The sequence below is a fragment of the Aegilops tauschii genome, chromosome 2 (assembly GCF_002575655.3).
Source record: "Aegilops tauschii subsp. strangulata cultivar AL8/78 chromosome 2, Aet v6.0, whole genome shotgun sequence".
In the NCBI taxonomy this organism is placed as follows: Eukaryota; Viridiplantae; Streptophyta; class Magnoliopsida; order Poales; family Poaceae; genus Aegilops; species Aegilops tauschii.
This window is the reverse complement of record NC_053036.3, coordinates 5,371,620-5,515,798: the sequence shown is the minus strand read 5'-3', so window position 1 is coordinate 5,515,798 and position 144,179 is coordinate 5,371,620. Positions and strand designations below refer to the sequence as shown.

The 144,179-nt window shown below is 44.7% G+C and overlaps 4 protein-coding genes, 2 long non-coding RNA genes, 5 other non-coding genes and 2 pseudogenes across 13 annotated transcripts; 9 read left to right on the top strand and 4 right to left on the bottom strand.

Annotated features, from left to right (window-relative positions):
* Positions 1-35,017: 35,017 nt before the first annotated feature.
* Positions 35,018-37,199, bottom strand: LOC109778466 (uncharacterized). 2 transcript variants are annotated; one of them, XR_005769730.2, is made up of 4 exons: positions 36,758-37,199; positions 36,103-36,477; positions 35,759-36,007; positions 35,018-35,654 (listed from the first exon to the last, which is right to left on the bottom strand). It is a non-coding gene; the product is annotated as an uncharacterized lncRNA (long non-coding RNA). The 2 variants fall into 2 exon arrangements; XR_002236566.3 differs by having other exon boundaries at positions 35,021-35,654; positions 36,103-37,199.
* Positions 37,200-49,142: 11,943 nt separating this feature from the next.
* On the top strand, positions 49,143-53,768 carry LOC109777834 (uncharacterized). 2 transcript variants are annotated; one of them, XM_020336393.3, is made up of 6 exons: positions 49,149-49,434; positions 49,530-49,632; positions 50,286-50,359; positions 50,467-51,093; positions 53,178-53,258; positions 53,364-53,768. In XM_020336393.3, exons 1-6 carry the CDS (start codon positions 49,225-49,227, stop codon positions 53,394-53,396), a joined length of 1,128 nt encoding a protein of 375 aa, XP_020191982.1. In that variant the 5' UTR covers positions 49,149-49,224; the 3' UTR covers positions 53,397-53,768. The 2 variants fall into 2 exon arrangements, with proteins under 2 accessions (XP_020191981.1, XP_020191982.1); XM_020336392.4 differs by having other exon boundaries at positions 49,143-49,434; positions 53,178-53,613.
* On the top strand, positions 51,228-51,340 carry LOC120975168 (small nucleolar RNA snoR103; annotated as a pseudogene).
* Positions 51,634-51,741, top strand: LOC120975167 (small nucleolar RNA snoR103). The gene has a single exon (XR_005770995.1). It is a non-coding gene; the product is annotated as a small nucleolar RNA snoR103 (small nucleolar RNA).
* On the top strand, positions 51,931-52,037 carry LOC120975158 (small nucleolar RNA snoR103). Its single transcript, XR_005770988.1, has one exon. It is a non-coding gene; the product is annotated as a small nucleolar RNA snoR103 (small nucleolar RNA).
* LOC120975160 (small nucleolar RNA snoR103) lies at positions 52,109-52,215 on the top strand. Its single transcript, XR_005770990.1, has one exon. It is a non-coding gene; the product is annotated as a small nucleolar RNA snoR103 (small nucleolar RNA).
* LOC120975159 (small nucleolar RNA snoR103) lies at positions 52,254-52,360 on the top strand. Its single transcript, XR_005770989.1, has one exon. It is a non-coding gene; the product is annotated as a small nucleolar RNA snoR103 (small nucleolar RNA).
* LOC120975165 (small nucleolar RNA snoR103) lies at positions 52,565-52,673 on the top strand. Its single transcript, XR_005770994.1, has one exon. It is a non-coding gene; the product is annotated as a small nucleolar RNA snoR103 (small nucleolar RNA).
* Positions 53,769-54,536: 768 nt separating the features above from the next.
* On the top strand, positions 54,537-56,511 carry LOC120974817 (uncharacterized). The gene is made up of 3 exons (XM_040401267.3): positions 54,537-54,717; positions 54,831-54,896; positions 56,276-56,511. The coding sequence occupies exons 1-3, from the start codon at positions 54,670-54,672 to the stop codon at positions 56,312-56,314; spliced, it is 153 nt and encodes a 50-aa protein (XP_040257201.1). The 5' UTR covers positions 54,537-54,669; the 3' UTR covers positions 56,315-56,511.
* Positions 56,512-61,821: 5,310 nt separating this feature from the next.
* LOC120974803 (uncharacterized) lies at positions 61,822-102,643 on the bottom strand. The gene is made up of 4 exons (XR_012203683.1): positions 102,562-102,643; positions 102,324-102,382; positions 62,655-62,699; positions 61,822-61,874 (listed from the first exon to the last, which is right to left on the bottom strand). It is a non-coding gene; the product is annotated as an uncharacterized lncRNA (long non-coding RNA).
* Positions 102,644-111,030: 8,387 nt separating this feature from the next.
* On the top strand, positions 111,031-111,792 carry LOC120974801 (secreted RxLR effector protein 161-like). Its single transcript, XM_040401210.1, has one exon. The coding sequence runs from the start codon at positions 111,031-111,033 to the stop codon at positions 111,790-111,792; it is 762 nt and encodes a 253-aa protein (XP_040257144.1).
* An 11,745-nt stretch (positions 111,793-123,537) lies between these two features.
* LOC109773520 (desmethyl-deoxy-podophyllotoxin synthase) lies at positions 123,538-125,841 on the bottom strand. Its single transcript, XM_073507669.1, has 3 exons — positions 125,296-125,841; positions 124,729-125,184; positions 123,538-124,610 (listed from the first exon to the last, which is right to left on the bottom strand). The coding sequence occupies exons 1-3, from the start codon at positions 125,716-125,718 to the stop codon at positions 123,987-123,989; spliced, it is 1,503 nt and encodes a 500-aa protein (XP_073363770.1). The 5' UTR covers positions 125,719-125,841; the 3' UTR covers positions 123,538-123,986.
* Positions 125,842-126,804: 963 nt separating this feature from the next.
* LOC141041902 (noroxomaritidine synthase 2-like) lies at positions 126,805-128,994 on the bottom strand (annotated as a pseudogene).
* Between the last annotated feature and the right edge of the window lie 15,185 nt (positions 128,995-144,179).

Below are 144,179 nucleotides of genomic sequence, written 5' to 3'. Positions count from 1 at the left end.
ATCTGACATACACGTTTTGATGACTACGTGATAGTTCAGTGCGTAATGCTAACGGTTTAGAATTGTGGCACCAAAGACGTTTTTGAAACGTCGCAGAACATATGAGATGTTCCGAAGACTGAAATTGGGATTTCAGACTAGTCCCCACGTCAAGAGGTATGAGACCTCTGACAAGTTTCTTAAGCCTGCAGACTAAGGGAGAAAAGCTCAATCGTTGAGCATGTGCTCAGATTGTCTGAGTACCACAATCGCTTGAATCGAGTGGGAGTTAATCTTCCAGATGAGATAGTGATGGTTCTCCATAGTCACTGCCACCAAGCTATTAGAGCTTCGTGATGAACTATAACATATCAGGGATAGATATGATGATCCTTGAGCAACTCGCGATGTTTGACACCGCGAAAATAGAAATCAAGAAGGAGCATCAATTGTTGATGGTTAGTAAAACCACTAGTTTCTAGAAGGGCAAGGACAAAAAGGATACTTCATGAAACAGCAAATCATTTGCTGCTCTAGTGAAGAATCCCAAGGTTGAACCCAAACCCGAGACTAAGTGCTTCTGTAATGAGGGAAACGGTCACTGAAGCAAAACTGCGCTAGATACTTGGTAGATGAGAAGGCAGGCAAGGTCGACAGAAGTATATTGGATATACATTATATGAATGTGTACTTTACTAGTACTCCTAGCAGCACCAGGGTATTAGATACCGGTTCGGTTGCTAAGTGTTAGTAACTCGAAATAAAAGCTGCGGAATAAATGGAGACTAGCTAAAGGTGAGATGACGATATGTGTTGGAAGTGTTTCCAAGGTTGATGTGATCAAGCATCGCATGCTCCCTCTACCATCGAGATTTGTGTTAAACCTAAATAATTGTTATTTGGTGTTTGCGTTGAGCATAAACATGATTGGATTATGTTTATCGCAATACGGTTATTCATTTAAGGAGAATAATGGTTACTCTGTTTATTTGAATAATACCTTCAATGGTCTTGCACCTAAAATGAATCTCGATCGCAGTGATACACATGTTCGTGCCAAAAGATATAAAATAGTAATGATAGTACCACATACTTGTGGCACTGCCATTTGAGTCATATTGGTATAGAACGCATGAAGAAGCTCCATGTAGATGGATCTTTGGACTCACTCATTTTTGAAAGGATTGAGACATGCGAACCATGTCTATTGGTATATATGCGTGAAGAAACTCCATGCAGATGGATCGTTTGGACTCACTTGATTTTGAATCACTTGAGACATGCAAATCATACCACATGGGCAAGATGACTGAAAAGCCTCGTTTTCAGTAAGATGGAACAAGAGAGCAACTTGTTGGAAGTAATACATTTGATGTGTGTAGTCCAATAAGTGCTGAGGCACGCAGTGGATATCGATATGTTCTTACTTCACAGATGATTTGAGTAGATGCTGAGAATATTTACTTGATGAAACACAAGTCTGAATTATTGAAAGGTTCAAGTAATTTCAGAGTGAAGTTGAAGATCGTCGTGACAAGAGGATAAAATGTCTATGATATGATCATAGAGATATCTGAGTTACGAGTTTGGCACACAATTAAGAAATTATGGAAAGTGTTTCACAATTAATACCGCCTGGAACACCACAATGTGATGGTGTGTCCGAACATCATAACTGCACCCTATTGGATATGGTGCATACCATGATGTCTCTTTACCACTATCGTTTATGGGTTAGGCATTAGAGACAACCGCATTCACTTTAAATAGGGCACCACGCAATTCCGTTGAGACGACACCGTTTAGAGAAACCTAAGTTGTCGTTTCTTAAAAGTTTGGGGCTGCGATGCTTATGTGAAAAAGTTTCAGGCTGATAAGCTCGAACCCAAAGCGGATAAATGCATCTTCATAGAATACCCAAAACAGTTGGGTATACCTCCTATTTCAGATCTGGAAGCAAAAGTAATTGCTTCTAGAAACGGGTCTTTTCTCGAGGAAAAGTTTCTCTCGAAGGAATTGAGTGGGAGGATGGTGGAGACTTGATAAGGTTATTGAACCGTCACTTCAACTAGTGTGTAGCAGGGCACAGGAAGTTGTTCCTGTGGCACCTACACCAATTGAAGTGGAAGCTTATGATAGTGATCATGAAACTTCGGATCAAGTCACTACCAAACCTCGTAGGTCGACAAGGACATGTACTACTCCTGAGTGGTACGGTAATCCTGTCTTAGATATCATGTTGTTAGACAATACTGAACCTACGAGCTATGGAGAAGCGATGGTGGGCCCATATTCCGACAAATGGTTAGAAGCCATGAAATCCGAGATAGGATCCATGTATCAGAACAAAGCATGGACTTTGGTGAACTTGCCCGATGATCGGCAAGCCATTGAGATAAATGGATCTTTAAGAAGAAGACGGACGTGGACGGTAATGTTACCGTCTATGAAGCTCGACTTGTGGCAAAGAGTATTTTCACAAGTTCAAGGAGTTGACTACGCTGAGATTTTCTCATCCGTAGCGATGCTTAAGTCCGTCGGAATCATGTTAGCATTAGCTGCATTTATGACATCTGGCAGATGGATGTCAAAACAAGTTTCCTTACCAGTTTTCGTAAGGAAAGGTTGTATGTGAAACAATCAGAAAGGTTTTGTCGATCCTAAGGATGCTAAAAGGTATGCTAGCTCTAGCGATCCTTCCATGGACTAGAGCAAGCATCTCGGAGTCAGAATATACGCTTTGATGGAGTGATCAAAGTTTTTGGGTTTATACAAAGTTTGTTAGAAACTTGTATTTACAATAAAGTGAGTGGGAACGCTACAACATTTCTGATAAGTATATGTGAATGACATATTGTTGATCCGAAATGATGTAAAATTTCTGGAAAGCATAAAGGGTTGTTTGAAAGGAGTTTTTCAAAGGAAGACCTGGATAAAGCTGCTTACATATTGGGCATCAAGATCTATAGAGATAGATCAAGACGCCTGATGATACTTTCAAAGAACGCACACCTTGACATGATTTTGAAAGAGTTCAAAATAGATCAGCAAAGAAGGAGTTCTTGGTTGTGTTACAAGGTGTGAGTATTGAGTAAGACTCAAGACCTGACCACAGTAGAAGAGAGAGAAAGGACGAAGGTCGTCCCCTATGCTTTAGACGTAGGCTCTACAGTATGCTATGCTGTGTACCGCACATGAAGTGTGCCTTGCCATGAGTTGGTCAAGGGGTACAATAGTGATCCGGGAATGGATCACATGACAGCGGTCGAACTTATCCTTAGTATCTAGTGGACTAAGGAATTTTCTCGATTATGGAGGTGAAAAGGAGTTCGTCGTAAAGGGTTACGTCGATGCGAACTTTGACACTAATCCGGATGACTCTGAGTAGTAAACCGGATTCGTATAGTAGAGCAGTTATTTGAAATGGCTCCAAGTAGCGCATGGTAGCATCCACAAGATGACATAGATATTCGTAAAGCACACACGGATCTGAAAGGTTCAGACCCGTTGACTAATAACCTCTCTCACAAGCATAACATGATCAAACCAGAACTCATTGAGTGTTAATCACATAGTGATGTGAACTAGATTGTTGACTCTAGTAAACTCTTTGGATGTTGGTCACATGGTGATGTGACCTATGAGTGTTAATCACATGGTGATGTGAACTAGATTATTGACTCTAGTGCAAGTGGGAGACTGTTGGAAATATGCCCTAGAGGCAATAATAAATTGGTTATTATTATATTTCCTTGTTCATGATAATCATTTATTATCCATGCTAGAATTGTATTGATAGGAAACTCAGATACATGTGTGGATACATAGACAACACCATGTCCCTAGTAAGCCTCTAGTTGACTAGCTCGTTGATCAATAGATGGTTACGGTTTCCTGACCATGGACATTGGATGTCGTTGATAACGGGATCACATCATTAGGAGAATGATGTGATGGACGAGACCCAATCCTAAGCCTAGCACAAGATCGTGTAGTTCGTTTGCTAAGAGCTTTTCTAATGTCAAGTATCATTTCCTTAGACCATGAGATTGTGCAACTCCCGGATACCGTAGGAATGCTTTGGGTGTACCAAACGTCACAACGTAACTGGGTGGCTATAAAGGTGCACTACATGTATCTCCGAAAGTGTCTGTTGGGTTGGCACGAATCGAGACTGGGATTTGTCACTCCGTGTAAACGGAGAGGTATCTCTGGACCCACTCGGTAGGACATCATCATAATGTGCACAATGTGACCAAGGAGTTGATCACGGGATGATGTGTTACGGTACGAGTAAAGAGACTTGCCAGTAACGAGATTGAACAAGGTATCGGGATACCGACGATCGAATCTCGGGCAAGTAACATACCGATTGACAAAGGGAATTGTATACGGGATTGATTGAATCCCCGACATCATGGTTCATCCGATGAGATCATCGTGGAACATGTGGGAGCCAACATGGGTATCCAGATCCCGCTGTTGGTTATTGGCCGGAGAACGTCTCGGTCATGTCTGCATGGTTCCCGAACCCGTAGGGTCTACACACTTAAGGTTCGATGACGCTAGGGTTATAGGGAATAGATATACGTGGTTACCGAATGTTGTTCGGAGTCCCGGATGAGATCCCGGACGTCACGAGGAGTTCCGGAATGGTCCGGAGGTAAAGATTTATATATGGGAAGTCCTGTTTTGGTCACCGGAAAAGTTTCGGGTGCTATCGGTAACGTACCGGGACCACCGGGAGGGTCCCGGGGGTCCACCAGGTGGGGCCACCGGCCCCAGAGGGCTGCGTGGGCCAAGTGTGGGAAGGGACCAGCCCCTAGGTGGGCTGGTGCGCCTCCCACAAGAGGCCCAAGGCGCAGGGAAGGGGGGAAGGGGGAAACCCTGGGCTCAGATGGGCCTAAGGCCCACCTAGTGGTGCGCCCCCTCTCTCCCCCTCTGGCCGTCCCCCTAGATGCATCTAGGGCTGGCCGCACCTCTTGGGGGGGAAACCCTAGATGGGGGCGCACCCCCTCCCCCTCCCCTATATATAGTGGGGGTTTGGGGCTGCCATACACATGAGAACATCTCTCTCTTGGCGCAGCCCTACCCCTCTCTCCTCGTCTCTCGCAGTGCTTGGCGAAGCCCTGCTGGAGTGCCACGCTCCTCCATCACCACCATGCCGTTGTGCTGCTGCTGGACGGAGTCTTCCCCAATCTCTCCCTCTCTCCTTGCTGGATCAAGGCGTGGGAGGCGTCACCGGGCTGCACGTGTGTTGAACGCAGAGGCGCCGTGGTTCGGCGCTTAGATCGGAATCAACCGCGATCTGAATCGCTATGAGTACGACTCCTTCATCCGCGTTCTTGAAACGCTTCCGCATCGCGATCTACAATGGTATGTAGATGCACTCACCTTCCCCTCGTTGCTAGATTACTCCATAGATTGATCTTGGTGATGCGTAGAAAATTTTGAATTTCTGCTACGTTCCCCAACAGGTGGCTCCCCTCCACTTATTCCTGCACCCACACACTTCTTCTTCCTCCCAAAAAAATCACTATCCACCTCAAGCACGAGTTCTAGCTCATTTTGCTGCGATTTTTGATCTCCTTGCTCAAAGCACCTCTCACAAAACTGCTTTGGGAGATTGTTCCTTGGTATGTGACTCCTCCATTGGTCCAATTAGTTTTTGTTCTAGCGCTTTATTCATTGCAAATTTGTGCTGCCTAGGTGACCATGTTCTTGAGCTTGCATGTCAAATTTATATGGTTCCAAGTAGTTCTAATGCTTGATATAGTCTCTAGGCACTTGTAGGAGTAGTTTCTATCAATTTTGTTGAGCTTGGTTCACTTTTATTTGAAGTTACTAAAAATTTCAGAAATTTTTCAGAGGAAGAAATATGCTTAGGAAAATGTACCAAGGTGGTCCTTCAAGGAAGCAAGGACCCAGGCTCGCAATGCGCGATGCCGATGATGAGCCACCAAGGAACGCTCCAGTGCGGCCTTGTGAATGGCCTTCAGAAGGCTTTATGGATCGAGCGGGAATCAAGGAAGAATTTAACGCATATTTGCGTAAAGTTGATCTTGTGAGCTTCGAGGAGGAAAAGTGCCGCCAGTACCACTATCTCACTAGTTCCTTTGTGAGGAGGTTTGAATTTTCATCTTCACGCAATTCTCAAACTGTCCTGTTTGATCTTTATGAAAAATCTTATACTATGGACTTAGATGATTTTACCAATGCTTGCAAACTTCCACAATGGGGTAGTACTAGTGAACCTCGCAAATCTGAATTTAGAGAATTTCTTGCTAGTATAACTGTGGGGGAATCTAGAGACATAACACAAGCTACAATAGGGAGTATTCATTTTCCTGCTATACATTATTTTGCTCTCTTCATAGGTAGGTGCATAAATGGTTAGGATGAAGCATGTCATATGTGTGTCCCTGACCTCAGTATTCATAGGAGTGCTGTGTTAGGAGACAAATCTTATAATTTGGGAGCCATTGTTGCGCGTAGGTTGCATCACAATAGATTTAATGGAGATTTCTTTGGTGGAATTTATGCAACCGCTTAGCTGGTTTTCTTGGTGTAACCATACGCGACGATGATATTGAACTGCCTCCTACTTATCTAGACTTTAATGCTATGGTTCATCATCAGGTTGTCGAGAGGAATGAACCACCTCTCCAGTACAGACTAATCTTTGACAGGTGTCACGCCGTCAATATTGTTCTTCCTGCCCCTACTCTCTTTGACTTTCAGGAAAAAGGGAGACATTACATAACCAGAGAGGAGGCGGAGGAGTATAGGAGGAGGGCTGAGATAGCTCGCCTCCAAGCTGCAGCACACGATGCAATGGCCGCTGCATCTCAGTACGACCCCAACTACAACTTTGGATATCTGCGAGGCCATCCGTGGCAATAAACCAACTTAGGCCAAAAGCCTAAGCTTGGGGGAGTACGTATTTCTCACCGACATTACATTCATGATTCACACTCATTGCTAGATGTCGGTGCTCATACTCTTTCTCTGTAATATCCATGCTAGTTTATTTTCCTTTTTCTTGCTGTCTTCTTGTGTGTTTAATAATCCTTAAGAAAAACCAAAAAATAGTGTAGCTTTTAGTTAGTTTACTTTTGTTGCTATAGTAGTAATAATTAAAAAGAAAACCCAAAAAGATTTCCCGTTCTTCTTTGTCTTGTTGGGAGCTTTCCCGTGTAAATAGTTTTATTTCTTTTCTTTTCTTTGGGGGTCGATAGGAGAAGACCATAATTAAATTGTTGAAGTGGCTCTTATATGCTTTATTGTTGATTTAACCAAGAGCCCATATTGCCTTGTCTTCTCCTGCTTATTGAATACTTGCAGATTCCAGCTTAGTCCAATGCACGTGCACTCTTATTATTTTCACATCGTTCGGTCATGCAAGTGAAAGGCAATTATGACGATATATGATGGACTGTTTGAGATGAGAGAAGCTGGTATGAACTCAACCTCTCTTGTTTTTGTAAATATGATTAGTTCATCGTTCCTGATTCAGCCTATTATGAATAAACATGTTTGCAATGACAATTAGAGATCATAGTTGCTTATTCCATGCTTGATTAGCTATGAGTTATAATGGTTTACCTTGCGTGCCAACATGCTATTAAAATGGTTGTGATGTGGTATAGTGGGGTGGTATCCTCCTTTGAATGATTCAAGTGACTTGACTTGGCACATGTTCACACATGTAGTTGAAACAAAATCAACATAGCCTTCACGATATTTATGTTCATGGTGGATTATATCCTACTCATGCTTGCACTCAATGTTTATTAATTTTAATGCATGTTCATGACTGTTGTCACTCTCCAGTTGGTCGCTTCCCAGTCTTTTGCTAGCCTTCACTTGTACTAAGCAGGAATACTGCTTGTGCATCCAATCCCTTAAACCCCAAAGTTATTCCATATGAGTCCACTATACCTTCCTATATGCGGTATCTACCTGCCGTTCCAAGTAAATTTGTATGTGCCAAACTCTAAACCTTCAAATGAAATTCTGTTTTGTATGCCCGAATAGCTCATGTATCAACTAGGGTTGTCCTTATCTTCCATGTTAGGTGGGTTATTCTCAAGAGGAGTGGACTCCGCTCCTCACTCATGAGAAAATGGCTGGTCACCGGGATGCCCAGTCCCATGCTTTACGCAAATTAAATCAAAATAATTGCAAACAAAACTCCCCCTAGGGCTGTTGCTAGTTGGAGGCACTCGTTGTTTCGAGCAAGCCATGGATTGATGCTTGTTGGTGGAGGGGGAGTATAAACTTTACCATTCTGTTTGGGAACCGCCTATAATGTGTGTAGCATGGAAGATATCGCTATCTCTTGGTTGTTATGTTGACAATGAAAGTATGCCGCTCAAAATACTATTTATCTCTGCTTTAAAATCAAGCTCTGGCACCTCTACAAATCCCCGCTTCCCTCTGCGAAGGGCCTATCTATTTACTTTTATGTTGAGTCATCACCCTCTTATTAAAAGCACCAGCTGGAGAGCACTGTTGTCATTTGCATTCATTACTATTAATTTATGTTGGGTATGACCGGATCTCTTATACCATGAATTACAATGTCTAGTCAGTCCTTGATCTTTAAAGGTGCTCTGCATTTATGTTTTGCGGTCTCAGAAAGGGCTAGCGAGGTACCATCCTGTTATATCATATTATGATTGTTTTGAGGAAGTGTTGTCATCCGAGATTTATTATTATTGCTCGCTAGTTGATTATGCCATTTATATGAGTAAACATGAGACCTAAGAGTTATTGTGAATATGGTTAGTTCATAATCTTTGCTGAAAACTTGAATGCTAGCTTTACATATTTATAACAACAAGAGCAAACAGAGTTTGTAAAAGTTTTTCTTTATCACTTTCAGTTTATCAACTGAATTGCTTGATGAAAAGCAAAGGTTTAAGCTTGGGGGAGTTGATACGTCTCCGTTGTATCTACTTTTCCAAACACTTTTGCCCTTGTTTTGGACTCTAACTTGCATGATTTGAATGGAACTAACCCGGACTGACGCTGTTTTCAGCAGAATTGCCATGGTATTATTTATGTGCAGAAACAAAAGTTCTCGGAATGACCTGAAACTCCACGGAACTTATTTTTGGAAAATATTAAAAGGGATATTTAAATTAGTGCCCCTGGTTCCTGAGTTGTGCTCACTTTTCCCCACGCTCCAAACTTTTGCTCACTTTTCCCCTCTTCCTTAGCTGAAACTCTCACAAATGCTCATAGCGGGCGTTTGCCGTCTTGACCGTCCATTGACCGTTAATTGCTGACGAGTGGGGCCGAGTCTTCGTCTGACTGTTGCTTGCTGACGGGTGGGACCGCAAGGAGACACGTATTGGGCAGCATGTCTGAATCTGAAACAAATCTAGACAGGCCGCACTGCACCGCGCCACCCCTCCCCCTCCGCCGGCGTCGTGCCACGTCCACCGCAGTTGTTTCCTCCACCCTATGCCCCTCTTCAGTTCGTCGGCGACGCCGCGTCTCCGCCAGATATAGCCCACCTCCCCACCTGGGATTACATAGCGATGTTGAGTGAGGACGGCCGGAATGCAGTCGTTCGTGGAGAGGATTGGGTGGAATCTGCGGCAGATAATTCATGGATTAAACCTGGGTAAGCATTGTTTCCTCTCGAATTGACGTTCTAAGTCGTATTGTAGGCCGTATTTGACTTCTGTTTGCTTGAATCATTTGAATTTGTGCTCGATTTTACCCGGCTAACTGAAGCCTTTGTTTCCTTCAACAAAATAGGATTGATCCCGCGCTGGCTTTCCGGCTGGCGATTAGAATGGAAACTAGTGTGTTGCGTGGTACTAAACCGCATTTGATTTCATCATTTTTCTATCCCAAAGTGGTAGAAACCAGCATATCTTTCAAAGATTTGCGAGCTGAGCTCCGAAACACCTATCCCTGGAGTGATGCCTATGTTGTTGAACTGAATTACTTCAGCAGTGACGAGCAAAGATTTCTCCCACTAACTTGCGACGATCATATGCCGTTGCTTTTTGCTGGGATTGCTGGCTGCCGATTTGGTAAACTCCAAATCGATGTGCTTCAGCCACGCGCAGAACGGGCGAAGGGGAAGGGAGTTCAGACATCATCTGCCTGTGCTAATAGCCAGCACCCCGGCACTCCTTGTAGGTCGACACCAAGTAAAGCAAGTGGTTCATGGAGCCACAACATGCCTGCTGCCAATTTTGGTTCCGATTCAGCTGCTGCTTCTCGTGTACCTTCTGCAGTTGGTGTAGAAGAAGATGCAGAACCTGACGAGGCAGTGCCTACAAATGATGATGAAGACGAGATGATGTTTCCTGAACTGGTCGATGTAGCCAGTCAGCAAGCAGTGGATGACGAATATATGGAGGAGCCCATCAGCCAAGCTAGGTTTGATGACACTGACGATGAAGAGAAGGTGGAGAACATGGACAGCTTAATCGAGGATGAATACGATGGTGATGACATGCCAACAATTGAGTGGAACAGGGAAAAACCTGAGCTTAGTGTAGGTACCGTTTTCCAATCAATGGTGGACTGTCGGAATGCAGTGACAACATGGTGCATTATATCTAAAAACACCTATAAGATTAAAAGGAGTGAGCCAGCAAGGTTCACAGTATTTTGTCCATATCCTAGGTGTAGGTGGAAGTTGCATGCATCTCGTATGAGAAAGAGCAAATATATTCAGGTAATCCAAGTTCAGTTAGTAATTTATTTTCAGATCGTTGAGTAAGGCTTCTTAACTGTTTTTTACCCTTTTATTTTGTTTCAGATAAAGAAAAACCCACACAAGCACACATGTCCACCTGGAGGGGGAGGGGGGAAGGCCAAAACCAAGCTAGCAAAAACTAGGTGGGTGGCAGATGCTATATTGGATTGGCTGAGAGAAGAACCTGGACTTGGTCCAACAGCACTCCATGGGAAGCTTTTGGAGAAGTACAAGATAGAAATTCCTTACATGAGAATTTTCAATGCTAGGGAAAAGGCTCTTGACAGAATTAATGGTCAATGGAATGACAGTTTTCAGCTGCTTTACACTTTCAAAGCTGAAGTGGAGATGGCAAGTCCAGGGAGTGTTGTAGAGATTGACAAGCATACAGTTCCATTCAAAATAAAAGGGAAGTCATTTCAGAAGGAGTGCTTTAGATGGGCTTTTGTTTGTTTCAAGGCTTGCTGGCAGGGGTTTCTAGATGGTTGCAGGCCCTATTTGGCTGTAGATGCTACACATTTGACTGGAAGATGGAGAGGACAGCTAGTAGCAGCTTCTGCAGTTGATGGACACAACTGGCTATTCCCAGTTGCATTTGGTGTGGTGGAGGCAGAGTCTGAGGAAAGTTGGGTCTGGTTTCTGCAGCAGTTGCGCAACATTATAGGCACACCCCCAGGTTTAGCTATACACACAGATGCTTGCAAGGGTTTAGAGAGTGCAGTGGAAATTGTATTCCCTGGAGTGGAGCATAGGGAATGTATGCGACACCTAGCGCATAATTTCAAAAAGAAGTTCAAAGGTAAAGTTTATGATGAGAACTTATGGCCAGCATCATACACATGCAGCAAAAGGAAGCATGAACACCATTTGAGAGTGTTGTATGCTCAAAATCCTCTTGTGAAGGAGTACATGGATGCACATCATGGTAAGGTGTGGTCAAGAAGCAAATTCAACAAAATCTGCAAAGTAGATTATGTGACCAGTAACCTTGCAGAATGCTTCAATTCAAAGTTCAAGTCAGTGAAAGGGCTCTTGTTGTGGCAAGCATTTGACAAGATGAGGCAAATGATCATGATAAAGATGGCTCTTCGCAAAAGAATTGCAGAAACACAATATGTTGGTCATCAAATGCTCCCATCACTGATTAAGGCATTGCACTTGAAGGCAAGAGGACTGAAGATGAAATGTATTCGATCTGGTACATATGAGGGAGAGGTTACCTATACTGACACTAAAATTAGGGTATGGAGGTATCCTGTGAACCTAAGTACTAGAGAATGTACTTGTAGGCAATGGCAGATCCGTGGGAAGCCATGCATACATGCCCTACATCTGATGACCGTTATCGGGGGTGCAGATGGTGAAGTTGATCAATATTGCTCTGAGTATTTCTCTGTTGCCAAATTTATGTCTGCTTATGCTGACAATGTGCCTGCACTATTGGGGAAAGATCAATGGAACATAGTAGATCCAGGGTTCAAACTCCACGCTCCTGTCATTACTAGACCACCAGGAAGACCAAGGAACCAGAGATCAGAGCAGGTGAGGAGGGTCGTCTACCAAAGAAGTGTGCTTGCAAAAAATGTGGAGTTCTAGGGCATATTGCTAGGCTTTGTACCAATGCAGTGGATGCATCATTTGGAGAGGAGGAAAGATGGACAGCAGCCAATGCTGAGGAGAATGCAGCAGCAATGGAGACTGAAGATGCAGTGGAGAACGCAGCAGCAATTGAAGCAGTGGAGAATGCAGCAGCAAATGAAGCATCTTGGTATGTGTTTGCACCCTTTGTAGAATGCAGCTACCCTTTTGTTTGCATTTGTTGTCTTTTTTGCCTATGGCTTATAATTTTATTTACCAGCTCTAGGGAGAAAAGGCCAAGAGATGAAGAAGCAGAAGATTTTGAAACCATGGCCTTTGATGGTTTTGAAGCTATAAGAGAGGAAGAGGAGGGGGTAATTTTTCCAACTGTGCCTTTAAAGATTATTGAACCCATAGATGACCGTCAAATGGTCGTCAAGTGCTCGGCGAGTGGAACTACTCCATCAACACCTCCACGGGGAAAACCCCAAGTAAAGCCCAAGATCAAAAGGAACAAGAGTCTGAAAGAAAAGAGCATCTCAACTAGGGAAACCAGGAGCAAGACGGTGAAGCCAGCTGCTAACACAAGGAGCAAGTCGAAAATTTGAATTAAGTTGTTGGGAAATGTTTGTGTTGTCAATTTGAGGGCGCGTCGATCGCTTAAAACTTGGTAGATTTGTATTAAGATGTTGGCATCTTAAAACTTGGTATATTTGAGCTACTGTGAAAACTTATCAGTGGTAATAAGGGTCCCTTGTAATAATGTTGCTTCTACTTTGGTTTCTTATTTGTGTCAGAATTCAAATTTCCATCAAAATTTGAATTTAAATCAATATTTTAATTTGGGCCAAAATTTGGATTCGAGCCAAAGTTGAAGTTGAACATTGGAGGTTCATTGCTCTGTGCGGTGTATTTGATCGAGCATTTGAAGTCCAATATTCGTAGGAGAACAGTCCGAATGAGAAATGTGCTAGAAACAAGCTCGAAAGCTAGGGTAAACAGCCCTAATTGAAATCAAGTTTTTTTTGACCTTGGCTAAATGAGGCATATATATTTTTATTAACACTTGTTCCATATATATATATATGGTAAAAACAAAGTCTCACTATTTATTGATTAATATTCATCTTACTACATTTTTTTGAAAAATATGCTTTTAATTCAAAACCGTCAAATAACACGTTTTAGATATGAAAATGAAAAAGTAAGTTCAGATCCTTCTTATTCACTCGAAAATGAAGCTATGGAGATTTTTCCGATTTTTTTGAATTTTTTGATTTTTTTCAAACCCTAAACCGTCTCTCCCTATTATACGAACTCTGAACATGTTCATAGGTGATAGCTCATTTGTGTGAAGCCTTTTTTCATGAAAATGACCTACACCAAGTTTATATTTTTTTTCTCATAACCTTGTCACATATGACGGCTATGTGCACAAGAATTACAACATTTTGAGTTTTTTTGAATTTTTTAAAAACATTTGAACTTGATTTTGACAGATCACTTCAAAAAATGATTTTTCAAAAAAATACCCCTATACCGAGTTTATATTTTTTTATGGTAACTAGGTCTCATAAACGGACGAACTACGTTTGTTTTATATTTTTGCGATTTTTTCTAATTTAGTTATGGCCATTTGAAATCTGGTCAAACCCTAATAACCCCGTTGACTCGCTCATAACCCCGCAGAAATGCTCCAAACCCTAGCGTCGAACGTCCGCCGTCGGATCCTACCAAGCGCCAAACACCACCCGTCAGATGTGGGCAGGCATGCGCGATCCGCGTGATGCATCCTGATTGGCTACTGCACTATCCTTCTCGGGTTTTTACGATCTGCCCCACTTTACATATGAAATTGTATTTTTCGCACATGACCACCACATGTCAGTGTTAAGAGTTGGTTCAAATATTCAAACTACAAAATACAATGTGGCAAATCGTCAATATAGCTTCCCCTTCTCCTCTTCCCCATCTGACAGACAAAGGCATCGAGCAGATCGGGCAATTCCTCTGTTTCTTTCCCCATCTTCTCGTTCTTCTTCCTCTCGAGCAATTCCTCTGTTTCTTTCCCCATCTTCTCGTTCTTCTTCCTCTCGAGCAATTCTTCTGTTTGTTCCTCTCGGGTGATATGTCGACCTCCTCGTCAGCCCCCCGTTCCACGTGGCCGGTGTATGGTCCAGTGCCGATGACTCGATGCACTGACTGCCCACGGACTGCGCAACTGAAGCGGTTGACTTCGAAGGAGGAGAAGAATGGGAACTTTGGGCGCGAGTTCGTCAAATGCAAGAGCAAGCCGGAGGGGCAGGTTAGATCTGAGTTTTCCTCGCATCCTTTATCTCTAATTTCTCAAAAAATCTATCAGATTTGGATTTAGGTTACATGATTTCGTTTTCAGATCGTGAAGAAATGCCACCATTTCGAGTGGATGGATCACTAGTAGGAAAAGGGGCTTTTACCCCGGTTGGTAAGGGCCTTTTGTCCCGGTTTTCGAACCGGGACTAAAGGGTCGTTACTAAAGCCCTAACCCTTTAGTCCCGGTTCTTACACGAACCGAGACAGAAGGTCCTCCACGTGGCCGCTGCTGCCAGCCCAGGCAGGGGGGCCTTTGGTCCCGGTTGGTGCCACCAACCGGGACCAATAGGCAGGGCCTTTTGTCCCGGTTGGTGTCACCAACCGGGCCCAATATGCAGGGCCTTTTGTCCCGGTTGGTGTCACCAACCGGGACCAATAGGCATCCACGCGTCAGCAACTGGCAGGAGCTGAGGTTTTTGTTTTTTTTTAAAGGGGGTGGTTTAGGGGTTTTGGGGGGTTAATTTAGGTGTTTCATATATTGTGTTAGCTAGCTAATTAATAGAGAGAAGTGTCCTCTCTTATCTCCGTGCTTGGTCGACGCTACGTACTATATACGTATGGAGAGGACTAGACACGCTAGCTAGTAATCAAATGAAGGAAACAGAAGATCGTCATGAACATATGCATACAGAGAGAAGTGATATCGACCACCTCTCCTTCTCCGAGAGATTGGTCGAACAACAAGTTCTCGTATATCTATCCGACACTACTGGCTACATATATACAATAATTATCTCTTACAATACAATCTCCTAATTAAATTGTAGGAACACAGGGTCCACATAGTATTCTCCGTTTTCAGCGATCACGTGGTCAAGGAAGAATGCCGCCAATTCCTCTTGAATTCCTCGCATACGATCTGGTGCTAGGAGTTCATCCCGCTTCCGAAACATCTAATTTGAAGAAGGGGGTCAATACATATATATATGAATAAATGAAACTCAACACAAATGATGGTAATAAAATAAAATTGTGAATATTATTGCTTACGCACTTCATATTGTTCTTCAGTGTAGCCCCGCTCACAGGTTGTGTAACGGATGGACTCGCAAACGTAGTATCCACAGTAATTATTCCCGGATTCCTGCCACAACCACTTTACAAGAAATAGAGGTCAATCAAACTGATAAGCAAGCATGCTAAATGGTATTGATGAAACTAGCGCTTGAATCACTAGGAGATGTGCGGAACATGCTACTATAGTACTTACTTTCGGGTGTTTAAATTGCAGCTTCTTCGGCAGTCCCGGAGCTTTTGTGGTGAATTTTCTCCAAACCCTGCCAGACAAAGAAAACAATTACTTGATATCAGGAAATGAACAAAGTTGCTGATATGGTGGATAATGATCGATTTAACTTACTTCTCGAGCATTTGAGTCATGTTCGCATAGTCCTGGGGATCTTTTCGTCTCGAGTCTAAGACGGTTACTACTCCCTGCTCAAGCTTAATCTCTAGGAGAATATAGTGGAAGCTGCGCATGCATGCATAAGTCATCAATTACATTACCATAACCTGGACTAATAAGGGAAACCGAATAAGCACAAGACAGTAACACTCACTTGAAGTTGTAAGGAAAGAGTATTATATCTTTGTTTTGATTTAATACCAACGATTGTAGCAAGTTGGCCTCGGCTTCTTTGGGATGTTTTTCAACCATATATGCATCTATGAGATTTGTGTTAATGAACCCAATATCACCGATTTGTCTTTTCTTCAATTCGGCGATCTTCAATCTGCATAATATAGTGAGGATAATTATAAATACATGCAATGAAAGAGTTGACCTATATAGAGAGACTTAATGACAGAAGTAGTACTACTTACAGACAGTAGCAAGTGATCATTGTTTTATCGAGGGCCTTTTGATTGTAAAACTGGAAGAAATCCTCAAATGGAACATTCAGCAGTTCAATTCCAACGAGGTCATGCTCCGGTTTAACTCTCAGCGTCAAAGTATCCATCCCATCAGACTCTCTGCAGGTTTTCATGTACCAATCATGTAATCTTCGCATCATCGTTGTTAGAGATCTTTCATCTTTGACGAGAGGCTTCCCATAATGGTATTTGTGTTCGTCCACCTCCATGGTTTCATACTGTACATCGTCGGGCAGGTAATCTCCAAGATTGCTTTAACCGGCCACCATCCTCGGATCATTAGCGACGATGTCTTTTGACACCTTGAGCGGGGGGCACGATTGGTTCGCTTGTTCGCCGAGCTGGGCAATTTTTTTCCCAGCTCGTCGTTCTTTTAACCTCTTATCACTGACAGTACTTCTCGACCGCTCCGCTTCGGCATATGTCTTTGCAAGAATGCGCTCATAGTTGCCTCTCGGCGGAGACTTTGGTGGTTTTGTCAGGGCAGCCAGAGTGCGCTTTACTTTCACCGGATCTACCTTCTCCTCCGGAGGTGGATGTTTCTTTGCTTTCACCCCTTCAAAGAAGTTTGTCACTTCGGCTCGCACGATCTCCCTGGTTTCCTCCTCGGTCCTCTCGTATGGTAACTTCTCTGGAGTCTTCAGAGAAGGACCGAATCTGTATTGCCTCCCGCCTCTGGCAGCTGTACTGCTAGACGCCGGCAGAGCAAACGGAGCGGCTGCGGCTGTCTTCTTTCCTTGCTTACGAGGCAGAGGAGAAGGACTACGACGCGCCGGAGCAGCCGCAGCGGTGGCGGGTCTCTTCCGCCCTTGCTGATGAGGCGGAGAAGGAGGAGGCTGGCTGCTCTGGCGCGCCGGCGCAGGCGGAGAAGGAGGCGGAGTGCCGCCACGCGCCGGAGAAGGAGGCTGAGTGCCCTGATCACTCGCCGGAGGAGGAGGCGGAGTGCCCTTACTCGCCGGAGCCGTCCAGTTCGGAAGCTTGATGAGCTCCTTCTGCCATAGGCATGGAGTCTTCAGAGCAGAACCCAGCCGAGTCTCCCCTTCACCGGTAGGGTGGTCAAGCTGGAGCTCCTCAAATCCCTCCGTTATTTCATCCACCATCACCCTAGCATATCCTTCTAGAATCGGCCAGCAGTGGTAGGTTGCGCCGGGTTCAGGAGGTAAAACAGAGCCAACAGCCGCCTTGACTTTGAAGTTCTGCCATTCCGCCATAAGGTGGCAATGTTGAGACTCCGTGATAGCATCCACGGGGTAGCTAGCAGGAGCCGCATGCTCCAGCTGAAGCAGCTCGGTGGAAGCCACGCTGCTTCTCTGCTGAGATGGCGGTGTAGCTTCGGGGGCAGTTTCGGCATGTCGATTGCCGTCTCATTCCTCTAGCGCTTGAACCCTTTCGTGCAGCTTCTGAATTTGGATCTGCTCCACTTTTTTCCTCCTCTCCGGGCTTTTGTAACCGCCCGCGTCCGGAAAACCAGCCTTCCACGGAACGGAGCCTGGCGTGCCTCGTGTCCGTCCAGGGTGCTCAGGATTCCCGAGGGCCATTGTGAGCTCGTCGTTCTCTCTGTCTGGAACGAACGTCCCTTCCTGCACTGCATCGATATAGTACTTAAGCTTCTTGACGGGTATTTCAAGTTGCTCGTCCGTCCAACGGCACTTCCCTGATACAGGGTCCAAGGTTCCGCCAGCCCCGAAGAACCAAGTCCGGCAACGGTCTGGCCAGTTCATTGTCTCTGGTTCGATCCCTTTATCAAGCAGATCCCTCTTAGCCTTGGCCCACTTAGGCCGGGCTTTGAGGTAGCCACCTGACCCCGTGCGATGGTGAAGCTTCTTCTTCGCAGCATTCTTCTTGTTTCTCGCTGACATCTTCTTACTCTTTTCCGATGTCTTGTGGGCCACAAATGCGGGCCAGTGATCTCTGATCTTCTCATACCGGCCGATGAATTCTGGTGTCTCTTCTTTGTCGACAAACGTTTTAAGCTCATTCTTCCACCTCCTGAATAGGTCTGCCATCTTCTTAAGAGCATGAGACTTGATTAATTGCTCTTTAACTGGCTTCTCCGGATCCTCCTCTGGTTGTAGGGTGAAATTTGCCTTCAGCTCAGTCCAAAGATCATCTTTCTGCATATCATTGACATAAGACACCTCAGGGTCTTCCTTCTTAGGCTTATACCATTGGTGGATGTTGATCGGGATCTTGTCCCTAACTAGAACCCCGCACTGAGCAGCAAATGCATCCTTTGTCCGGAGGGGTTCAATCGGTTGGCCGTCGCGCGCGATTGCTATGATCTCAAACCTTTCATCCGAGCACAACTTTCTCTTCGGGCCTCGTCTCTTTACCGAAGTTGTGCTCGATCCGGAGGGCTAGAAAAAAGAAGAAAGACGAGTGTTAATTAATATGTGTACATACCAAAACAATGAATGCATCAATTAGCTAGTCAGCACAGGCTTAACTAATATATTTACCTGGCCGGACTCTATTCGGTCACCGGAGCCGTCACCACGGGCTCCTTCTTGCACCAGCATTGGGTCACCGGAGCCATCATAATCATGTCTTTCCTCCTCCACTCTTCGATCACCGTAGCCTGCTTCTTCACCCTGTTCTTCCAGACCATCATTGTCGTTAAGATACGACAAGATATCACCTCCGGCTAAGATTATGTCCCCCAACACCTCTTCTGCTTGCTCGTCTCGTCCGTGCTCCATTGTTTCTGCAAATATTACAACATGGCAATTATTACACAAACATGACAGCAGGTGGATATATTAGTGCAAACGTAGACCTAGCTTATTCCGGGTTTGGGGTGGCCTCGGCAACGCTTCAAGGGTAGGGGCGCGGCGGGAGGGGGTAGGAGACCGACATCGTTTTTTTCTAGGGTTTGGGTGTCCTCGAGAGTTTTGGTCGAGCGAGAGGGCCGGGGGGTGCTCCCGTGGTATAAGTTATCACGGTCGAGAGGGGGTATAAATATCGACCGTCCATCATGTCAAAGTTATCTGGGAGGGAGTTATATATATCGACAACGACGACATACATACATGGGAAAATAATGTTATCGGGGAGGGGGTATATCGACCCCCCCCCCCACGTGTTGAAGTTATCGGGAGGGGGTTATATCGACAACGACGACATACGTACATGGGAAAATAATATTATCGGGGAGGGGGTATATCGACCCCCCCTCGTGTTGAAGTTATCGGGAGAGGGGTAGTATATCGACGACGACAGACCCGATAAAACATAAGAAAACGAAGAAGAAATAAAAAGAGGAGAAGAAGAAAAGGAATAGAGGAGAAGATCGAAGAAAAAAAAGAAGAAAAAAAAGAGGAGAAGAAGAAAGGAATAGAGGAGAGAAGAAGAAAAAATAGAATTTTTTCTATTTTTTCTTCTTCTCTTCTATTCCTTTCTTCTTCTCCTCTTCTTTTTCTTATTTTTTCCTCTTCTTATTTATTTCTCCTCTTCTTCCTCTCCTCTTCTTCTCCTTTCTTCCTCTTCTTATTTTCCTTTTTCCTCTCATTCATAAAAAAATGTTCAAATAGAAAATTTCGAAAAACAGTAAAGGTTTTGCCTAATGCATTGTTCATATGAATATACAAACATTTGCATATTCTACAATAATTAATATCACCAAAAAAATCTATGAACAGAAAAAATCCTAACTTTTCTAAAAATCTATCTTTTGCATATATACATGAACATATATATACACAGAGAACATATATACATACATATACTCATACATGAACATATCATCATATATATGAACATACATTTTCTTTGCATATGCATATGAACATACATTTTCTTTGCATATGCATATGAACATACATACATACATTTTTCATTCATATGAACATACATACATACATTTTCTTTGCATATGACCATACATACATTTTTCTTTGCATATGACCATTCATACATTTTCTTTGCATATGCTTTGCATATAAACATACATACATATGAACATACATACATACATACATATAAACATAACATACATACACAAAAAATTCTAAAAATCTGCCTAAAAATTCTAAAAATCTGCCTAAAAAAATTATATGAAAAAAAGCATACATCATCCATCCATCCATCCATATAATGAACATATACATCATCCATCCATCCATATAATCAACATATGCATATGAAAAAAAATTATATGAAAAAATTATATGAAGAGGATCGAGGGGACAGGGAGGAAAGGGGGTCGCCGGAGTCGGACCGAACGGGGAGGAGGGGCGGCGTCGAGGCAGGGGCGGCAGTGGGGGCGGGCGCTGGCGACGACGACAATGGTGGGGGCGGGCCGGGGCGCAGGGGCGCGGCCGTGCGTGCTCAGGGACGGGGCAGAGGCACGGGGCGGCGGCCGGCGTGGGCTCGGGCGCGGGGCAGGGGCACGGGGAGACGGGGATGGCGGCCGGCGGTGGTGACGGCGACGAGGAGCGCGCGAGCGATTTGGGCAGCCTGGCGGCGGGGGCAACTGGCGAGGGAGGCGAGGGAGATGTGAAATTTTCACAAGTCCTGGTTATATAGCAAGGGCATTGGTACCGGTTCGTGGCACCAACCGGGACCAATGCCCCCCTTTAGTCCCGGTTGGTGCCACCAACCGGGACCAAAGGTCGCCCTTTGGGCTGCTGAAAAGGGACCTTTGGTCCCGGTTGGTGGCACCAACCGGGACTAAAGGGGGGCATTGGTCCCGGTTGGTGCCACGAACCGGTACCAATGCACCCCTTTAGTCCCGGTTGATGGCACCAACCGGGACCAAAGGCCTCTTGCTGCCCGCGTCGCGGCCAAAAGTTTAGTCCCACCTCGCTAGTTGAGGGGCGCCCGCACCAGTTTAAAAGCCGCGGCGCGGCTGCTGTTTCGAACTCCTCTCTATAGCAGGCTTCTGGGCCTAACTTTGGCGCGCTGCCCGTTTAGCCTCCTAGCCCTTCTGGGCCTGTATTTGCAAACCTGAGGGTTGGAAGGCTAAGCGGGCAGCGCCCCAACAATTGTTTTTGCTGTATTTAGTTTTTTTGTTTTCTTTTTTGCTTTATTTATTTTGTTTTGTTTCTACTTACAACAAAAAACTTATTTATTTGTTGGTTATATAGCAAGGGCATTGGTCCCGGTTCGTGGCACCAACCGGGACCAATGCCACCCTTTAGTCCCGGTTGGTGCCACCAACCGGGACCAAAGGTCCCTTTTCAGCAGCGCAAAGTTTAGTCCCACCTCGCTAGTTGAGAGGGGCTCGGTGTGGTTTATAAGCCCCGCTGCGGCTGCTGTCTCGAACTCCTCTCTATAGCAGGCTTCTGGGCCTAACTTTGGCGCGCTGCCCGTTGAGCCCTCTAGCCCTTCTGGGCCTGTATTTGCAAACCCGAGGGTTGGAGGTCCCAGCGGGGAGCGCCCCAACTATTTTTTTTGCTGTATTTAGTTTTTTTGTTTTCTTTTTTGCTTTATTTATTTTGTTTTGTTTCTACTTACAACAAAAAACTTATTTATTTTATTTTAATTACTTATTTATTTTACTTTATGATAATTCTTTTTGCTATTAAAGTTTCTATCAAAAAAAGTTCTTTATGAAAATTCTTTTTGCTGTATTTAGTTTTTTTATTTTCTTTTTTGCTTTATTTATTTTGTTTTGTTTCTACGTACAACAAAAAACTTATTTATTTTATTTTATTTTATTTTGTTTCTAATTACTTATTTATTTTACTTTATGATAATTCTTTTTGCTATTAAAGTTTCTATCAAAAAAAGTTCTTTATGAAAATTCTTTTTGCTTTTAATGATTTTGAACAGAAAATACTTCGATAATTTTAGTTGCATCAATTTTATATGATTTTAGTTTCAATAATAATAGAGGTTTCTTATAATGTTTTGAACAGAAAATACTTTGTTAATTTTAGTTTCATAAATTTTATTAAAGTTTATTTTATTTTGTCGGAACACAAGAAGTCCGGAGTTGTAATAAGTTATTAAAAATAAAAAAGAGACGCAATGCTCGTTGATTTGCTTCAAGCCTTTCGGAATAGTGTAGACTGCACTGCACATAGCTCGATGCAGTCTACCTTATTCCTCAAGGCTTGAAGCTAAGCAACGTGAGCATTGCGCCTCTTCTTCATCGTCTCTGCACTCAGGGCTTATAAACCGCTCCTAGTGCCTCTCAGCTAGCAAGGTGGGACTAAAAAACTGCTTAGTAAGAAACTCTAGTACCGGTTCGTGCCACGAACAGGTACTAAAGGTGCTCGTGGGGCCACAGCTTCATTAGTACCGGTTCGTGGCACCAACAGGGACCAAAGGGTGGAATTGGTCCCGCTTCGTGCCACCAACCGGGACCAATGGCCTTGCACAGCGGCGTGGTGGTGAGTTTAGTCCCACCTCGCTAGCTAAGAGAGAGCCGCACCTGTTTATAAGGTGCGGTGCACCTGAGCTGTCGAGCTCCTCTCTAAAGCAGGCTTACGGGCCTAACCTCTCTGTACATGCATGTGGGCCTACTGGGCCTTCTGCGGGCCTGAATCCTGGCCCATGGATGGGTTTCTAATCGTATTCAGGCCGTGGTGGCCCAGTAGGTGGCATAATTTTTAATTTTTGGCCTGTTATTTTTCATGCATTTACTAATTATTTTGAGCTATAAGACCCTAAAATTGAAAAGCATTTCAAATGAACTCTGAAAAGGTTGAAAGTTGGCATGGTATCATCATTTCATCCACATAGCATGTGCAAGAAAGTTGAGAGGGTTACGGCAAAAACTAGATGCACTTCTTGTACAAAACGGACAATGGTATCATACTCGTCTATTACAAAGTTGGCATGGTATCATCATAATAGTTGCGGGAGAAATTCTTCACTTTTTCTTCGCTTGTGTCATTTGCTTATTGCGCCGTAACCATGGATAATCTTCATCGTTTATCAGGATGCTTGGGTTAGCCTTGACTTTGAAGGGAGGAATTTCATGAAACTTTTCATAATCTTCCGACATGTCTGTCTTGCCCTCCACTCCCACAATGTCCCTTTTTCCTGAAAGAACTATGTGGCGCTTTGGCTCATCGTATGATGTATTCGCTTCCTTATCTTTTCTTTTCCTTGGTCTGGTAGACATGTCCTTCACATAGATAAGCTGTGCCACATCATTGGCTAGGACGAACGGTTCGTCAGTGTACCCAAGATTGTTCAGATCCACTATTGTCATTTTGTACTGTGGGTCTACCTGTACCCCGCCTCCTGACAGATTGACCCATTTGCACTTTAAAAAAGGGACCTTAAAATCATGTCCGTAGTCAAGTTCCCACCTCTGAGACGTGTTTCCAACCAACTGCTGAAAGTCCTGATGTGTTCACATGTAATCCAGTCGTCACACTGCTCCGGGTGTTTGGAGCGCAGACTGTTCTTGTGTTCATCGACATACGGGGTCACCAAGGTAGAGTTCTGTAGAACTGTGTAGTGTGCTTGAGACCAAGAATATCCGTCCCTGCATATTATTGAGTCCCCCCCCTCCAAGCGTGCCTTTTCCAGTCAGTCTCCCCTCATACCGCGATTTAGGGAGACCTATCTTCTTAAGGCCAGGAATGAAGTCAACACAAAACCCAATGACATCCTCTGTTTGATGGCCCATGGAGATGCTTCCTTCTGGCCTAGCGCGGTTACGGACATATTTCTTTAGGACTCCCATGAACCTCTCAAAGGGGAACATATTGTGTAGAAATACGGGCCCCAGAATGACAATCTCGTCGACTAGATGAACTAGGACGTGCGTCATGATATTGAAGAAGGATGGTGGGAACACCAGCTCGAAACTGACAAGACATTGCGCCACATCACTCCTTAGCCTTGGTATGATTTCTGGATCGATCACCTTCTGAGAGATTGCATTGAGGAATGCACATAGCTTCACAATGGCTAATCGGACGTTTTCCGGTAGAAGCCCCCTCAATGCAACCGGAAGCAGTTGCGTCATAATCACGTGGCAGTCATGAGACTTTAGGTTCTGGAACTTTTTCTCTGGCATATTTATTATTCCCTTTATATTCGACGAGAAGCCAGTCGGGACCTTCATACTGAGCAGGCATTCAAAGAAGATTTCTTTCTCTTCTTTCGTAAGAGCGTAGCTGGCAGGACCTTCATACTGCTTCGGAGGCATGCCGTCTTTTTCGTGCAAACGTTGCAGGTCCTCCCGTGCCTCAGGTGTATCTTTTGTCTTCCCATACACGCCCAAGAAGCCTTGCAGGTTCACGCAAAGGTTCTTCGTCACGTGCATCACGTCGATTGAAGGGCGGACCTCTAGCTCTTTCCAGTAGGGTAGGTCCCAAAATATAGATTTCTTCTTCCACATGGGTGCGTGTCCCTCAGCGTCATTCGGAACAGCTAGTCCGCCGGGACCCTTTCCAAAGATTACGTGTAAATGATTGACCATAGCAAGTACGTGATCACCGGTACGCATGGCGGGCTTCTTCCGGTGATCTGCCTCGCCTTTGAAATGCTTGCCTTTCTTTCGACATTGATGGTTGGTCGGAAGAAATCGACGATGGCCCAGGTACACATTCTTCCTGCTTTTGTCCAGGTATATACTTTCAGTGTCATCTAACAAGTGCGTGCATGCGTGGTATCCCTTGTTTGTCTGTCCTGAAAGGTTACTGAGAGCGGGCCAATCGTTGATGGTTACAAACAGCAACGCGTGCAAGTTAAATTCCTCCTGTTTGTGCTCATCCCACGTACGTACACCGTTTCCATTCCACAGCTGTAAAAGTTCTTCAACTAATGGCCTTAGGTACACATCAATGTCGTTGCCGGGTTGCTTAGGGCCTTGGATGAGAACTGGCATCATAATGAACTTCCGCTTCATGCACATCCAAGGAGGAAGGTTATACATACATAGAGTCACGGGCCAGGTGCTGTGATTGCTGCTCTGCTCCCCGAAAGGATTAATGCCATCCGCGCTTAAACCAAACCATACGTTCCTTGGGTCAGCTGCAAACTCAACCCAGTACTTTCTCTCGATTTTTCTCCACTGCGACCCGTCAGCGGGTGCTCTCAACTTCCCGTCTTTTTTACGGTCCTCACTGTGCCATCGCATCAACTTGGCATGCTCTTCGTTTCTGAATAGACGTTTCAACCGTGGTATTATAGGAGCATACCACATCACCTTTGCAGGAACCCTCTTCCTGGGGGGCTCGCCGTCAACATCACCAAGGTCATCTCGTCTGATCTTATACCGCAATGCACCGCATACCGGGCATGTGTTCATATCCTTCTACGCACCGCGGTAGAGGATGCAGTCATTAGGGCATGCATGTATCTTCTGCACCTCCAATCCTAGAGGGCATACGACCTTCTTTGCTGCGTATGTACTGTCGGGCAATTCGTTATCCTTTGGAAGCTTCTTCTTCAATATTTTCAATAGCTTCTCCAATCCTTTGTCAGGCACAACATTCTCTGCCTTCCACTGCAGCAATTCCAGTACGGTACCGAGCTTTGTGTTGCCATCTTCGCAATTGGGGTACAACCCTTTTTTGTGATCCTCTAACATGCGATCGAACTTCAGCTTCTCCTTTTGACTTTCGCATTGCGTCCTTGCATCGACTATGACCCGGCGGAGATCATCATCATCGGGCACTGGTTCCTCTTGATCTTCAGCAGCTTCCCCCCTTGCAGCATCATTGGGCACATCGTCTGGTTCCTCTTGATCTTCAGCAGCTTCCCCTGTTGCAGCATCACCGTATTCAGGGGGCACATAGTTGTCATCGTCCTCTTCTTCTTCGCCGTCTTCCATCATAACCCCTATTTCTCCATGCCTCGTCCAAACATTATAGTGTGGCATGAAACCCTTGTAAAGCAGGTGGGTGTGAAGGATTTTCCGGTCAGAGTAAGACTTCGTATTCCCACATATATGGCATGGACAACACATAAAACCATTCTGCTTGTTTGCCTCAGCCACTTCGAGAAAATCATGCACGCCCTTAATGTACTCGGAGGTGTGTCTGTCACCGTATATCTATTGCCGGTTCATCTGCGTGCATTATATATAATTAAGTGTGTCAAAACCATTACAGAACATCATGAATAGATAATTAAGTGACCAAATTAATAGAAGTTCATCATCACATTGAAACCAAAGTACATACATAGTTCTCATCTAACAACATATATATAGCTCTCCAGAGCATCTAATTAATTAAACCATACATTGAAACTATGTAAAACATTTCAATGCGAAAACAAATGCGATCATAATCGCAACCAAGGTAACAATTGATCCAACGGCATAATGATACCAAGCCTCGGTATGAATGGCATATTTTCTAATCTTTCTAATCTTCAAGCGCATTGCATCCATCTTGATCTTGTGATCATCGACGACATCCGCAACATGCAACTCCAATATCATCTTCTCCTCCTCAAATTTTTTTATTTTTTCCTTCAAGTAATTGTTTTCTTCTTCAACTAAATTTAACCTCTCGACAATAGGGTCGGTTAGAATTTCCAGTTCAACCACCTCCTAGATAAATAAAATCTATGTCACGTTGGTCGGTATATTTGTCATAAACAATAAATGAACCAAATAGTTATAGAAAGATAATATATACCACATCCGAATCATAGACAGGACGAGGGCCGACGGGGGCGGATACCAAAACCATCGCACTATGTAATAAGAAGGAATAATAAAAGTAACAAAATTAGACAAGTAACTATCTAAAGTAAGAATTTTTTCCTTTCAGAAAGAAGATAAGAACAAGAGGCTCACCACGGTGGTGCTAGCGACGAGATCGGCGCGGGCGATCGACGGCGGTGAAGACTGGGACGGGACGTGACGGACCGCTAAACCTAGACAAATCTCGGGGAAAATGGAGCTCGGAGGTCGAGTTTCGAGAGGAGAAAGATTAACTAGTGTGGCTCAGACATTTCATCGAACACCTCATGTGCATAGGAGGTGAGCTAGAGCACCCAAATGCCCTCCCCTCGCCGGCCAGAAAAAACAGAGCACTGTGGAGTGCTCTGCTGTGGCGATGGGGTATATATAGGGAACTCATTGGTCCCGGTTCGTGGCACCAACCGGGACTAAAGGCCTTTGGTCCCGGTTGGTGCCACGAACCGGGACCAATGCCCCCTTTAGTCCCGGTTGGTGGCACCAACCGGGACCAAAGGCCTTGTGCTGCCCCGCGTCAAAAGTTTAGTCCCACCTCGCTAGTTGAGAGAGCTCGAGAGTGGTTTATAAGCGCTGTTGCGCCGACCCTCTCGAACTCCTCTCAACTGCAGGCTTTCGGGCCTAACCGTTCACTTAGCCTGTGGGGCCTACTAGGCCTTCTACGGGCCTGAATCCTGGCCCATGGATGGGTTTCTAGTCGTATTCAGGCCGTGGTGGCCCAGTAGGTGGCATAATTTTTTTTCCTCTGTTTTTTTTCTCTTTTGCTTTATTTGTTTTGTTTTGTTTCTACTTACAACAAAAAACTTTTTTATTTTAATTCTAATTACTTATGTATTTTATTTTTATTTATTTTACTGCTGCTATTTTTATTTATTTTACTGCTGCTATTTTTACTTAATTTATTAAGGTTTATTTATTTTAGTTACTATAGTTTATTTTATTTTATTTTATTAAGGTTTATTTATTTTTATTTATTTTATTAAGGTTTATTTATTTTATAAATATAAAAAAATGAACTATAGATGCGCTTATAGAGGAAATTCAACCTAAATTCATAATAAATTTCTATGAAATTTACTGTGAATTTAGGTCAAATTCCCTGTATAAGGGCATCTATTTTTACTTTAAGAGGAGCTCAACAAGGCAGAGAGGGACGGGCTTATAAACTGGTGTGAGCGCCCTTCGGTTGGCGATGTGGGACTAAACACTGGCCGCAACTAGGACCAGCCCTTTAGTCCCGGTTTGTGGTAGGAACCGGGACTAAAGGGTGGTGGGCCAGGAGCGTGGCCCATTGGTCCCGGTTTGTCCCACCAACCGGGACCAAAGGGTCCGGACGAACCGGGACCAATGCCCCCACGAGGCCCGGCAGGCCCCTGGCCGCACGAACAGGGACCAATGCTCACATTAGTCCCGGTTCATGACTGAACCGGGACTAATGTGAATATTGCCCTGTGACCAAAGCCCAGTTTTCTACTAGTGGATGATTACATCCAGAGGCTTCAAGGGTTGGGCTTGCTGGATTCGAGGGGGAATGCAATCCGCGAGTTCAATCTGCCCCATGACAGTGCCGCTCCCGCAGCAGCAGCGCGTCCGGAATACCCGACGGTGGTAGATGTCGAACTGAAGCCGGAATTGAAGAAGATGAACAAGAACTTCAAGCAGCTGATTGAGTTGAAGAAGCAATCCAATCTGATAGCTTTAGGAATACTTGCTCTAGGAATTTTTTACTTGATGGCGAACAGTCACTAGGCACGCTCAATTTCATACATAGGGACGTGTTGTTTCATCTCTAGGCAACTATAAAGCCGTTTTAGTAAAGCGTCCTTAGAGCGTATCCCCACGGACCGTCTCAACCATGTAGACACGCTTGCCAAGCGTGTCTTACATGGCATGACACGCTTTCTAGGGACGTTAAAAATCGTGTCTACATGTAGAGACGTTGTATTAGGCATGCTCATACTACGTCGCTACCCAAAGACACGTTTCTTTGGCCTCTTCAACTCGTCTCTAAATATACATAAGCATCTTTATACAAATGGAATATTTTACTTCAAATATTATTTGATTTATTTCGAATTTGTTTCATCATTTGAAATTCAATTACTGTCTCCACCAATAGACATGTTCCATTCTCGCCTCTTGTACTCTCTTCTCTAAATATACATAAGCATATTTATACAAAAGTAATATTTTACTTAATATATTATTCAATTTATCTCCAATTTATTTCATCATTTCAACTTCAATTATGGTATCATGCCATGGATGCACATGTTGATTGATCAAATAATATCATGATACAAAGGCATCATTCCACGTCACATATTGCATTTGCAAACATGAGCAACCTTAGTAACAACATCCAATGCATTAATTAGCTGGAACGATGTCTCCACTGAAATTACGTGGAGTTCACAACTGAACAATATCAAACATTCATATGAAACATGTGCTGGTGCAAATAAATAAGAAAATATCCTATAGACTGGAACTATGTTTCTCAATGAAGCTAAAATCATACATAATGCATAATATTTGTTCATTCAAACATAGATTCATCAATTGCTCCTCACTCCTCCAATGCACTCCCTTTTCAAATCCTGAACTACCCAGCTACTCCTAGCTCCTTTATGGCACTGCCTTTGCTACTCCTCACCGCCCTGAAAAAGAGGTGAACAAAGTTTACATAAACATATGTTTATAGAGAAGTGGAATATAAGAAATTCTTTGATGAAATTACAAGAAATGTATCATACCAATGCTTTGTAGTTGTGCTGGAGTGGTTGGCTTAACTATTTTTACCTTAAAATCACACAAATTCTTGATAAATGATATATCATACATGTGCAGATTGGAGTATACACAATGCTTGAATGGAAACATACTTACATGTGAGCGAGGCCAAGCAATAACAGAAGCAATAGCATCCCTTACTGTTTGGACTTTTCATATGGTCTAACTAGTTTCTCATCTCCTAGATATGTATAGCCACGAACAAGAACTACAGCGTATTATACTCCAACCATGTTTCCTCCAACCACATATGTTTTCTCTTAACGTCCTAACGTTCCTTTGCCCATGAGTTTGCCTTTGTTTCTCGAGTTCAGCGAAAACAACACGACTTCAGTTTATCCTATTTTTGAAATGGAACATTTGTTATTGATGAACCTAAGATTTCATTTTACACAAATAAGAATAATTTCACAAAGAATTAGACCAATTATGTATTATACAATCATTGTCGATTGGATATCTAGCATATACGTACCTGCTTAGTGACTTGGTGATGACCACTTGGCTTGGTTGCATTGGTATTTTCAGCATGAACGTTCTCTAATTTAATAGGAATACGCGTAAATAGAGACATATGATCAGCTATAATCAAGAATGATAATTTTGAAGATTCTGATACATGCACTAAGTAAGGAGCCTTATTCTGAAGAAGTTCAGTCATGGAAACTTACAAATTATCTTGATTTGGCTAGTGGATTCATGAGATCTTTCTAGTACTATATTATCAATCGCTGGAGGACCTTGCAGATTTTCTTCACCAAGCTGCACATGTTCTGGATCAATCATTGAAAGGTTCAAGTCCCAAAATCGTCTTGGTATCCTCGCCACTAATCTGCCAAAGTACAGAAACTACAAACCTCAACCAAAAGTTCAGTGCGGCATGGCAGGTACCAAGAGAAAATGCCTCAGTCTGCAGCAATTCACATCATTGCAATGACATTTTGTAACTCCCTCAGGCGAATTCACATTTGCCCCACTCAAATAAGTAGAAATATCATACATACTGTAACAGAAAAAAATTGGGAGTACAAAAAAGACTTAAGTTTTATTTTTCCCTTTTTACGGAATGGAGTAAGTTAAAGGCATACTGCTGCAATTTAGTGTCAAACGAAGTGGACAGAAAGAGGACAATAAGGTTATATAGCACAATAATAAAATGGAATCCTAAGCCACCTCTAGTAATTAACCAGTCATTTAGTAGCTAGTGTGCAACTAATTTGTACGTTTAACTGACTTCTTCTCACTGTTTATGGATTCAACGATGACATTTTCAAGGTTTGCTAATATAATTGATTAGAAGTGCTATATACTACTACTTGTGCATGTAACCTGTGATGGATTAGATGTGGCTGAGGTACTACATTCCTTTGGCAGATGGATAAGGAAAGCTTATAAGTGGCCCAGCTGCATAAAATTGGGCTCCCAATCGACAAGGCAATGCTACTAGTAGTACGAAAATAACAAGATGGACTCATCGTGTGCATGTATAATATACATACACAAATGATCTGACGATTATGTACTAACTAACTGAAGGCCAAAGTGGAGCAACACCATTATGTCCTTGAAATTGGTAGCAGTTGGGGCAGATTAGCAGTGCAAGTGGTGAAGCAAACTGGCTGCAAATACACAGGGATTTCCTTATCTGAGGAGCAACTTAAATACTCCCAAAGCAAAGTGAAAGAAGTCGGCTTAGAGGTAACTCGATAATTACTACAAATGGGAATTCATGTTGTTTGGTTGATTAAAATTTTCTTATATATATCACTCATAATTTTTATATGTTCAGTAATCTTAATGAGTGAGAATTTGAAGAATCGATTATCCCCAAGAATCGGAAATGATACCCCACATTTGTCTACATAGACTAAATAATCTTCTCCATTCATTATACATGCATATAACGGTTGGGATTAAATCTATCATAAGTCTGTCTGACACACATTTTTTAGCATAAAACATGCAAGCAGCAAATCAAATATCAAGCATGTAATGAGATTTAATTCTGCCTAAAAGTTAAGTTAATGCAAAGCAGCACAGGAACAATCTGATAGAAACAATCACCAGTTTAGTGATTTCACTAGTACTACACATTACAGAACTACAAAGACAACTGCTCACCCACACAGTTTGCAAAAAATGATTGGGATGGGACTCTTCCCAAATGGTTCTGCCAATATAGTTTTTGAATGTTTTTTGTTACTAGTAACTATGCGTGATGTGCAGATCAAAAAAAAACTGTGTGATGTGGCCTAATTAATGTGTGTTACTAGTTACTCTACTCCTACCATGGAGCAGAGCTCCTGCAGTTTGCACAACCGGACAGCAAAACCTTTACACCGATTAAGCCACAAGAAATTAAATTACGCCATGAGTTTCAGATCAAAGAATTTGAGTAATTTCTGGAACAAGACCTAAGAGCGCACATTACAGTGGTCAGGACCAATACAAACCTGGGCCACGGCAACCCTAGGCAGGATGGATGTACTTCCGTGCTTGCTCTGCTTAATCCACCTGTAGGTTGAATACGAAGTTGGTAGTTGCGGCAGACAATTCCTCCGACCTACCCGCCCAATCGCCGCCGTCGGCCTCGACGCACACGCCGACTGGTCTCTGTCCCCCAACCTCCACGGCCTCCAATCGCCCGCCCGCCCGCTGAGTCTCTGTCAATCCGCCCACCAGGCCAAACAACCGCCTTGCATGTATTGAGGGGATGCAGATCAGCGGCCAGCGGATTGGAGGGATCCCATTAGATGGGTTAGTAGGTTCAAGAAGAGGAGGAGTGGAGAGATGGCGGCGTGGCGGAGTATATTACGGGGATTTTTCTCTCAATAATAAGAGCGCTGGCGCGTTTTTTTTTTTTTTGTCTTTGGCGGCAATTGGAAAATAAGAGAGCCGAATGCCAAAATAATTACTCTTCCCAATGAAATGCATGAAACTTAGTATGTATCATTTGGAAAAGGCCTATTTATTTTTGTTCTGCACAAACCACCAGAAAAGGGCCAGTGGTCACTTGATCTATTATTATTTTTTGCATACATTGTGAAATGATTTTTCCTAAAATAAATATAATTCCATCGTATCATATTGTGCAATGGGATTTTTGTGCACAAGGGCATCTCCAAAACTGACTCCTAAACGGACATTGTATTTGTCTGCGGCGATATGGTAGTAGGTCATCCAACCGTGCCCGCATACATTTCATAGAGGATTTAAACAATTAGATGATATTCATGCAAATAAGATGAAATCCACTTAAAATTTGGACTTAATTTACATAAAACTGACAATATCTTGTCTGCTCAACTATAACCTAAAAAGACCTACACTAATTTGTAACGAACGATGACCTTGTATGCATGGCCTCCCTGCCAGGCTACATATCAGTCGTCGTCCGTGTCTTCGTCGTTGTTGGAGAAGCCCTTTCAGCAACGGAAGGGCGTGGAGTCGCGGCACCCCTGTCCACCCGTCGTCTGATGCTCGCGGAAGAGCCGCTCCGGTTTTTGCTTCCGCGGTGGTGAGCGACAGGTCGGGTGCCCAGGCCCCCGTGAGGTCGGGGTTCGTGCGGAACCAGGTCGGCGCCTTACCAGAGTTGGCGAACGCGAAGCAATGCGCCACGTTGCACCGCTCCCGCCTCCCTGGCTACGCTTTGCTCAGTCGATCTGGACGCCGCGATTGCGTTGGGGGAATGCGGCTCCACCTTCACACGGGAGAGAGGCAGCAACCCTGCCTAATGCTTCATGCGCGTGGTAGCGCGATGGCGATGGCGGACCCCCATTCACGTGTGCTTGTGGCGGCAAGGGCAACGCCGGACCACGACCCCAGAGGGACCGCTCCATCTGACAGACGTACTTAGTGTCCTGATGCAATGCGGTGTGCACGGGAGCCCCGCTAAAATAGGAGCGACCAGACTCGGAGAAGGGACAGGAAGCCGGCTTCAATGTGGCGCAGTGACCTGAGTAGGCTTCTCGGTCGGCCGCCTCAGCATTGAAGCAGCGCTGCTCGCTCGTCTGGTCACGTCGCTATTGAGTGGTGCTAGCAGGCATGAATGCACCAGAACCACTTCGTGCATAGAGTTTTTTTGGGCAATGATGGTTTTGGGTGGGGCTTGGGTGGTAGATGCGTAGGTGGTCCCGTGGTAGTGGTCCAGACGCCGGCAAATCCCCTGGTTTGCAACCGGTTTGCGGGAAAACATACAACTAGACCAATGTAAGGACCGATGGGGTACTGCGTTGGATGGCAAAATGTAGCCGGACCGCTCGCTCTAGACGGTTGTGGGCGATATAGGGTTCCGCATTGGAGATGCCCTAATATGTTCAATGGGGTGGGTTTTGATCATGTTGCCAAGGAGGTGGAGCAGGGCGACACAAAGAGCTAGCTGAAATTGGAATCAAGACGCTCCGTTGCCCTCGACGCACACACGGACATGCCTCCATACCTAAACTTCGTGACCATCCAATCGCCCTCCTTCCGCTAAGTCTACAACATTCCGCCACCAAACCAATTGATTGCTGCTCCAGATGGATGGAGTGGACGGATAGACCTTACTCAATGCCACATGTAAAACAAAAAAGCTAAGGGAAAATGGAACGTACTCAACCTTGGGAAGAATGGGGCGGGTCCACACTCCTCTTGTCACTGACAAGTGACAAGTCCTTAGACGCGACAGAGGTGGGGTACCGTGGTGGCATGTGTATCAAACATTGTGTGGGCTAGGTCTATGAGAAGGGGAGGGCAATCATCTTTCACAACTCTTGAAACATTGAGAGCAAAAATTCCACATTTCAATCCTGAACTGACATGTCGGTATGATTTACAACCCTCATCTTACAAACCGGGCGCATTACACCCTCAACTTGGCACATAGTTCAATTTTTTGGCCAAATAGGTGCTGAATTGGTTTTTCAATTTTAATTTTTAATCGGTTTGGCAAAACGTTCAAAAAATTCCTAGAATACTGATCATCATATGGTTGTCCTTGTGTAAAAATTTCATAATTTTCTGGATACTTTGTTTTTCGGTTCCAATTTTTGGCCAATTTTTGGCTGAAAATGAACAATGGACGATTCAGATTCTCCCACATGGTGACTCCAAATTTGATGAAAATTTCCCAGAACACTAGTCATCATATGGTTATCTTTGTGTCAAAGTTTCATCAAATTCTGGGCACATTTATTTCGGTTCAAAATTTGGCAGCACGATCATCAACAAAGAACATATCTTTGGTTATGTGCATGTCAATCACCACTGATTTTCCTTTTGAGTGTATCTTAAGTCCGAATGCTATGTACAACAGGCGAGAAACAATATGTGCAATGATACACACAACACAAAAATGAACAGAAGGAAACTTAGTGCTGAACACATAAGACGTTGTAGGCATGCTTGGACTAAGCCATATTTTCCAGCAAGACAATGACCACGGGAGCATGAACCATACTCAAGAATTCAAGATAAGTTGAGCTACCAACATCTCAAACGATCATGCCTGAAGACTCGAGCATCTACGACTGATTTGAAGTACCGAGACATAAATGCCCTGAATATTAATTTGTACTCCTTTGGTGAGATTACTGTTGGAGATAGATTCTTGGAAACAACAAGCGATGTCTTTACCCACGACTCCAGTTGCTTGTCCCAGATATATTGCCTCAAGTAATCTATTATTCAGAATAAAAGTTCATTCTTCTGTCTGTCCACTCCAATCAATATGGAGTAATCCATGACATTCATGTTCTGGAAACACAAGAGATGCAACTTGTAAGCTAACATAATAAGCATACGCCCAAATGCATATGAACTCGATGAAAACAATTTGTAGCAATAGGCAGCATACTTACACATAGAAAGGATGTCTCGTTCCATGAAATTTTTGGTTAGTCCTTTAATGTAGATAGGCATGGTAAGCATATCTTCAATAAAATTTTGATCCAACAGTACACTCTCGGGATTTGTTGAATAAGCAACATATCGTGAGAAAAGAGCACTCTTCAGATCATATCTTTGCAGTATGTTACAACCAAATAAAAGATTCTCCATAATAATGAAAAACTAGTCCTTGCCTCCTTACCATTCCTAATTCCCTTGACCTGCAATAGTAGTTAGAGAGAATTAGAACATAAACATTAGATAGCGCGAGCATTAATAGTATAGAGCTTTGCAAAAAATAAAAAAGTTCCTGGACCTGATATGTTCCTAGAATTTTTGAAGTAGGGTTACTTGGTGATTCCTCACTAGTCACCAAACACTTTAATTGGTGATTTCTCAGTAAGCCGATCCTTCTCTGAAATTATGCCACTAAAACAATTGTCAAAATCCTCAGAAGAATTTATAGTTGCTTCCAGTCTTACCTTCCAGTCTTTCCACTCCAATATTCAAGACGGATAGTGTGTCCCCGTTGGTCAGAAGAAGAATCAACGGGAGAGGAAATAGGCTTACCTCAAAGGCATAGCTTAGTTCAGTTCATTCTAACATATGGTCTGTTTCAAAAATATGGTCAAAACTACCTTTGGCAGACTTCATTAAGAATATATCATCAGTATATAGCATGGTCATGAACCTGTCGTGAGTATACATGCCAGTTAACACATCTACCAGTAAGAACCATTAGTATCAGATGCAAACCCAACAAATCCAAACATGAACATCGACATCGACTATAGGTTGTCTTAATTTTAGATGTGAACATCCAAACATGGTGATTTCTGAAATTAAACAAGGGAATCGATTGCTGAAATTAAACATGAACACGAACATCCAAACATGGTGATTGCTGAAATTAAACAAGGGAATCCAAACATGGTGATTGCTGAAATTAAACAAGGGAATCGATTGATTACCACTGATTCGGCTATGTGTCGGCGGAGAAGCTACCAGCGATGTTGCAACTAAAGTACAGCGTTGCTGACGGTTCCGCCCCTAACACCTTCTCCTTGCCCTGGTCCAATGGGGTACGAGAGGTTGTCAACTCGTATGATTAAGCCGGAACGTAGTGTGGCAAGGGGGCGGTGTGGGGCAATAGATGGAAGACTCGCTGCAGTGGAGATCTAGGCGGCGCACGGATGCAGGAGGAGGCAGCCCCGGCGGCATAGTGGGCGGAAATGGCAGCCCGCCATGGTGGATATTGGCAGGGGGTGGGACTAGGCGTCACACGGGTGCAGGAGAAGCCCACCCGCCGCCGTGCAGATTGGCAGGGGTGCAGGAGGAGCCAGCCCGGCGGTGCCATGGCTGGCAGCGAAAGGTCGTGGCGGCGGGATAGGGTGAAGGAGGGAGCGCGTTGAGGTTCTGTTCCATTCGTGGGCGGAGATGGGCCAGGTAATTTCCATTTGTTTTCCCATTTTTGTTTGATTTTATTATTTCATTGTTAAACTCTTATATGTATGGTAAAACGCCTCAAAAAACGTCTCTACCTATTTACATGTGTAGAAAATAATAAATGTGATATAACAAAAAATTAAGATATGTGACGTTCTATACATCGTCCCAAGAAGCGTGTCTACATACTAAATGCTTCCTAGTATAAGGACGAATATAAAAGCGTCTTAGAAAAAGCGTACCTACTGACCTATTTTGTTGTAGTAATCTCTCGTTAGAGATGTTTGTCTACTGTTGTTGCCACTGTTTAGCAATCCAAGTCTGTTTATCTCAAATGCAACTCTGTTTAGTGCAACTGTCGATCTCTGAATGTATGCAGTTTACTGTTAAGTTTCGACACTTTCAGTTTCGGCAGAAGACAACTACCAGTTCAGTGATAGGATTATTTTGTTAGCAAATAACCTCGAGTGTTGGATCATACCCTAGCTCGTCAGATGACAGTAAGCAGTACTTGAGCAGCACAAGGGATATACATCAAGTTCATCTCTTCTCTCTCGCACTTGCCAAACTTTTGTCCTCGAGTTCGTCAGTTCTGCTAGAAACCTAGTTCGCGGGCCCAAAGAGAATCAAGCTGCAATAGGCCCACAAAGGATAAATGAGGCACAGAAACAAGCGATGTTTCTTTTTTTTTTTAGGAACGATTGCTTTGTCCTTTTTTGTTTCTAATTGCTTTTTTCATTAATTTGATTGCCCAATCGCTTCTATCTCATTGAGGATTTTTTTTTGCTTTCCTTTATGGGTCCCTTCATTTTTAGAATTAAAGTATTTGCAAACCGCAGTATTATTATGCCTAGCGAACCAATACTTCATGATTGGAAAAAGAGGTCCAACCCTCTTTTTTATATACTTCAAACATAGTGTAGTTTTCCACATATTAAAGTATATAAAACTACACTTTTGACTAAAGCCAAACATCTCAAAGTATTTGATACTTCAATATTTCTGAAAACCAAAGTATTCTTGGAATACCTAAAAAATACAGAGCTCTCAAACCAAAGCCGTGTACAAATGTACAATATGTTCTTATTTTTAGAAGGCATCTATGAACACATCATTTTTAGTTAGTTTGGTTAATTTTCCCCACGCCAATTAGCCGTGTCTAAACTTGGGACAAACAAAATACAAACATAACAAAGCATTAATATAACACACATAAATTAACTTAGATAGGGTTGCTAGGGCAACAAACATAACAAAGCATTAATATAACACACATAAATTAACTTAGATAGGGTTGCTAGGGCAACATAAGTTCTTACATAGCTAGGTCAGGCAACACACACACCAAACTCACACTACATAGTAGATAGGGATAGGGTAGCTAGGGCAACACCGCCATGTCTTCACCGTCGTCTTCACCTTAACCGCCGGCTTCACCGTCTTCTTCGCCGTCGGCTTCAGTACTCCTCCTCCTCAAGGCCGTTGTCGCCGAGGTAGTACGGGAGGCTGTGCATGCGGTTGCGAGCGGGGAAGACGCTCTCGAAGTCCGTGAAGATGTTATAGGTGGTGAATGCGATGAACTCGCACCCACACCAATACACCTTGCCGAGCAGGTAGTAGGCATCGAACCTGTTGGTGAAGTGGATGACGAGCCCTACCACTGGAGCGTTGGCGTGGGGACGCTGCTCCACGAGGTTGAACATGGGCGGCGAGCCCGACGGGAGGTGGTGGAAGCCCGCACGGAGGAACCCCCGTGCAAGCTCAGTGCTACCCCTCCAGCGTGAGATCGCCCACACGCGGAGCGATGCCTCGACGACGACGTTGGCGGGGTACCGCCGTTCCGGCACGGTGGGTGGCGCTTGGAACGTCGGCCCGTTGTACTGCATCTTGAACACTTCGCTGAGTAGAACGGCTTTGGCTTTTGGGGGAAGAAGAGAAGTGGGAGGCGCAGATGGATCTGTAGAAGAAGAGGCAATGAAGGGCAGTTTAAATAGCCCGGAGAGACGAAGTGGGTACACGCGCAAACGGCGTAGATCGTGACTCAGTGCGTGCGTGAACCGATGCGATCATCAATGTGTGAACGTGAATCCATGCGAACGTGCTTTGCGTGCTCTGCGTTGGCGGCTGCCTGCCTCCCCCTTCTGCGTGCTCTGCGTTGGCGGCTGCCTGCCTCCCACAACTGAATCGAGTGGCACTCGTGCGGCGTGAACCGATGCCTCGACATAGACGCGAGCGTGCGTGTAGCCTGCCCCTTCTGCCACCGGCACGTATGCCTGCGACGCGTGAAACGACGCTGCGGAGCGACTGAATCCACCGGCAACCGTGCGGCAAGGATCGATGCGTGCGTGTTGGCGTGCATGCATGCGTTTAGGTCTAGGTCACTAGATGCGTGCGTGGCGGTGTTCGCATGCATAGCAGGCTAAATCGATGCCAAAGCCGGGCATGCATAGCAGGCTGCATCCATCGATAGCAGGCTTTTTTAATTTATTCCCAACAAACTAACGGGCCCGTCCTATGAACACAAACACGGCCCAACCAGCGAAGCCACAACCACAGTCAACACAGTCCAACGTGGCCCCACAAGTCAGTTAACGGCCAAGACGGCAAACGTCTGTTATGAACATTTGTGAGAGTTTCAGCTAAGGGAGTGGGGAAAAGTGAGCAAAAGTTTGAAGCGTGGGGAAAACTGAGCACAACTAAGGAATTGGGGGCACAGATGGAATAAGCCCATATTAAAAATACTGGAAGAAGAATCCACGTCAGGGGGGCCTCCACCTGTCCACGAGGGTGGGGGCGCGCCCCCTGCCTCGTGGGCCCCCTGACGCTCCACCGACCTCAACTCCAACTCCATATATTCGTGTTCGGGGAGAAAAAGATCAGAGAGAAGGATTCATCGCGTTTTACGATACGGAGCCGCCGCCAAGCCCTAAAACCTCTCAGGAGGGCTGATCTGGAGTCCGTTCGGGGCTCCGGAGAGGGGAATCCATCGCCGTCGTCATCATCAACCATCCTCCATCACCAATTTCATGATGCTCACCACCGTGCGTGAGTAATTCCATCGTAGGCTTGCTGGACAGTGATGGGGTGGATGAGATTTATCATGTAATCGAGTTAGTTTTGTTAGGGTTTGATCCCTAGTATCCACTATGTTCTGAGATTGATGTTGCTATGACTTTGCTATGCTTAAGGCTTGTCACTAGGGCCCGAGTGCCATGATTTCAGATCTGAACCTATTATGTTTTCATGAATATATGTGAGTTCTTGATCCTATCTTGCAAGTCTATAGTCACCTACTATGTGTTATGATCTGGCAACCCCGAAGTGACAATAATCGGGACCACTCCCGGTGATGACCATAGTTTGAGGATTTCATGTATTCACTATGTGTTAATGCTTTGGTCCGGTACTCTATTAAAAGGATGCCTTAATATCCCTTAGTTTCCATTAGGACCCCGCTGCCACGGGAGGGTACGACAAAAGATGTCATGCAAGTTCTTTTCCATAAGCACGTATGACTATATTCGGAATACATGCCTACATTACATTGATGAATTGGAGCTAGTTCTGTGTCACCCTATGTTATGACTGTTACATGATGAACTGCATCCGGCATAATTCTCCATCACCGATCCAATGCCTACGAGCTTTTCACATATTGTTCTTCGCTTATTTACTTTTCCGTTGCTACTGTTACAATCACTAGAAAACCCAAAAATATTACTTTTGCTATCGTTACTATTACTTCCATACTACTTTGCTACTAAATACTTTGCTGCAGATATTAAGTTATCCAGGTGTGGTTGAATTGACAACTCAACTGCTAATACTTGAGAATATTCTTTGGCTCCCCTTGTGTCGAATCAATAAATTTGGGTTGAATACTCTACCCTCGAAAACTATTGCGATCCCCTATACTTGTGGGTTATCACGCTACTGCTAAACGGGGCCAACCGTGTGGACAATTTCAAAATTAGCAGCAGCGACGTGAGTAAAAAGCGCGCTACTACTATTGCATTAGCAGCAGCAGCGCGTCGTGACACCGCACTGCTGCTAAACTTAGGTTGTTGGGTACTGTCCGTCGATTTTTGTAGCAGCGTGGTTTAGCCCTCACGCGCTATTGCTAAATTTGCATCAGTAGCGTGTTTACCTTAACCGCGCTACTGCTAATTAGCAGTAGCGCCTCTTTTTGTGCCGCGCTGCTGCTAAGATTCGGTGTATAAGGTTTTCCCTAGTAGTGCATGGGCAAGATGACTAAAACTCCGTTCTCCGGAACAATGGAGCGAGCTACTAACTTATTGGAAATAATACATACCGATGTATGCGGTCATATGAGTGTTAAGGCTCGCGGCGGGTATCATTATTTTCTGACCTTCACAGATGATTTGAGCAGATATGGGTATATCTACTTAATGAAACACAAATCTGAAACAGTTGAAAAGTTCAAAGAATTTCAGAGTGAAGTGGAGGATCATCGTAACAAGAAAGTACAGTTTCTACGATCTGATCGTGGAGGCAAATATTTGAGTTACGAGTTTGGCCTTCATTTAAAACAATGTGGAATAGTTTCACAACTCACGCCACGTGGAACACCATGGCGTAATGGTGTGTCCGAACGTCGTAATCATACCTTATTAGATATGGTGCGATTTATGATGTCTCTTACCGATTTACCACTATCGTTTTGGGGTTATGCATTAGAGACAACTGCTTTCACGTTAAATAGGGCACCATCTAAATCCGTTGAGATGACACCATATGAACTGTGGTTTGGCAAGAAACCTAAGCTGTTGTTTCTTAAAGTTTGGGGTTGCGATACTTATGCGAAAAAGTTTCAACCTGATAAACTCGTACCCAAATCGGAGAAATGCGTCTTCATAGGATACCCAAAAGAAACTGTTGGGTACACCTTCTATCACAGATCCGAAGGCAAGATCTTTGTTGCTAAGAATGGATCCTTTCTAGAGAAGGAGTTTCTCTCGAAAGAAGTGAGTGGGAGGAAAATAGAACTTGATGAGGTAATTGTACCTTCTCCCGAATTGGAAAGTAGTTCATCACAGAAATCAGTTCCAGTGATTCCTACACCAATTAGTGAGGAAGCTAATGATGATGATCATGAAACTTTAGATCAAGTTACTACCGAACCTCGTAGGTCAACCAGAGTACGGTCCGCACCAGAGTGGTACAGTAATCCTGTTCTGGAAGTCATGTTACTAGACCATGACGAACCTACAAACTACGAGGAAGCGATGATGAGCCCAGATTCCGCGAAATGGCTTGAGGCCATGAAATCTGAGATGGGATCCATGTATGAGAACAAAATGTGGACTTTGGTTGACTTGCCCAATGATCGGCAAGCCATAGAGAATAAAATGGATTTTCAAGAGGAAGATGGACGCTGATAGTAGTGTTACTATCTACAAAGCTCGAATTGTCGTAAAAAGTTTTCGACAAGTTCAAGGTGTTGACTATGATGAGATTTTCTCACTCGTAACGATGTTTAAGTCTGTTCGAATCATGTTAGCAATTGCCACATTTGATGAAATCTGGCAAATGGATGTCAAAACTGCATTCCTTAATGGATTTCTTAAAGAAGAGTTGTATATGACACAACAAGAAGGTTTTGTCAATCCTAAAGGTGCTAACAAAGTGTGCAAGCTCCAGCGATCCATCTATGGACTGGTGCAAGCATCTCGGAGTTGGAATATACGCTTTGATGAGTTGATCAAAGCATATAGATTTATACAGACTTGCGGTGAAGCCTGTATTTACAAGAAAGTGAGTGGGAGCACTACAGTTTTCTGATAAGTATATGTGAAAGACATATTGTTGATCGAAAATGATGTAGAATTTTCTGAAAAGCATAAAGGAGTGTTTGAAAAGAGTTTTTCAAAGAAAGACCTCGGTAAAGCTACTTACATATTGAACATCAAGATCTATAGAGATAGATCAAAACGCTTGATAAGTTTTTTTTTCAATGAGTACATACCTTGACAAGATTTTGAAGTAGTTCAAAATGGAACAGTCAAAGAAGGAGTTCTTGCCTGTATTGCAAGGTGTGAAGTTGAGTAAAACTCAAAGCCCGACCACGACAGAAGATAGAGAGAGAATGAAAGACATTCCCTATGCCTCAACCATAGGTTCTATAAAGTATGCCATGCTATGTACTAGACCTATTGTATACCCTACCCTGAGTTTGGCAAGGGAGTACAATAGTGATCTAGGAGTAGATCACTGGACAGCGGTCAAAATTATCCTTAGAGAACTAAGGAAATATTTCTCGGTTATGGAGGTCATAAAGAGTTCGCCGTAAAGAGTTACATCGATGCAAGCTTTGACACCGATCTGGATGACTCTGAGTCTCGATCTAGATACATATTGAAAGTGGAAGCAATTAGCTAGAGTAGCTCCGTGCAGAGCATTGTAGACATAGAAATTTGCAAAATACATACAGATCTGAATGTTGCAGACCCGTAGACTAAAATTTATTTCACAAGCAAAACATGATCACACCTTAGTGCTCTTGGGTGTTAATCACATGGCGATGTGAACTAGATTATTGACTCTAGTAAACCCTTTGAGTGTTGGTCACATGGCGATGTGAACTATGGGTGTTAATCACATGAGGATGTGAACTATTGGTGTTAAATCACATGGCGATGTGAACTAGATTATTAACTCTAGTGCAAGTGGGAGACTAAAGGAAATATGCCCTAGAGGGAATAATAAAGTTGTTATTTATATTTCCTTATACCATGATGAATGTTTATTATTCATGCTAGAATTGTATTAACCGGAAACTTAGTACATTTGTGAATACATAGACAAACAGAGTGTCACTAGTATGCCTCTACTTTGACTAGCTCGTTAATCAAAGATGGTTAAGTTTCCTAGCCATAGACATGTGTTGTCATTTGATGAACGGGATCACATCATTATTGAATGATGTGATTGACTTAACCCATCCGTTAGCTTAGCACTTTGATCGTTTAGTTTATTGCTATTGCTTTCTTCATAACTTATACATGTTCCTATGACTATGAGATTATGCAACTACCGAATACCAGAGGAACACTTAGTGTGCTATCAAACGTCACAACCTAACTGGGTGATTATAAAGATGCTCTACAGGTGTCTCCGATGGTGTTTGTTGGGTTGGCATAGATCGAGATTAGGATTTGTCACTCCGTGTTATGGAGAGGTATCTCTGGGCCCTCTCGGTAATGCACATCACTATAAGCCTTGCAAGCAATGTGACTAATGAGTTAGTTGCGGGATGATGCATTACAATACGAGTAAAGAGACTTGCCGATAACGAGATTGAACTAGGTATTGAGATACCGACGATCGAATCTCGGGCAAGTAACATACTGATGACAAAGGGAACAACGTATGTTGTTATGTGGTTTGACCGATAAAGATCTTCGTAGAATATGTAGGAACCAATATGAGCATCCAGGTTTCGCTATTGGTTATTGACCGGAGAGGTGTCTCGGTCATGTCTACATAGTTCTCGAACCCGTAGGGTCCGCAGGCTTAACGATCGATGACGATTGGTATTATGAGTTTATGTGATTTGATGTACGGAAGGTTGTTCGGAGTCCCAGATGAGATCACGGACATGACGAGGAGTCTCGAAATGGTCGAGACATAAAGATTGATATATTGGAAGGCTATGTTTGGACACCGGAAAGGTTCCGAGTGGTTCGGGCATTTTTCCGGAGTACCGGGAGGTTACCGGAACCCCCCGGGGAGTTAATGGGCCTTAATGGGCCATGGTGGAAGAGAGGAGGAGGCGGCCAAGGTGGGGGCGCGCCCCCCCAAGCCCAATCCGAATTGGGTGGGGGGGCGGCCCCCCTTTCCTTCTCTCCCTCTCTCTCTCTTCCTTCTTCTCCTACTCCAACTAGGGAAGGGGGGAAACCTACTCTTACTGGGAGTAGGACTCCCCCCTTGGGCGCGCCATAGAGAGGGCTGGCCCTCCCCTCCTCCACTCCTTTATATACGGGGGGGGGGGGGCAACCCATAGACACACAAGTTGATTGTTTAGCCATGTGTGGTGCCCCCCTCCACAGATTTCCACCTCGGTCATATCGTTGTAGTGCTTAGGAGAAGCCCTGCGTCGGTAACTTCATCAACACCGTCATCACGCCGTCATGCTGATGAAACTCTCCCTCGACCTCAGCTGGATCTAGAGTTCGTGAGACATCACCGAGTTGAACGTGTGCAGATCGCGGAGGTGCCGTACCTTCGGTGCTAGGATCGTGACGACGTACGACTACATCAACCGCGTTGTCATAACGCTTCCGCTTTCGGTCTACGAGGGTACGTAGACAACACTCTCCCCTCCCGTTGCTATGCATCACCTAGATAGATCTTGCCTGATCGTAGGAAATTTTTTGAGTTACTGTGTTCCCCAACAGTATGAGAGGTGGTTTTGTTTCTCCCGTTACAATGCACGAGCATGTTTGCTAGTAAGACAGAAAAGAAGAGAAAAATGGTAGAAACGGGGACTGAACCCCGGTCTCCCATGTGGGGGACTGAGGACTTGGCCAACATGATGCTAGTGTCCTTGTGAAATGGTATGAGGGTAGCACGGTATAAGAACCGTAACTGAGGGCGACTTTAAGGAGAAAACAATCTTTTTTTCACTTATGGGTGGCATAGTGTGTAATTTATTGCATCTTCAGGGGTAATTTTTTATGACGAACGGGTAGAAGCACTAATGACTTTATTAGTAGGTACTAGCAAAAGAGTCTGTGCGTTGCAAAGGGAGGGAAAAATAACAGATGCCCCTAACCAATAACCGTGACTCAAGACCCCCAATAGGTCCATGTTATTTATTCGAACATGGCATCCCAGCTGTATTGCCGCTTATCCTCCTCCCACCCTCACCAACGATGGCCTGAGTGCTCACACAATCACAATGCGTTTGAATGTGGTCAATCATAAGGCGTCTCTCTCCGCATAAGATGAGAAATCTGCTTTCCTTTTTCCCGTGCGAGATTTTGCGGACGCGTCCATTCATTGTTACAGATGATTTCTTTTGTATCTAATCTAATTTTACTAAGGTGCTCATTTTCAATCTGGACCTACACTGATACAAAAGAGAGGCGGATCGTGCACTATTGATTAAGGAAGCACCCTAAATAATATTTTTTTAATGGTTAACGGGTAAAATAACATTATATTTAGATTCTACAATTTTTTAATCAAATTTCATATATAATATGTTAAACCGGAGTGACGGTTCAAAAGATATCACTATTTTAAAAGCATATAATATGTACTTTGGGTTAATTAGGGTGCTTTCCGTAATTAGCGAACAGTTTTCCAGGAGTCACTTAAACCCAGACTGCGGGTTGATTTGAGGAAACTGCATGGGGTTTTCTGCAAACAGTGAAACATTATCTCTGTAATCACTTAAACCGGGACTGCGGGTTGATTTTAAGAGAGAGCCGGGGGGTTCTGTGAAAAGACGCGGCGGTGGACGAGCGAACCGTTTCGTACTTTATTAGTATGTATAGATATAGATTACTCCTAAAAGGGGGTTGGTAGTCTCGTCTCACATCCCATCACTCTTATGTTTCGCCCGTAAGCATCTTACAGATGACCTTTTGCTCAAGCGTAGCCAATTTGGACTGACCCATTCGATGTGTGCATTAACTGAATCAAATCAACACTTTCCCAAAACAAGGTCATGCATTAACTCATCCAAACCAAATTCTAAGAAAATTCCAACTAAATCCGAACTTTTCTTGCCTTTCACTACTCGTACCCAAATCAAATCAAATCTTACCAAAACATCACCTATAATCAAAACATCAACTCGATGAAACAAGTTTGACGCCTCGCAAGTTAGTTGGCAAAGAATTAATTTCAAAAATATATATAAATATTGGTCTTGTTTTAAAGATCTTGCCAAAAAAACATTTGTGTAAACAGAAAGTAAATTATATTTTTTAACATATTAGGCATCTATTTGCTTGAACGAAACTATCTGACTTTAGAAAAATCACATGTTAGGGGATATAGAAAACACGATAGATGATATCAATGGGCCCACGGAACAAGAATTAGAAAAAAATGCATGCATGCACGCTCCGTGCATGGTAGAAAATCCTCTCCCTATAATAAATAGAGAGAACAAGAACAGATAAGAAGTGATGGTGTCCTGGACTAGGGGTGCTAGCCACGCCGGCTCCTAGCCATGTGGGCCGGGCTAAGGACCCCATGAAGATAAACTAGTGGGCCTCATTTATTGGGTCCAACAGAGTCAAGATGGAAGATTCCGAAGACTTGGCGTGTACTCCAAAGATTTAGGGCGTTGATATCTGCCGTATGTTCGGCCTAGGAACTTCCCAGACCGAACGAAAGTTCGGTACGAGGGGACCGATCCCCCGTATGATTTCGTTCGGCAGGGGAAACCCACAGAGCGAACGTCTCCCTGTCGACAAGCCTTTTCCCTACGAAACAAAAAGGAACAAAAAGCCCACTAATAGCTAACTCAATGAAAAAGCCAAGATTTTGTTTTTCCTATGATAATAAAATCCCATTTTTTGCTTTGCTACAAAAAAATGCCATAACTTTAAAAGAAAGAAAACTACTAGGGAAAATTCCAAAATATTGCAGTTCGAGTTTGACCAAACTATTTATGATCCGCCATCATATTATTTTTACAATGGCAAGGTTTACAAAAAAACATTTTTGATTCCTAAGAAATACATGGCAAAGCAGCCATGGAAAAATTTCAAATTGTCATGGCAGAAAAAAAATCAAAATTGATTTATCTTCAGCGGAGAGGTGCATTGTAGTGGATTCAATCTTGCGGTGACCTTGCTCTGTGACAGGAGGGGTGATAAGACACATTTTGTATTGTTGCTACTAAGGATCAAACGACGGGGTTCGGTCATATTAGTTGATCATATTCTATCTATATTATGTCATCTTGCTTAATGCGTTATTTTTATTTTTTACTTTTATTATTATATCTATCACGGCTAGATTTGATACTTGCGACCGGTAATAATATGCCGCGAGCTCCTATTTTAGATGCTATTTCTATCACTTATGTTTTATGTTTCCTATTTTCGTGTGCATATTATTTAAAAGCAGCAAAATTCTAGCCAATTTTAGAAAACAGTTAATCATGGTCAGCCGTGCTTAAGCGCCCTTTCACTTCACTGATGTTTACCGCTTTTCTGAACATTGCTCGTACCCAATATTGGACACAAACTCAACAGTTGAGATGAAGGGGAGAGAGCAGGGACAAAACCTTCATAGCACCCACAAGAACACAAGAAAAATCCCGTTAAATCTAGAATAGGGCATTTTACCGTATGGATAAAGTAAAGTACTAGGTCAAAATAAACAAACCTCTCGAAGGTAAGTAAAGTAAACCGAGACATGTTTTTTTTGCTTGCCAAAAATGACATGTGTGTTTAAAAGAGACAAAAAAATATGTTAGAGACAAGTGTTCACCTCTCTCCTATAACCACGTCGCCACACCCCAAAATCATTTGCCATTAGAAAACTCTCATTCAGTAGTGAGACAAAGTCTTAATGCTCAAACATCGGTCGGGGGACGCACCCCGAGCCTAGCAGGCAATGAAGAACCTAGAGATTGAGGTTTGCCAGGGCAACGGCCGATGAAGGACTATTGCGTTGCGCCCGCCGCCGGAGACCCGGGGTGACATCCCCTGCTGACCCCGGTGGTGGATTCACGAGACCACACCCTCGCTGCCTCCTCGCCCACGCCCAAGGAGACACCTCCATGGCCATGGAGCAAGATATTAATTTGAGGGGTTTTTTTTCCTAAAAAATGTGAGGTTTTTTTTATTTAAGCAAAAAAAACCCTGAAACGAGAGGAGCTCATCTCTGTCTCTATAATATAAACCGGCCCCCATCAACGGTCGTTCCCGGCTCCCCAAACCCCGCCCGCACTCTTCAGGTGAAAAGACGGAAACGCCCACCGCTCCACCCTGATTCGAACCCATCCATGGCTGGCGGCGGCGGCGCGTCGCCGGCGCGGGAGGGCGGCCGGGAGGAGTGGCTGCGCGTCTACGACCGGATGGTGGCCGTCCTGCGCAAGAGCCACCGGGACGTGGAGGCGCTGCTCGCCGACCGCACGCGCCTCGAGGCCGTCCTCAAGATCCAGCACGACTTCTGGCTCCACCGCGACGCCGTCCTCCGGGACCGCCTCGACGAGGTACGCCGCTCCCTCCCCCCTCCTCCCTGATTCTATCCTTCTCCGACGAGGTCTGGCCGGCCGGCGGCTGACGCTCGCTAGGGTTTCGCTGGCAGACGCGGAGGGTGGAGGACTGCCTGCGGCGGGGCGACGCCGCCAAGCTCGACCTGCTCCTCGGCGACAAGGACCTGGAGGTGCGCCGCCACCGGATCTACATCGGTAAGACCACAAAATCCCCAACCCTCCTCCCCCTATGTGCCGTTCTTGTCGATTTGGTGGCAGAAATCCCGGGGCATGGGCTCTCCCGGAGGATTTAGGTAGCTTGAGGCGCGAAAGCCGGCATCTTTTTGGGCGCAGGGGTTGTTTCCGGAGGCCTATCCGCTGCCACACCCGCCAAATGTTCCATCTTTGCTTGCGTTTGCTGTGCAATGCTTGGGTTGAGATTGTTGCGATGCTTGCTGCGGCATGCCTGATGTGAATTTCGTCACGATTCCCTGATGTACCAGTGCTGCTGTGCTGGTTTAGTTATTTCTATGTTTCGCCCTATAGAAGTTTTAGGGAGGTTGTATGCTAACTAACTAAATGTACTCTATATGTTAGTAGTATTGTTTGGGCTTCAAAAGTTGTTAATCGCGGTGGCAGTTCATACATCGTTGCACCGTTGGACGCCAAAGCGGTAGTCCAACGATGACATTTTTTCATGTCCACATCTTATCTCTCCATTCACATTCATCAAGAACCGATAGTCCTGGTGATTGTTACCCACTTAAAATAACAGCTAGTGCTTTGCTTTTTTCCATATGGAATAATGTTTCCTAACGATTTGTGTTGCTACTGGTTGCTAATATCATTGTGTTTTGTGTTTGATGTAGAACACCAAGATGGCGACTTGGAGGATTTCAAAAGGGATGCAGCTGCTTTGGCTGAAGAAAACAATGCGCTGAAGGTACTTTACCAAAACACGGTTGCATTACCCACAAGCACGCAGTAAAAACTTGTCCATCACGTTAATTGTTGTTTTGTGTCTGCTCCTTTCTTCTTTCTTAACTTCAGATAAAACTGAAGGAAGCTGAAAGTTGTGCCGAGCTCAGCGAGCCGACTACAGACCCCGAGCACAGTGGAAGAGATTTGAGAGCGGAGATAAGGAAGCTAAAGAAAGCCTATAAGGCCCTGAGCTCGCAGAAGGAGAGTGAGGTTTCCGCGTTACTTGCAGAAAAGGATTTCGTGTGGAACCAGTACAAGACAATGGAGAAGGACTACGAGACGCTCCTTAAGAAGAAGAAGATGGAGGCAGCACAGGCTACTGAAGCAGCAGAAAAGCTTCAGCAGAAGGTGGAGGAGCTGCAACTGCAAGTGGTAGCCCAGAAGAAGGATGACGATGTTGGCAGATTGCAAGCAGAAGCTAATGATGCCAAAAAGAAGATGCTGGTTCTTGAGGATAAGCTACAAAAAATGCACTCCCTGGTCAGTGAGAAAGACGATGAAATCCAAAAACTCAAGAGTGGGCACCTTCAGGCTAGTCAAAAGCGGAAGAAGGATATCAGCGGGACACATAGAAGATCTAGGTCTGAAGGTCCATCTGTACGGGGCAAGTCTAAAGGTATTCCTCGGAGGCAAATGGCAGAAGAAGATCAACCTGAGACCAGTCAGAAGCGTCAGTGTGCCTCTTCGTTATCAAGTGTAAGTATTCCATTCCCAAGTACATCATTCATGTACTGAGCTAGTGACATGCTCCACTGATAACCTAGACGCTAAGTTCCTGTTACAGAAAAAATTAACTTCTCCTGTGACTGTAATGTCTAATTCTTGGCAGGCTGCATGAGTTGCATTTTTCTGTAAATATGGACAAAGAGTAATGTTGATGTAATTTTAGTGAGTATTATTTGAGTTGCAAGTGCTCATAAAGTAAAAGTGCCATCACACCTACTGAAGTACATTCTTAAAGAAGTCAGAACCAGGCAAAATACGCCTCGACTTACCAGTTTAACCTTGTACTGCTAGTTTGTTCATCTATATGTGTAAACAAACCTAACCTGCAGAGAGGAAATGTTATGCATCTTATTGCATTTTAAACCCCCTTCCTCATCAGCTACAATGTCTTAATTCTTTGTATGCTGCATGAGTCTCCATCTGCTTTTGTTCATAAATAGTAAAATCTGCAATTTACTTGCATCAGTAGCAACCTTTCACCAATAATTGTAATGTCCAATTCTTGGCAAGCCGCCTCAGCTGTGTCTTGCTGTAAATTTGGACAAAGAGTTAGCTTGATGGATTTTAGGTGAGCATCATGTTCCTTGCTAGGTGCTCATGAAGGACCATCACAGATGAATTCAATGGGAATAAGGACATGGCCAAATATGTTCCTTGCTTTCACCATATCACTTTCAACCTTACGTGTAACCTTGCATTACTGGTTTTTTCATCTATATGCAGAAGCAAGGACCATCCTGCAGAGTAAAATAACATACCACTCTTATGGCACTAACCAAGTGCTCATCTGTCCTAATTCTTGGTAGGCCGCATGAGTTGTGTCCTGCTGTAAATATGGACAAATAATAAGGTTGATGGAATTTAGGTGAGCATCGTGTGAGTCGTAGATGCTCATAAAGGACCATCAAATATACACTTGGGAGACTAATAATAGGACATGACACTGTAAACCTTTTTGCTCATCTATGTCCTAATTCTTGGTAGGCCGCATAAGTTGCATCCTGCTGTAAATATGGACAAATAATAATGTTGATGGAATTTAGATGAGCATCATGTGAGTCGTAGATGCTCATAAAGGACCACCATACACTTAACCCTTTTTACTCGTCAATGTCCTAATTCTTGGCAGGCTGCGTAAGATGCACCCTGCTGTAAATATGGACAAATAGTAATGTTGATGGAATTTAGATGAGCATCATGGGAGTCGTAGGTGCTCATAAAGGACCATCATAGATACACTTGTGATACCAGTAGTAGGATGGCAACATATGCTGTTTTCATTATCAGTATTTCATCTGAACTATTTCTACACCTGAGGTGGCTAGTTTTTTGTCTGCGTGCATAGTCCAAAATTACGTGACAATGAGGGGGCCTCTCATCTTTGCCTGTGTCGCTTTGAATTTTCGGTCTCACATATTATGATGTCCTAATTCTTGGTGGGCTGCATGAGTTGCATCTTGCTGTAAATATGGACGAACAGTAAACTGACGGAAACTAGGTGAGAGTGTTCTTGAAGTCTTGAATGCTCACAACAGGACTGTCGCATAGTTTCCTCGAGACTATTGAGAAACTTCCGGTTTCCGAATATCTCTGCAATCACAATCAAAGTTTTAACTATATCATGGACAAGAGCGATCCTTTACATGCTTTAGAAGTGTTGAGCATCAAAGTTTTATACAAATGTTGGCACCGAGCCTAATGTGAGCTTTGAATATGTAAGTTGCAGGTTGAGGTTAATTGAACCTAATGTGCTTGGTTTTGAGTGCTAGGAAGTTCTATTTTTTGTTCTTATGAACCTGAACCAACAGTATAAGTAGTAGCTTCAGGATTTTAGGATGGTGCAATGTTTATCATCGTATTGAAAGTTTGCCCTGTTATTAAATGTTTTCTGAAAGTGTATTGTGGTTTTTTTTCCGGGTTTTCTTTTGTACCCTTGTTCTCCTGTGGTGCAACCGAGCTGCTAAAAGTATTATCTATGGATGCACTGAGTTTATTTTAGTGTTCTACTATGTGGAGGATAATGTGTGCTGACAGAACACCATTGCTGCGTGCAGGGACTGGCGCTCCGGCGCTGCTCCTCGAGGATGACGCACCTGAAACCCGCGTCATCGTCGTCGTCGCCTGCCCCCCAGCAGGTACTCTTCCACTCCAGTTTCAAGGTCCCAAAGCTGAAGGCCCCCGCCCCTCCTCCCCCTCCTCCCTCGTAGTAGTCTGATCTAATGGTGTCCTGACATGTGCAGCTGCTGTTAGACCTCCGCGACGGCGGTGTTTAGGTGTGTGGAGTTAGCGATCAGGTTTAATCTTTATCTTTGCGCCACACGCTCACTGGAAGCGGCGATTGTGTTTTGTAACCAACATCCTCGCCCTTATTTTGGAGGCCCTTTTGTAACATATTTGCGGGCGCTGCGCGAACGGGAGAGCTCACTGACCGGTGTATGTATGTATGTATGTGTGTGTGTTTATTAACCATGTGGTGCCCTGGGGCCTGAATCCGCGAGGTGTTTGAGATGTGACGCAAACTCCCCTCAGTCATATGTGTGTGCTTGTGTCGGTTGGTGTATAAAATGTTGAGTGGAAGTGTGAGAGGACATAAATGTTCATACTGTTGATGATTACAGGGTTTGCTTGAGTTTGTGTTTGGGGAATTTGAAACTGGCACTTGTTGTGTAGCAATTTGAATTTGCGTTTTGGCGAATTCGTTTAGGGTTTTCAATGGCCATGTTGCGTTATCCGCATAAGTATGGGGGAATTTACTTTGGATGCCTGTGCCCTGCTGTAACCCATTTCAGAGGAACGTCATAATACTCCATATCGCTACAAATGAAATATCGGATTTCTAAGCATGGCAAATCGAACGTTTTATGTGACAAATTATGTTAAAATTGTTTGGCTTTGCCATGGTTAAAAATGCGGTGTCATATCTCTAGCAGCCCTCTCCTCCATTTGTATCGAGGCGGATATGTTAACACCTTTGCAATTTCCCGCGATGTCTTGCAGCAACTAGTCCTCTCCTCCATGTGGTGCTGGTCTTTATGTATACAAACCTCACTAGACGGGCGGTGATTTCATTGGTGGAAAAACCGTTTGCGCTATCGCATCACCAGCCGGCAAAACTAGGGCAAGCGAGCGAGCTGCACACGAGAGAAGGGCGATGCTGCGAAAAATAACTAGAAAACGGTTGGAAATCGTAAATTCCCCTGTTGTTTATGTAGATTCTTAGCAAAAAAAAGAAAGAAAAGAAAACAAACTTGCAAACACTAGTTAAGAAGAAAAAAACCAGGATTCCAAGACCGAAGAAACTCTTCTTCTTGGAGCACAAGAAGAACCCCCAGCCACTGCCACGCGGGCCCCACCTGCCCATCGTCGCCGCGGGCCGACGGTACAGGCCCGGCCCACCTGGATCCCACCCCCCTTTATCATCCCTCTGGTCGCCTTCTCACCCACGAAAGAGAGAGAGAGAGAGAGAAGAGGAGCACTCGACCCCGCCGTCGCAGCGCCAACCAAACCCTCGTCGTCGTCTCCGATCCCGCCGTCGCCGCCGCAGCCATGCCGTTCACCCCGGGACCCTACTCCGGCAAGAGCACCCTCGCCCTCGTAAGCACTCCGACCCTCGCGCCCCTCCCTCCCCCCGATTCGTCCGCGGATCAGATCTGGCTGGCTGACTGACTGACTGACCCGCCTCTTGTTCCCCCCCTCGCGATTTGCAGGTCGCCAGGGTCTCCGCCGTCGGCATCGGCGTCGTCTACGGCTCCGTCAAGCTCGGCATCCTCAAGGTATGGTGACGCCGCCCGGATCCCCCGACCCCCTTCCTTTGTCTCTGGTACCGCCGCGCGATCGATGCGATTTTGGTAGCGTCGGATGTGGGTTGGTGCCCCCCGGTGGTTGCTAGGGTTAGGAGCCTCTTTGGTCCTAAAGGCTGGAGCGAATCTGAGATTATTAGCATCTATTGTTGCCTTCGGAGATGGGGTTGGGGTTGAAATGTCTAAAAAGACTTGTATTTAGGAACGGAGGAAGTAGCTGATTTGCTGGTTGATTATTCATTCTTCTTGTTTGGTCTGTGTCGCCGCGCTTGGCCTGGGCCGTCTTGTCATGTGGGTGGCCACTACCGCAAGTAGTTCCTACCAGCTCTATTCCACCCCCTAGCAATTACTCTTTGTCTCTTGGCTGGGTAATTATTCCTTTTCCTATAACTGTATTGGCCTGGTTGGACGATTTGTTTGTTGATAGGGTCATATAGCATCCCTATCATGCACTAACTCTGATGACTTATTAGCATGTACTGTTAGTTTTAATTAATGATATGTAGTAGCATCATGGAGTGGTTCTGAGGACTTGTTAGCATCTTCTGTTAGGTCCACATGTAAAGGGAAATCCCACCTCCGCCTGCTTCATGATCCTACCTGCTTGCTGTCATGTGAATTCTTCTGCTGTTATCTGACAGTTGAGCCTGATGCATAGTTGCAACATGCCACTGCTTAATTTGTACTCCCCCCATTCCTAAATACATGACATTTTGGTAGGAGGTTGTATCACTCATGGCGCGTTTGTTGTATTCAAGTAATTTACATCTTGCCTGATTGCTCGCTGGGGCGTCTATCAATGATCTCTATAGATTTAGGGACTTTTGTTTCTATGCCTTGCTCGGCGGCATTTTGAGCACACTTGATATAAAACAATTCGACTTGTATAAATGAAACCATACTTGTCAAATATCTTGGTATCGCTGCTGAATCATAACATCTTGTGTTCTGCTTCAGCCGTCATTAAGGAAAACACTTGTCTTCATTGAAATTGTGTCACGTACGACAGTCTAGGATCCGATTTTCATACGACCAGTAATCCAACGATGCTGCTCCCCTCTGTTCATTTCTCGTACGTGTAGCAATGTTCTATCTTCATAGCAGGCTTGTTGTTAGAGATGATAATAATGTTCATCTCGTTTTCGCGCCCCCTATCTTGTTTACGTTTAGCAGATCCATTGAACTGCTTAGCGTAAGTTGGTTATCTTTTCCTGTCTCTGCTGCATTATGATGTAGATATGCTTTTCTGTACACTGAATCGGTGTCTAAATCAAAGATGTTTGCAATTCTTTTCCCTTGTTACCATCGAACCATCTTCTTACAGTTGCATGCTTCTTTTTTTGGCTGTCCAGATGACCAAGCCCAAGGAGGAAGCAGCTGCTCATCACTGAGGACAAGTAGCTCCAGCGGGTTGACGCCGTAGATTCGCAATGTACCTTCTATATGCCCATCCGGTTCTGTGATTTGTGTCTTGAAACCCAAAAAACCCCAGGCCCATGTGGGAGCTGAACCTTAGTTTTTTGCTTGGTGGAAAATAATATCCTCGGCTGAATCGACTTGAAATCAGGAAGAGTGAAACTTTAAATCATTTCCTTTTGCGTGGTGCTGCGATCCAGACCCAGTGTTTGTTGTCTCATCTAGATTTTGCCGTGCAACCTGATTGGCTGGTCTAGTATAGCGAGCATCTTTGCGACTGAATTTATGTGTGTTGTACATAGTTCAACCAAACGCTCTTAATGAGGCAAATTTAACAATTTTGACCTCGAAACGAAATAAATTCACAAAATGAACTGGGTGTGAAATAATTTCACACCCCTGACCCTTTTGTGTAGCGCCCGTCACGCCGGCGCCACACCCTACGGTGCAGCGCCTAGCTCCGGGGCGTTGCACCTCTGTCCATCGTGGCAGCCCGCACCCAGCAGTGCAACGCCTCCGAGCTAGGCGCTGCACTGTGACTTATCCAGCCACTTGGCTGGGCCCCCTCCCCCACCCACCCCCCCCACCACACACTCTCTCACTCTCTCCCCGAGCTTTGCCCCCTCTCCCCCTCTCTCCCCCTCTCAAGTCTTCTTCCAAATCTTGCAAATTTGAAGAATTTGTCCGTGGATTTCGAAGTCAAACCCTCCCTCAAGGTAATAATCTCCGATCCCCTTGTTTTGATCCAAGTAAAGTTCTCCCATTGCTCATTTGTTGCTAGTTTGGGGAAACCCTAGTTTTGTTTGGATCTAGAGATTTGCATGGAGATGTGAGATGTTTGTTTGCCAATTTCTATGATTAGGCTTTGTTAGTATGCTAGGGTTATTCTTATGGGTGTTCTTATGTTAGTGCTAGGGTTAGGTTTAGGGCTAGGGTTATGGTTATGGTTAGGGTTAGGGTTAGGGTTATGGTTAGGGTTAGGGTTGTTTCATATATATATTAGGTTTTGTATTCCGTGTTAATCCATGGATTAGTACTCATGGAAGCAATGTTACCTTGTGTTCTTTGAATGCTTATAGGGATGGGAAGAACATGTGTGTTTGTTCATCATGGGGACAAAGACGCCTTTTTGAAAGGCAATAAAGAACCGGACCCGGATGAGTTTGACATGGTGTTTGATAGTAGTCCTAGCTATGCGGAGCTCTTGCAACAAGTTAGGAAAGATTTGAATTGGATGGACCCTAGTGATATCATTGAGTTGGAGGGAAGGCATAATGTTGGTTTTGGAATGCACATCCGTTGGAAGACAATGCGTGTCAACTCGGAGCAACGTTGGGTTGCATACAAGGAGACGGTGGCCGAATCACTAGGCAAGGCTCTTGAGTTATTTGCAACGAAGAAGGTTGATTCAAGTTTGCATTTGGACTTGAACCGGAACCCCTCCCCTTTGGTTGCTAGTAGCCCCCCACCCTTGAAGCGAGATGAAATTGTTGAACCTCTTTTGACCCAAGAAGTGAGGCCAACATTGAGCCCGTATAGAAACAACCAAGATGAATCTTTGCAAGAGGACAATGATGAGTATGCGGACGATGACAATGAAGTTGATCTCCATGACAACAATGTGGGCGATCTCGACAAATATCATTTGCAAGAGACAATGGACCATTCCATCCCTTTTTCCCGTGCATATGCATCGGACTCGGATGACGATGGTCCTGATGAACAAGTTGATGCGGAGGGGTTCACGGTGAAGGAGGCCGAAGCTTTCGAGAAGGTATTTGGTCGGGATCATCGGACTACATTGTTCAAGGATGTTAGTCTCGCGGATGAAGCCGTGGTAGATGGTGGCCAATGTGTACCTCTTGGGGTTAGGCCAAGCTTTCACCGTGATTTGGTAGACGACAAGAACCGGATTGCTAAAGGTTCTAAGTTCGACAGCTTGTTGGATTTGAAGATGTGGCTCGACAACTACTCGGTTACGCATTATCGTCCACACGAGGTGGTGCACTCGGACGTCAATGTGCGCTACACGGTTGCATGTGCATGTGAAGATGAAAAGGAGGTCCAACTTGGACTTACAAGAGGCCGTGGTGGTGGTAGAGGTCGTGGAAAGGAGGTCCAACAAGGAGTGGCAAGACGCCGTGGCGGTTGTCCGTGGATTGTGCGTGCAAGACCATGGAAAGGAGGTCCTACTTGGCATGTAGTGAGTTGTGTGCCAACTCACATGTGCCAAGGCAAAAGGGTGGATGGCAAGATTGTGTCCGAAGACCACAAACAACTCACGTCCGAGTTCATCGCTTACAGGCTCTCCAACTCAATATCCACACTTCCAATAATGAGCGTCCAACAACCTTGTGAAAGCCATCTTTCATTACAAGGTGAAATACGGCAAGGCATGGAAGGCAAAGCAAGCCACATTTAAGATGTTGTATGGTACATGGGAGGAAGCATACAACCGAATCCCTAGGTTGTTGTTAGCCATGGCCGCGACAAACCCGGGCATGGTTCATGTGGTCGAGCCTCATGGGCACCAAACAACGGTTCATGAAGGAAGGAAAGTCAGAGTACTTGGCCGTGCTTTTTGGGCGTTCGAGCAATGTGTGAGGGCTTTCGAACATTGTAGGCCGGTCATCGCAATTGATGGCACGTTCTTGACCGGACAATACAAGGACACCTTGTTGGTTGCGATAGCAAGTGATGCCAATAACCGGGTGTTGCCATTGGCATTTGCTTTGGTTGAGGTGGAAAACAATGACAACTAGGAGTGGTTTCTGCATCTTTTGAGGACGAAGGTGTTACCCGCTGAAAGGGAAATTTGTGTCATATCGGATCGGAATCAAGGAATTTGCTGCAAGAGCGCATTGATAATGTATCAATGAAGTGAAAAGGAAACAACTTCATACCTGTCGATACAAGTAAGCTAGTGTCGCCGAACCCCAACTCCATTTGCTATCGAAGACGGTCAACGCCTTCAGCCACATCCATGGAGCATTCTTGCCTGTGCCATCAGCAAACATTGTCCTGGATATCACGTACCACATGTAGACACGAGCATATGTCTTCACCATGTCCTCATTAGCATTATCAAGGCAATGACAGAAGTTCGATGATATCCACGTGAAAGTAGCGCCCGCTGCGACTCTTTCCTTCTTCTTATCTTCTGCTTCTGGTTTCCGAGGCTCCGGAGGAACCATACCGATAAGGGCTTGCATCTGCGCGCGCCACCCATCAGAATCGGTGTTCATACATAAAGGATTGCCATCGATAGGAAGACCGGTGATCATAGCAATATCCTGCAGCGTCACGGTCATCTCCCCGGTCCGAAGATGGAAAGTGTGTGTCTCCGGCCTCCAATGATCAATAAGCGCGGTGAGTGCTGCAGCATTGTTGGGTGGCGTCGACCGGCCGACCAACTGAATGAAAGGGAGAAGTCATGCCTCCCTTACATACGGTGTGTACGGCTCATCATAGCGCATCCCTCCAAGGCTGATCCCGTGAGACCGAAGCTTCAGAGGTGCAAGCTCCTACAAACAAACAAATCATAACATTACATATGGGGCATTTGTGTTTGAAAAAATACGAAATTCATAACACCGGCCACTTTCAGTATTACCCGCTGCTGCACCGACATAGCGTACGACCGGTGTTGTTTGTCCCAATGATCATCGAGAAGCCAAACCATCCTAACAATTTCAACAAAGCATTCTTGTCAACACGATTATCTTTTCAATTCAAAAAAACTAAAGTAGGCCTACTACATGCAAGATTCAAAGCATATGTATCCAAAGCATTTTTCTCAATACGAGTATAATTTCAGTACAAATAAACTAAACTAGGCCTACTTCATACAAATAACTTTTCCATAGAAATAACATGTCAATCTATATATCCAAACTATATAAATAACATGTCAACCTATCTATCCAAACCACATTTTAATCTAACAAGGGTTCCCCAAATCTAATATATGCAAGATTCAAACAAAAGTTCCCTAAATCTAATACATGCAAGATTCAAACAAGGGTTCCCCAAATCTTCAAAATATAATATTTTCTATGGATAGAAAGAAGGGGATCGGAGGAGAGTACCTTCTACGATGGATTGGTGAAGAAATGCACGGACCAAATCGTCGGATCGGAAGGATTTGGGAGAGGGGATTGAGAGGGCGAGTGGAGAGGGCCGCCGCCCTGTTTGTTCTGTAACTGGCAATGGGGTGGGTGGGGGAGGAGAGGGCTGGCGCGGTTGCAGATAAGTCACAGTGCAGCGCCTAGCCGCTAGCTGCACATTACATGTGTAGCGCCTAGCTGCTAGGCGCTGCACATTACATGTGCGGCGCCTAGCTCGGCGGCGTTGCACTGCTGGGTGCGGGCCCATGGGCTGCCACGGTGGACAGAGGTGCAACGCCCCGGAGCTAGGCGCTGCACCGTAGGGTGTGGCGCCGGCGTGGCGGGCGCTACACAAAAGGGTCAGGGGTGTGAAATAGTTTCGCACCCAGTTCATTTTGTGAATTTATTTTGATTCCAGGTCAAAATTGTCAAATTTGCCTCTTAATGATCCCGCTCATGATTTAATTGACTGGGCGTCTTGGCTCAGCCGCGATTCATGCCGCCTGTGCTTCGTGAAGGAGGCGGCGGAGGCGCAGCAAAAAAGTTCACAGATTTGAAGAAAGTTTGAATAAAAAATAGTAAAGTTTGACAAGTCTTTGGATTTCATTTGAGAAAAGTTTATGGATTTGAATATAGTTTGTGGATTAAAAAAAGATCCTAACTAAATTTGGAGAAGTTAGTTTCTGTGGCTGCTTTCGGATCGACGACTCTTGTGACAAGAGTGATTCAAAACAGCAATCTGTGGCTGCTATGCTACACTACGCTTGGAAAGAAACTAACACATGCACGCAATCCAACAAAGCTAAGCCAACGGTAAATGACACGACCATATTGGCTGCGACAGGGGTTCCTCTTGCTATCTATCCACTGCCAAATCATTCCTTGAATGGAGTTAAGTCGATCTTGAGCGGGTACTTTCCTTTAGTGACCCGCTTTGCACAAAGAGAAAAAGAAAAATGGTGAGTGCTTAGGGAGAGGTTTGGCCTCACTATACATACCCAAGCAAGGGTGTCGAACTTACAGCGATCGCAACCAATTCCTCCAACAGCTCCTCCAAATTGCGCAATGGCTACGAACAAATGTATGTGCACAACAGTAATAAGTGAGCAGCATATCATCACACATCATGGTTGAAAATGTCTCAACAGTGAAGGAGAGGTTACCCATTGAGTTGGCCCGTCACACGGGGAATTCAGGGGGTCATCATGTACCTGTCATAGGATTGTGAAAATGATCTTACAAATATTGTTGTGTTTCTATGGATCATCATAACAAAAATGAAAGGTACAAGGAGCAAAAAACAGCATGATAGCAGCTTCATCGACCTACCTCCATGAAAATACCATCAACGCCAACTGCAACAGCAGTCCTTGCAAATGCATGGTATGAGTTCTTGTAAGCCCCCACTTGCAACCCCGCCACCATCAAGCTTACAAAACAGAATCAATGCCCGGTTGAGCACAATTGAAATCCTCAAGAGACAGTTGGTTTGGAAGAGGTTTAATTAATCAGGTCATCAATGTTTTAGTAGTTGGTCACACCATCTTAGGACATGGCTATACGGAAGAACCAAAATATAAATAATCAAAAAGTCTGAATTTCTTAGATATCATCACACCATGCATGGTTTTCGAGGTTTGGCCATGGATCATGGTTGCAGAAATATACAGGGACGGATCAGGTTGGAACATTGCCTCGTATCATATAATTCTTCCCAGTCCATATAAGTATGACGTCTGGGACATAGTTTTCATCAAACTTTTAAAACTTTCACCATCATTTTATTTTGAGAAGTTTTTACATATGATCGATTGGACATGTGAAAAATCATATTTACGGATTGGTATCAGAAAATACTTTCACAACATTTTTTTATTAAATTTAAGCAATACTAGTAGAAATTTAGTGGCAAAATTACGTTATGAACACCGTGTAGACATCTAAAATGTCATCTTTTTGAAGACATGAGGGAGCAAGTTCGCATGCAAATTTCACATTCAAGGAGGCACATAAGTAAAATTTGGTCAACTGCCACAAGTTTCCACGTAAACTATTGGCAACATTTAAACATCATGTTATTCACAAATCTCCATGACTCCGTCAAAGGGAAAAAGAAAGAAAAGAATAATTTGCTTAAGGTTGAGCAAAAATGTCTGCGAGGACAATTACCCTAAACCAAGAGAGGCATATTGGAAATAGGTGAGTTTACCTTTTTCCCAGCTGGTTGTTGTAGAGCATGTGTTACATCAGCTACCTGAAAATGCATACTTCTCTATCACTGATCTATGTCATTGTTCATGATACATTTGTAATTACCACATAACATGATATATGAGCATACAAAATAAAAAATTTATGTATATACAATTCAGCTATAGAAAGGGCAATCATCTGGTTCATGTCTAACAACAACAACAACAAAGCCTTTAGTCCCAAACAAGTTGGGGTAGGCTAGAGGTGAAACCCATAAGATCTCGCAACCAACTCATGGCTCTCACACATGGATAGCAAGCTTCCACGCACCCCTGTCCATAGCTAGCTCTTTGGTGATACTCCAATCCTTCAGGTCTCTCTTAACGGACTCCTCCCGTGTCAAATTCGGTCTACCCCGCCCTCTCTTGACATTCTCTGCACGCTTTAGCCGTCCGCTATGCACTGGAGCTTCTGGAGGCCTGCGCTGAATATGCCCAAACCATCTCAGACGATGTTGGACAAGCTTCTCTTCAATTGGTGCTACCCCAACTCTATCTCGTATATCGTCATTCCGGACTCGATCCTTCCTCGTGTGGCCACACATCCATCTCAACATACGCATCTCCGCCACACCTAACTGTTGAACATGTCGCCTTTTAGTCGGCCAACACTCAGCGCCATACAACATTGCGGGTCGAACCGCCGTCCTGTAGAACTTGCCTTTTAGCTTTTGTGGCACTCTCTTGTCACAGAGAATGCCAGAAGCTTGGCGCCACTTCATCCATCCGGCTTTAATTCGATGGTTCACATCTTCATCAATACCCCCATCCCCCTGCAGCATTGACCCCAAATACCGAAAGGTGTCCTTCTGGGGAACCACCTAGCCATCAAGGCTAACCTCCTCCTCCTCCTCCTCACACCTAGTAGTATTGAAACGGCACATCATGTACTCGGTTTTAGTTCTACTAAGCCTAAACCGTTTCGATTCCAAGGTTTGTCTCCATAACTCTAACTTCCTATTTACCCCCGTCCGACTATCGTCAACTAGCACCACATCATCCACAAAGAGCATACACCATGGGATATTTCCTTGTATATCCCTTGTGACCTCATCCATCACCAATGCAAAAAGATAAGGGCTCAAAGCTGACCCCTGATGCAGTCCTATCTTAATCAGGAAGTCATCAGTGTCGACATCACTTGTTCGAACACTTGTCACAACATTATCGTACATGTCCTTGATTACGGTAATGTACTTTGCTGGGACTTTGTGTTTCTCCAAGGCCCACCACATGACATTCCGTGGTATCTTATCATAGGCCTTCTCCAAGTCAATGAACACCATATGCAAGTCCTTCTTTTGCTCCCTATATCTCTCCATAAGTTGTCGTACCAAGAAAATGGCTTCCATGTGTTGGGGAACGTAGTAATTTCAAAAAAATTCCTACGCACACACAAGATCATGGTGATGCATAGCAACGAGAGGGGAGAGTGTTGTCTACGTACCCTCGTAGACCGTAAGCGGAAGCGTTTATCAACGCAGTTGATGTAGTCGTACACCTTCACGATCCGTCCCGATCAAGTACCGAACGTACGGCACCTCCGCGTTCAGCACACGTTCAGCTCGATGACGTCCTCGCCTTCTTGATCCAGCAAGAGGGGTGAAGTAGTAGATGAGTTCCGGCAGCACGACGGCATGGTGACGGTGTTGGTGAAGAACAATCTCCGCAGGGCTTCGCTTAAGCACTACGAAAACTATGACGGAGGATAAACTAGAGGGGACTGGGTTGCCGGCACACGGCTTGGTGTTTCTTGATGTGTCTTTGGTGCTAGCCCTGCCCCTCTATTTATATGTTGAGCCCTAGGGTCGAAACTTGGAGTAAAATCCTCCTCAAAGTCGGTTTTGCCCGAAAGGCAAGAGTCCTTCTCGGACTCCAGGGCTAGTTGCCAGGGTTCCCGGCGTCTAGCCCCTAGACACCAGGGTTCCTGGCGTCTAGCCTCTGGTCTCCGCAAAACTTCCTTTCGCACTTTCCAAAAGCCTCGTGGGCTTCCCCCTTTGGCCCAAATAAAGTGTTCTCGTACCCAAACATTTCGGGAGACATCCGGAACTCCTTCTGGTGAATTCCAGAACCCTTCCGAAGATCAAACACTACTATCACATATATCAATCTTTACCTCCGGACCATTCCGGAGTTCCTTGTCATGTCCGTGATCTCATCCGGGACTCCGAACAACATTCGGTCACCAACATACATAACTCATATAATACTATATCGGCAACGAACGTTAAGCGTGCGGACCCTACGGGTTTGAGAACTATGTAGACATGACCGAGACACCTCTCTGATCAATAACCAATAGCGGAATCTGGATGCCCATATTGGCTCATACATATTCTATGAAGATCTTTATCGGTCGAACCGCATAACAACATACGTTGTTCCCTTTGTCATCGGTATGTTACTTGCCCGAGATTCGATCGTCGGTATTTCAATACCTAGTTCAATCTCGTTACCGGCAAGTCTCTTTACTCGTTCCGTAATGCATCATCCCGCAACTAACTCATTAGTCACATTGCTTGCAAGGCTTATAGTGATGTGCATTACCGAGAGGGCCCAGAGATACCTCTCCGACAATCGGAGTGACAAATCCTAATCTTGATCTATGCCAACTCAACAAACACCATCGGAGACACCTGTAGAGCACCTTTATAATCACCCAGTTACGTTGTGACGTTTGGCAGCACACAAAGTGTTCCTCCGGTATTCGGGAGTTGCATAATCTCATAGTCATAGGAAAATGTATAAGTCATGAAGAAAGCAATAGCAACATATTAAACGATCAAATGCTAAGCTAACGGAACGGGTCAAGTCAATCACATCATTCTCTAATGATGTGAGCCCGTTAATCAAATGACAACTCATGTCTATGGTTAGGAAACATAACCATCTTTGATTCAACGAGCTAGTCAAGTAGAGACATACTAGTGACACTCTGTTTGTCTATGTATTCACACATGTACTAAGTTTCCGGTTAATACAATTCTAGAAAGAATAATAAACATTTATCATGATATAAGGAAATATAAATAACAACTTTATTATTGCCTATAGGGCATATTTCCTTCAGTCTCCCACTTGCACTAGAGTCAATAATCTAGTTCACATCGCCATGTGATTTAACACCAATATTTCACATCGTCATGTGATACAACACTCTGTAGTTCACATCGCCATGTGACCAATACCCAAATGGTTTATTAGAGTCAATAATCTAGTTCACATCGCCATGTGATTAACACCCAAAGAGTACTAAGGTGTGATCATGTTTTGCTTGTGAGAGAGGTTTAGTCAATGGGTCTGCCACATTCAGATCCGTATGTATTTTGCAAATTTCTATGTCTACAATGCTCTGCACTGAGCTACTCTAGCTAAATGCTCCCACTTTCAATATGTATCCAGATCGAGACTCAGAGTCATCTAGATCGGTGTCAAAACTTGCATCGATGTAACTCTTTACGACGAACTCTTTATCACCTCCATAACCGAGAAATATTTCCTTAGTCCTCTAAGGATAATTTTGACCAATGTCCAGTGATCTACTCCTAGATCACTATTGTACTCCCTTGCCAAACTCAGGGCAGGGTATACAATAGGTCTGGTACACAACATGGCATACTTTTTAGAACCTATGGCTGAGGCATAGGGAATGACTTTCATTCTCTCTCTATCTTCTACCGTGGTCGGGCTTTGAGTCTTACTCAACTTCACACGTTGCAATACAGTCAACAACTCCTTGTTTGACTGTTCCATTTTGAACTACTTCAAAAACTTGTTAAGGTATGTACTCATTGAAAAAACTTATCAAGCGTCTCGATCTATCTCTATAGATCTTGATGCTCAGTATGTATGTAGCTTCACCGAGGTCTTTCTTTGAAAAACTCCTTTCAAACACTCCTTTATGCTTTCCAGAAAATTCTACATCATTCCTGATCAACAATATGTCATTCACATATACTTATCAGAAAGGCTGTAGTGCTCCCACTCACTTTCTTGTAAATACAGGCTTTGCCGCAAGTCTGTATAAAACTATATGCTTTGATCAACTCATCAAAGCGTATATTCCAACTCCGAGATGCTTGCACCAGTCCATAGATGGATCACTGGAGCTTGCACACTTTGTTAGCACCTTTAGGATTGACAAAACCTTCTTGTTGTATCATATACAACTCTTCTTTAAGAAATCCATAAAGGAATGCAATTTTGACATCCATTTGCCAGATTTCATCAAATGTGGCAATTGCTAACATGATTCGGACAGACTTAGGCATCGCTACGAGTGAGAAAATCTCATCGTAGTAAACACCTTGTACTTGTCGAAAACCTTTTTGCGACAATTAGAGCTTTGTAGATAGTAACACTACTATCAGCGTACATCTTCCTCTTGAAGATCCATTTATTCTCAATGGCTTGCCGATCATCGGGCAAGTCAACCAAAGTCCATACTTTGTTCTCATACATGGATCCCATCTCAGATTTCATGGCCTTAAACCATTTTGCGGAATCTGGGCTCATCATCACTTCCTCATAGTTCATAGGTTCGTCATGGTCAAGTAACATGACCTCCAGAACAGGATTACCGTACCACTCTGGTGCGGACCGTACTCTGGTTGACCTACGAGGTTCGGTAGTAACTTTATCTGAAGTTTCATCATCATTAATCTTCCTCACTAATTGGTGTAGGCATCACTGGAACTGATTTCTGTGTTGAACTATTTTCCAATTCGGGAGAAGGTACAATTACCTCATCAAGTTCTACTTTCCTCCCACTCACTTCTTTCGAGAGAAACTCCTTCTCTAGAAAGGATCCATTCTTAGCAACGAATATCTTGCCTTCGGATCTGTGATAGAAGGTGTACCCAACAGTTACTTTTGGGTATCCTATGAAGACGCACTTCTCCAACTTGGGTTTGAGCTTATCAAGATGAAACTTTTTCATATAAGCATCGCAACCCCAAACTTTAAGAAACGACAACTTAGGTTTCTTGCCAAACCATAGTTCATACGGTGTCGTCTCAAAGGATTTAGATGGTGCCCTATTTAACGTGAATGCAGTTGTCTCTAATGCATAACCCCAAAACGATAGTGGTAAATCGGTAAGAGACATCATAGATTGCACTATATCCAATAAAGTACGGTTATGAGGTTCGGACACAGCATTATGCTGTGGTGTTCCAGGTGGCATGAATTTGTGAAACTATTCCACATTGTTTTAATTGAAGACCAAACTCGTAACTCAAATATTCGTCTCCGCGATCAGATCATAGAAACTTTATTTTCTTGTTACGATGATTTTCCACTTCAATCTGAAATTCTTTGAACTTTTCAAATGTTTCAGACTTATGTTTCATCAAGTAGATATACCCATATCTTCTCAAATCATCTGTGAAGGTCAGAAAATAACGATACCCGCCGCGAGCCTCAACACTTATCGGACCGCATATATCAGTATGTATTATTTCCAATAAGTCAGTTGTTCGCTCCATTGTTCCGGAGAACGGAGTCTTAGTCATCTTACCCATCAGGCATGGTACACAAGCATCAAGTGATTCATAATCAAGTGATTCCAAAAACCCATCAGCATGGAGTTTCTTCATGCGCTTTACACCAATATGACCTAAACGGCAGTGCCACAAATAAGTTGCACTATCATTATCAACTTTGCATCTTTTGGCATCAACATTATGAATATGTGTATCACTACAATCGAGATTCAATAAACCATTCACCTTGGGTGTATGACCACAGAAGGTTTTATTCATGTAAATAGAATAACAATTATTCTTTGACTTAAATGAATAACCATATTGCAATAAACATGATCCAATCATATTATGCTCAACGCAAACACCAAATAACATTTATTTTAGGTTCAACACTATTCCCGAAGGTAAAGGGAGTGTGCGATGGTGATCTTATCAACCTTGGAATCTCTTCCAACACACATCGTCACCTTGCCCTCAACTAGTCTTTGTTCATTTTGTAACTCCTGTTTTGAGTTACTAATCATAGCAACTGAACCAGTATCAAATACCCAGGGGCTACTATGAACACTAGTAAAGTACACATCAATAACATGTATATCATATATACTTTTGTTCAATTTGCCATCCTTCTTATCCGCCAAGTATTTGGGGCAGTTCCGCTTCGAGTGACCATTTCCTTTGTAGTAGAAGCACTCAGTTTCAGGCTTGGGTCTAGCTTTGGGCTTCTTCATGGGAGTGGCAACTTGCTTGCCATTCTTCTTGAAGTTCCCTTTCTTTCCCTTGCCCTTTTACTTGAAACTAGTGGTCTTGTCAACCATCAACATTTGATGCTTTTCTTGATTTCTACCTTCGTCGATTTCAGCATCACGAAGAGCTCGGGAATCGTTTACGTTATCCCTTGCATATTATAGTTCATCACGAAGTTCTAGTAACTTGGTGATAGTGACTAGAGAACTCTGTCAATCACTATTTTATCTGGAAGATTAACTCCCACTTGATTCAAGCGATTGTTGTACTTAGACAATCTGAGCACATGCTCACTGGTTGAGCTATTCTCCTCCATCTTGTAGGAAAAGTACTGTTAGAGGTCTCATACCTCTTGACACGGGCATGAGTATGAAGTACCAATTTCATCTCTTGGAACATCTTATATGCTCCGTGGCGTTCAAAACCTTTTTGAAGTCCCGGCTCTAAGCCGTAAAGCATGGTGCACTAAACTATCAAGTAGTCATCATACCGAGCTTGTCAAAATGTTCATAACGTCTGCATCTGCTCCTGCAATAGTTCTGTCACCTAGCGATGCATCACGGACATAATTTTTCTGTGCAGCAATGAGGAAAATCCTCAGATCACGTACCAAGTGCGCATCATTGCTACTATCATATTTCAACTTATATTTCTCTAGGAACATATAAAAATAAATGGGGAGCTACATCGCGAGCTATTGATCTACAACATAGATATGCTAATACTACCAGGACTAAGTTCATGATAAATTAAAGTTCAATTAATCATATTACTTAAGAACTCCCACTTAGATAGACATCCCTCTAGTCATCTAAATGATCACGTGATCCAAATCAACTAAACCATGTCCGATCATCCCGTGAGATGGAGTAGTTTTCAATGGTGATATCACTATGTTGATCATATCTACTATATGATTCACGCTCGAGCTTTTGCTCTCCAGTGTTCCGAGGCCATATCTGCATATGCTAGGCTCGTCAAGTTTAACTCAAGTATTCTGCGTGTGCAAAACTGGCTTGCACCCGTTGTATGTGAACGTAGAGCTTATCACACCCGATCATCACGTGGTGTCTCAGCACGAAGAACCGTCGCAACGGTGCATACGCAGGGAGAACACTTATACCATGAAATCTAGTGAGAGATCATCTAATAATGCTACCGCCGAACTAAGCAAAATAAGATGCATAAAGGATAAACATCACATGCAATCAATATAAGTGATATGATATGGCCATCATCATCTTGTGCCATTGATCTCCATCTCCAAAGCACCGTCATGATCACCATCCTCACCGGCTTGACACCTTGATCTCCATCGAAGCATCGTTGTCATCTCGCCAACTATTGCTTCTACGACTATCGCTACCGCTTAGTGATAAAGTAAAGCAATTACATGGCGATTGCATTTCATACAATAAAGCGACAACCATATGGCTCCTGCCAGTTGCCGATAACTCTGTTACAAAGCATGATCATCTCATACAATAAAATTTAGCATCATGTCTTGACCATATCAGATCACAACATGCCCTGCAAAAACAAGTTAGACGTCCTCTACTTTGTTGTTGCAAGTTTTACATGGCTGCTACGGGCTGAGCAAGAACCGTTCTTACCTACGCATCAAAACCACAACGATTTTTCGTCAAGTATGTGATGTTTTAACCTTCAACAAGGACCAGGCGTAGTCACACTCGATTCAACTAAAGTTGGAGAAACTAACACCCGCCAGCCACTTGTGTGCGAAGCACATCGGTAGAACCAGTCTCGCGTATGCGTACGCGTAATGTCGGTCCGGGCCGCTTCATCCAACAATACCGCCGAATCAAAGTATGACATGCTGGTAAGCAGTGTGACTATTATCGCCCACAACTCACTTGTGTTCTACTCGTGCATATAACATCTACGCATAGACCTGGCTCTGATGCCACTGTTGGGGAACGTAGTAATTTCAATAAAATTCCTATGCACACGCAAGATCACGGTGATGCATAGCAACGAGAGGGGAGAGTGTTGTCTACGTACTCTCGTAGACCGTAAGCGGAAGCGTTTATCAACGCGGTTGATGTAGTCGCACACCTTCACGACCCGTCCCGATCAAGTACCGAACGTACGGCACCTCCGCGTTCAGCACACGTTCAGCTCGATGACGTCCCCGCCTTCTTGATCCAGCAAGAGGGGCGAAGTAGTAGATGAGTTCCGGCAGCACGACGGCGTGGTGACGGTGTTGGTGAAGAACAATCTCCGTAGGGCTTCGCCTAAGCACTACGAAAACTATGACGGAGGATAAACTAGAGGGGACGGGGTTGCCAGCACACGGCTTGGTGTTTCTTGATGAGTCTTTGGTGCTAGCCCTGCCCCTCTATTTATATGTTGAGCCCTGGGGTCGAAACTTGGAGTAAAAGCCTCCTCAAAGTCGGTTTTGCCCGAAAGGCAAGAGTCCTTCTGGGACTCCAGGGCGACGCCAGGGTTCCCGGCGTCTACCCCCTAGACGCCAGGGTTCCTGGCGTCTAGCCTCTGGTCTCCGCAAAACCTCCTTTTGCACTTTCCCTAAGCCTCGTGGGCTTTCCCATTTGGCCCAAATAAAGTGTTCTCGTACCCAAACATTTCGGGAGACATCCGGAACTCCTTCCGATGAATTCCGGAACCCTTCCGGAGATCAAACACTACTATCACATATATACTTCTTTACTTCCAGACCATTCCGGAGTTCCTTGTCATGTCCGTGATCTCATCCGGGACTCCGAACAACATTCGGTCATCAACATACATAACTCATATAATACTATATCGTCAACGAACGTTAAGCGTGCGGACCCTACGGGTTCGAGAACTATGTAGACATGACCGAGACACCTCTCTGGTCAATAACCAATAGCGGAACCAGGATGCCCATGTTGGCTCCTACATATCCTACGAAGATCTTTATCGGTCGAACCGCATAACAACATACGTTGTTCCCTTTGTCATCGATATGTTACTCGCCCGAGATTCGATCGTCGGTATCTTAATACCTAGTTCAATCTCGTTACCGGCAAGTCTCTTTACTCGTTCCGTAATGCATCATCCCGCAACTAACTCATTAGTCACATTGCTTGCAAGGCTTATAGTGATGTGCATTATCGAGAGGGCCCAGAGATACCTCTCCGACAATCGGAGTGACAAATCCTAATCTCGATCTATGCCAACTCAGCAAACACCATCGGAGACACCTGTAGAGCATCTTTATAATCACCCAGTTACGTTGTGACGTTTGGTAGCACACAAAGTGTTCCTCCGGTATTCAAGAGTTGCATAATCTCATAGTCATAGGAACATGTATAAGTCATGAAGAAAGCAATAGCAAGATGTCAAACGATCAAATGCTAAGCTAACGGAATGGCTCAAGTCAATCACATTATTCTCTAATGATGTGATCTCGTTAATCAAATGACAACTCATGTCTATGGTTAGGAAACATAACCATCTTTGATTCAACGAGCTAGTCAAGTAGAGGCATATTAGTGACACTCTGTTTGTCTATGTATTCATACATGTACTAAGTTTCCGGTTTATACAATTCTAGCAAGAATAATAAACATTTATCATGATATAAGGAAATATAAATAACAACTTTATTATTGCCTCTAGGGCATATTTCCTTCAGTCTCCCACTTGCACTAGAGTCAATAATATAGTTCACATCGCCATGTAATTTAACACCAATAGTTCACATCGTCATGTGATATAACGCTCTATAGTTCACATCGCCATGTGACCAATACCCAAATGGTTTACTAGAGTCAATAATCTAGTTCACATCGCCATGTGATTAACACCCAAAGAGTACTAAGGTGTGATCATGTTTGGCTTGTGAGAGAGGTTTAGTCAATGGGTCTGCCACATTCAGATCCGTATGTATTTTGCAAATTTCTATGTCTACAATGCTCTGCACTGAGCTACTCTAGCTAAATGCTCCCACTTTCAATATGTATCCTGATCGAGACTCAGAGTCATCTATATCGGTGTCAAAGCTTGCATCGACGTAACTATTTACGACGAACTCTTTGTCACCTCCATAACCGAGAAATATTTCCTTAGTCCTCTAAAGATAATTTTGAACAATGTTGAGTTATCTACTCCTAGATCACTATTCTACTCCCTTGCCAAACTCAGGGCAGGGTATAAAATAGGTCTGGTACACAGCATGGCATATTTGTTAGAACCTATGGCCGAGGCATAGGGAATGACTTTCATTCTCTCTCTATCTTCTGCCGTGGTCGGGCTTTGAGTCTTACTCAACTTCACACCTTGCAATACAGTCAACAACTCCTTGTTTGACTGTTCCATTTTGAACTACTTCAAAAACTTGTCAAGGTATGTACTCACTGAAAAAACTTATCAAGCGTCTTGATCTATCTCTATAGATCTTGATGCTCAATATGTAAGTAGCTTCACCGAGGTCTTTCTTTGAAAAACTCCTTTCAAACACTGCTTTGTGCTTTCCAGAAAATTCTACATCATTTCTGATCAACAATATGCCATTCACATATACTTATCAGAAAGGTTGTAGTGCTCCCACTCACTTTCTTGTAAATACAGGCTTCACCGCAAGTCTGTATAAAACTATATGCTTTGATCAACTCATCAAAGCGTATATTCCAACTCCGAGATGCTTGCACCAGTCCATAGATGGATCACTGGAGCTTGCACACTTTGTTAGCACCTTTAGGATTGACAAAACCTTCTTGTTGTATCATATACAACTCTTCTTTAAGAAATTCATAAAGGAATGCAATTTTGACATCCATTTGCCAGATTTCATCAAATGTGGCAATTGCTAACATGATTCAGACAGACTTGAGCATCGCTACAAGTGAGAAAATCTCATCGTAGTCAACACCTTGAACTTGTCGAAAACCTTTTTGCGACAATTAGAGCTTTGTAGATAGTAACACTACTATCAGCGTCCATCTTCCTCTTGAAGATCCATTTATTCTCAATGGCTTGCCGATCATCGGGCAAGTCAACCAAAGTCCATACTTTGTTCTCATACATGGATCCCATCTCAGATTTCATGGCCTTAAACCATTTTGCGGTATCTGGGCTCATCATCGCTTCCTCATAGTTCGTAGGTTCGTCATGGTCAAGTAACATGACCTCCAGAACAGGATTATCGTACCACTCTGGTGCGGACCGTACTCTGGTTGACCTACGAGGTTCGGTAGTAACTTTATCTGAAGTTTCATCATCATTAATCTTCCTCACTAATTGGTGTAGGCATCACTGGAACTGATTTCTGTGATGAACTATTTTCCTATTCGAGAGAAGGTACAATTACCTCATCATGTTCTACTTTCCTCCCACTCACTTCTTTCGAAAGAAACTCCTTCTCTAGAAATGATCCATTCTTAGCAATGAATATCTTGCCTTCGGATCTGTGATAGAAGGTGTACCCAACAGTTACTTTTGGGTATCCTATGAAGACGCACTTCACCGACTTGGGTTTGAGATTATCAAGATGAAACTTTTTCATATAAGCATCGCAACCCCAAACTTTAAGAAACGACAACTTAGGTTCTCTTGCCAAACCATAGCTCATACGGTGTCATCTCAAAGGATTTAGATGGTGCCCTATTTAACGTGAATGTAGTTGTCTCTAATGCATAACCCCAAAACGATAGTGGTAAATCGGTAAGAGACATCATAGATTGCACTATATCCAATAAAGTACGGTTATGACGTTCTGACACACCATTATGCTGCGGTGTTCCAGGTGGCATGAATTTGTGAAACTATTCCACATTGTTTTAATTGAATACCAAACTCGTAACTCAAATATTCGTCTCCGCGATCAGATCATAGAAACTTCATTTTCTTGTTACGATGATTTTCCACTTCACTCTGAAATTCTTTGAACTTGTCAAATGTTTCAGACTTATGTTTCATCAAGTAGATATACCCATATCTGCTCAAATCATCTGTGAAGGTCAGAAAATAACGATACCTGCCGCGAGCCTTGATACGTCTCCAACATATCTATAATTTATGAAGTATTCATGCTATTATATTATCCATCTTGGATGTTTAATGGGATTTATATACACTTTTATATTAGTTTTGGGACTAACTTATTAACCCATAGCCCAGTGCCAGTTTCTGTTTGTCTCCTTGTTTCAGTGTTTCGCAGAAAAGGAATATCAAAGGGAGTCCAAACGGAATGAAACCTTCGGGAAAGTTACTTTTGGAACGGAAGCAATCCAGAAGACTTGGAGTATACGTAAGGGAAGCAACGAGGAAGGCACGAGGCAGGGGGGCGCGCCCACCCCCCTGGGCGCGCCCTCCACCCTCATGGGCCCCTCGTGGCTCCCCTGACCGACTTCTTTCGCCTATATATATCAATATACCCTAAAACCATCGGGGAACAGAATAGATCGGGAGTTCCGCCGCCGCAAGTCTCTGTAGCCACCAAAAACCAATCGGGACCCTGTTCTGGCACCCTGCCGGAGGGGGGAACCCTCACCGGTGGCCATCTTCATCATCCCGGCGCTCTCCATGACGAGGAGGGAGTAGTTCACCCTCGGGGCTGAGGGTATGTACCAGTAGCTATGTGTTTGATCTCTCTCTCTCTCTCGTGCTCTTGAGGTGTTACGATCTTGATGTATCGCAAGCTTTGCTATTATAGTTGGATCTTATGATGTTTCTCCCCCTCTACTCTCTTATAATGGATTGAGTTTTCCCTTTGAAGTTATCTTATCGGATTGAGTCTGTAAGAATTTGAGAACACTTGATGTATGTCTTGCGTGGGATACCCGTGGTGACAATGGGGTATTCTATTGATTCACTTGATGTATGTTTTGGTGATCAACTTGCGGGTTCCGCCCATGAACCTATGCATAGGGGTTGGCACACGTTTTCGTCTTGACTCTCCGGTAGAAACTTTGGGGCACTCTTTGAAGTACTTTGTGTTGGTTTGAATAGATGAATCTGAGATTTTGTGATGCATATCGTATAATCATGCCCACGGATACTTGAGGTGACATTGGAGTATCTAGGTGACATTAGGGTTTTGGTTGATATGTGTCTTAAGGTATTATTCTAGTACGAACTCTTTAATAGATCGATCCGAAAGAATAACTTTGAGGTGGTTTCGTACCCTACCATAATCTCTTCGTTTGTTCTCCGCTATTAGTGACTTTGGAGTGACTCTTTGTTGCATGTTGAGGGATAGTTATATGATCCAATTATGTTATTATTGCTGAGAGAACTTGCACTAGTGAAAGTATGAACCCTACGCCTTGTTTCCTAGCATTGCAATACCGTTTGTGCTCACTTTTATCATTAGTTACCTTGCTGTTTTTATATTTTCAGATTACAAAAACCTATATCTACCATCCATATTGCACTTGTATCACCATCTCTTCGCCGAACTAGTGCACCTATACAATTTACCATTGTATTGGGTGTCTTGGGGACACAAGAGACTCTTTGTTATTTGGTTGCAGGGTTGTTTGAGAGAGACCATCTTCATCCTACGCCTCCCACGGATTGATAAACCTTAGGTCATCCACTTGAGGGAAATTTTCTACTGTTCTACAAACCTCTGCACTTGGAGGCCCAACAACGTCTACAAGAAGAAGGTTGCGTAGTAGACATCAAGCTCTTTTCTGGTGCTGTTGCCGGGGAGGTTAGTGCTTGAAGGTATATCTTTAGATCTTGCAATCGAATCTTTTTGTTTCTTGTTTTATCACTAGTTTAGTTTATAAAAGAAAACTACAAAAAATGGACTTGAGTTTACCTTATACGCTTCATCTTTTTAATTTCTTTCGTGAGTATAATGGGAAGGAAAATTGTGCCAAAGTGTTAGAAGAAGAATGCATTAAAATGTTTGGCACTAAATCTTTGAATGATGAGCATGATTGCAATGTTGTTAGTATGAACTCCTTGAATATCCGTAGTACTAATGATGATTGCACTAGTTATGATGAAAATGTCTCCTATAAACATGTCAATTTTTGTGGAGTGCATTGGGTTTGCAAGTACACACCAAATAGGGAAGATAGATATTGCAAGAGGCATAAGCATTTAGAAACTAAATGGTTACAAGAAAGGCTAAATGTTAGTGCTGAAAATTTAAAATTTCTTAGCTATACTTGTGAACTTTGCAATGAACATGGTCATTTAAAAATATGAAATGCAAATTGTTTCATGATCGAATCGTGTCCAAAAATTGTGATGACTTGATTTCCCTTGCACATTGTAGTAAACTTAGTTTGCTTTTGGGTTATGAAGAAATGAAACGTCAAACTAAGATTATTCCAGAATATAACCTCGAGAAATTCCTCGATATTGATCTAGAAGAAATTTATATGTATTGTGCGGTGAATTGCATTGAAAATCCTTATATTGCCAATTACATAAAGAAAAGAAAACAAATAGAAGATGAAGAGAATACTAATGAAAGGGAAGAGACTTCCCAATATCCTCCTATTATTTCTTATGATGAATCAGGTAACGAGGAGGAGCCTTCTATTCAACCAATCTCACCAATAAGGAGCTCAAAAAAAGAGGGATAAACCCGCACATGATGGGAAGAAGAAAAAGAAAAAATGGAGAAGCAAAGGTAAAAAGGTATCTCTCCCAAATGATGTTGCTCCTACTATTCATTGTGATGATGATAATTGCTATACTATTGGTGCTATCCATACTATTAATGATGAGAATGATTATGCTTATGATATGAAAAGGCCCAAGCTTGGGGAAGCTATGTTTGATGAAGATGACATATTTGAGAATATATTTGTTGAAATTAAGGTTTGTCCCAAGCTTGGGGATGCTATGTTTAATGAAGATGATGTTATTAGCCTCCCAAGTTTTGATATGCAAATTTATAATGATGATAGCATGCCTCCTACTTATGATGATTATATTGATGAAAGTGGGTTTGGAAGAGTATCAACTTTAGGAAGTAATGATCCCACTATTTTGGAGGATGTTGAATCTTATAATATTTATGAAAGTGGATTTGGAGAGGTCATGACTTTATTTAGTGATGAGTCCACTATCTTGGAAGAGGTTTCAATCAATTATGATGAGAGCAAAGTTGCTACTTATGATGATTATTGTGATGAAACTTATGCTATAAAAAGTAGTGATGATTATATTTATAAAACTTGTCATGATTATGATTAACCTTTTCTGAACATACTCTTTTAATGTGGAAACAATTTATAGTATTCAAGTCTCTTATGATACTCCCACTATTCCGAATGAGAAGAATTTTGCTTATGTGGAGAGTAGTAAATTTTTTATGCAAGTAGATCATGAAAAGAATGCTTTAGGTGCTTTTTATATTGTTGAATTCATTAACGATGCTACTGAAAATTATTATGAGGTAGGAATATATGCTTGTAGGAATTGCAATAATATCAAGTTTCCTCTCTATGTTCTTAAAGTTTTGAAGTTATGCTTGTTTTGCCTTCCTATGCTAGTTGATTCTTGTTCCCATAAGTTGTTTGCTCACAAAATCCCTATGCATAGGAAGTGGGTTAGACTTAAATGTGCTAGTCATATTCTTCATGATGCTCTCTTTATATTTCAATTCTTATCTTTTATGTGAGCATCATTGAAATCATCATGCCTAGCTAGGGGCGTTAAACGTTAGCGCTTGTTGGAAGGCAACCCAACTTTATTTTAGTTTCTTGCTTTTTGGTTCTGTTTAGGAATAAATAATCCATCTAGCTTCTGTTTAGATGTGGTTTTGTGTTTTAATTAGTGTTTGTGCCAAGTAGAACCTTTGGGAAGACTTGGGTGAAGTCTTTATGATCATGCTGTAAAAAACAGAAACTTTAGCGCTCACGAGATTAGCTAAAACTTTTTACTGGAGAGTGCTATTTAGTTAATTCTTTTTGCAGATGATTACTAGACAAATTCCTCAGGTCTACCAATTTACTTTAGAATTTTTGTAATTCCAGAAGTTTGCGTTAGTTACAGATTACTACAGACTGTTCTGTTTTTGACAGATTCTGTTTTCTATGTGTTGTTTGCTTATTTTGATGAATCTATGGCTAGTAAAAGAGTTTATAAACCATAGAGAAGTTGGAATACAGTAGGTTTAACACCAATGTAAATAAATAATGAGTTCATTACAGTACCTTGAAGTGGTGTTTTGTTTTCTTTCGCTAACGGAGCTCACGAGATTTTCTGTTAAGTTTTGTGTTGTGAAGTTTTCAAGTTTTGGGTAAAGATTCGATGGACTATGGAATAAGGAGTGGCAAGAGCCTAAGCTTGGGGATGCCCAAGGCACCCCAAGGTAATATTCAAGGACAACCAAGAGACTACGCTTGGGGATGCCCCGGATGGCATCCCCTCTTTCATCTTCGTTCATCGGTAACTTTACTTGGAGCTATATTTTTATTCACCACATGATATGTGTTTTGCTTGGAGCGTCATTTTATTTTCTTTAGCTTTGCTTTCTGTTTGAATAAAATACCAAGATCTGAAATTCTTAAATGAGAGAGAGTCTTCACATAGCTACATAATTATTTAACTACTCATTAATCTTCACTTATATCTTTTTGGGGTAGTTTGTCATTTACTCGCGTGCTTCACTTATATCCTATGAGTAAATGGTTGAATGAATTGAATATCATAAATCTGAAATTATATATGTTTCATATGCTTATCCCATGGGGAGTAATGACTTTACATATAAGAAGTAGAGGTGGTAAATTCATTGAAGTTTAGCAAACATTGTATTGGTCAGTTGAACAATTCATGAAAGAATATTGAAGGAAGAGAGATTTCACATATAAATATACTATCTTGGACATCTTTTGCAATTGTGAGCACTCATTAAAATATGACATGTTAAAAGGTTGATGTTGGACAAGGAAGACAACGTAATGGGTTATGTTTTCTTATATCCGAAATAAAGTATATTGTCATGGATCGCCCAACACGTTGAGCTTGCCTTTCCCCCTCATGCTAGCCAAATTCTTTGCACCAAGTAGAGATACTACTTGTGCTTCCAAACATCCCTTAAACCAGTATTGCCATGAGAGTCCATCATACCTACCTATGGATTGAGTAAGATCCTTCAAGTAAGTTGTCATCGGTCCATGCAATAAAAATTGCTCTCTAAATATGTATGATCTTGTAGTGTGGAGAAAATAAGCTTTATACGATCTTGTGATATGGAAGCAATAAAAGCGACGGACTGCATAATGAAGGTCCCTATCACAAGTGGCAATATAAAGTGACGTTCCCTCGCATTAAGATTTTGTGCATCCAACTATAAAAGCGCATGGCAACCTCTGCTTCCCTCTGCGAAGGGCCCATCTTTTACTTTTATGCAAGAGTCATGGTGATCTTCACCTTTCCTTTTTTCATTTTATCCTTTGGCAAGCATCTCGTGTTGGAAAGATTCTGATTATTGTTGACATTACCCTTGAGGTAAAAGGTTGGGAGGCGAATCTATAAGCCCCTATCTTTCTCTGTGTCTGATTAAAGATTTGAACCCATAAATATCGCGTGAGTGTTAGCAATTGTGAAAGACTAAATGATAGTTGAGTATGTGGAGTTTGCTAAATCAAAGCTCTGACATAGACTCTTCCTGAAAATAAGATGAATTGTAATTGTTTGATGACTAATCACTAGTAGAAAAAGGGGCATCTGTCCCGGTTGGTAAGGGCCTTTTGTCCCGGTTGTTGAATCGGGACTAAAGGGTCGTTACTAATGCCCTAGCCCTTTAGCCTGGTTCTTACACGAACCAGGACAGATGGGCCTCCACGTGGCCGCTGCGGCCAGCCCAGGCAGGAGGGCCTTTGGTCCCGGTTGGTGACACCAACCGGGACCAAAAGGCATCCACGCGTCAGCATTTCAGTGGCTGGGGTTTTTGTTTTTTTTTAAAAGGGGGGAGGGTTTAGGGGGTAATTTAGGGTGTGTAAGATAGCTAACAGAGAGAACTATCCTCTCTTATTTCCGTGCTTGATTTACCAACGCTACTGCTATGCCTAAACATGGCTTAGATTAAAGTGAAGGCAACATGTGGTGCATGTCGAAAGTAATAGTAATCCTAACTTGATCAAGTTTGGATTAGTACTACTTTCGACATGCACCACATGCTTGTTGCCTTCACTTCATTCCAATCCATGTTCATTTCACCCACTGATATATAATAAATCTTCATGCCCGCATCATGCATCATCATAATAACAAGTCCTACTAATCATCATCATACAACTTCTACTCGTTATTAATAACAAGTCATACGATCATCATCCTCATAGTCATCGAACCAACCCTACATAATTGTTCTTAGCACATGATCATCAGTATTAGGTAGGACCTAAATACCCTCTTTAAGGTAAAATAGCATAAAACAATATAGACCACGACTCTCCATTATGGATAATGGAGATCATCTTGTCTCCAATTTTTGCGCTTCGCTTCCTTTTGCTTCCAAGAACCTCCTTGCGACTGTCCATACATTTTTCCATTCTTTGATTTTCATGTCTCCACTTCTTTTAGAAATCCGGTATGGACAGTTGAGATTCGTAGGATGACCTGGTTGTATGTTCAAAACATCAAGCCTACCATACTGATACATCAAATGAGGCACACAATCCTCTGGGATTATCTGTTGAAAAACATAGTAATAACTGTTGGAAATATGCCCTAGAGGCAATAATAAAATGGTTATTATTATATTTCCTTGTTCATGATAATTGTCTATTCTTCATGCTATAATTGTGTTATCCGGAAATCGTAATACATGTGTGAATACATAGACCACAACATGTCCCTAGTGAGCGTCTAGTTGACTAGCTCGTTGATCAACAGATAGTCATGGTTTCCTGACTATGGACATTGGATGTCATTGATAACGGGATCACATCATTAGGAGAATGATGTGATGGACAAGACCCAATCCTAAGCATAGCACAAAGATCGTGTAGTTCGTTTGCTAGAGCTTTTCCAATGTCAAGTATCATTTCCTTAGACCATGAGGTCGTGTAACTCCCGGATGCCGTAGGAGTGCTTTGGGTGTACCAAACGTCACAACGTAACTGGGTGACTATAAAGGTACACTACAGGTATCTCTGAAAGTGTCTGTTGGGTTGACACGGATCGAGACTGGGATTTGTCACTCCGTATGACGGAGAGGTATCTCTGGGCCCACTCGGTAATGCATCATCATAATGAGCTCAAAGTGACCAAGTGGTTGGTCACGGGATCATGCATTACGGTACGAGTAAAGTGACTTGCCGGTAATGAGATTGAACGAGGTTTTGGGATACCGACGATCGAATCTCGGGCAAGTAATGTACCGATTGACAAAGGGAATTGTATACGGGATTGATTGAATCCTCGTCATCGTGGTTCATCCGATGAGATCATCGTGGAACATGTGGGAGACAACATGGGTATCCAGATCCCGCTGTTGGTTATTGGCCGGAGAGTCGTCTCGGTCATGTCTGCATGTCTCCCGAACCCGTAGGGTCTACACACTTAAGGTTCGGTGACGCTAGGGTTGTAGAGATATTAGTATGCGGAAATCCGAAAGTTGTTCGGAGTCCCGGATGAGATCCCGGACGTCACGAGGAGTTCCGGGAAAGTTTCGGGGGTCACATGTATTGTACCGGGACCACCGGAAGGGTCCCGGGGGTCCACCGGGTAGGGCCACCTATCCCTGAGGGCCCCATGGGCTGAAGTGGGAGGGGAACCAGCCCCTGGTGGGCTGGTGCGCCCCCCTTGGGCCTCCCCCTGCGCCTAGGGTTGGAAACCCTAGGGGTGGGGGGCGCCCCACTTGGCTTGGGGGGCAAGCCACCCCCCTGGAGATTGGATCTCCCAGGGGCCGGCGCCCCCCCAGGGCCCCTATATATAGTGGAGGGGAGGGAGGGCAGCCGCACCACAAGCCCTGGCGCCTCCCTCCCTCCCATGACACCTCTTCCTCCCCGCTTGCGCTTGGCGAAGCCCTGCCGGGATCCCGCTACTTCCACCACCACGCCGTCGTGCTGCTGGATCTCCATCAACCTCTCCTTCCCCCTTGCTGGATCAAGAAGGAGGAGACATCGCTGCTCCGTACGTGTGTTGAACGCGGAGGTGCCGTCCGTTCGGCGCTCGGTCATCGGTGATTCGGATCACGACGAGTACGACTCCATCAACCCCGTTCACTTGAATGCTTCCGCTCGCGATCTACAAGGGTATGTAGATGCACTCCTCTCTCTCGTTGCTAGATAACTCCATAGATTGATCTTGGTGATGCGTAGAAAATTTTAAAATTCTGCTACGATCCCCAACAGTGGTATCAGAGCTAGGTCTATGCGTAGTTACTATGCACGAGTAGAACACAAGATTGTTGTGGGCGTAGATCGTGTCAATTTACTTGCCGCTACTAGTCTTATCTTGATTCGGCGGCATCGTGGGATGAAGCGGCCCGGACCGACCTTACACGTACGCTTACGTGAGACAGGTTCCACCGACTGACATGCACTAGTTGCATAAGGTGGCTAGCGGGTGTCTGCCTCTCCCACTTTAGTCGGATCGGATTCGATGAAAAGGGTCCTTATGAAGGGTAAATAGTAATTGGCATATCACGTTGTTGTTTTTACGTAGGTAAGAAACGTTCTTGCTAGAAACCTATAGAAGCCACGTAAAAACATGCAACAACAATTAGAGGACGTCTAACTTGTTTTTGCAGGATATGCCTTGTGATGTGTTATGGCCAGAAGATGTGATGAATGATATATGTGATGTATGAGATTGATCATGTTCTTGTAATAGGAATCACGACTTGCATGTCGATGAGTATGACAACCGGCAGGAGCCATAGGAGTTGTCTTTATTTTTTGTATGACCTGCGTGTCATTGAATAACGCCATGTAAATTACTTTACTTTATTGCTAAACACGTTAGCCGTAGAAGTAGAAGTAATCGTTGGTGTGACAACTTCATGAAGACACGATGATGGAGATCATGATGATGGAGATCATGGTGTCATGCCGGTGACGAAGATGATCATGGTGCCCCGAAGATGGAGATCAAAGGAGCAGAATGATATTGGCCATATCATGTCACTATTTGATTGCATGTGATGTTTATCATGTTTTACATCTTATTTGCTTAGAACGACGGTAGCTTAAATAAGATGATCCCTCGCAATAATTTCAAGAAAGTGTTCCCCCTAACTGTGCACAGTTGCGAAGGTTCGTTGTTTCGAAGCACCACATGATGATCGGGTGTGATAGATTCTAACGTTCGAATACAACGGGTGTAAGCCAGATTTACACACGCAATACACTTAGGTTGACTTGACGAGCCTAGCATGTACAGACATGGCCTCGGAACACGGAAGACCAAAAGGTCGAGCATGAGTCGTATAGAAGATACGATCAACATGAAGATGTTCACCGATGTTGACTAGTCCGTCTCACGTGATGATCGGACACGGCCTAGTTGACTCAGATCATGTTTCACTTAGATGACTAGAGGGATGTCTATCTGAGTGGGAGTTCATTGAATAATTTGATTAGATGAACTTAATTATCATGAACTTAGTCTAAAATCTTTACAATATGTCTTGTAGATCAAATGGCCACGTTGCCCTCAACTTCAACGCGTTCCTAGAGAAAACCAAGCTGAAAGATGATGGCAGCAACTATACGGACTGGGTCCGGAACCTGAGGATCATCCTCATAGCTGCCAAGAAAGATTATGTCCTAGAAGCACCGCTAGGTGATGCACCCATCCCAGAGAACCAAGACGTTATGAACGCTTGGCAGTCACGTGCTGATGATTACTCCCTCGTTCAGTGCGGCATGCTTTACAACTTAGAACCGGGGCTCCAAAAGCGTTTTGAGCAACACGGAGCATATGAGATGTTTGAAGAGCTGAAAATGGTTTTCCAAGCTCATGCCCGGGTCGAGAGATATGAAGTCTCCGACAAGTTCTTCAGTTGTAAGATGGAGGAAAACAGTTCTGTCAGTGAGCACATACTCAAAATGTCTGGGTTGCACAACCGCTTGACTCAGCTGGGAGTTAATCTCCCGGATGACGCGGTCATTGACAGAATCCTTCAGTCGCTTCCACCGAGCTACAAGAGCTTTGTGATGAACTTCAATATGCAGGGGATGGAAAAGACCATTCCTGAGGTATATTCAATGCTGAAATCAGCAGAGGTGGAGATCAGAAAGGAACATCAAGTGTTGATGGTGAATAAAACCACTAAGTTCAAGAAAGGCAAGGGTAAGAAGAACTTCAAGAAGGACGGCAAGGGAGTTCCCGCGCCCGGTAAGCCAGTTGCCGGGAAGAAGCCAAAGAATGGACCCAAGCCTGAGACTGAGTGCTTTTATTGCAAGGGAAGTGGTCACTGGAAGCGGAACTGCCCCAAATACTTAGCGGACAAGAAGGCCGGCAACACCAAAGGTATATGTGATATACATGTAATTGATGTGTACCTTACCAGTACTCGTAGTAGCTCCTGGGTATTTGATACCGGTGCGGTTGCTCATATTTGTAACTCAAAACAGGAGCTGCGGAATAAGCGGAGACTGGCGAAGGACGAGGTGATGATGCGCGTCGGGAATGGTTCCAAGGTCGATGTGATCGCCGTCGGCACGCTACCTCTACATTTACCTACGGGATTAGTTTTAAACCTCAATAATTGTTATTTAGTGCCAGCTTTGAGCATGAACATTGTATCTGGATCTCGTTTAATGCGAGATGGCTACTCATTTAAATCCGAGAATAATGGTTGTTCTATTTACGTGAGAGATATGTTTTATGGTCATGCCCCGCTGGTCAATGGTTTATTCTTAATGAATCTCGAATGTAATGTTACACATATTCATAGTGTGAATACCAAAAGATGTAAAGTTGATAACGATAGTCCCACATACTTGTGGCACTGCCACCTTGGTCACATTGGTGTCAAGCGCATGAAGAAGCTCCATGCTGATGGACTTTTAGAGTCTCTCGATTATGAATCATTTGACACGTGCGAACCATGCCTCATGGGTAAGATGACCAAGACTCCGTTCTCCGGAACAATGGAGCGAGCAACCAACTTATTGGAAATCATACATACTGATGTGTGCGGTCCAATGAGCGTTGAGGCTCGCGGTGGCTATCGTTATGTTCTCACTCTCACTGATGACTTGAGTAGATATGGGTATGTCTACCTAATGAAACACAAGTCTTAGACCTTTGAAAAGTTCAAGGAATTTCAGAATGAGGTGGAGAATCAACGTGACCGAAAGATAAAGTTCTTACGATCAGATCGTGGGGGAGAATATTTAAGTCACGAATTTGGTACGCACTTAAGGAAATGTGGAATCGTTTCACAACTCACGCCGCCTGGAACACCTCAGCGTAACGGTGTGTCCGAACGTTGTAATCGCACTCTATTGGATATGGTGCGATCTATGATGTCTCTTACCGATCTACCGCTCTCATTTTGGGGCTATGCTTTAGAGATTGCCGCATTCACTTTAAATAGGGCACTGTCTAAATCCGTTGAGACGACACCGTATGAATTATGGTTTGGGAAGAAACCTAAGCTGTCGTTTCTAAAAGTTTGGGGATGCGATGCTTATGTCAAGAAACTTCAACCTGAAAAGCTCGAAACCAAGTTGGAGAAATGTGTCTTCATAGGATACCCTAAGGAAACCATTGGGTATACCTTCTACCTCAGACCCGAAGGCAAGATCTTTGTTGCCAAGAACGGGTCCTTTCTGGAGAAAGAGTTTCTCTCGAAAGAAATAAGTGGGAGGAAAGTGGAACTTGATGAAATACTACCTCTTGAAGCGGAAAGTAGCGCAGCTCAGGAAAATGTTCCTGTGGTGCATGCACCGACTAGAGAGGAAGTTAATGATGATGATGATCAAGGTACTTCGGATCAAGATCCTACTGAACTTCGTAGGTCCACAAGGACACGTTCCGCGCCAGAGTGGTACGGCAATCCTGTCTTGGAAATCATGTTGTTAGACAACGGTGAACCTTCGAACTATGAAGAAGCAATGGCGGGCCCAGATTCCGACAGATGGCTAGAAGCCATGAAATCCGAGATAGGATCCATGTATGAAAACGAAGTATGGACTTTGACTGACTTGCCCGATGATCGGCGAGCCATAGAAAATAAATGGATCTTTAAGAAGAAGACAGACGCGGATGGTAATGTGACCATCTATAAGGCTCGACTTGTCGCTAAGGGTTATCGACAAGTTCAAGGGGTTGACTACGATGCGACTTTCTCACCCGTAGCGAAGCTGAAGTCCGTCCGAATCATGTTAGCAATTGCCGCATTCTATGATTATGAGATATGGCAAATGGACGTCAAAACGGCATTCCTTAACGGATTTCTTAAGGAAGAATTGTATATGATGCAGCCGGAAGGTTTTGTCGATCCTAAGAATGCTAACAAAGTATGCAAGCTCCAGTGCTCAATCTATGGGCTGGTGCAAGCATCTCGGAGTTGGAACATTCGCTTTGATGAGATGATCAAAGCGTTTGGGTTTACACAGACTTATGGAGAAGCCTGTGTTTACAAGAAAGTGAGTGGGAGCTCTGTAGCATTTCTCATATTATATGTGGATGACATACTGTTGATGGGAAATGATATAGAATTCTTGGAAAGTATAAAGGCCTATTTGAATAAGTGTTTTTCAATGAAGGACCTTGGAGAAGCTGCTTATATATTAGGCATCAAGATCTATAGAGATAGATCAAGACGCCTCATTGGTCTTTCACAGAGTACGTACCTTGACAAGATATTGAAGAAGTTCAATATGGATCAGTCCAAGAAGGGGTTCTTGCCTGTATTGCAAGGTGTGCAATTGAGCACGGCTCAATGCCCGACCACGGCAGAAGATAGAGAAAAGATGAGTGTCGTCCCCTATGCCTCGGCCATATGGTCTATTATGTATGCCATGCTGTGTACCAGACCTGATGTAAACATTGCCGTAAGTTTGGTAGGAAGGTACCAAAGTAATCCCGGCATGGAACACTGGACATCGGTCAAGAATATCCTGAAGTACCTGAAAAGGACTAAGGATATGTTTCTCGTTTTTGGAGGTGACGAAGAGCTCGTCGTAAAGGGTTACGTCGACGCTAGCTTCGACACAGATCTGGATGACTCTAAGTCACAAACCGGATACGTGTATATTTTGAATGGTGGGGCAGTAAGCTGGTGCAGTTGCAAGCAAAGCGTCGTGGCGGGATCGACATGTGAAGCGGAGTACATGGCGGCCTCAGAGGCAGCACAAGAAGCAATTTGGATAAAGGAGTTCATTACCGACCTAGGGGTGATTCCCAATGCGTCGGGCCCGATGACTCTCTTCTGTGACAACACTGGAGCTATTGCCCTTGCTAAGGAGCCCAGGTTTCACAGGAAGACCAGGCATATCAAGCGTCGCTTCAACTCCATTCGTGAAAATATTCAAAATGGAGACATAGATACTTGTAAAGTACATATGGACCTGAATGTAGCAGATCCATTGACTAAACCTCTCCCTAGAGCAAAACATGATCAACACCAGGGCTGTATGGGTGTTCGATTCATCACAATGTAACTAGATTATTGACTCTAGAGCAAGTGGGAGACTATTGGAAATATGCCCTAGAGGCAATAATAAAATGGTTATTATTATATTTCCTTGTTCATGATAATTGTCTATTCTTCATGCTATAATTGTGTTATCCGGAAATCGTAATACATGTGTGAATACATAGACCACAACATGTCCCTAGTGAGCCTCTAGTTGACTAGCTCGTTGATCAACAGATAGTCATGGTTTCCTGACTATGGACATTGGATGTCATTGATAACGGGATCACATCATTAGGAGAATGATGTGATGGACAAGACCCAATCCTAAGCATAGCACAAAGATCGTGTAGTTCGTTTGCTAGAGCTTTTCCAATGTCAAGTATCATTTCCTTAGACCATGAGGTCGTGTAACTCCCGGATGCCGTAGGAGTGCTTTGGGTGTACCAAACGTCACAACGTAACTGGGTGACTATAAAGGTACACTACAGGTATCTCTGAAAGTGTCTGTTGGGTTGACACGGATCGAGATTGGGATTTGTCACTCCGTATGACGGAGAGGTATCTCTGGGCCCACTCGGGAATGCATCATCATAATGAGCTCAAAGTGACCAAGTGGTTGGTCACGGGATCATGCATTACGGTACGAGTAAAGTGACTTGCCGGTAACGAGATTGAACGAGGTATTGGGATACTGACGATCGAATCTTGGGCAAGTAACGTACCGATTGACAAAGGGAATTGTATACGGGATTGATTGAATCCTCGACATCGTGGTTCATCCGATGAGATCATCGTGGAACATGTGGGAGCCAACATGGGTATCCAGATCCCACTGTTGGTTATTGACCGTAGAGTCGTCTCGGTCATGTCTGCATGTCTCCCGAACCCGTAGGGTCTACACACTTAAGGTTCGGTGACGCTAGGGTTGTAGAGATATTAGTATGTGGAAATCCGAAAGTTGTTCGAAGTCCCGGATGAGATCCCGGACGTCACGAGGAGTTCCGGAATGGTCCGGAGGTGAAGAATTATATATAGGAAGTCCAGTTTCGGCCACCTGGAAAGTTTCGGGGGTCACCGGTATTGTACCGGGACCACCGGAAGGGTCCCGGGGGTCCACCGGTTGGGGCCACCTATCCCGGAGGGCTCCATGGGCTGAAGTGGGAGGGGAACCAGCCCCTGGTGGGCTGGTGCAACCCCCTTGGGCCTCCCCCTGCGCCTAGGGTTGGAAACCCTAGGGGAGGGGGGCGCCCCACTTGGCTTGGGGGGCAAGCCACCCCCCTTGGCCGCCCCCCCCTGGAGATTGGATCTCCCAGGGGCCGGCGCCCCCAGGGCCCCTATATATAGTGGAGGGGAGGGAGGGAAGCCACACCACAAGCCCTGGCGCCTCCCTCCCTCCCGTGACACCTCTTCCTCCCCGCTTGCGCTTGGCGAAGCCCTGCCGGGATCCCGCTACTTCCACCACCACGCCGTCGTGCTGCTGGATCTCCATCAACCTCTCCTCCCCCCTTGCTGGATCAAGAAGGAGGAGATTTCGCTGCTCCGTACGTGTGTTGAACGCGGAGGTGTCGTCCATTCGGCGCTCGGTCATCGGTGATTTGGATCACGACGAGTACGACTCCATCAACCCCGTTCACTTGAACGCTTCCGCTCGCGATCTACAAGGGTATGTAGATGCCTTCCTCTCTCTCGTTGCTAGATAACTCCATAGATTGATCTTGGTGATGCGTAGAAAATTTTAAAATTCTGCTATGATCCCCAACAGTGTCATAGTTAGCATTGATGTACTAGTTTTAGAAGTATGCAAAAGATGCACGGATGTCGTAATAGTAAGAAATCTTACCAGGGTATCTCCATAGTAGTTACCGTAGTTCAACACGTGCACTAGTGGCATGCATTGACCATAATGTGGAGGAGTTTTACAATAGATATTGTAATTCTCAAGATCAGTACAAAATCCGACCAGATGAGTTTTCTCCTTATAAGTTAACTCAGAGCCATCGGTGTAGTAGGTTCTGTCTACCATGTTCCGCACATTGTTTAAACAATTAAAATAAGCTGTCAATGAAAATAAGCTGTCAACTATTTTGAAATGAACAATATAAATTAGCTAATAACTATGTTTGAGAAACTCACATAGCGGTAGAATTGGAGGCGTATCAACAAGGACCCAAATGTCCATATTGTCTTGCTCGATGTCAGGATCACCAAGATCCATGGTGACAAGCATACCCTCATCAAAACCATACATCTTGCAAAATGCTTCCCAATTTTTGCAACCAAAATGGGTTACACTATCTGAATTATACAGATTTACTTCAAAATCTATATCATGATGGGTCCTTAGATGAATTTTCTTTGTTTCCATACTTTCATGGTCTTCAAAACCCATCCTCTCCAAGACGTAGCGTCTTGCATGGCATGGGATAAGCTAATCGAATTGTAAAAGATGAAAAGTACACGTTGAAATAGTTGAAGTCGTGCTTAATTACGAAAAAATAACCCTTGTCGTCGTTGCGTACCGTTTCAACATCGAAGGTCTCCTCCAGCTTAATACTGAAGCGCCGATCTTCGTCCAGATGAGGCCTGTCGCACTGACCTCGGTCGTCGTGGCACCAGTCGCACTCCCCCGGGAGACTTTCTTCGTCCGAGTACGACATTTCCTATGTTCATAATTCAAATATTAAACGTCTACAATTAAATATATGTACTAAAAAACCTAAGTTAGATCATTATTATTCACCACGGGTTGACTATCGGTTTGTCGAGTCTTTTCTTGAAAACTCTCAGCTCACGTGGTGTACACATTTGACCGTTGGTGATGGTCGCTCCTCCATTTGTCCCCGGGTGCATTACACCAAAATGTCTAGCACACGGGAACAAAGGAGAAGCGACCCCCACGACAACAGTCGGGATTCTTCGTCCTCTCTTATATATATATGGTGGAACTCTCCCTCACTGATTCCTCTCTGACATTTGCGACCGTCAGGGCTGGTAGCTCCTCCTTTCGTTCTCGAGTGCATTACACCAAATTGTCTAGCACACGGGAACGAAGGAGAAGCTACCCCCACGACAACAGTCGGGATTCTTCGTCCTCTCATATATGGTGGAGACTCGCCAGACTTAAAGTCAACCCGAAATATCGTTTAATTATCTTTCTAAATGAGGATTTGGCTGGTCTCACCTCGATGTCGGAGGGGGCGGTGACGGGGACGACGGCGGGGATGATGGAGGGGCCGGGGGCTCCTAGATTTATGCGAAAAGAAAAACCCTATAAGCTATCAACTAATCATATGCAGACGCCTTGCATAGTGCTCTCCAATTTTAGTATTCAAAGTAGGAGTAGTTTTCCACTTTGAGCATTCAATAAGCAAAATCAAATCACAAAATAAAGTAGTATTCAAATTAGGATGCATTCAATTATAAGCAAAACTACATCATCTCCATGCGTCCGTACATCGTCGAATATTATCACTAATACACCTCGAATACTATCATACATATAGCATCGCTAGTACAGCTAGAACCATAGCGCCCGACGGGTATCGGCGCGGGCGGTGGACACCCAAAGGGACGGAACCATCACAGGACCATAACTCCAGTGAGATCCCTGAAGAACCTGCCAGGTATTGTCAAACCTGCCCTCCAATGCAACCATGTAGCGATGGACGTGCTGGTCCTCCTCGCTGACACGGTGACGTACCACCTCCGCGGTGTCCGGAAGCCTCGGCACCGTCACTGGCCCACGCGACCGCCACCAAACAAGGATCGGGTCAACGACGGGCTGGCTCCTCACCAACCTATGCCCACCGGAAGGTAGCACCTCCCAAAACCAGCCCGGCGGAGCCCACTCCCGGACATGGCCGCTCTGATCAAGCCGGCCTCCTCCACCGAGTCGACGACGAGGATGCGGGATACGCATCGTCAACGTCGATGCGGGAATAAATGCTTTAACTAAAAAAACAAACTAGTTCTATTAATTTCCTTGCTAAAAATAAACTACTTCTATAGTAAAATAAACTAGTTTTGTTAAATCAACTAGTTCAACTACTAATTAAGCACTTACTATAAATAAAATAAAGTAGTACTTACTAAAAATAAACTACTTCTATATATAGTAAAATAAAGTAGTTTTATTAATTAATCAACTAGTTCAACTAAAAATAAACTAACTTTAAATGCACTAACAGTAGAACTAATAACCTAAAATGCACTAAATCAACTAACCTTAAATGTAACTTTTGCAACACAATTTTTTCCTCTCCTCTTCTAACCATAAACATTGAACAAAAATAAAACTATACAGCCTCAAAATGCTATGAACAAAAAAAACTATGAACACATACACATACATCCATCCACATACATGCATATCCATCCATACATACATACAAAAATAGGGGCGGCGGCAGCCGCGGCAGCGCATGGATCGGGATGGGAAGGGGCTCACTGGGGGCTCGAGGCAGGATGGCGACGAGGCCGGTGACGAGGACGACGACGAGGCCGGCGACGATGACGGCGACGAGGACGGCGGGCTCGTGGGGGAGGGGTTACGCGCGCGGCGAGCGCTCGGGGAGGAGCGGCTCGGGGGCGGCGACAGCGAGGACGACGTCGACGGCGGGTCAGGGGCGGGGCGATGGCGTCGGGGCAGGGGATCGGGGCGGTGACGACAACGACGACGAGGAACGGCCTGGCGGCGTCGTGGGGAATGGGAGCAGTTGGCGAAATTTTCACAAGTGCTACCTTATATAGCAAAACCAATGGTACCGGTTCGTGGCACCAACCGGTACCAATGCCCACCTATGGTCCCGGTTAGTGCCACGAACCGGGACCAAAGGTCTCTTTTCGGCAGCCCAAAGGGCGGGAAACTGAGGCGTATGGTCCCGGTTGGTGGCACGAACTGGGACCATAGGTGGGCATTGGTACCGGTTGGTGCCACGAACCTGTACGAATGCCCACCTATGGTCCCAGTTGGTGGCATGAACCGGGACCATAGGCCTTGTGCTGGCACAGTGCGGTGGGAAGTTTAGTCCCACCTCGCTAGTTGAGAGGGGCTCGGAGTGGTTTATAAGCTTTGCTGCCACCACCCTCTCGAGCTCCTCTCTATTACAGGCTTATGGGCCTAATCTCTACTTTGCCATGCCTGTTGGGCCTATTGGGCCTTCTGCGGGCCTGAATCCTAGCCCATTGTAGGGTTTCTAGTCGTATTCAGGCCGTGGAGGTCTAGTAGGTGGCATTTTTTCCTTTTTTTATTTTAATTTTTTTTATTTCTACTTAAAACTAAATACTAATAGTTTTTTAGTGATTTCTTTTTTTCTTTTGGCTCACAAAAATTATAAACTTTCTGTTAGTGCCATTAGTTTTAAAATTTATTTTTTAAATGTATGTGAATCACTAGTTTTATGAATAAATTTACTATAAAAATAGATTTTTGAGTGATTCCATTTCCTGCTATTTAATATTAATATGTTTTATCATTATACTCAATTTGGTAATTTTAGGTTATTTTAAATATCTATTTTAATCAAAACCAGATTTTGTTAATTTTTTTGCTATTAAATTCTTTTTGCTATTAATGTTTTGAACAAAAAAATACTTTGTTAATATAAGTTGCATAAAATTTATATAATTTTAGTTTCAAAAATACTAGAGGTTTATATAAGCTTTTTAGTTGATTCCTTTTGCTATTATAGTTTTATAAAAGCTTTTTAGTTGATTCTTTTTGCTATTGAAGAATATTATAGTTTTATTTTAGTTCATCATAACAGAATATTTTAATTGATTTTAGTTTTTTAGTTGATCATAACAAATATTATAGTTTTATGCATTTTATTATTTTTCATGCATTTACTGCTTTTTTGAGCTATAAGACCCGGAAATTGAAAAGCATTTCAAATGAACCTCGAAAAGGTTGAAAATTGGCATGGTATCATCATTTGACCCACATAGCATGTGCAAGGAAGTTGAGAGGGTCCCGACAAAAGGTGGATGCACTTCTTGTACAAAACGGACAATCTCTTTCAAAGTATCAGGACTTCATACGGAAACTCGTCTGTTACAAAGGGATTTCATTTTTTAAAACTTATTTGAACTCCTGACTTTTTGTGTGTTCAAAATGCACCATTCAAAGCCACATCATCATTTTTCAATCCTTTCTGACTTCATTTGTTATTTTTCATGCATTTACTAATTATTTTGAGCTATAAGACCCTAAAATTTAAAAGCATTTCAAATGAACTCTGAAAAGGTTGAAAGTTGGCATGGTATCATCATTTCACCCACATAGCATGTGCAAGAAAGTTGAGAGGGTACCGGCAAAAGGTGGATGCACTTCTTGTACAAAACGGACAATCTCTTTCGAAGTATCAGGATTTCATACGGAAACTCGTCTGTTACAAAGGGATTTCATTTTTTAAAACTTATTTGAACTCCTGACTTTTTGTGTGTTGAAAATGCACCATTCAAAGCCACATCATGAATTTTCAGTCCTTTCTGACTTCATTTGTTATTTTTCATGCATTTACTAATTATTTTGAGCTATAAGACCGTAAAATTGAAAAGCATTTCAAATGAACTCTGAAAAGGTTGAAAGTTGGCATGGTATCATCATTTCCTCCACATAGCATGTGCAAGAAAGTTGAGAGGGTCCCGGCAAAAGGTGGATGCACTTCGTGTACAAAACGAACAATCTCTTTCAAAGTATCAGGATTTCATACGGAAACTCGTCTGTTACAAAGGGATTTCATTTTTTTAAACTTATTTGAACTCCTGACTTTTTGTGTGTTCAAAATGCACCATTCAAAGCCACATCATCAATTTTCAATCCTTTCTGACTTCATTTGTTATTTTTCATGCATTTACTAATTATTTTGAGCTATAAGACCCTAAAATTTAAAAGCATTTCAAATGAACTCTGAAAAGGTTGAAAGTTGGCATGGTATCATCATTTCACCCACATAGCATGTGCAAGAAAGTTGAGAGGGTCCCGGCAAAAGGTGGATGCACTTCTTGTACAAAACGGACAATCTCTTTCGAAGCATCAGGATTTCATACGGAAACTCGTCTGTTACAAAGGGATTTCATTTTTTAAAACTTATTTGAACTCCTGACTTTTTGTGTGTTGAAAATGCACCATTCAAAGCCACATCATGAATTTTCAATCCTTTCTGACTTCATTTGTTATTTTTCATGCATTTACTAATTATTTTGAGCTATAAGACCCTAAAATTGAAAAGCATTTCAAATGAAGTCTGAAAAGGTTGAAAGTTGGCATGGTATCATCATTTCCTCCACATAGCATGTGCAAGAAAGTTGAGAGGGTCCCGGCAAAAGGTGGATGCACTTCGTGTACAAAACGGACAATCTCTTTCAAAGTATCAAGATTTCATACGGAAACTCGTCTGTTACAAAGGGATTTCATTTTCTTGAACTTATTTGAACTCCAGACTTTTTGTGTGTTCAAAATGAACCATTCAAAGCAGAGACTGATTTTGAATGGTGCATATTGAACACACAAAAAGTCTGTAAAGACCGCCAACCCCAACATAAAAAAATGAGCATAGATGCGCCTATAGAGAGAATTCAACCTAAATTCATAATAAATTTCTATGAATTTCAGAGAAATTCACTCTGAATTTAGGTCAAATTCCATGTATAAGGGCATCTATTTTCATTTTGAGAGGAGCTCAACAAGGCAGAGAGGGACGGGCTTATAAACCGGTGTGAGCACCCTTCGGTTGGCGAGGTGGGACTAAACTCTGATCGCAACGAGGACCAACCCTTTAGTCCCGGTTTGTGGCACAAACCGGGACTAATGGTCATGGGCCAGGGGCGAGTCGCATTGGTCCCGGTTCGTGCGTGGAACCGGGACCAAAAGGTCCAGACGAACCGGGACCAATGGCCCGCGTGGCCCGGCCGGCCCCCTGGGCTCACGAACCGGGACTAATGCACCCCATGGGTCCCAGTTCATGCAGAACCGGGACTAATGGGCTGGCCAGGCCTGAACGAAAGCCCTGTTTTCTACTAGTGAATAACACTGTTTGTTAGTTTTCAAGAAAGTTTATGATCTATACTTTAACATGTGAATAGTTTGTTACTTGATCATGCAAAGTTCTATGAGTTGAGCTACTGTTATGACATATAATGATGCTAGAAAAGGTGATTGAAATTATCATTGATCAAACTTTTGCACCTGCTAGCATTCACACTTCATAAATTCTTTCTTTTATCATTTACCTACTCGAGGACGAGCAGGAATTAAACTTGGGGATGCTGATACATCTCCAACATATCTATAATTTATGAAGTATTCATGCTATTATATTATCCATCTTATCGGACCGCATACATCAGTATGTATTATTTCCAATAAGTCAGTTGCTCGCTCCATTGTTCCGGAAAACGGAGTCTTAGTCATCTTGCCCATGAGGCATGGTACGCAAGCATCAAGTGATTCATAATCAAGTGATTCCAAAAACCCATCAGCATGGAGTTTCTTCATGCGCTTTACACCAATATGACCTAAACGGCAGTGCCACAAATAAGTTGCACTATCATTATCAACTTTGCATCTTTTGGCATCAATATTATGAATATGTGTATCACTACGATCGAGATTCAATAAACCATTCACCTTGGGTGTATGACCACAGAAGGTTTTATTTATGTAAATAGAATAACAATTATTCTTTGACTTAAGTGAATAACCGTATTGCAATAAACATGATCCAATCATATTATGCTCAATGCAAACACCAAATAACATTTATTTTAGGTTCAACACTATTCCTGAAGGTAAAGGGAGTGTGCGATGGTGATCTTATCAACCTTGGAATCTCTTCCAACACACATCGTCACCTTGCCCTCAACTAGTCTTTGTTCATTTTGTAACTCCTGTTTTTAGTTACTAATCATAGCAACTGAACCAGTATCAAATACCCAGGGGCTACTATGAACACTAGTAAAGTACACATCAATAACAAGTATATCATATATACTTTTGTTCAATTTGCCATCCTTCTTATTCGCCAAGTATTTGGGGCAGTTCCGCTTCGAGTGACCATTTCCTTTGTAGTAGAAGCACTCAGTTTCAGGCTTGGGTCTAGCTTTGGGCTTCTTCATGGGAGTGGCAACTTGCTTGCCATTCTTCTTGAAGTTCCCTTTCTTTCCCTTGCCCTTTTACTTGAAACTAGTGGTCTTGTCAACCATCAACATTTGATGCTTTTCTTGATTTCTACCTTCGTCGATTTTAGCATCACGAAGAGCTCGGGAATCATTTTCGTTATCCCTTGCATATTATAGTTCATCACGAAGTTCTAGTAAATTGGTGATAGTGGCTAGAGAACTCTGTCAATCACTATTTTATCTGGAAGATTAACTCCCACTTGATTCAAGCGATTGTAGTACTCAGACAATCTGAGCACATGCTCACTGGTTGAGCTATTCTCCTCCATCTTGTAGGCAAAGTACTGTTAGAGGTCTCATACCTCTTGACACGGGCATGAGTATGAAATACCAATTTCAACTCTTGGAACATCTTATATGCTCCGTGGTGTTCAAAACCTTTTTGAAGTCCCGGTTCTAAGCCGTAAAGCATGGTGCACTAAACTATCAAGTAGTCATCATACCGAGCTTGTCAAAACGTTCATAACGTCTGCATCTGCTCCTGCAATAGTTCTGTCACCTAGCGATGCATCACGGACATAATTTTTCTGTGCAGCAATGAGGAAAATCCTCAGATCACGGACCAAGTCCGCATCATTGCTATTATCATCTTTCAACTTATATTTCTCTAGGAACATATAAAAATAAATGGGGAGCTACATCGTGAGCTATTGATCTACAACATAGATATGCTAATACTACCAGGACTAAGTTCATGATAAATTAAAGTTCAATAAATCATATTACTTAAGAACTCCCACTTAGATAGACATCCCTCTAGTCATCTAAACGATCACGTGATCCAAATTAACTAAACCATGTCCGATCATCATGTGAGATGGAGTAGTTTTCAATGGTGAACATCACTATGTTGATCATATCTACTATATGATTCACGCTCGACCTTTTGGTCTCAAGTGTTCCGAGGTCATATCTTCATATGCTAGGCTCATCAAGTTTAACCCGAGTATATTCTACATGTGCAAAACTGGCTTGCACCCGTTGTATGTGAACGTAGAGCTTATCACACCCGATCATCACGTGGTGTCTCAGCACGAAGAACTGTCACAACGGTGCATACTCAGGGAGAATACTTATACCTTGAAATTTAGTGAGAGATCATCTTATAATGCTACCGCTGAACTAAGCAAAATAAGATGCATAAAGGATAAACATCACATGCAATCAATATAAGTGATATGATATCGCCATCATCATCTTGTGCCTTTGATCTCCATCTCCAAAGCACCGGCATGATCACCATCGTCACCGGCTTGACACGTTGATCTCCATCGAAGCATCGTTGTTGTCTCGCCATCTATTGCTTCTACGACTATCGCTACCGCTTAGTGATAAAGTAAAGCAATTACATGGCGATTGCATTTCATACAATAAAGCGACAACCATATGGCTCCTGCCAGTTGCCGATAACTCTGTTAGAAAGCATGATCATCTCATACAATAAAATTTAGCATCATGTCTTGACCATATCAGATCACAACATGCCCTGCAAAAACAAGTTAGACGTCCTCTACTTTGTTGTTGCAAGTTTTATGTGGCTGCTACGGGCTGAGCAAGAACGGTTCTTACCTACGCATCAAAACCACAACGATTTTTCGTCAAGTATGTGCTGTTTTAACCTTCAACAAGGACCGGGCGTAGTCACACTCGATTCAACTGAAGTTGGAGAAACTGACACCCGCCAGCCACCTGTGTGCGAAGCACGTCGGTAGAACCAGTCTCGTGTAAGCGTACGCGTAATGTCGGTCCGGGCCGCTTCATCCAACAATACCGCCGAATCAAAGTATGACATGCTGGTAAGCAGTGTGACTATTATCACCCACAACTCACTTGTGTTCTACTCGTGCATATAACATCTACGCATAGACCTGGCTCTGATGCCACTGTTGGGGAACGTAGTAATTTCAAAAAATATTCCTACGCACACGCAAGATCATGGTGATGCATAGCAACGAGAGGGGAGACTGTTGTCTACATACCCTCGTAGACCGTAAGCGGAAGCGTTTATCAACGCGGTTGATGTAGTCGTACACCTTCATGATCCGTCCCGATCAAGTACCGAACGTACGGCACCTCCGCGTTCAGCACACGTTCAGCTCGATGACGTCCTCGCCTTCTTGATCCAGCAAGGGGGGCGAAGTAGTAGATGAGTTCCGGCAACACGACGGCGTGGTGACGGTGTTGGTGAAGAACAATCTCCGCAGGGCTTCGCCTAAGCACTACGAAAACTATGACGGAGGATAAACTAGAGGGGACGGGGTTGCCGGCACACGGCTTGGTGTTTCTTGATGTGTCTTTGGTGCTAGCCATGCCCCTCTATTTATATGTTGAGCCCTGGGGTCGAAACTTGGAGTAAAAGCCTCCTCAAAGTCGGTTTTGCCCGAAAGGCAAGAGTCCTTCTCGGACTCCAGGGCTAGTTGCCAGGGTTCCCGGCGTCTAGCCCCTAGACGCCAGGGTTCCTGGCGTCTAGCCTCTGGTCTCCGCAAAACTTCCTTTTGCACTTTCCAAAACCTCGTGGGCTTTCCCCTTTGGCCCAAATAAAGTGTTCTCGCACCCAAACATTTCGGGAGACATCCGGAACTCCTTCCGGTGAATTCCGGAACCCTTCCGAAGATCAAACACTACTATCCCATATATCAATCTTTACCTCTGGACCATTCCGGAGTTCCTTGTCATGTCCGTGATCTCATCCAGGACTCCGAACAACATTCGGTCACCAACATACATAACTCATATAATACTATATCGTCAACGAACGTTAAGCGTGCGGACCCTACGGGTTCGAGAACTATGTAGACATGACCGAGACACCTCTCTGGTCAATAACCAATAGCGGAACCTGGATGCCCATATTGGCTCCTACATATTCTACGAAGATCTTTATCGGTCGAACCGCATAACAACATACGTTGTTCCCTTTGTCAGCGGTATGTTACTTGCCCGAGATTCGATCGTCGGTATCTCAATACCTAGTTCAATCTCTTTACCGGCAAGTCTCTTTACTTGTTCCGTAATGCATCATCCCGCAACTAACTCATGAGTCACATTGCTTGCAAGGCTTATAGTGATGTGCATTACCGAGAGGGCCCAGAGATACCTCTCCGACAATCGGAGTGACAAATCCTAATCTTGATCTATGCCAACTCAACAAACACCGTCGAAGACACCTGTAGAGCACCTTTATAATCACCCAGTTACGTTGTGACGTTTGGCAGCACACAAAGTGTTCCTCCGGTATTCGGGAGTTGCATAATCTCATAGTCATAGGAACATGTATAAGTCATGAAGAAAGCAATAGCAACATATTAAACGATCAAATGCTAAGCTACCGGAATGGGTCAAGTCAATCACATCATTCTCTAATGATGTGATCCCGTTAATCAAATGACAACTCATGTCTATGGTTAGGAAACATAACCATCTTTGATTCAACGAGCTAGTCAAGTAGAGGCATACTAGTGACACTCTGTTTGTCTATGTATTCACACATGTACTAAGTTTCGTCGACCTCCCAGGCATGAAACCAAACTGATTTTTGGTCACGCTTGTCATTCTTCTTAAGCGGTGCTCAATGACTGTCTCCCATAGCTTCATTGTATGGCTCATCATCTTAATTCCATGGTAATTAGTACAACTCTGAACATCCCCTTTGTTCTTAAAAATTGGTACTAATATACTCCGTCTCCATTCTTCTGGCATCTTGTTTGCCCGAAAAATGAGGTTGAAAAGCTTGGTTAGCCATACTATCGCTATGTCCCCGAGACCTTTCCACACCTCAATGGGGATACAATCAGGGCCCATCACCTTGCCTCCTTTCATCCTTTTTAAAGTCTCCTTGACCTCAGACTCCTGGATTCGCCGCATAAAACGCATGCTGGTCTCATCAAAGGAGTCGTCCAGTTCAATGGTAGAACTCTTATTCTCCCCATTGAACAGCTTGTCGAAGTACTCCCGCCATCTATGCTTAATCTCCTCATCCTTCACTAAGAGTTGGCCTGCTCCGTCCTTGATGCATTTGACTTGGCCAATATCCCTCATCTTCCTCTCTCGGATCTTGGCCATCTTATAGATGTCCCTTTCGCCTTCCTTCGTGCCTAACCGTTGGTAGAGGTCCTCATATGCCCGACCCCTTGCTTCACCAACAGCTCGCTTTGCAGCCTTCTTCGCCATCTTGTACTTCTCTATGTTGCCTGCACTCCTATCTAGGTATAGGCGTCTGAAGCAATCTTTCTTCTCTTTAATCGCCTTCTGGACATCATCATTCCACCACCAGGTATCCTTATCTCCGCTTATCCTTCCCCTGGACACTCCAAGCTCCTCCGAGGCCACCTTACGAATCCAAGTCGCCATCTTCATCCACACATTGTCTGCATCCCCTCCTTCCTCCCAAGGGCCCTCCTTAATGACCCTCTCCTTGAACGCCTGAGCTACCTCCCCCTTGAGCTTCCACCACCTCGTTCTAGCGACTTTGGCACGCTTATCCCGCTGGACACGAATCTGAAAGCGGAAGTCAGCAACCACACCAGCTTATGCTGGGGTACAACACTCTCTCCAGGTATCACCTTATAGTCTAGGCACGCACGCCTATCTTCTCTTCTCGAGAGGATGAAATCAATCTGGCTAGAGTGTTGGCCACTACTAAAAGTCACCAGATGTGATTCTCTCAATCTGGCTAGAGTGTTGGCCACAACTGGGCAATTTGCTTCCCTCAGCCACTCAAAGTTCCTTGGATCAACAATTAGATCATCTGTGTGTGCAATGAAAACAAAACAAGATACTGCTAAATCAGTTATCTGCTACAACGAAACCATGAACATAAGTTGCTTGTTGCAGGAAGACTAATGCCTGAATCTGTTGCTGTTGCTGTTGTTTATTTACTTCTGAAGCAGGAAGTACAAAAAAAAAAGGGCCAAAAGATGACTTAACTGTAGCCAAACATGGTGCCTCGCTCACAGACCATCACATTTTGATTTCCAGCAAGTCTAATTTTCTCCGCAGAGTTGGCCATAACCTGTTAAGGTATAGCCATACAGGATCACTTCAACAAATGTGCAACTTAACTAGATGCTGGGCGCAACATTTTCCATTGAAAAAACATCTAGTCCCTCCGTTCCTAAATATAAGTCTTTTTAAAGATTTCAAATAGACTATAACATACGGATGTATATAGACATATTTTAGAATGTAGATTCACTCATTTTGCTTCGTATGTAGTCCGTTGTTGGTATCTTTAAAAAGACTTATATTTGGGAACGGAGGGAGTAGTTAAGTAGCACAAGCATGTAATTGGTATTTGGATGCAGAAAGCTCCGTCTTGAACAATGGCTAGCCGCAGAACAGTAACAGACTAAACTGGAACTGACAGTTTGTTTTACAGTTAGACATCATGTTGGTTTCTAATGTTGGATTAATAAAGAGTAGAATAAAAGGTCCTAACAACCGCAATTAGCTTCAACTTTGCCTGACCACTGAATCTCATAGAGAAATAAATCACATGATGTGAAACTTTGGGGCGCGGTGATCGCGGGCAAGGCCGGCATGGGCGGTTCCGTGACCTGGGGAGCGGTGAGGGCGGGCACGGCCGGCATCGGCGGCGCTGTGACCTACGGTGTAGTGAGCGCGGGCACGGCTGGCACTGGTGGCATTGTAGCCAAGGAAAGCATGGTGCCAACGAGCCCTGGCTGGACGAACGTGCTCCCCGACGCGCGGCATTTCCGAGCGAGAGCGCACGGAGCGAGCAACGAAACCATTGCCACCGTTTGGCGGCTTCCTTAACTTCTTCCACTTTTAAGTCTCGCCTTGTTGCGGTCCGTCGTGTCTCTCTGCTCGTGACGCCTCTGCCGGCGCCGTACAGCCATTGAGAAGGCGAGGTTGCTGACACTTGAGAGGGTGCTGACCGATGGGCGCGGAGGTGGAAGTGGTGGCGAGGGCGGCGGGCAAGAAGAGGGCGTCCAAGACACGCTGTGGCACCTGCTCCAGCTCGACAATCTCGACGACGTCTTTGTGTTCGCTGTGGCGGCCAATAAGCTGCCATGGCCGGAGCCCGAGACCGCGACGACGACAGACAAAGTTTCAGTGCAGGACTGGTTGTCAGCTTGCTTGGTGCAGACAACAGGAATCATACAGGCATATTTGCGCAGGATAGCATGACCAGGAGATTGCTTTGGGTGTGATTAGTTTGGTCGTTGGCCAGATTAAGCCAAGCGACTTGTGTTTGGCGTTGGTGATGGATGGTCAGGCCAGTTTGATTCATGCCGCGGCCATATTTCAGAAGTGGAATCCCACTTATTCCCAGATAACATAACCCACATAAATTCTACTGGAGTGTTGCCTATCACCCACCAAAATGTGTTGGGATTAGGTGGGCTGTGGTGGGACACCCACTAGCAGTCCCACCTGCAGCCTGAGTCTGTTGCCATAGATACTTATATTAGGCGACGTTGAACGAGATATTAAAGCAGATTCATGCTTGATCCTGTAGTACATGCATATATCAGCAACTCTTCCAACAGCTTCACACTGATTTATATATATAGTTAGAAAGCATCTTTGCCTTACACTTCAGAGAGAGCAAAGGACATACAAAGGGCAGAATAAACGCATGTAGCAGTACAACATGATAGCAGCTTCATCGACCTACCTCCATGAAAACACCATCGACATCTTCCGACGAGGCGTCCATTCTTCCGCCCTGCAGATCTGATCTGTCTCCGGTTTCTGCTTGGCGAGGATCCGCAAGCTGACAGTGCGCGGAGGCGGAGTCCGGAGATGTATCCCAGGACGGACGGGGTGGGGCGGCTCACCTAGATGCCGCGGGTGAGCGCCCGCTGGGCGTCAGGGGGGGGTGGAGCTCGGGGACGGCGGCGATGGCGGATCGAGCGTGAGGGCTCTAGTGGGCTGGGTGGGCTGCGCGAAACGGCAAGCAGGCCTCTTTCTCTCCCTCTGTCGTTTCTTTTTCTATTTAATTAAAATAAACAGAAAGCTAAAAGGAAAAGAACATAGGTAAAGAAGAAAATTTGATGCAGTGTGATAGTTTTACCTCTCTTGATAAAAAATGTGTGAACCAGGCAAATGGAATGGGACTTGTTTGAAAGTTTAAATTCAAACCCATTTGATGGGTTTGAACCAGGGCTAGAAGTGGAGAGTGTCCAAAAAACATGAATTTTTTTGAGGAGCGTAGGAAAATGATAAAAAAAAGATCGGGCAAAGTTTGGAGAACAAACTTATTGTAGAGAAAAGCATGAGATTTTTGAAAGATGCAAAAGGACAATTGAAAACAAAAATGGTTAATGAGATTGGTATCTCTGATTGCAAAAAAGAATTTTAGAATCACAAGTGACATAATTTTAGGTGAATTATAAAGTTTTACACAAAAAATCCATAAATTATCCAACCCAAATTATATTACAATCCAAAATATAATGTGAAAGGCTAGGGTTTACGTTGGGGTTTGTTACAAGACCTGCTGCCTATACCCAATGGAGCAAACAGTAGGCCCCGCCACCACCGCACGGGGTGGCGCACATAGGGCAAGGGCATTGGGCGACGGACGAGGTGGCCTCGAGCACGCCATCGGCCCATGCGTCGGCGACCCTCCTGCTCTGTTGCCAGGTCCACGCGCGGCGGGGGGGGGGGGGGGGGGGGGTCCTTGCTTTCCGGCTCTGGGTTTCAGCCACTTTTGGTGTGTTGTCGGTGCTCGGTAGGAGGTCATTGGGGAAGTTGGCTCTCGGTTTGTTTGAGTCGGAGTCATGTTTCTCCCTTCGTCCCATTTGGTATTACCTTTGACGGGGTGCGGTCATGTCATGCCGCCTAACGGAGTGCCCCACCAAGAGACGGTTGTAAAGTAGCCATTGCCATCATATTCCATAAAAAACACATGTCTTTTGCTTACCTGGCCTTCCGTGGTTCGATTTATGTCCTGTTGCTAATAGACAGAGCCTCGTTAGTGTATAACGGTCATGTCATAGGTACTTTCCCTTCGTGCATACCATAGCCGATCAGGGATACATCGTTTTGAATAGATCAAGCCCACCGTGTCGTGGTTATGATGATGACCAATGGTGATAGCGCAGACGGAGCACCCGTTACATGACATAAAAACTAGAGAGACCCTCCCATGTAGTGAGATCCTAGACACGTATCAATGATCACGCTAATGACTTATGGTGCGAACCCGGCACAACCGACGAGGGCATGTCCGGGTCCGGCTAGGAAGGGCGGTCAGGCCTCTGTCGAAACCAAAAGGCCGGGTAGCTGAGCCATAGCCGTGCGGAAGACCGAAAAAGAGCATCGGCACGAGAGGCGTTGCCCGTCTCATCCTACGCCCGGCTCTAAGCAAGATACACCAAGAGGCAACCAAATCAGGGTAGGATACAATAAGCAGGCTCTCCTAGACAATTCATAATATGAACATTTTTAAACGTGATGTCTATATCTTGCTTAACTTCCTGTTTGCATTTGGTCTTTGTGTCAATGATGCAAACAGTCATCTACTCCCTCCGTTCCTAAATATTTGTCTTTCTAGAGAATTCAAATGGTCACCACATACGGATGTATATAGACATATTTTAGAGTGTAGATTCACTCATTTTGTTCCGGATGTAGTCACCATTTAAAACCTCTAGAAAGACAAATATTTAGGAACGGAGGGAGTAGTTACTATAGTTAATGCGACACCCATAGCAAAACTAAATGAGTGGCTGAAGAATGGCAGTTGATGTAACCGAATTAAGGGAACACCTGGTCGTGCAAAGCAGGTGATGAAACATCAAGGTGACAATCGGAGGTCTGAACGACAATTTGAAGTGGGGGAGGGGGCGGGTATGGTTTTCTTTAAACTACAACCTTGCATCCTGACTTCAGTGGCAGCTCGTACCAACCACAAGTTATCATTCAAATACTTCAGGCCTCTCTCACTGTGGCTCAAACCAACGAAGTGGCTTATCATCTCCAATTACTTGAAGGCTTGACGGTATTCCCAGTGTTCCACATATCCCAGTTACGACGCTTCTTAACCCCATGCGTGAGTGCTTGATCTCAGTTGCCTACTGTTTCTAATGAATTTAGAGCATACCAATTGCAGCCTTGGAACAACGATGACACCTGGGAGCATGCAAGATGCGCGAACAAGGTTTGATCAAGTGGGCGGAATCAACAGAGTTACCTGATAGTCGAGAGGATATAGAAGATCTACATTAATGTTTTCCTACATCGCCGACTTGGAGACAAGTCAATTCTCAAGGAGGAAGGGTGTTAGCAGCCCTACCACGGCTACCCAGCCGATAGACGAGGAGAGTGTCAGATAATCAGCTGCATCAACAAGTTCAGAAAGTTTCAGTTTCAGTTAGTTCAGTTAGTTAGCTGAATAAAAGTTCAGTCTGTCAGCGTGTGTGTGCACGTACAGATGCAGTAGTTTCTTCAGTTAAGTAGTTAGCGACTTTGTAGCTCGCCCGATGCAGCGCCGTGGGATGGCATGGATCACGCAGGTCGTGGCGAGCTTGTAGGGATCAAGCACGACGAGCATCGTGGGATGGCGCGATCTGTAAGCTCGTTCGTGGGCGACCAATTCCTCCTCTTTTCCAGCAGCTCGCATCAGAGTTTGCCTAATAACAGAAACCCCGAAAAGCTGCAGTGGCAGTTCGCAGCGCAAGTCTCTGTCCTCCATCTCTCTCTCTCTGACTCTCCTACGTGATCGCCGGTAATCTGCAACGACAAGTGGCATCAGAGCCTCGGTGGTGTTCGATCCATCCTGGGCGCCGGCGGTGTTTGATCCGTCGGAGAGATGGCCGGAAGCGACGAGGAGAAGGTGCAGAAGAAGCTAGAGGAGGAAAAGGCCAAGGCGGAGGCCTCGGAGCTTGGGAAGTCCCTAGCTCGTCTCTCCACCGAGGAGGGCTCGGGGGTGCGCGTCGTTGAGCGCGTCGTGCACAGCGGCGGCGGCGGCGGGCCCCCGATGATGCTCACGCGCACCAACTACTCCGACTGGGCTATGATCACGAAACTGCAGCTGCAGGCGGACGAGCTCTGGCGCGTGGTGGACACGGGACAAGGCACGGATCGCGACGACCGGCGCGCCATGATCGCCCTCCTCAAGGGGGTGCCGCCGGAGCTCATGCGGATCCTGGGCGCCAAGGCCACGCCCAAGCAGGCGTGGGACACCCTGAAGACCATGCGCGTTGGTGTCGAGCGCGTGCGCGAAGCCAAGGCACAGACCCGCCGCTCAGAGTATGAGTCACTCCGATACAAGGACGGCGAGGGGATTGAGTCGTATGTAATGCGGCTCAGGACGATCATCGACGAGCTGCAGGCGCTCGGCGACCCGGTGGACGAACACAAGGCTGTCCTCAAGGTGCTCCGGACGGTACCACGCCCATACCGCGAGATGGCCGTGGCGATCGAGTCGCTCGTCGACACCAAGCAGCTCTCCCTCGAGGAACTCTGCGCCGGCTCCTTGTCGTCGAGGAGCGCGAGCGCGAGGAGACACCGGCGCCCGGCGCACAGTTGCTGTACACGATCGATCAGTGGCGAGCACATGAGAAGCTGTTCGACCAGAGCAATGCGCCCTCGGGCTCTGGAGCAGGGCGCGGGCGCGGAAACGGGAAGCCAAAGAACTTCCACGGCGGGGACGGTCGTGTCCAGAGCACTGGGCGTGGAAACGGCGGGTCGGCGACACCCAAGCGGAAGGGAAACTGCCGCTACTGTGGCATCCCAGGACACTGGGCGAAAGAATGCCGCAAGAAGGAGCGGGACCAGCGCGAGCAGCAAGATCAGCAGGCGAACGTCGCCCAGGTCGAGGTTGAGCAGCCTGGCTTGCTCCTCGCCACCTGCACGGGGGTGAACGTGGCGAGCATGGTGGGCGGCATCCGAGAGCATACCACGGACATCTTCCTCAACGAAGCTCGCGTGGTGCCGGTCGCCACAAACGACGACCGCTGGTATTTGGATACTGGTGCTAGCAATCACATGACAGGGCGGCGTGACATGTTGTCGCAGGTGGATGAGTCCGTTCGCGGCTCGGTGCGGTTCGGCGACGGCTCCGTCGTGCAGATCTGCGGACGCGGCGTGGTGACGTTCTCCTGTAAGAACGGCGAGCATCGCGCGCTATCGGATGTCTACTACATCCCCCAACTGCGGACGAGCATCGTGAGCCTCGGCCAGCTCGACGAGCACGGATGCAAGTCCGTGATCGAGGACGGCGTGCTCTGTCTCTATGACAGGCAGCGCGTGCTCTTGGCACGGGTGCAGCGGACGAGCAACCGGCTCTACGCCGTGGCTCTGAACTTGGCTGCGCCCGTGTGCCTCCTTGCGCACGGCGGCGACGAAGCATGGCGCTGGCATGGACGTTTCGGCCACCTCCACTTCAGGGCGCTGCACGATCTTGGCGCGAAGGGGATGGTGCGAGGCATGCCGGCGATCCAGCATGTCGAACAGTTCTACGAGGGCTGCACGCTCGGGAAAATGCACCGCACGCCGTTCCCGCGCGCGTCAGCGTACCGCGCGGAGTAGGGGCTCGAGCTCGTCCACGGCGACCTCTGCGGGCCCATCACGCCGGCGACCACGTCCGGTAACAAGTACTTTCTGCTCATCGTTGATGATCACAGTAGATACATGTGGTTGGAAGTACTCAGGAGCAAGGACGAGGCGTTCAAATTCTTCAGAAAGATCAAGGCGGCCGCGGAGACGCAGTGTGGCGCAAAGCTCAGAGCGTTCCGCACCGACCGCGGCGGGGAGTTCAACTCGAACGAGTTCACCGCGTACTGCGAGGAGCTCGGCATTCTAAGGAACACGACGACTCCGTACTCTCCACAACAGAATGGGGTCGTCGAGCGCCGCAACCAATCCGTGGTCGAGATGGCTCGCAGCCTAATGAAAAGCATGGGCGTGCCGAGCACGTTCTGGGGCGAGGCGGTGCGCACGGCGGTGCACATTCTCAACCGCTCGCCGACAAGGAGCCTGCAGGGCATGACACCCTATGAGGCCTGGCGGAAGAAGAAGCCGACCGTCGACTACTTCCGCACTTTCGGGTGCGTTGCGCACGTCAAGCTCGTCGGCCCCGGCGTGACCAAGCTGGCGGACAGATCGCGGCCAGGCATATTCCTGGGCTACGAGGCAGGCACAAAGGGCTATCGGGTATACGACCCGATCGGCAAGCGCCTGTACATCACGCGCGATGTGCGCTTCGAAGAAGACCGGCGCTGGGACTGGAGCAAGGACGGTGGCGACTCAGAGCGCGCCCACGAGTTCACGGTCGTGTACTCCGACGCGGGCGTGCCCTCAACCACGACCTACTCCGTATCGCCGGACCCGGCGACGCCTCCTGGCACCCCGACCACACCAGCTGCGCCAGGATTACCGTCTACTCCAGGCACGCCGCGGACACCCTCGTCTGGTGGATCCGCTGCGGACACGCAGAGCGCGTCGAACACTTCAGCCTCGGCAAGCTCAAGCCCGTCCACACCAGCTACCCTCTACGACTCAGACGACGGGTGGGTGACGCCGCCCACCGGCGAGGATTTCGACAGCGAGGGGGTGCCCGTCCGCTTCAAGTCGATGGAATACATCATCGACCACGCACCGGCAAGCACTCTGGAGTACAGCGGGCTCTGTCTCTCAGCAGCAGAGGAGCCTGCGTCTGTCCAGGAGGCACTCGACGAACCTGCCTGGCGGAGCGCAATGGAGGCTGAGATGGAGTCGATTCGCTCCAACGACACCTGGGTCCCGGCCATGCTGCCCGCCGGCCACCGCGCCATTGGATTGGAGTGGGTTTTCAAGGTCAAGCGTGATCCGGACGGCAAGATCATAAAACACAAGGCCCGTTTGGTCGCGAAGGGATATGCACAGCGGCAGGGAGTGGATTTTGATGAGGTCTTTGCACCCGTCGCTCGCCTGGAGACGGTGCGGCTACTTCTGGCCGTGGCGGCTCACCGGAGCTGGGGTGTACATCACATGGATGTGCGCTCCGCGTTCCTCAATGGAGATCTCCAGGAAGAGGTGTATGTTCACCAGCCCGCAGGTTTTGTCGACAGCAACAACACACACTGCATGCTCAAGCTTCAGAAAGCTCTGTATGGTCTTCGTCAGGCCCCTCGCGCATGGAATGCAAAGCTGGACACCACACTTCACGCACTTGGCTTCAAGCGCTGCCAGCTCGATCATGCGTTGTACAGGCGGGAGGACAAAGATGGATTCCTGCTAGTTGGAGTGTATGTGGATGATCTGATAATCACTGGAAGAGAGACAGAAGCCATTGAACACTTCAAGAAACAGATGCAAGAGCTTTTTCAGATGACTGATCTGGGTCTTCTCAGCTATTACCTGGGAATTTAGGTGAAGCAAGAGAATGATGGGATCACGGTGTGTCAGTCAAGCTACGCGGCAAAGATCCTGGAAGATGCAGGTATGAGCGACTGCAACTCGAGCAGCACACCGATGGAAAATCGCCTGAAAATGAAGAAAAACACTGGTCAGACAGTGGACTCGACAGAGTATCGCAGTCTGATTGGGAGCCTGAGATATCTGGTAAACACCAGGCCTGACATATCATATGCAGTAGGGATTCTCAGCAGGTTCATGGAATCACCTGGGAAGGAACACTGGACTGCTGTGAAGCAACTTCTGCGTTACATAAAAGGTACACCTGGCTTCGGCTGTTTCTTCAGGAAAGGGGAGAAGGATGTGTTGACAGGCTACAGTGACAGTGACCATGCTGGTGATCTCAACGATCGCAAGAGCACTACTGGAGCTGTTTTCTTCCTTGGATCGGGAGTGATCACTTGGACATCTCAGAAACAAAAGATTGTGGCACTGTCATCCTGTGAGGCAGAATACATAGCAGGAGCAACAGCAGCTACACAGGCTGTGTGGTTGAGCAGACTGCTTGCGGAGATGCTCGGCGAAGGAGTTCAGAAAGTTAAGCTGAAGATCGACAACAAGTCAGCTATTGAGCTCAGCAAGAACCCAGTCCATCATGAGCAAAGTAAACACATTGATCTCAGGTATCACTATATTCGAGAGTGTGTGGAGCTGGGCAGAGTGGATGTTGAGCATGTGAGAACAGGTGACCAGATTGCTGATATTCTCACCAAGTCACTGGGCAGGACTCAGTTCAGTGAGCTACGGAGCAGGCTTGGGATCATGCAGGTGCAGCAGATTAGGGGGTGATTTGTCAGATAATCAGCTGCATCAACAAGTTCAGAAAGTTTCAGTTTCAGTTAGTTCAGTTAGTTAGCTGAATAAAAGTTCAGTCTGTCAGCGTGTGTGTGTGCACGTACAGATGCAGTAGTTTCTTCAGTTAAGTAGTTAGCGACTTTGTAGCTCGCCCGATGCAGCGCCGTGGGATGGCATGGATCACGCAGGTCGTGGCGAGCTTGTAGGGATCAAGCACGACGAGCATCGTGGGATGGCGCGATCTGTAGGCTCGTTCGTGGGCGACCAATTCCTCCTCTTTTCCAGCAGCTCGCATCAGAGTTTGCCTAATAACAGAAACCCCGAAAAGCTGCAGTGGCAGTTCGCAGTGCAAGTCTCTGTCCTCCATCTCTCTCTCTGACTCTCCTACGTGATCGCCGGTAATCTGCAACGACAGAGAGGCGCTCCCCCTCTCAGACTGGCAGGCCGCGTAGGGTCAGGGGGCCCTGCCATAAGTTCACTGGGCTACAGTGGGTTAATTACATGTTCCAGCCCATGGAGGAGGAAGGCTGCGTCACCATTACTTAACCCCCAACCATAGAGGAATCGACATCCGAGCTTGGATCACGGTTGGTGAAGGCATAACGAAATCACTCTCTCTGTGTCATTTGTGTGTGCCGCAAGATCAACTTGTCCATTCTCTGTAACTGGGACTTGTGCGACCCAGATTAGCAGTACAATTCGCCTTCCTTGCTACCACCCGCCTAACATTCTCATGGTTGGCGGGCGACGAACATGAGAGGTGTGTCGCCCGTGCTGGTTCAGTCATGCGTTGAACAATGATAAAATTGGTGCTGGCTTTGTTTGGTCCACTAGTATGTAGCGCTCTCGTGGGCTTGCATGCTGAGCGGGACCCGGGCAACCCCTCTTTTCTTTTCTAAGGGATATATGTGGAAGGAAATGACGCACGAGGGCTTTGTTTTGTTTTACACATATATGTTTGTGCTGGCTTTGTTTTACACAACAATAAGGGAATGGAGGGAGTATTAGAGCAGCGCTGTGAGTACGATAAAATCCTTGTGATTTTAATACGACACCATTTCCAGCAGCATCATACCAAGATCGGAGCACAATGCATCCTACGCATAGGTAGGATTCACTAGTAGAAAAGGGGCCATTTGTCCCGATTCATAAGGGCCTTTTGTCCCGGTTGTTGAACCGGGACTAAAGTGTCGTTACTAATGCCCTGGGCCTTTAGTCCCGGTTCTTACATGAACCGGGACATCTGGGCCTTCACGTGGCCCGTACGGCGAGCCCAGGCAGGAGGCCCTTTGGTCCCGCTTGGTGGCACAAACCGGGACCAATAGGCATCCACGCGTCAGCAGCTGGCAGGAGCTAAGGTTTTGGTTTTTTTTTAAAGGGGGTGGTTTAGGGGTTTGGGGGGGGGGGTTAATTTAGGTGTTCCATATATTGTGTTATCTAGCTAATTAATAGAGAGAAGTGTCCTCTCTTATCTCCGTGCTTGGTCAACGTACGCTACGTATTATACGTATAGAGAGGACTCAACACGCTATCTAGTAAGCAAATGAAGGAAACAGAAGATCGTCATGAACATATGCATACAGAGAGAAGTGATATCGTCCACCTCTCCTTCTCCGAAAGATTGGTCGAACAACAAGTTCTCGTATATCTATCCGACGCTACTGGCTACATATATACAATATAATTATCTCTTACAATATAATCTCCTAATTATATATGAACTCAGCGTCCACATGGTATTCTCCGTCTTCAGCGATCACGTGGTCAAGGAAGAATGCCGCCAATTCCTCTTGAATTGCTCGCATACGATCTGGTGGTAGGAGTTCATCCCGCATCCGAAAGATCTAATTTGAAGAAGGGGGTCAATACATATATATATATGAATAAATGAAACTCAACAAAAATGATGGTAATAAAATAAAATTGTGAATATTATTGCTTACGCACTTCATATTGTTCGTCAAAGTAGCCCCGCTCACAGGTCGTGTGGCGGATGGACTCGCAAACGTAGTATCCACAGTAATTATTCCCGGCTTCCTGCCACAACTACTTTACAAGAAATAGAGGTCAATTAATCAAACTGATAACCAAGCATGCTATAAATGGTATTGATGAAACTAGCGCTTGAATCACTAGGAGATGCGTGGAACATGCTAGTAGTACTTACTTTCGGGTGTCTGAATTGCAGCTTCTTCGGCAGTCCCGGAGCTTTTTTGGTGAATTTTCTCCAAACCCTGCCAGACAAAGAAAACAATTACTTGTTATCAGAAAATGAACAAAGTTGCTGATATGGTGCGATAATGATTGATTTAACTTACTTCTCGAGCATTTCAGTCGAGTCTAAGGCGGTTACTAGTCCCCGCTCAAGCTTAATCTCTAGGAGAATATAGTGGAAGCTGCGCACACATGCATAACTCATCAATTACATTACTATAACCTGGACTAATAAGGGAAACCGGATATGCACAAGACAGTAACACTCACTTGAAGTTGTAAGGAAAGAGTATTATATCCTTGTTTTCATTTATTACCAACGATCATAGCAAGTTGGCCTCCGTATCTTCGGCATGAAATTTAACCTCATTTGCATCTATGAGATTTGTGTTAATGAACCCAATATCACCGATTTGTCTTTTCTTCAATTCGGCGATCTTCAATTTGCATAATATAGTGAGGATAATTAAAAATACATGCAATGAAAGAGCTGACCTATATATAGAGACTTAATGACAGAAATAGTACTACTTACAGACAGTAGCAAGTGACCGTTAATTTATCGAGGGCCATTTGATTGAAAAACTGGAATAACTCCTCAAATGGAACATGCAGTAGATCAATTCCAACGAGGTCATGCTCCTCTTTAACGAACAACGTCAAAGTATTCGTCCCCCCAGACTCTCTGCAGGTTTTCATGTACCAATCATGGAATATTCGCATCATCGTTGTTAGAGATTTTTCATCTTTGACGAGAGGCTTCCCGTACTCGTATCTGTGTTGGTCCACCTCCAAGAAATCATAATGTACATCGTCGGGCAAATAATCTCCAAGATTGCTATAACCGGGCACCATCCTCGGATCATTAGCGACGATGTCGCTAGACACCTTGAGCGGGGGGGGGGGGCACGATTGGTCCGCTTGTTCGCCGAGCTGGGCAATTTGTTTCCCAGCTCGTCGTTCTGCTAACCTTTGATCACTGATAGTACTTCCCGACCGCTTCGCTTCGAGAAATGACTTTTCAATAATGCGGTCATAGTTGGCTTTCGGCGGAGACTTTGGTGGTTTCTTCAGGGCAGCCAGAGTGCGCTTCGCTTTCACCGGATCTATCTTCTCCTCCGGAGGTGGATGTTTCTTTGCTTTCACCCCTTCAAAGAAGTTCGTCACTTCGGCTCGCACGATATTCGCGTTTTCCTCCACGGTCCTCTCATATGGTAACTTCGGCGGAGTCTTAAGAGAAGGACCATATCTGTATTGCCTCCCGCCTCTGGCTGTACTGCTAGACGCCGGAGTAGACGGAGCGGCTGCGGCTGTCTTCTTTCGTGCTTGCTTACGAGGCGGAGGAGAAGGACTACGACGCGCCGGAGCAGCCGGGGCGGCGGCGGTCTCTTCCGCCCTTGCTGGCGAGGCGGAGAAGGAGGAGGCTGGCTGCTCGGGCGCGCCGACGTAGGCGGAGAAGGAGGCGGTGTGCCGCCACGCGCCGGAGAAGGATGCTGAGTGCCTTGATCACTCGCCGGAGGAGGAGGCGGAGGAGGAGGCGGACTGCCCTGACTCGCCGGAGGAGGAGGAGGAGGAGGAGGCGGAGGAGTCCAGTTCGGAAGGTTGATGAGCTCCGTCCGCCATAGGCATGGAGTCTTCAGACAAGAACCCAGCCGAGTCTTCCCGTCACCCGTAGGGTGGTCAAGCGTGAGGTCCTCAAATCCTTCTGTGATTTCATCCACCATCACCCTAGCATATCCTTCTGGAATCGGCCGGCAGTGAAAAGTTGCGCCAGGTTCAGGAGGTGCAACAGAGCCAACAGCCGCCTTGACTTTCAAATTCATCCACTGCGTCATAAGGTGGAAATGCTGAGACTCCGTGATAGCATCCATGGGGTAGCTAGCCGGAGCCGTGAAGACAGGCTCCTGAAGCAGCTCCGTGGAAGCCACACTGCTTCTCCGCTGAGATGGCGGGGTAGCTTCGGGTGTAGCTTCGGCAGGTCGCGTGCTGCGAACTGTGTCTCGTTCCTCTAGTGCTTGTACCCTTGCGTGCAGCGCCTGTACTTGGGTCAACTCCTTTTTCTTCTTCCTCTCCCGGCGTTTGTAACCGCTTGCGTCGGGAAATCCAGCCTTCCACGAAAGGGAGCCTGACGTACCTCGTGTCCGTCCGGGGTGCTCAGGATTCCCGAGGGCCTCTGTGAGCTCGTCGTTCTCTCTGTCCAGAACGAACGTCCCTTGCTGCGCTTTCTTGATATACTCCTGAAGCTTCTCGATGGGTGTGTTCAGCTGCTCGTTGGTCCAAACGCACTTCCCTGTTACAGGGTCCAATTTTCCCCAACCCCGAAGAACCAAGTCCTGCAACGGTCTGGACAGCGTCGCGTCTCTGGTTCGATCCCTTTATCAATGAGGTCATTCTCAGCCTTGTCCCACAACGGCCGGGCTTTCAGGTAGCCACCTGACCCCGAGCGATGGTGACGCTTCTTCTTTGCAGCATTTTTCTTGTTTGTCGCTGACATCTTCACTGCTCTCTCAGATTTCTTTTTGGTGACAAATGCGGACCACTGATCTTTGATCTTCTCAAATCGGCCGATGAATTCTGGAGTCTTGTCTTGGTCGACAAACGATGATTTTAGCTCATTCTTCCACCTCCTGAATAGCTCAGCCATCTTCTTAAGAGCATAAGCCTTGATCATTGGCTTTTAACTGGATTCTCTGGATCCTCCTCTGGCGGGAAGGTGAAATTTTCCTGCAGCGCGGTCCAAAGATCAGCTTTCTGCCTATCGCTGACATAAGACAACTGAGAGTCTTTGCCCTTAGGCCTCAACCATTGCTCGATGCTGATCGGGATCATGTCCCTAACTAGAACCCCGCACTGAGCATTAAATTTTTGCTTGGTCCGGAGGGGTTCAATCGGCTGGCCAGCGCGATCAATTTCGATGATCATGTACCTTTCATCCGCGCGCAACTTTCTCTTCGGGCCTCGTCTCGTTACCGAAGTGTTGCTCGATCCGGAGGGCTAGAAAATAAGAAAAAGAAGAGAGTTAATATGTGTACATACCAAAAACAATTAATGCATCAATTAGCTATAGTGAGCACAGGCTTAATTAATTAATATATATACCTGGCCGGACTCCGTTCGGTCACCGGAGCCATCATCACGGTGTCCTTCCTCCTCCATTCGGTCACCGGAGCCGTCATCACGGTGTCCTTCCTCCTCCATTGTTTGATCATCGTCGTAGCCTGCTTCTTCATCCTGTCTTTCCAGACCATCGGTGCATGTGTCGTTGAGAAACGACAAGACGACATCACTTCCGTGTGCGATTATCTCCCCCAACACCGCTTCTTTTGCTTCGTCTCGGGGGTGCGGATCCATAGTTTCTGCAAATATTTACAACATGGCAATTATTATTCAAACATGACAGATGGATATATTAGTGGCAAACGTAGAACTAGCTAGCTAAGCACAATAAGGAATCATATTAGTGGCCTGGCCTCGACGCTTCTCTAGGGTTTGGGGTGGCCTCGGCAACGCTTCAAGGGTTTGGGGTGGCCTCAACAACGCTTCAAGGGTTCGGGGTGGCCTCGACGACAACGCTCTTTTAACTTAGTAAATTTGGGTGGCCTCAAGAGAGTTTGTCGATCGGGTAGGGGCGCGGCGGGAGGGGTAGGAGACCGACATCGTTTTTTTCTAGGGTTTGGGTGTCCTCGAGAGTTTTGGTCGAGCGAGAGGGCCGGGGGGGGGGGGGGGTGCTCCCGACGTTCCCCCTCACTTTAACAAAGAACTACCTTAAAAAAAGACTTGCTTCGCCGCGGGTGCTCGATCGGTGCGACGTGGACTCGGTGGAAACACTTTATGAAAATGCGGTGGTGGCTGGGCCGGGCGGTTTTCTTTTCCTTCTTCATTTTGTCCTTTGTTTTTTCTTATATGTTTGTTTTCGTTTTCATTCTACATTTTCGTACATATAAAAAAAATAAAGTTTCTATACAAAAGTGCACAATTTTTATGAACAAATTACAATATCTAAATTAACTATACATCTAAATAAATATAATTACACATCTGAAATTTTCCTAATCTAAAAACTAAACTAAACATAAACTAAAATAATATAACTACACATCCATCCATACATACATACACATACATATACATCTACATTATATATGAACAAAAAAATACTAATTTTATGAACATAAAAAGGTCTATGAACAAAAAAAACATCACATCAATATTTTCATCCATCCATATATACATACATACATCCATATATATATATATATATATATATATATATATATACATCTACGTTATATATGAACAAAAAAAACATAAACTTTACTAATAAAAAAACGACAGTGGGCTGGGGCGGCGGCAGCTCACAGCGTGGGTGGCGAAGTCGACGACGATGGAGGGGGCGGGGCAGGGTGCAGGCTCTGGGGCAGGGGCGACGACGACGATAGGGGCGGGCCGGGGCAGGGCGACGACGACGATGGGGGCGGGCCGGGGCAGGGGGCGTGCGCGACGGAGACGGTGGGGGCGGGCCGGGGCAGGGGCGCGGGCGACGGCGGGGGCGGGCCAGGGCAGGGGCAGCCTGGCGGCGTCGATGTGCTCGGCGTCGTCGGGGGCAACTGGTGTGATGAACTCTGCAAAATTTCTAAGTGCCACTTATATACCAAGAGCATTGGTCCCGGTTCGTGGCACCAACCGGGACCAATGCCCCCCTTTAGTCCCGGTTGGTGCCACCAACCGGGACCAAAGATCAGTTTTCGGCAGCCGAAAGGGCGGGAAGCGGCAGCCTTTGGTCCCGGTTGGTGGCACCAACCGGGACTAAAGGGTTGCATTGGTACCGGTTCGCGGAGGTTGGTGGCACCAACCGGGACTAAAGGGGGGCATTGGTCCCGGTTGGTTCGACGAACCGGTACCAATGCAACCCTTTAGTCCCGGTTGGTGCTACCAACCGGGACCAAAGGCCTTGTGCTGCCCCGTATCAAAAGTTTAGTACCACCTCGCTAGCTGAGAGAGCTCGAGAGTGGTTTATAAGCGCTGCTGCGCCCACCCTCTCGAGCTCCTCTCGATTGCAGGCTTTCGGGCCTAACCGTACGCTGTATGCCTGTGGGCGTACTGGGCCTCCTGCGGGCCTGAATCCTGGCCCATGTTTGGGTTTCTAGTCGTATTCAGGCCGTGTGGGCCCAGTAGGTGGCACTTTTTTTTAGTGTTTTAGTTTTTTAGTTTTCTTTGTTGCTTTATTTATTTTATTTTGTTTCTACTTACAACAAAATACTTATTGGTGCTATATTTATTTATTTTATTAAAGTTTATTTTTAATAATTTTTCTTTTAGGTCACAAAAATTATAAACTTTCTGTTACTGCCATTAGTTTTCAAATTTGAATAGTTAAAATTTGAATTCTTTGAAATTTGTGTGAATCACTAGTTTGTGATTAACTTTACTATAAAAATAGATTTTGGAGTGATTCTTTTTCCTGCTATTTAATATTACTGTGTTTTATGATTCTATTCAAAAACAGATTTTGTTACAAAGGGATTTCATTTTTTTGAACTTATTTGAACTCCATAGTTTTTCTGTGTTCAAAATGCACCATTCAAAGCCACATCATCAATTTTCAACCCTTTCTGACTTCATTTGTTATTTTTCGTGCATTTACTGATTTTTTTCAGCTATAAGACCCTGAAATTGAAAAGCACTACAAATGAACTCTGAAAAGGTTGAAAGTTGGCATGGTATCATCATTTCACCCACATAGCATGTGCAAGAAAGTAGAGAGGCTTACGGCAAAAACTGGATGCACTTCGTGTACAAAACGGACAATCTCTTTCGAAGTATCAGGGTTTCATACGGAAACTCGTCTATTACAAAGGGATTTCATTTTTTGAACTTATTTGAAATCCATAGTTTTTCTGTGTTCAAAACACACCATTCAAAGCCACATCATCAATTTTCAACCCTTTCTGACTCCATTTGTTATTTTTCGTGCATTTACTGATTTTTTCCAGCTATAAGACCCTGAAATTGAAAAGCACTACAAATGAACTCTGAAAAGGTTGAAAGTTGGCATGGTATCATCATTTCACCCACATAGCATGTGCAAGAAAGTATAGAGGCTTACGGCAAAAACTGGATGCACTCCGTGTACAAAACGGACAATCTCTTTCGAAGTATTAGGGTTTCATACGGAAACTCGTCTGTTACAAAGGGATTTCAGTTTTTTGAACTTATTTGAACTCCATAGTTTTTCTGTGTTCAAAATGCACCATTTAAAGCCACATCATCAATTTTCTACCGTTTCTGACTTCATTTGTTATTTTTCGTGCATTTACTGATTTTTTCAGCTATAAGACCCTGAAATTGAAAAGCACTACAAAAGAACTCTGAAAAGGTTGAAAGTTGGCATGGTATCATCATTGCACCCACATAGCATGTGCAAGAAAGTAGAGAGGTTTACGGCAAAAACTGGATGCACTTCATGTACAAAACGGACAATCTCTTTAGAAGTATCAGGGTTTCATACGGAAACTCGTCTGTTACAAAGGGATTTCATTTTTTTGAACTTATTTGAACTCCATAGTTTTTCTGTGTTCAAAACGCACCATTCAAAGCCACATCATCAATTTTCTACCCTTTCTGACTTCATTTGTTATTTTTCGTGCATTTACTGATTTTTTTCAGCTATAAGACCCTGAAATTGATAAACACTACAAATGAACTCTTAAAAGGGTGAAAGTTGGCATGGTATCATCATTTCACCCATATAGCATGTGCAAGAAAGTAGGGAGGCTTACGGCAAAAACTGGATGCACTTCGTGTACAAAACGGACAATCTCTTTCGAAGTATCAGAGTTTCATACGGAAACTCGTCTGTTACAAAGGGATTTCATTTTTTTGAACTTATTTGAACTCCATAGTTTTTCTGTGTTCAAAATGCACCATTCAGAGCCACATCATCAATTTTCAACCCTTTCTAACTTCATTTATTATTTTTCATGCATTTACTGATTTTTTTCAGCTACAAGACCCTGAAATTGAAAAGCACTACAAATGAACGTGGATAGGTAAGTGACCAAATTAATAGTAGTTCATCATCACATTAAAACCAAAGTACATACATAGTTCAAATAGAACAACATATAGCTCTCCTGAGCATCTAGTTAAACCATACATTGAAACTATGTAAAACCTTTCAATGCAACAACAAATGCGATCATAATCACAACTAAGGTAACAATTGATCCAACGGCATAATGATACCGAGCCTCGGTATGAATGGCATATTTTCTAATCTTTCTAATCTTCAACCGCATTGCATCCATATTGATCTTGTGATCATCGACGACATCCGCAACATGCAACTCCAATATCATCTTCTCCTCCTCAATTTTTTTTATTTTTTCCTTCAAGTAATTGTTTTCTTCTTTAACTAAATTTAACCTCTCGACAATAGGGTGGTTGGAATTTCCGGTTCAACCACCTCGTATTAATAAAATCTATGTCACGTTGGTCGGCATAATTGTCATAAACAATAAATGAACCAAATAGTTATAAAAAGATAATATATACCACATCCGAATCATAGACAGGACGAGGGCCGACGGGGGCGGATACCAGAACCATCGCACTATATAATAACAAGGAATAATAAAAGTAAGTAAGAATTTTTTCTTTCAGAAAGAAGATAAGAACAAGAGGCTCACCACGGTGGTGCCGGCGACGAGATCGGCGCGGGCAATCGACGACGGTGAAGACGGGGACGGGACGTGACGGGCCGCTAAACCTAGAAAAATCTCGGGGAAAATGGAGCTCGGAGGTCGAGTTTCGAGAGAAGAAATATTAACTAGTGTGGCTCGGACATTTCATCGAACACCTCATGTGCATAGGAGGTGAGCTAGAGCACCCAAATGCCCTCCCCTTGCCGGCCAGCAAAAAACAGAGCAGTGTGGAGTGCTCTGCTCGCCGGCGATGGACTATATATAGGCAACTCATTTGTCCCGGTTCGTGGCTGGAACCGGGACTAATGGATGTGGGCGAGGAGCGAGGCCCATTGGTTTCGGTTCGTGCCTAGAACCGGGACAAATGGGTCCATACGAACCGGGACCAAAGCCCACGAGGCCCCAGCCGACCACCTGGGCTCACGGACCGAGACGAATGCCCCCATTGGTCCTGGTTCGTATAAGAATTGGGACCAATGGGCTGGCCAGGCCCGAACGAAAGCCCCTTTTTCTACTAGTGATTGAAGGTAGCACAGCGCTGGATTTCTCAAGCCGTCCACAACGCAGGACTGGACATCGTACAATGATCGTACTCATTCCATGCTTTTCTCCCGCTTTCAAGCTATAATATGCATGCCTTTTAGGATAAATAACTGAATTTTCCCTACCTTTGGATCAGAAATGAACCGCTGGATGTCTTCCTCCTCGTGTTTCTTGGCCGATGCAATGATCAGATGAATGTGTTTGAACCGCAGCCCTCTCTCACTCTCGGCTAGAGGTAGAAGAAGACACAAGACACAAAAAATTCCGGGCCGGCGCACGAACGCCACCGTGGGCGCACGCCCGCCCTAATCTTCTTTATCTTTTGAATGGCTACATGGCTGGCTCTGAATACCAATTGTTGGAACCGGCTAGCCCTAGCTCACCCTCAGCTCATCCTCTCTCTGGCACATACACAGGAAGAAGACAACATTGATTTCCGGCGACGAACGCCCCGGCGCTCACAATGCCATTTTTCTTTATAGCTGGACTAACCACCACGGGCTACAACCTTGGACGCACAACGCACGCGCTCTCATAACAAACTCAACCAGGAGGGATTTTATACTTGGCCGATGCATGCATGCACATCGCTGCCCACCTCCCCGATCTACGCACTATCCATCCGCTCAGCCCGGCCTCCACGACGCGCTCTACGCGTACGACCCGGCTGGCTATGAACGGAACGCTGCGGCCGTTTTGCTACTACTGCCAGCCTAACTACGACGGCTACGAGCACTTACACGCACGCCACACACACATACGCACACACGTATACTTGCCATGGCTTCTGCTGTCCAGCACGTCCCGCGCGCATCCGACGCGCCCGACGAGCCCGACACCACCAGTGCATCCCGCATGTCCCGCGCATATCCGACGCGCCCGACGAGCCCGACACCACTAGTGCATCCCGCACGTCCCGCATGAATCCGTCGCGCCTGACGAGCCCGACCACACACGCCTACACCACGGTACCGCCGCGCCCGACACGCCCGGCGCGCGCCCATACACGCGCCCGACGCGTCCGACACTGGCGCCGCGGCTTATTCCAGCCAACAGATCGAATGGACCCAACGATCTCTCTCAACCAATGGGATTTCTTGGCCATACCTCGCCTCTGGCGAGCTTTTTCCCAAGCCCTCACCGACGATGCCTCGGTTGTCCGCGTCATCCCCATCCCCGTTGGGCCTCTGTTATACCTCGGACTCAACACCGCATGCGATGCCACGACCAACCGCATCGTCCCAGCTTCAATTCGCTCCTGTCTTGGCCTTGCTGTGATTCGCCGCGCCGCATCCGTCTTCGGTCTCGTGCTACTCCCCTCTTGCTTATGTCTCTCATGATGTTTCCTCTATTTGAAATCGACTGATCACAATTTTTTTCTATTGCCTGTGGAATAGTAGTACGGATAAGTTAAAAGGTGAAATAATTTCATTTCAACGTGTGTAAAGGCCCATGCATAAAGTCAATGTCACACAAGTATTTGAGTGAGCTTCTCTTGCTTGACTGTATAGAAGTTCAACGTGAGACACATTTTTTATTCGAATATTCACCTGGGGGAGAGGTTCCCCACATGGATTTTCACTGAAAGGGGCCCAAAGACGGATGCATTACAAAGAAGAGGACCAAGGAAATCAACAGAAGGTTGGTCGAGAGAGCAGAGAGGGCAACTAGAGGAGGGAGCCTATGAGCGAGCCAATTCTTCCATGCGTCCCCAGCAGGTCCATGGATCTACGCAACTTTGGAGAGCACATATGGGGTTGCTCTAAGCTCTAAATCGAACTTTCTACGTACATTGATCCCGAACTTCTCAGACATGTCCAACGACCCCGGATTAGGCCCATCAGGGAACACCCAGTCAAAGTGGTGTAGAAGGTTTGCTAATGCGATCTCCACGGTTGATGTGCCGAACAACATTCCAGGACATTGCCGTCTCCCAGCCCCGAAAGGTGTGAACTCAAAATGTGTCCCCTTGTGATCTATGTTGCTCTCTTTGAACCTCTCTGGCTTAAATGCTTCAGGGGCATCCCAATATCTGCAATCCTGACAAATCACGAATATATTAACTTGTACATTGGTGCCCTCAGGAATTTTATATCCCATGATTTCGCAGTCTTCTCTTGCCCTTCGGGGGAGTAGAGGAGCGGGGGGATGCAACCTCAAGACCTCCTTGATCACCATTCTCATGTAGTGGAGGTCATGAAGGTCATTGTTATTTATGACAGATTGTTGCCCACCTACCACTTGTCGAACCTCTAGTTGTACCTTTCTCATATTTTCGGGATTTTTCAAGAGCTCTGACATAGCCCACTCCAATGTTATTCCAGAGGTCTTGGTGCCACCCGCGAACAAGTCCTGCGAACAATTGTTCTAGGTTATACTCACGTACATATTTAGCTTCAATAATGAAAAAATATAGATAAAACGTATATTTCCAACAAAGTGAGGAGAGGACATGGCAAACAATACTCACAAATATGATGACGCCTATTGCCTCTAAAGTTAGTGGATATGGCAAGGAGTCCTCCTTGTGCAGCCTGAGCAGCACGTCCAGCAAGTCCTCCTCGTCGTTGGAGCTGACTGCAGCGCGCATCTCCTTGCGTTGCTCAATGATGTTGGAGATGATGCACTGGATTCGTCCATAGCTCCTCCTCATCCGTCGCTCCCCGGAGCTCAGCAGCCGCACCAGCCGCGACGACGGGAATAGGTCTACGAGCGAGAAGCCTCCCACCAATGCGGTGACTTTTTCCAATTCCCGGAGGTACTCACCTTGCTGTGCGCACTTGCCTCCGAACACCGCCCGCGCAATGACATCGTTCATGAGTGCCGACAACTTCTCCGTGAGGTTGATAGTTGTGCCAATCGAGGTGGTGATGGAACTAAGGAGGTTGCTGACCTCCTCGGACCTGATGCCTTCCATACGCTTCACCTGTGTTAGAAACATATTGTCCACTTCTATCTATCAACACTCATGCTTTATCGCAAACTAGTTAGGTGCTGGCATTTTCCCCCAAAAAGATGGTGTATGCAAATTAATAACCTGCTTCGTGCTCAGGAGCTCCATGGTGCAGACCTTGCGCGCCTGGTGCCAGCGGTCGCTATAGGGGGCAAAGATGATGCCTATGCCGCTGCCATAACCTATGACGTCCAGTGTCACACCGCGCGGCCGCGAGGCGAACATGAGGTCCTTGCTCTTCATCACCACCTCCGCCATCTCCGCGCTCGAGACCACCACGGTGGGGACCTCACCGAGTCTGAGGAACATCAGTGGGCCATGCCGGCGAGATAGCTCCGCCATGATGCGGTGCGGGAGGACGCCGAATACGTGGTGGAGGCTGCCGATGATCGGTAGGGTCCATGGCCCGGGAGGCCGCAAATGCTTGTTGGGCTTGGGATGAAAAAACCAAAGGAGGAGTACTAGGGCTAGGGAAACGAAAGAAATGCTTGAAATTGTTACCTCCATGTCATGCAGCTGGGAGCTAGCTAGTAACCAGCCGCAAGTTTAGTACTAATCAGTCAGTTGACATTCAGTTTATACACGGATCATCCGTATTTATGGATCAGATATGCAGCACAGGACATGGGATTGGTTGGGATCTGGAAATCAAACTTACCTACTACACGTGAGGAGATGTATGCAAAACAACGGTGTATTTGGTTTAGGTACGAACTTTCATGAAAAATTCCATTCCATTCACTAAACAGTACAGTGTGTGGTTGAATGATACAACTTCCATTATTCCAAATGCAGTGGTTGAGGATAGCTTTATGGCAATTTTTTGTTAATCAAAAGGACAAAGTGCCGAGCACGAGGAAATAAATGCCTTAGAAAAATAACAGAGGCAAATTCGTTGCCTTTTCTTAATTGCTAGCTGGATGCCGGATGAGATCGCATCGATCGGCACAATTTAATATTCAAAACATTTGATTTATTAAGAGAGATGAGCACATGATGTGCACTGGTGCACTAAAAGCATGATCTGCACATCTATTCCGCCCTTTTGTATACTTTATTTATTTTTCCATATCTTCTCTTGTTATTTTATTTCATCCTTTAGCTTTTAAATATTTTGGGTTTTAGTTATCAGCTTGTTCGCTATTCACTGTTTTGTTATATTTCATTTTTTACTTCAACTAGCAGGGTGGCCCTCGTGCGAGGGCAGCATATTTAGTGTGTCAAAACTGTTTAAATAATAAACCAAGTTTTTTATACGATGCTACTACAAATGATATATTTTTATATACACCACAAATGTTATGATAAAGTTATATACATGAAAGAGGATATTTTGCATGAAAATGTAAGCCGAATTCCAATGAAAGATATTAGTCTTGTAAAAATATATTTGCCATTGGTGGATCACAACATAAGGTTCGATGAAGTGCTTATTCTGTAGGAATTGCATGATTTAAAGAGCACGCAAGGCTACAGGCTTCCTAGGAAGACCATAAAACAGTTTGTGATCAGGAAGAAAATAAAGTAATGGAATTGTTTCTTCCAGTTCAATTAAGATCTTCGCGTACTTGAACGCGAGTCTGTAGCCTCTTCGAAGCAGAAAAGTTCACTCTTATAGAAATTTGAAGACTCGAAAGATCCTCAAAGGCAAAGCATAGAATGAGCTTGAGGTTTCTTGCTTTATCCTGAAAGAAAATGGTGTCGTTCACATACTGTAGAATGGATAAACTATCTACTACTAAATGATGAATTACACCACTAATTTGTCCAGTCACTTTAGCGTGTTCAACAAGTATAGCGAGCATAACCGCTATGATGTTGAACTGGAGTATACCGGTGAGGTCTAGATGCTGGCAAGTTGTGTATTAGTTACCAGCCAAGATCTGAAGGAAGACTGTTCTTTCACCGATCAATTGGTTCCGTTATTCTGCTAGGCACCCGTACATGCAACTTTGAGCTGGTTGGGTCACTTCCAAGTACCAGCAACATGTCACATGTAGATAGTCGTATACAATATGGAGGAAACACCATGTCTCGATGCTTCTATACCGTGTCTCATACAGCACGAGTAAAAAATGGTAGTACATTGGTTGTTTTTCGTAAAAGAAATACAAATTTTGACGCATGCATGCCTTTATTATTCAACTATAATGTGGTTATGGGCAGTGTAAAACTGTCCTAGTGGTCGGCAAGTACATTTACATACAACGAGAGTCTATTACATTTCTCGCTTCTTCAACTTAACAATGAGCCCATTTTTCATCTCCAGTATAATGGACGGCTTAGGCTGGATGCTTTGCCCTTCCACCACCTTCACATCGAAGTTCCACACAGCTGTAGCAATGACAGTCTTCATTTGCATAAGTGCAATGTCCTTGCCGAGGCACATCCTCGGGCCAGCATTGAAGGCCAAGAACTTGTGAGATGGTATGTACCTCAGGTTGTTGTCATCATCTGAGAGCCACCTACGTGGGTTATAGTCGAAGCAGTCTTTACCCCACACACCCTCCATTCTCCCCATGGAGTGGACGGAAACAAAAATGGTGTCACCGGCATGCACCTCATGGCCACTCGGCATGATGTCATCTACGGCCACCTTCTTGAGCAAGACAGGCGCCGGTGGGTACAGTCTAAGAGTCTCATACAAAGTGGCTGTCAAATATACTAGAGATTTGGTCTCGTCTGGCTCAAAGATCACTGGGGTAGATGCCCCTAATGCTACTTTGCGTGATGCAATGGGTGAAAGTTCGTTGCGGATGATTGACACGATGTCAGGATTTTGGGCGAGGTCGCAGAAGATCCATGTTAGGGTTGTTGCAATTGTGTCCCTCGCAGCAAGCATGTAGCTAATGATAATCGCACGGAGCAAGTCAGCATTGGCGTAGTCTGGGTCTTCGAGGAAGGAAGAAATAATATCCACACTCTCTTGTTCCTTGCCATGTCCAAAACGACATGTGGTGATCTTCCTCTTTTGCATCATCTCCCCGATGATCTCTCGCAGCACCATGCGTGCCGTGTCGAGCTTTCTCTCAGAGCCGATGTTTAGCCACCTCATCAACTTCTAGCAATAAGCTGGCATCATGAGCCTAAAAAAGCCCACCTCCATCACCGTGTCCAGGGCAACCGCTGCGTCCATGGGCGGCATGTCTAAGGATAGGAGGCCAGGATCCACACCGAAGAGAGGCATAGCAGCCAGGTCAAACATAAGCCTCGACATCAATTCATGCATGTCGAATGAAGTGTCAGTGATCGCCATCCGAGTGAACAATGGGAGGAGGTTGTTGTCCACCTTGCCATAGAGGTAGACCGCCATACTGGAAATGATCCTCGGGCTGCTGAGGATGCTCTTGGCTTTGGCGCGTTGTTGGCGGCACGACTCACCGTCGATGGTGAAGAGGCTGCCACCCATGATGTTGAAGATATCAGCGAATTCCGTGCCCTTGGGGAAGTTGGCGTGGTTCGTCGTCAAGATGTGCCGGGCGTTCGGAGGGTTGCATGTGATGAAGAAGCGCATCCCGGTCCCAGGTGGTCCATGCACCCTGAAGTTGTGGCCTGATCTGGCGAGGACCAGGGTGTAATAGTCATACAAGTTGTGGAGGTTGGCTATGAAGGAAGGGAACATGTGCAGCATTGGCCAGTTTGTGGGAAGCACTGGTGGGTTCTTTGATCTACAACTAGCCCTGAGATACAAGCAAATTGGAACAAGCAGAATGATCAATGTGGAGATGAACATAATTGGCATTGTTATCAGTAGTGTGCGATAATGCTATTAGTTAGATTTATTCTTCAATTAGCATGGCTATGGCTTCATATATAGACGCCTTCCCTCTCCACCATAGTGATACTACCTCAGTGCATTGGTAGTATACTTGCTAGTATTCTCAGTTAGCGTCAACATAACTCCAATCCATTGGGCTCAAAAGCAGGTGACAGTTGGCAGATTTGGCGATAAGTATGTGAAGTGCAGTACTTGATAACTTTCATTCCAAATTGGATCACTCCTTACATAGCTCATCGGGCTATACTTGAGTCTGGCAGTACTTGATAAGTGTCAACATAACTACATAACTACACTTCATTGGGCTCAAAAGCAGGTGGCAATTGGCAGATTTGGGGATAAATTTTAAAGTGCAGGTCCAGCTCACTTTATTAGCCTCAGTCGCCGCACAACAGTCTTGATCAAGTACACTCTTTGATCCCATCGCCGATAAAAGTACTCTTGACCGATCGCCACAATATATGAACATGCAGGGTCATCGTCTTGCGAGGAGGATTCATAGCAACAGTACCGTGTGGCTGGCTGGCTCATGTAATTTGCAGTACACGTACGTACGGCAGGAGATGGAAGAGACCGGTGATCAGCGATCGATCAGTAATTGTTCAGCACGTCGCATGCATGCGTAGGTGTGTGTATATGCTTTGGATTTCAGACCGCCTATTTCTTCTTCTAGAACACACATTAGCAGCAGCGTTTAGCAACTGCAGAAGCAAACGCACTTCTAAGTAGGATCAAAACAAGTAGCCTTCTCACTGCTTAATTACTTAATTCTACGTCTCTCGTAGCCAATGTGTCATTCTGCTTCTTCGTCTTCTACCTTGGCATGGGCAGCGAGCATATATATCACATATATACCATGATAACCATTCAGATTTAAATTGGGATGGTTATAATATATATGATGGCTCTTTGCGAAGAATCTTGTCAAGAATATATAACACAGGCCGGCCATCGGTCGAACTAGAGATGGAATTTCACGTTCATGCTATGCGACATCCTATACAGTGGCTCAGTGGCGGAGCCACGAAACCTGAATGGACAGGGCCAAGAGCTGCTAAACTAGCTTTTTTTATTGCGTTGGAATATGGGGTTCTTTATTCAACAAAAGCACACCTGGCACAGTCCGCCATGAGGCTACTAACCAGGAAGGTAGGTACATCGTTGGTCCACGCCTCGGTCACTTGCAGCGAACATGCTCGCTTAGCGCAAAGATGAGCAGGCAAATTAGACAGTCTAGAAGTATGTTGAATAATAAAAGAACTAAAACTAGCAGATAAATCCCCAATTTCCAAAAGAATCGGTGCCACAACCGAGCGGGAGTTGTGGCGAGTCTTCCAGAGGTCCACAACCTCCTTGCAGTCCATCTCCATCACGACCTTGTTCAGACCACGAAGCTTTGCATAGAGAACTCCATCACGCAAAGAAAGCGCTTCGGCAATCAGAGGATCTGTAACTCCATCGTGAGGCTTACACCATGCTCCTAAAAAGCCAGTGGCTGAACAGGCAACCCCACCCCCCCCCCCCCCCTTGCTCCCGGATACTGTCAATACCCGCATCCGTATTAATCTTAACACTGTCATCGTCTGGGGGGAGCCAACCAAAGCCAGGAAGAGCTAGCGCAAGATCCTTAGGTAATTCCAGGGCCGCCAATGTCTCTCGAATAATCCGTAGCGAGTTTGCCTGATCCAAGCGTTCTTCATCATGTGTCCACTGGTTCCTTGAGTGCCAAATAGACCACATAACTGACACAATCTTCGCCCGGTCTCCAGTCGGAATGATTGGGTAGCTAATAATGTATCGCGCCCAAGTGGTTGGATGAAGGCGAGGTAGTTTGAAGTCGAACCACTTCTCAGCTTCGTCCCAAAAGCTCCTGCCATGAGAACAGTGTATGAGTGCATGCATCAAGTCCTCCTCGTCTGCCAAACAGAGTTTGCATCGACTATAGCTTGGGGAGAGAGCCAGACCAACGGAATACAAAGCTAATACACTGTTTTAGCAGAAATACTCAGTGTCCTAGTGGAAATGTTTGCATGTTGGCCAGGGCCCAGGCCCTGGCTGGCACCCCTATCTCCGCCACTGACTCTATATATACCTAAGAGGGTTATCGTCACTAACTTGTTTATCTCAACATGCAAGCATGTCACCTCATCATACAATTATGAATGGGATAAGATCTACCTCAACATGCAATCATGTATACGAAAAGACCTAGTACAACATTTAATCATGCATGGAAAAACATTTTCCATTCAATTACTCTACTTATATTCAATAAATATTGTTGCAACTATACATAATCAATATAATCACATGTATTTTAAATTTTCATTCTCATGTTATCAAACCAAATTTTCATTAACCAATTCCCATCAGTAATGCACCGGGTATCTTCTAGTTTCCTAAGTGGATGAGCGAAAGACATCGGTGGGATATATCCTACATATGTAAGAGAGTGGTCCCTAACCTATTTATCTAAGCATGCAAGCATTCTACATCATCATACAATTATCCATGGGATAAGGCTCACCATGACATGCAACCATGCATGGGAAAAGACACACTACCACATGCAACCATACATGAAAAAATATTTTTCATTCTATTATTCCATTCATATTCAATTAATATTTTACAACTATACATAGGAGAAGTTTTAGGATGTCCGCTTACCTCGTCGAACGTAAGATCAATAAATCAATATCACACGTTGATTATTAGGAGTGGTGGAATCTAATAATCACCATGTCAAAATTCGACCTGCTATTCCGTAAGACATACGGACTATTATATACATAGTTTCCACAGCTTCCTAGTCGCTTTGATTCGTACAAAAATACAAAAAAAAATAAAACTATACTTTCGAGAGGCCGGAGCTAGCTGGGACATGGTGGCAATGCTGGCCTGGTTCATCTCCCTGGCCGGCCTCGGCGCCCTGTACTTGTCCGCCGCCTGCCTCCACCTCCTCGTCCACCTCTCACTCTTTCTCCGCCAGCCAAAAAGCCATAAAAGCGCCTAAATAGGTGTAAAATCCATAAAAGTCATATTGGACTCCAAAAGACATAAAAGCTCCAAAAGCATCTATTTATGAGCTTTTATGGCTTTTTGGCCAAAGTGGAAAAGCTGCAAAAAGAAGAAGCAAAAGTCCAAACAAACAGGGTCTATGCATCATTGCATGCATGCAAATCCAACACGCACGCTGTGCTATCCCGTGAAGCAAGTACAATCACACTTTTTTTCTTACTCGTATCTTAATAATTATTTAATAAGTTCTAATAAGATTTGAATAAAACTTTTTTACTGAGTACAATGGACGGTGAACATGTTGATTTTTTTTATGAAATGTATTAGAGAAGGGCTAATATTTTTGAAACTTCACTTGAATAAGGGTCTGTCTAGGAGAATAGCGTTTTGGTGACCGGGCTCTATGCAGCCTGAAATTTTTTAAAAATTCAAATTCAAACTTTCTGTTTTCAAAAAAATCTGAAAACAAATATCCAAGTATACAAGGATGAAATGTATATCTGTGTAAAAATATCCAGGATGAAATACCTTAAAATGCGACCTTTAAAAATACAAATTCATGGACTTTGAGGATGAATTGTATCATGTGCAAAAAAGGCCTCATATTTGTTTTTTTACAAACCTCATTTCAAAGTATTTCATCCTGAAAATTTACACACATGTACATTATGGATCCATGTAGATCTGCATTTGTTTCCAGAATTTTATGAAACATAGAAATAAGAATTTTGATGAATTTACAAAATTGCAATGGAGGCCCTACATGGAGCTTGGCCCCCAAAAGCAATTTTCCTAGGGCACATGTAGATATGCCTAAATTATTGCACATCTAAATAACTCAATCAAACATAAAATAAAAAGGAAAAAAGAAAATAAATAAATTATCGACACAAACCTCAGCGTAAAATTAATGACATAGGACTTAGATGCGCAATACTTAAGGCACATCCAGATGTGCTTTAGCAAAACTGTTGAAATAAACATGGTCTAAAGTTATATATGTGTATAAAGTTTCACGACAAAATGACTTCCGTCGTAGTCTAGGTGAACTAAATAAAAACAGATACAATATAAAGTTACTATTCACATTTTTCTAACAGGCAATGTTTTTTGCCAAGATTTCCACAGATTTCATTTTGTTGCGAAACTTTACACATGAGTATAACATTAGACCATATTTGTATAAAAACGATTAAGAAACAATTGAATTTTTTAATATATTTTTAAATGTTTTTTAGACACGGATGTATCTAAACATGTGTTAGACACATCCGTATCTAGACAAATCTAAGACAAGTAATATTGATTGGAGGAAGTACATATTTAGAAGGCCGTATTCTGGCCAACACAAAAAAGCATGACCAGATGTTGTGCTAACAGGCCATGTCGTAGCCAGCCCATTTTAGCTTGTGATTCAAGATGATGTCAATACTTACGGATATCGTTATTCATGGCTCCTATTTGTCGTGTAAGTCGCTGTGTAGCGACCTAGCGCATACCCTCCTGTTCACCGTATGGGCCGAACCATTCTGTATTTTCACCACTATTTTTGGGAAGGATCTAGAAGACTCTTTGCACCATTGTTTTTTTTTGACTCATTTTGTATTTAATTTTTCCTTTTCCACTTTTTTATTTCTATTATCTTCTACTTGTTTCATATTCCTTTTTCCTTTTTCCTTTAATTTTGTCAACAAATTAGTTCAAAATTTCTTAACATTTTCATACCCGTGATTTTGTTTGGAATTCACCAACAGTTTTTCCAATATATGAACTATTTTCAAATTTATGATAATATTTTAGAATTTCTTTTTCTCGAATACGCACGAGTGTGCGTATCATTCATTAAAAAAGAGAGAAGACTCCCCAAGTTCATATGTATAAAGTTTAATTAGAGCATCTTCAGCCGTTGGCCCCCAGACGGCTCGAAAAATCGCCGCCTGGGAGCGAACCGGCGGTAAAATCGGACTGGGGGCGATCAGGTTCCCAGCCGACGCCCCAGGATCGGCCCCAGGCGCCTGTTTTAAATCTTTTTGGAACATTTATTTGACTAAAATTCGGCGAACGGGACAAATATTCGGCGAAACAGTGCATTACTTCGGCGAACTGAAATAGTTCTTTTACATAGATAAAAGACTTAAAAAATAAACGCGACTATGGGTCGAAGAACGCGCTAAGAGAGGCGAAGTCGCCGACGTCGCCGCCATCCTCGCCGCCGTCCTCGTCGGCCTTCTCCTCCTTGACGCGGCCGCCCATGCTGGACCCCTGCCCGGCGTCGCCCTGGCGGACCGGTGGCGGCGGTGCGTCATCGTCGCTGTCGTCGAGGACGACTACGCCTCCCTTGTCGCGGCCACGGCGCCGAGCGGCGAACCGCTCGTAGGCGAGGCGCTGGCGCTCCAGCTCCCTCCGCGCCCAATCGTCACGCGCCCACTTCAAGGCCGCTGCATCGTCGAGCTCCTCCTTGACGCCACCAGCGAGCCCTGGCTCCGTCTTCACGACGGCGAGCCCCGGCTCCGTCTTCGGTTTGACGTAGCGGGGAGGAGCCGAGGAGGAGGCGCGCCCCCGCCCTCGTTGATGAGGATGCCGGTGTTGCGGGTGCGTCGACCGAGCGGCGTCTCCGCTGCGGGCTCGGCCTTGACGTCGAACACCGCCGGCGAGCCGGAGGAGTAGGAAGAGGAGCGGGAGGAGGAGTGAGAAGAGGAAGACGAGGAGGAGCCGAACCTCCTGGGCATCCATTGCCCGGCGCTCCGGCGGTGGACCGGAGCGGCGGCCGCGGCAGATATGCCAGCGGCGGGTCATTGCCGCCCTCGAGGTACTGGAGTACCTCATGGAGCGTGCGGCCGGGGGCGCCCCACCATAGGCGGCGCCTCTCGCTGTTCTTGACGCCCCCACCATCGGCGCCCCGTTCGTGGACGCCTGCCGCTGCGCCTGCCGGCGCTGGAAGTACGCCGTCCACGACGCATGGTTGTCGGCGGCGTACTGCGGGAGGGCCTACTACTCTTCTGTTAGCGACGCCCGCACGCGGTCGACCTCGGCGGCGAAGATGTCGGGACGCGCGTCGACGTCGGGCACCGGGGGAATTGGGACGACACCGGCGCTGAGCCTCCACGCCGTCGGCCCGGCGCGCATGTCCGGTGGCGCCGGGATGTTCGCCTCGAAGAAGAGATAGGCCTCCCACTCGTGGAGCGAGCGGTGGCGGAAGCCGCTGGCCGCCGCCCCATCGCCGGGGAACCGCTCGGCCATCGGATGGGCTTGGGGAAAGGGAGAGAGGGGAGGAACGTCAGCGGGGGCTGCACACGGGGAGTGAGGCAGAGCTCGGCGGTGGCTGTGGGCGGGTGTGGCCAGAGGCGAGGGGAGGCCTTGCTTTTATAGCCGCGCGCCGTGTGTAGGCGTCGCCGCACCGCCCGTGAGGAATCAATGGAAGGCTGACCGGCGACAGCCTTGCCATTGATTCCCCACGAGAAATCGAGGCGTTCTGAGGACGATGAGGCGCGAGTCGCTGACTCGGCGGGCCCGCAGCTCTTTCGCGCCAAAATCGCTCTCCCCGGCGCCCCCGGGCGCCCTAGCGCACCGGGTTCGGCCTGGGTCCGCCGGCGTCAGTTTCGGCCCAAACCGGCGAAAAACGGGCTCCTAGAGGCGCGACTGGGCCAATTTTTTGACGCCGGCTCCTAAAAATCGCCTGGGGGCTGTTGGGGGCGCGGCTGGAGATGCTCTTACATCCCGGAATTTTTCCGACACTACCGCGAAGCTTATGAACGAACTACGTCTCGACATCCCACACTCCTACCTCCACCTCTACTCCTACCGTATTCCTCTCAACAGCCTAGCCTTTGCCCATAGCCTTCCTTCATCCGTTATTCGCTGCTTCAACTGGGAGATTGACGGTGTCACACCATTGAACACGACGTCATTCCGATGCTTCCGAAGGATCCACGTAGTCAAGAGGCATTTAGCCCTCGTTCACTTCCGATCCGTAGCGGTTGAATCTTGCCTGATGCACCACGCACTCAACTCCTCATCAGTTAGTGGCTCGAATGCCGGCCTACCAGTGATCCTCCCCAACCAACCAATGCCAGATTTGCCTTACAAACACACAGTCGAGTAATTTGGGAACATTTTGGAAAATTGCGAGCCTTTGTGAATTTGTAAAAGTCTTTTTAAATTCATGAATATTTTTAGATTTGAGAACAATTTTTGGAATTCATAAATATGTTTTTAATTCATGAATTTTTTCTTTACCGATAAGCATATTGTAAAGAAAAGAAGGCACACACTTTATTTCTACCATTTTAACGTGTGTAAAAGGCGCATGCACAAGGTCAATGTCACGCAAGTATTTGAATGAGCTTCTCTTGGTTGAGTGTATAGAAGTACAACGTGAGACAAATTATTTATTCGAATGTTCACCGGGGGGAGAGGTTCCCCACATGGATTTTCACTGAAAGTGGCCCAAAGCCAGGGACTGAGGCACGAGACAGTTGGTTGAGACGGGGACCAGATGAGGGATTACATGTCGCCTATGAGCAAATCAATTCTTCCATGCGTCCCCAGCAGGTCCATGGATCTACGCAGCTTTGGAGAGCACATATGGGGTTGCTCTAAGCTCTAAATCGAACTTTCTACGTACGCTGATCCCGAACTTCTCAGACATGTCCAATAACTCTGGATTAGGCCAACTAGGGATGACCCAGTCAAAGTGGTATAGAAAGTTTGCCAATGCAATCTCCACGGTTGATGTGCCGAACAACATTCCAGGACACTGCCAACGCCCGTCCCCCGAAAGACGTGAACGCAAAATGTGCGCCCTTATAATCTATGTTGCTTTGCTCGAACCTCTCTGGCTTAAATTCTTTGGGGTCCCAATATATGCAATCCTGACAAATCACAAATGTATTAACTTGTATATTGGTGCTCTCGGGATTTTTATATCCCATGATTTCACAGTCTTGCCCTTCGGGGGAGTAGCGGAGCGGGAGGATGCAACCTCAAGACCTCTTTGATAACCATTCTCATGTAGTGGAGGTCATGAAGGTCATTGTTAGTTATGACAGCTTGTTGCACACCCAGCACTTGTCGAACTTCTAATTGTGCCTTTCTCATAGTTTCAGGATTTTTCAAGAGCTCTGACATAGCCCACTCCATTGTTATTCTAGAGGTCTCAGTGCCACCAGCAAACAATTGTTGCGGGTTATATGAGACGTACATATTTAGCATCAATAGTGAAAATAATATAGTAGATGAAACATAATATTTTCAACAAACGTGTCGAGAGGATGCGGCAGATAATGATTAATAATCCAATAAATGACTATGTGCGACTCATGAGGTTTATCCTCCTTTGACAAAAAACAAATAGAAGAAGGTATTTGTAACAGTACTGACAAATATGATGACGCCTATTCCCTCTAAAGTTTGAGGATATGGCAAGGATTCCTCCATGTGCAGCCTGAGCAGCACATCCAGCAAGTCCTCGTCCTCGTTGGCAGGGGCGGAGCCAGGATTTAGGCATAGTGGGAGCCAAGCCCCAAGCAAAATTCCGATGCGGAAAAATAAGTATCATAACATTGTATAATGTTGCGCTTCAGCCTATACAAGCATCGTTATATTTGCAATAGTTAAAATTTGTTTCTATAATTTTCACTATGATAAACAACAACTAGCATAAATGTATTGTAATGTTTTGCTTTGGCGCTGTAATGACTATATTACATTTCAATTAATCTTTGTAGTATTTTGCACATTTTTTTTCTTTTTTTTTTGCGCATTTTCCCCTTCGTAATTGCAAGTCTTGGAACTAGCATCGCATGTCACCCAACCAAAATAATTAATATCTAATGTATAATTCTGACACATACGAGATAAGAGTTGAGTGAGATCAGCAGAAGCTGTAAAGTAGAGAGTAATACCTGCTGGAATTTAGTGTATTTTGGGACAGCCCAATAACTATTTCAGAAATTCCTAAATAAATCCTAAAGGCTCACTTAGCCCATTCATGCAAGGCAAGGGATACTACTAAAGTTTAGTCCCACATTGCTAGTTTAGTGGGAGTTGGACCTCCTTATAAGGGAGGATCTTTTCCCACTTGTATGAGCATGAGAACAAGAGGGACATCCACGGGCGCTCCTCCGCTGCCCGCCTCGTCGCGACGTGCCGCGGGTTACGGGAATGAGCCGAGCCGATGTCTAAATTTTGCCACGCACTACGGGTATACGAAGATCCTCTTCCTCTCGCCACAAAGTTCCTGAGCACTGCGGTGCACGCCGGGACAGTAGGCCTCCGAAACTCCACCTATTTGAGTCCTGTACGGGAGAAGGGCCCATGTCCATTAGAGATCCTGCTACAGTTCCTTGTTCTAGTGTTTGCCCTAGATATGTTAGACTCTGTTACAGTTCATATATGAAGATGCTGTTAACCTTCCCTTTGTCAAATCGCATGACTTGTTTTATCACTGCCATACTAGTCATGCTTTATCTAGTATTTCTGTTAATAAAATCATTCAGTAAATTGCTCATATTTCCAACAATCCAAAAACCTTATTATAGGCAATTTACCCCAAGTGGTTTTGCTGCTTCCATGAGACCTCCTATGTTTGAGGGTATCCACTATAAGAGGTGGCACGTGAGAGTAGTCTTATGGTTTCAAACCATGAGTTGCTATGACGCCCCGCTTGGCAAACCTGAACGGGAGTATGATGCCCAACAGGAACAAGCTTTTCGGAAAATGGATACTCTGTTTAAGGCTGCTCTCTTTAGTGTTCTTGGTGAGAACATAGTTGATGCTTATGCATCAATTGACAATGGAAAAGATATGTGGGACGCACTCGAGGCCAAGTTTGGGGTCTCGGATGCCGGCACTGAGTTGTACATCATGGAGCAATTCTATGACTACAAGATGACTGAAGAGCGCTCCGTGGTTGAGCAAGCTCATGAGATACAGTCATTTGCTAGAGAACTTGAGCACTTAAACTGTATGCTACCGGACAAGTTTGTTGCCGGAGGTATCATTGATACGTCTCCGACGTATCTATAATTTATGAAGTATTCATGCCATGTTTACAGTAGTTTTATATGATTTTGGTATGATTTGATTAGAACTAACTCGGACTGACGCTGTTTTCAGCAGAACTACCATGGTGTTGTTTTTGTGCAGAAATAAAAGTTCTCGGAATGCGATGAAAATCAACGGAGAATTTATCTGGAAAATATGAAAACTACTGGAACAAAAATCTACCGGAAGGGAGTCACGAGGGCCCCACGAGGGTGGGGGCGCGCCCCCCTGCCTCGTGGACTCCCCGAAGGCCCCCCTGATGTGAAATCAACGCCAACTCGTCCTATAAATACAGAAACCTTCGGGAAATAACCTAGATCGGAAGTTCCGCCGCCGCAAGCCTTTGTAGCCACGCGAAATCAATCTAGGCCCTCTCTGGCACCCTGCCGGAGAGGGCCATCATCACCGGAGGCCATGGAGGAGGATCCCGGAGGGGCCATCATCGCCATGAAGGCCAAGGACCAGAGGGAGGACCTCTCCCCATCCAGGAGGGAGGCCATGGAGGAGGAAGCACAAGGGGGAGGACCTCTCCTCCTCTCTCTCGGTGGCGCCGGAGTGCCATCGGGAGGGGAATTATCGCCGCGGTGATCGTATTCATCAACATCACCATCATCATCATCACCCTCATCTCTTTTACGCGGTCCACTCTCCCGCACCCCGCTGTAATCCCTACTTGAACATGGTGCTTTATGCCAGATATTATGATCCAATGATGTGTTGCCATCCTATGATGTTTTGAGTAGATATCCTTTGTCTTTGGGTTCATTGATGATCCAGATTGGTACGAGTTGTATGTTTTATTTTGGTGCTGTCCTATTGTGCCCTCCGTGTCGCGAAAGCGTGAGGGATTCCCGCTGTAGGGTGTTGCAATACGTTCATGATTCGCTTATAGTGGGTTGCTTGAGTGACAGAAGCATAAACCCGAGTAAGGGGGTTGTTGCATATGGGATAAAGGGGACTTGATGCTTTAATGCTATGGTTGGGTTTTACCTTAATGATCTTTAGTAGTTGCGGACGCTTGCTAGAGTTCCAATCATAAGTGCATATGATCCAAAAAGAGAAAGTATGTTAGCTTATGCCTCTCCCTCATATGAAATTGCAATGACGACTACCGGTCTTGTTAACAATTGCCTATGATAATTCCGCACCGATCCACCATTATTCCACACTCGCTATTTATAATATTTAGTAATTTATTCTAACTTTATGATAACAGCACCTACTTTTATATTTTAGCTCTCCGATACCATGCAAAGTTATCCTCTTCATACCCACAACATAGTTTTATTTCTTGTTGCTAGTTGGAAGCAAACGTTCGGTGTACGTAGAGTCGTATCAGTGGCAGATAGGGCTTGAGAGAATATTGACCTTACCTTTAGCTCCTTGTGGGTTCGACACTCCATACTTATCACTTCCACCTTTTGAAGTTGCTGCGATGATTCCTTGCACTTGGGGATTATCAAGCTCTTTTCTGGCGCCGTTGCCGGGGAGCAATAGCGTGGGGTTGATATTCTCGTGTGTGGTTGTTTGCTTTCTTCACTAAGTAGATTTTGTTTTACCTTTTTGTTTCTGTTTAGTTGTGGGTGAAACATACAACTTTTTTAAAAGAATGAAAATAAAAAACATTACTTGCCTATCATGCCTAAAAAGTTTTTCAAAAAGATAAGTGATTGGAAAGTTATGCATTGAAGAAGTGAGGGTCGACCTTGAGCACTTGTGTTCATGCTCACGGAAACAATGTAGGATTTTTCATGGAAGTTTCTCTGTAAATAATTATCCCCTTGTGTATATCCATTGTATTAATGTGCCAAGCTTTGGTTTTAGGGTGATTAGATTGCTTGTTCACTTTGTGCAGAACAAAAACAGAAACTTTGACTGTAGCGTGTTATTTTACATTTTTTACTGGAAGGTCAAATGGGTCTGAAACGTTTTGCAAATTACTTCTGTACAAAATTTTCAAATTTTCAAATTTATTTCATAATTTTTGGAGTTACAGAAGTTTACTAAACTTCCAGATTACTACAGACTGTCCTGTTTTTGACAGATTCTGTTTTTCGCGTGTTGTTTGCTTATTTTGATGAATCTATGGCTAGTATCGGGGGGTATGAACCATAGAGAAGTTGGAATACAGTAGGATTAACACCAATACAAATAAAGAATGAGTTCATTACAGTACCTTAAAGGGGTAGTTTGTTTTATTACACTAACGGATCTCACAAAGTTTTTGTTAAAGTTTTGTGTGGATGAAGTGTTCGAAGATCGAGGAGCTATCAATATGAGAAGAATAAACAGAGGCAAGAGTTCAAGCTTGGGGATGCCCAAGGCACCCCAAGTAAATATTTCAAAGTATACTCAAGCATCTAAGCTTGGGGATGCCCCGGTTGGCATCCCATCTTTCTTCTTCAACAAATATCGGTACACCTCGGTTTTTGTTTTGTTCACATGATTTGTGTCCTTTGTGTTTTTGTTTTTCCTTTAAGAACCAAGCTAGTATGAGATAGACCTTCATTTATTTATAGAATACTTCATGTGCTTCACTTATATCTTTTAAGTATGATTTTATAGAATTGCTCTTTGTGCTTCACTTAAATCATTTGAGTATGGTTTTATAGAATGCTTCGTGTGCTACACTTATATATTTTGAGCTTGGATATTGGTTAGTCTATATTAATTAAAGAATGCTCCATGAACTTCACTTATATCTTTTGGAGTATGAATAATACTATCATCTAAAGCGGGTTTGGAAAAGTGTCAACTTTAGGAATTAGTGATCCCACTATTCCGAATGAGAAGAATTTTGCTTATGTGGAGAGTAGAAAAATTTCTATGCTTGTAGATCATGAAAAGAATGCTTTATGTAATGGTTATATTGTTGAATTCATTCATGATGCTACTGAAAATTATTATGAGGGAGGAATATATGCTTGTAGGAGTAGCAATAATACCAAGTTTCCTCTCTATGTGCTTAAAGTTTTGAAGTTATACTTGTTTTGCCTTCCTATGCTAGTTGATTCTTGTTCCTACAAATTATGTGCTCACAAAATCCCTAGGAATAGGAAGTGGATTAGATTTAAATGTGCTAGTCATATTCTTCATGATGCTCTCTTTATGTTTCAATTATTTTCTTTTATGTGAGCATCATTGAAATCATCATGCCTAGCTAAAAGGCATTAAAGAAAAGCTCTTGTTGGGAGACAACCCAATATTTACCCTTACTGTTTTTGTGTGTTTACATGATTAAGCTACTGTAGAAATCATGTTTTAAGCTTTTGTTTCAATAAAGTTCCAAGTAAGACCTTATGGAAGACTTGGGTGAAACTTAATGTGATCTTGCTGTAAAAAACAGAAACTTTGCGCTCACGGGAATAGATGCCATTTTTTACTGGAGAGTGCTTTTATGTTGATTCTTTTTGCAGATGATTAATAGACAAATTTCTCACGTGCAACAATTTATTTCATAATTTTTGGAGTATCAGAATTATGGTTGCTGTTCAGATCATTACAGACTGTGCTGTTTCTGACAGATTCTGTTTTCATTGCATAGTTTGCTTGTTTTCTAGTTTCTATGTCTTATATTTCTCAATATAAATTGTAGAAATGATAAGGTACAGTAGGCATTGTGTGAGAACAACTATGTACCTTGTCTTTGACAGTACCAAAGTGAATGGTTTGCACTTTATCATACTAACCTATCTCACGAAGTTCCGTTAGGTTTTGTGTGATTGAAGTTTTCAAGCTTTGGGTGAGATATCGATATGAGGAGAATAAGGAGTGGAAAGACCCTAAGCTTGGGGATTCCCAAGGCACCCCAAGGTAATATTCAAGGAAGACTCAAGCGCCTAAGCTTGGGGATGCCCCGGAAGGCATCCCCTCTTTCGTCTTCAAAACTATCGGTATATCTTACTCGGAGCAATATTTTTATTCGTCACATGATATGTGTTTTGCTTGGAGCGTATTTTCATTTTACTTGATGTTTGAATAAAATCATTGGATCTGAAATCTTGAATGAAATAGAATCCTCCCATGGCTAGTTAATTATTTGCCTACTCAATGTTCTTCACTTATATCTTTTTGTAGTAGTTTGTCATTTACTCACGTGCTTCACGTATATCCTATGAATCAATGGTTGAATGAATTGAATATCATAAATCTGAATTTATATATGTTTCATATGCTTATAACATGGGGAGTAATGACTTCACACATAATAAGTATAGGTAGTAAACTTATTGAAGGTTAGCAAACTCAGAATTGGTCACTTGAACAATTCATGAAAGAATATTGAAGGAAGAGAGATTTCACATATAAATATACTATCTTGGACATCTTTTGTAATTGTGAGCACTCATTAAAATTTGACATGCTAAAAGGTTGATGTTGGACAAGGAAGACAACGTAATGGGTTATGTTTTCTTATATCCAAAATAAAGTATACTGTCATGGATCATCCAACATGCTGAGCTTGCCTTTCCCCTTTATGCTAGCCAAATTCTTTGCACCAAGTAGAGATACTACTTGTGCTTCCAAATATCCCTTAAACTAGTTTTGCCATGAGAGTCCACCATACCTACCTATGGATTGAGTAAGATATCCTTTAAGTAAGTTCTCATCGGTGCATGCAATAAAAATTGCTCTCTAAATATGTATGATCTATTAGTGCGAAGAAAATAATTTTTATACGAACTTGTGATAGGGAAGAAATAAAAGCGACGGACTGCATAATAAAGGTCTCTATCACAAGAGGCAATATAAAGTGACGTTCTTTTGCATCCAACCTTAAAAGCACATGACATCCTCTGCTTCCCTCTACGAAGGGCCTATCTTTTACTTTTATCTTCTACCTTATGCAAGAGTCATGGTGATCTTCACCTTATCTTTTTACATTTTATCCTTTGGCAAGCACATTGTGTTGGAAAGATCCTGATATATATATCCAATTGGATGTAAGTTATCATGAACTATTATTGTTGACATTACCCTTGAGGTAAAAGGTTGGGTGGCGAATCTATAAGCCCCTATCTTTCTCTGTGTCCGATTAAAACTTTGAACCCATAAATATCACGTGAGTGTTAGCAATTACGAAAGATTAAATGATAGTTGAGTATGTGGAGTTTGCTAAATCAAA

Excerpts from the sequence above, each read along its gene's own strand:
- LOC109777834 (XM_020336392.4), top strand. The coding sequence starts at position 49,225 with ATGGCTGGCGGCGGCGGCGCGTCGCCGGCGCGGGAGGGCGGCCGGGAG. Across the intron at positions 49,435-49,529 it reads TCCGGGACCGCCTCGACGAG|ACGCGGAGGGTGGAGGACTG; the intron begins GTACGCCGCTCC and ends TTTCGCTGGCAG. Across the intron at positions 50,360-50,466 it reads AAGAAAACAATGCGCTGAAG|ATAAAACTGAAGGAAGCTGA; the intron begins GTACTTTACCAA and ends TCTTAACTTCAG.
- LOC120974817 (XM_040401267.3), top strand. The coding sequence starts at position 54,670 with ATGCCGTTCACCCCGGGACCCTACTCCGGCAAGAGCACCCTCGCCCTC. Across the intron at positions 54,718-54,830 it reads GCAAGAGCACCCTCGCCCTC|GTCGCCAGGGTCTCCGCCGT; the intron begins GTAAGCACTCCG and ends CGCGATTTGCAG. Across the intron at positions 54,897-56,275 it reads TCAAGCTCGGCATCCTCAAG|ATGACCAAGCCCAAGGAGGA; the intron begins GTATGGTGACGC and ends TTGGCTGTCCAG.
- LOC120974801 (XM_040401210.1), top strand. The coding sequence starts at position 111,031 with ATGAGCGACTGCAACTCGAGCAGCACACCGATGGAAAATCGCCTGAAA.
- LOC109773520 (XM_073507669.1), bottom strand. The coding sequence starts at position 125,718 with ATGGAGGTAACAATTTCAAGCATTTCTTTCGTTTCCCTAGCCCTAGTA. Across the intron at positions 125,185-125,295 it reads AGCTCCTGAGCACGAAGCAG|GTGAAGCGTATGGAAGGCAT; the intron begins GTTATTAATTTG and ends TTTCTAACACAG. Across the intron at positions 124,611-124,728 it reads CAATAGGCGTCATCATATTT|GACTTGTTCGCGGGTGGCAC; the intron begins GTGAGTATTGTT and ends AATTGTTCGCAG.